Raw genomic sequence first — 144,179 nt, 5'->3', positions numbered from 1 at the left:
TTTCCTTTTATGGTTTCGGCAAGGGAAAGAAAAGCCATACAGTACACTTTCCTTCCTTCCTTAAAGAGGAATGGAGAGTGCTGTGTTCTCTGGCAGTGGGGCTCAGTGCCATGTTCCCAGTGTTGGAGTGACAGGAGGTGGCTGCCTCGGATGACAGTGGGCCCCATGCTCTGGGCAGACACTCAAACATCGGTGATGGAGTCACCTCTGCGGGTGACTGGCAGAGGTCAGTGTGTGTCAGAGAAAACATATGGGGAGGAAAGCTGAGGCCTTGGGTTGGAAACCAGCTCCACAACCCAGAAGGAGGGTGGCTGTGGCAAATCATCAGAGGTCTCAGCCCTCATGTTCTTTGTTATGAAACAGAATATCTGGTTTAGTGTTATTAACAGGACTGTCTGACATGATGGAAGTACTTTTAGATGATGCAGTGATGAATTAATATTTTATTGATGCCACAAATAGTAATGGACATTTTAAACATTTATTCTGCTGGTATCGACTGAGTGACTACTGGGTGCTAGGAAAAGTGCTAGGCACTGACGACACAGGGGTGAATGAGTTAGACATTGTAGAGGGGAAGAGACAGTAAAAGGGTAATTAACAAATGTATACAAATGTAGACATTATCTATAAATTATATAAATACATTCCTTTGTGATGTAACAATCACCCTAGTATGTAGCAGTTTACACCAACAAGCATTTCTTGTCTAAGACAGCTTTGGGGGTCAGGAACCTCCAACATCTCAGGTACAGCATTGTGGTGGCCGAGGTCGTCTCAGTGCTGATGGGGCAGGGTTCACCTCTGGCTCATCTGAATGGTGATTGGCAGGAGGCTTTGATTCTTCACATGGGGACCCTCCTTGGGATCCCTCACATGGTTTTTGCTGGAATGAATTATCTACGAGTGAGAGAAGGAAAGAGAACAAGCAAGATGGAAGCCGCAGCATCTTTATTACCTGGCTCCGAAGGGATGTATCATTACCTTGCACTGCGTAGGTTATACAGACCAGCCCTTGCAGTGTGAAAAGGAACCACAGGAGGAGGTGGGGATCACTGGGGTGCTCTTAGGAGCCGGCAATCACAATACGACAAAATGGGTACTCACAAATGCTGCAAAAGCAATCAAGTGCTGGAATAAAGAATGGCAGGAGGGTGGGGCCTAAATTAAATAGCCTAGGAAACTGACCCTAAGCTGGAATGGATCTAAGAGCAGAAATGCAGCCAGCCATAGGAGGATTCAGGGCAGAGCACTCAGACCTGGGCAGAGGCCCTTCCACAACTGCAATGCAAACGTTCCAAGGTACAAGAGGTTAGTGCTTTCTAGGAATTGTTAAGGGGACAGTGTAGGCAATGATTGGTGACAGAGTGTCTTGAGATGCCACTGGAAGGCTGGGAAGAGGCCAGATCAGAAGGGCATGCAGTCACAGTGACAGTCTGTACTCTTTTCAAAGGGCAGAAAAGCTGGAGAGGGTATAGGTATGACCTGCATTTTAAAAGATCCTTCTGCCCCACTTTGGAGATCAGATAGAAGGAGAGCAAAAACAGAAATGGGGAGACCAGTTTACAGGCTGTTTTAACAGTCCACAATCCAGGGGAGAAAGGATGATACCAGATACAGTTTGGTGAAAATGAAGATGAAGAATAGGTGACAAATTAGACCTGAATTTTGGAGGCGGGACTTTCAAGATGTACCAATGATTTTGCAATTATTCCCATGTGAGTGTGTATCTGTGAAGGGCCAGGTCAAGAATGACTTCCTAGTTTCTGTTGGTGCCATTTGCTCAGATCGAGAGCAGTGAGTTGAAATGGTTGGTGCCTTAGTTACTTTTCTCATTGATGAGACAAAATACTCAACACCCAAAGTTAAAGGAGGAAAGGTTTATTTAGCTCACAGTTTGTAGAGGTTTCAGTGCATAATTGAGTGGCTCCAAGGCAGGATAGAAACAGTTCATGGCATGCAAAAGGGAGCAAGCACAAGGGACCTTAACAGTGTCTTTCAGCCCCTTTTATTTTATCCAGACTACATGAAGAGGGTAGCACTCACACCCTTAATCCTAGTGCCCTCGAGCCTAGCATTGAACCATGAATCAATTCTAGTGTCACACACTCTAGATCCAGCCATCTCTAGAAAAGCTCCACCTATGACCTCATGGGGCTTTGGGGGGACATCTGAGCACAAGCCATAACATTCTGTCCCAATCCCCTAAACACTCATGCACATCCCTTTATGCAAAAAAACAAAACAAAACAAACCAAACCCATTTAGTCCCTCTCCAAGAGTTGTCAAAGTCCTAACAGTTTCAGCACTGCTGAGAAGTCCAAGTCCAAAGTCTCCTCTGAGATTGAAGGCAAATTCTTAGCTGCAAGGCCCTGTTCAAATGAAAAGAAAGTCAAACACTTCCAACACTCAATGGCATAAGATAGACATTTCCATTCCAAAAGTTACAAACAGGAGAATAGCAAGGAATGGGAACAAAGTGAGACTAAATCCAGCAGGGCAAACATTAAATCCCACAGTTCCACTTCCAGTATCACCAGCAACCTGTGGCAAGTTATGAACTCCAAAGGGCTTGGGTGGCTCCACCCCTACAGTACTTCTGGTACTCCCATGGCTTCTTTTTTTGCCTGGCTTTGCTTACTCCTTACAGCTTTCTTTGGGTGATCTATGTTCCTGGCTTCTCCAACCTTTTGGGGTCTCCATGCTCCTTTGGCTTCACACATCTTCACACACTGCCCTCTCAGAGCCACACTGCCTGGCTTACCAGGACTTCTTCAGAAATCTGGGTGGAAACCTTCCTAACCCTGTAACTCTTGCATTCCGTATGTTCCTAAAAGCAGCACCACGTGGATGATGCCAAAGTCTGCTGTCAGCTGGAGCAGTAGCCAGGCTTCCTTCTCTCTTGGCTGTAGGGGTCCAGTGCCTATGAACCAAATCTCAAGGAACAACTTCCATAGGCTGCCACCATTCTGGAACATGGTGCTCTCGGGCTCTCTTCTCAAAGCAAAGTCTTTCAGTTTTGCAATTCTGATGCTGTAAAGATGGAGTCCTGCTGCATCTTGTGATGCTCTCTGGTCATCTTTTCTATTCTCCTTTTCCTTGTCAGCAATCAAGATCTCCTCTGCTCTATCTTTTAAAAAAATTTATTAAGTTTATTAGTATATATGTATACAATATGATGACATTCATCATTGGAAATTTGCACCTTTACATGATATATCTTGGTTCTTATTTTTTTCCCCATTCCCCTGCCCTCCATCCCTCTCTATCTACAAGGACTTTGTTTCCATTTTTCCTTTTCTCATATTAATTCCATTCCCTTCTTTCCTTTCCCCTACCCCTCTCACTTCCCCTTCCCCTTTGCCCCTTTTCTTCCTATTATGCAATATCAATTATACCTTTTGATCCTTCTTCACACTTTCAGTTTCTCACACCAGAGAAACTATTCAGTATTTACACATGTGTGTTCTATTTATTTCACTTAAGAGTACGGCCTCAGTGTGCACCCACTTAACTATAAATATCTCTAGTTTATCATTCTTTATGTCTGATTAATACTCCATTTTATAAAAAAACCCACATCTTCTTTATCCAGGCTCCAGTTGTTGGACAATTGGGCTGTTTCCAAGTTTTAGCTATTACAAACTGTGCCGCTATGAACATGGGTGCACATATATCACCGTGGTATGATTCCTTTAATTCTTTTGGGAAGATACCTGGCAGGGGAATAGCTGGATCAAATAGGACCTCTAATCCTAGTTCTTTGAGGTATCTCCATAGTGATTTCCACGGTGGTTGCACCAGTCTGCACTCCCAGGAACAGTGGAGAAGGGTTCCTCTTTCCCCACAACCCTGACAGCATTTGTTATTAGTTGATTTCTTGATAGCAGCCATTCTTTCTGCTCTATCTTTGCAGTCCACAGCTTTACAGGAGCTACCTTTGTGGCCAAACTCACAACATTTTAAATCATTCTGCTGGGCTCTTTGCTCTTGATTCTCAACATAAATCTGGCTAAAAGCCTCTAACAGGAGCCACCTCCTGTTGGTACCACCTCAACATTAGACTGCCTTAAAATTCCTTCTGCAAGATTAATTAGTCAGAAGCCCTCAGTCTCAGGCAAGTTTCTGGACAGGAGCAAAATGCAGACAGACTTTCTGCCAAGGTATAACACACGGTGTCTGTAGTCCAACAGTCAAGGCGGTCCTTCTTCCCAACAGAAACCTCCTGAGCCTGGTCTTTACTGGCAGGATTTCTATCAGTCTTCTAGTCTTCTGAGCTCTGACCAGAATCTCCCACCAAGTATAGCCTAAGGTGTTCCAGCTCTACTTTCGCAGCTGTCATCTCTGAACTTTTCCAAACTCTTCCCACAAGCCAATCCCAAAGGCTCCTGAACTACATGGTCAGGTGCAGTCACAGCAATGACCCCACTTCTCTGGTACCAAATTTCTGTCTTAGTTACTTTTCTCATTGCTGGGACAAAATATTGACACCCAAAGTTAAAGGGGGAAAAGTTTATTTAGCTCACAGTTTGTAGAGGTTTCAGTCCATAATCAGCTGACTCCAAAGCAAGGTGGCTTAGTAGAGGGGCATAGCAGAGGAGAACAGTTCATGGTGCCCACAAAGTAGCAAAAGCAACGAGGGGCAACCACAGCTCTTTCTATCCCTTATAGATTATCCAGGCTACTTAGGGTGGGTAGCACTCACACCCTTAATCCTAGTGCCCTTGATCCCAGCATTGCACCATGAATTGGTCCTAGTGTCACGAACTCTGGATCCAGCCACCTCTGGAAAAAGCCCCACCTATGAGTGTGTGAGGCTTTGGAGGGACATCTAGACACAAGCCATAGCAGTTTGGTTTGGAGCAGTGGTTAGTGGACTAGGGGATAGAAAAATTCAGGAACACCTTTTTGCCCATGGTACCTTTGAAGTAGCTATGAAATGTAAGTAACGTGGTATATATGAATTTGGGAATTGTGAACATGGATATATTTTCAAAGCCATGCAATGAATGAGATCTAAAAAAGATGTACATAAAACAGCAAAGATCCCTGGCTGTCTTGAATTTATTCTTGGAATAAATAGATGACTTCAGTCATGAGCACCATCACTCCATTCCTTCTGGGAGTGCCAAGAACATGCATCAAAGAAGGAACAAAATAAAGAAGTAAAAAATGAAAGGAGAAGAAAGGCCAGTGTGATCTGTCAGGGGTGCTGAGACAGGCCCAAGTGAACAAAAACCACATGGAGGGTCACATCCAGGATGGAGCAGAGAAGTAGAAAGCATCAAAACTTGTTGGACACAGACATATTCTCTGGGTTTGTTTACAAGGAGACTGTTGGTGGTACTGACAAGAGAAGTTTTAGGAAATGATGGATGAAACCACAATGGATAAAAAAGTGAATGGAACACGAGAAAGAAGAGACAGGATGGGGAGGCCATTCTTCTGCCAGAATTTATGTTGCAAAGAGAAACAGAGAATGTGGGAACAAGAGGGTAGTGTGTGTGTGTGTGTGTGTGTGTGTGTGTGTGTGTGTGTATTTCAGGATGAATATATCTTGGGGGAAATGACATAGTGAGACCCCTGATGAATAGAAGAGAGCAAGAGCAAGAGCAAGAATGTGCACAGGAGAGGATAAAATCTACTTAATACAAAAGAGGCAAATTCAACACTGGAAAAATTAGTGCAAACTTTTCAATTCTCTTCTCTGCTTTACCCTGCCCCCAGTAGCAAAAATTAAAAAGTTGATTTTTTTGGCAGGTTGATTGAAGATATAGTGGTTCTTCCTTCTTTCAGTTTGTAATTGGTTTTTTTCCCCATCAGGCTGAGTTTCTCATTCTCAGTCTGATTCATGTCTAGATAGAGGTTTTTAAAATATCCCAGTCAGGCATGAAATAGTATCTTCCACATAACATAAAGGTCTCCTGATACTCATGTGGAAGGGGAAGGGATCATCTAAACAGGAAACAGACAGGACTTCCTTGGTTTACTGTGAGCCAATGCTCATGGCAAAAGGCAACTAGAAAACAGAGAGAACCTGTTTAAATGTACTGGAGACCCTCAAGGCCCTCATCCCTCCATCCTGTGCTGTGGAAATGCCAGTCAAGTCATCAGAAGAATTAGCTTGCATAGCCTGTTTGACAACCTGGTTTTATTCTTCTCCTCTCCTCCTCCCCACTCCCTGCCCCACACCGTTCCTTTATTCCTTCTTTCTCTCTTTCCTTCTTTCTTTGACACATGTTCCTGGCACTCGTGAGAAAGATGGAGTGACAGCGCTGATAGTTGAGGTCATCTATTTATCCCCAGAATAAGCAGGGAATAGGCAAGAGATTACACAAATTAACACGGATGGTGGATCCAAAAATACTTTGGCCTTAGCAAGGAAGAGAGCGGCTGTTCTGAGCCCTAACCTTCCCTTGGACAGCCCAGACTTTCCTTTTGTCATCGAAAAGGGTGCTGACTTCTACTGAGGGCCAGGGGGTGGGCTGGACATGTGTCATCTTAATCTTCCCGAAGTTCTGAGAGGTATTACTATGCTGGGGTTTGCGTTGAAAAGGGTTGTTGCTGAGAACTATCAAGAAAACCTGGGCTATATTGATTCATTTTTACACATCTTATCTCTTGCCATGAAAGATGTAAGATGGTGCTGAAGGGTGGTGGTAGGGGGCACTGAAAGGCATGCCGGTCCCTCATCACCCAAACCCAAACCTATCAGCTGTCGGTGAGTTGAGTCACGGGGCCCCTCTCTTCTGCTATGCACACGACTTCCCTAGTCCTACAAAACAGGTCTGTGTCAAGGAAAGCTGTTTCACCTCGGGCAAAAGAGTGATTTAAGTAAGGTTTGCTTTCCCTTGGCCCATGATTTCTTCCTGGAGTGCTGCCTTATGTCCTCCTCCATTGGAGGAGGCTCTCAGGCCTTTTTCTCTTATTAAATCCTATTGAGAGGAAGAATCAGGCAAACTTATTCTCAGAGAGATGCCAATTGCCTGTGGTCCTGTTATACAGCCTCATCAAGAGGCATTTTCTTTTTTAAGAAGGGGAAGAAAAGACTTAAACAAAAGGAATGAAAAACTCTCAAGGAAGAACTCTTGCAATCAGTGGGCAATTGGGCAATTGAGATACATTTTCACCTGGGAAAATTTCTTATGGCTCTGGAGAGCTTTGACTCTGTCCAGGGAGGGGGCAAGATGGCAGCAATGAGGAAGAAGCCAGCACAGGGTGACAGGACAGCTTGCTGAAGGCTTCTGCCTTTCACCCTCCTTGGCTTACATGCTGAGACTGCGGATTTATGGATACATCCTTAGATTTGGATGGAGGAGAGAAAGTTGGTTTACATACATGTCATTGATAACTTGAGCGAAAGGGAAAGAGTCCTCTAAACTAAGAGTGTTGGTCTTTTTTGGTTGAAGGTAAAGTAAAAAGACGTATACATTTCCTAGTTTCTGGTACTTCTAAAAATAGTATTTAGAATAGCACACCTTTATGAAAGGGGGTTTGGATAAAGGCCATCAGAGTTTATTTTTCAAATAAAAATAAACAAAAATAAATAAAATGAATTTTTAATTTTGGGCCAGAGATTTAGCTCAGTGGCACTGCACTTGCCTCACAAGCCCAAGGTCCAGAGTTTGATCCCTGGTACCAAGAAAAAAAAAAAGGAAAAATTTAATTTTTATTATATGTTTAAAAATATCAGTGATACATGCTCATTGATGCAAGTAATCAAAAACAGTGGCGTATAAGGAAAAAGTGTTTTCTCCACCCACTCTTTCCATTCTTACTGTCCTGGAAATACTAGTTTGGTACGTTTCATTTCGTAATGTCCCTTCTGTTCTTATGAACATACCTATAAAGTATGTATTTATATAAACATACTGAATGCATATTTTTTCAGGTTTTCTTTAGCACACATTTGCAGTGCAAAGTGACTACATTCTTCCTGTGGAATTGGTGCATGCATGGAACAGATCTCAATCATTTTTATTCCCTTCCTCTCCCTCCTCCCCTCCTTCCTTCTCTCGGTCCCCTCCCATTTGCAAAAGATCTATTTCCCTATTTTCTATTATCTATCTTTTATCTTGTCCATTATTTATCTTTTGGGTTTCTCTGATAAGATAAAGCATGTGATATTTAAGCTTGTGTGTCTGATTTATTTCACTTAACATTGTGGTCTCAAGGTGCATCCATTTTTCTAGGAATGACTCATGTTTATCCTTTTTATGGCAGAGTAGTACTTCATTGTGTATAAATACCAAAATTTCTTTATCCATTCATCTGTTGATAGACATGTAGGCTGCTTCCAAGATTTAGCTATTATGAGTTGTGCTGCTATGAACATGCATATGCATGTAGCATTGTAATATGATGTCTTAAAAAAAACCAAAATGCTTTCAGGGAGACACCTAGAAGGCGAATAGCTAGGTCAAATGGAATTTCTATTTTTAGTTTTTTGAGGAATCTCCATACTGATTTTCATAATGGTTGTACTAGTTTACATTCCCACCAACAAAGTAGAAGGGTTCCTTTTTCTTCTGCAGCTTTGCCAGGATTTTTTTTTTCTTGATGATAGATGGACTTTCTAGAGTAAGGTGGAATCTCAGTGTTGATAAACCTATGCACATATACATACCCACATATATACACATACATGAGGACATAGTGGGATTCATTTTCTAATTTTAATAAATAAAAATGGTATCAAATTAAATAAATTACCCATTAGTTGCTTCTTTACTCTGAGGTCCTGGATATCCTCCAGCCAATACACACAAACATTACTCATAGCTCATTTTTTTTTTTTTTTTTGTTGTGATAGTGGGGATTGAATTCAGGATTTTGCACTTGCAAGGCAGGCATGGTGCCACTGAGCTAAGTTCCCAGCCCAATAGCTCATTCTTTTTAAATACTATGTTCTATAGCATGTCAATGCCATAATTTATTTAACCTTTCCCGTATTCAGCGTACATCTTATTATTTGCTGAAATTGTAATCTTGTAAGTAAGAGTACCCTCAAGTTTATGAGAAAAAGAAAATCCAGTAGAAAATGGGCACGATTTATAAACAGATAATTCACAGAATAGGAATGGAAAACCTACCAACATAAATAAAAAGATTCTCAACTCTATAGGGTCATAGATTTGGAAATGGAAACAATTTGTTGTCTTACTTTTATTCATTAGACTGACAAGAAATGAAAAGGCTTGTCCACACCCATTGTGGTAAAGATAAAGCAAAGGAGAATGTGCATATCTAGTTGGAGAGGGTGTGTACTGTAACCCGGGAGGGAGTGTGTTCCACACTCAGTCTTGCTTATCCTCTTGACACTGCCACGCACAGTTTGGAATTCTAGCGGACGGACGTAACAAAGACACAAAGGATGGTGTTTCACATTCATATTGTTTTAATTCTTTGAATTGTTTCAATTCATTGAATTCATAGTCAATGAATATTTGTTCAAAGGTGTTCACTGTCCATTCTGTCTTCAGATCTAGCGATTTTATTTCATTCTGATGCTTATGAGAGAGAAGTCAGGAAACAGATTTGATCAGAAGTCTTATGTAAAGGTGCAAATTTCCAATGATGAATGTCATTATACTGTATACCTAAAATATCTAACTAAAATTTAGCATTTCTTTCAATTTTAAATATAACAATAAGCCAGAGTTGTTTTAGCAGTATTTGTGATTTTTATCATCAATGGAAACACACATATTTTTATACCATATTATTATTGTTGCAGCTACATTTTGATGCTAAACCTTATTAAAATGACAGTAGTTATTAGATTATTAGTTATTAGATTGGCCACCCCCCAAAAAAGTCTTAGAACATTGCCAGGTTCACAGTAAGTGGTCAGTGTGTATGGTCACTGTTAGTGGACAAGCGAGAAACAGGAAGTAACAGCAACAACAAGAACAACAACAACAACAAAATAAGGAAAAGCAAAACAGAGGACTAACTGACCATGAAAAAACATCAGTGAATGTTTGTGGAGTTTCTGAGCGTGATTCCATACAGATGTCCAACTCTCCTAAGAAACAGAAAGACCCAGGAAGGTGGGGAAGTCATGTATGCTGTGGCTATCAGGCAGCATGCTGCAGCCATGCAGTGAATGTTAAACAAAAAGAAAACTCCCCAAAGGATGGCTCTAATTATTTTCTCAAACTGTTTATATCTGCACCCAACCCTGATTCTGTCCATAAAAAGAAATACAAGCTCTCAATATTTTCCTTAAACTATTTTCCCTGTGGTCAAATTATAATTCCAATACCTTCCTTGAGGGTGTGGTTGAATCATTTACTCAATATGTCCTGCACCAATTATGGACTGGGAACTGACTAGGTCCTGAGAAATGCAAACAAGGTTGAAATGATGCACACATTGATCTCAGCTTTAGAGGGTTTGGCTGCCATTTGGGGTGTGGGGATGGCAGGGTAGGGTGATATGCAGGGGACAGGGATGGAATTGATCTGAATGTAGATCATAAAGTAGTGAAATAAAGGAATGAATCTGGTGAAGAAGAGGTAACATTTGGGTCTTGCAGGGTAAATAGATTTACTGTACTTCAGAAGTCATAGGAGCAGCATATGGAAGTGCACAGGGTGAGAAAGGATGTTGAGAAGAACAGGGTTTTGAGTGATTGGCAGAGAGCAGGGCGAGAAGGAAGCCTGGAGGTTCCTTTATGCCTGAGTCATGAAAGGCCATGCTGAAGATCACAGGCTCTTGCAGAGAAAGCCAATAGGTTCTAAATAGGGGAAAGGATTTGAGTTATGGGAAACAAATGCTGTAGGATTTCTTTTTTTGTTGTTTTCAAATTTTATTTTATTGGTACATTTTAGGTATACAATATAACGACATTCATCATTGGAAATTTGCACCTTTACATAATCTCTCTTGGTTCTTATTTTTCCCCCTTCCCCTGCCCTCCCTTCAACCCCTCCATCCCTCCCTATTTACAAAGACTTTGTTTCCATTTTCTCGTATTAATTCCATTCCCCTTTCCTTTCCCCTACCCCTCCCAATTCCCCTTCCCCTTTGCCCCTTTTCTTCCTATTTCACATTACCTATTATACCTTTTAGTCCTTGTTTACACTTTCAGTTTCTCACACCAAAGAAACTATTTGGTATTTACACCTGTGTGTCTTGTTTATTTCATTTAAGAGTATCGCCTCAATGAGCATCCATTTAGCCATAAATGTCTCTAATTTCTCATTTTTTATGGCTAAGTAGTACTCCATTTTATAAAAAAACCACATTTTCTTTATCCAGTTTCCAGTTGATGGGCAATTGGGCTGTTTCCAAGTTTTAGCTATTACAAACTGTGCTGCTATGAACATGGGTGCACATATATCACTGTGGTATGATTCTTTTAATTCTTTGGGGAAGATCCCCAGCAGTGGAATAGCGGGGTCAAATGGGATTTCCAGTCCTAGTTCTTTGAGGTATCTCCATACTGATTTCCAAGGTGGTTGCACCAGTCTACACTCCCACCAGAAGTGGAGCAGGGTTCCTCTTTCCCCACAGCCCCACCAGCATTGGTTATTGGTTGATTTCATGATAGCAGGCATTCTTTCTGGAGTGAAGTAGAGTCTCAGCGTTGCTTTCATTTGCATCTCTCAAATGACCAGTGATGTTGAACATTTTTTCCTGTATTTATTTGCTATTTCTACTTCTTTGTCTGAGAAATGTCTGTTCATTTCAGATGCCCATTTTTGGATTGGGTCTTTAAATTTGGGAGGTCTGATCTTTTTAAGTTCTTTATAGATCCGAGATAGTAGACCTTTGTCTGAGGGACAGCTGGCGAAAATTTTTTCCCGCACTGTGGGTTGTCTCTTCACACTGCTGGTGGTTTCTCTTGCTGTGCAGAAGCTTTTTAGTAAGAAGAGATCCCACTTGTTGATTGTTTGTGCTAGTTCATGGGCAACTGAGGTTTTGTTCATAAAATATTTTCCTACACCAATGACTTTAAGAGTTCTTCCTAAACTCTCTTCCAGCTGGTATAGTGTTTCTGTTTTAATATTTAGATCTTTAAACCTTTTAGATTTTAGTTTAGTGCATGGTGAGAGATATAGGTCTAGTTTTAGTCCTTGGCAAGTTGAAACCCAATTTTTCCAGCACCATTTATTAAAGAGGCTATCTTTCCTCCAGTGAGGGTGTTTGGCTCCTTTATCGAAGATGAGATGGCTGAGTGTATCTGGCGTTGTTTCTGCATCTTCTAATCTGTTCCACTGGTCCTCAGGTCTGTTTCTTTGCCAGTACCATGCTGTTTTTATCACAGTAGCTTTGTAGTATAGTTTCAGGGTTGGGGATTGTGATACCTCCTGCCATGTCTCTGTTACCTAGAATTGCTTTTGCTATTCTGGGTCTCTTCTTGTTCCAAATGAATTTTTGGATTGTTTTCTCAAGGTCCATGAAGTATGCTGCAGGGATTTCAATTGGAGTTGCATTGAATCTATATAGAAATTTTGGAAGTATGGCCATTTTCACTATATTGATCCTTCCTACACAGGAGCAAGGGATGTCTTTCCATTTTCTGCTATCATCTTCAGTCTCTCTTTTCAAAGTGCTATAGCTTTCAGAGAAGAGGTCTTTGATTTTTTTTGTTAGGTTGATTCCTAAGTATTTCAGTTTTTTGGATGCTATTGTGAAAGGAATTGTTTGCCCTATTTCTCTCTCAGTGAGTCTGTTCTTTGTGTAGAGGAAAGCTATTGATTTTTGTGTGTTGACCTTGTATCCAGCTTGCTTACTGAATTTGGCTATTAAGTCTAGAAGACTTTTGGTGGCGGTCTTGGGGTCTTCTATGTAGAGAATCATGTCATCTGCAAATAATGACAATTTGACTTCTTCATTGCTTATCTTTATTCCTTTTATTTCTTTCTCTTGTCTAATTGCCATGGCTAATGTTTCTAAAACTATATTGAACAGGAATGGTGATAGTGGATATCCTTGTCTTGTTCCTGATTTTAGTGTGAAGGATTTCAGTTTTTGACCATTTAGTATGATATTGGCTGTTGGTTTTTCATAGATGGCTCTTATCAGATTGAGGTAGAGACCATCTATTCCAATTTTTTGCAGGGTTTTTATCATAAATGCACTTTGGATTTTGTCAAATGCTTTTTTCTGCTGCTATGGAGATGATCATATGGTTTTTGTCCTTGACTCTATTGGTATAGTGTATTACATTGATTGATTTGTATATGTTGAACCATCCCTGCATCCCTGGGATGAATCCCACTTGGTCAGGGTGTATGATCTTCTTGATGATCTTCTGCATTCTATTTGCCAGTATCTTATTGAGGATTTTTGCATCTCTGTTCATTAGTGAGATTGGCCTATAGTTCTCTTTTTCGGTTGGATCTTTCTCTGCCTTGGGGATCAAGGTGATGCTTGCTTCCAGGAATGAATTTGGGAGTATTGCTTCCCTTTCAATTTCATTGCAGAGTTTAAACAGTAGTGGCTGCAGTTCCTCTCTAAATGTCTTGTAGAATTTAGCAGTGAAGCCATCAAGACCTGGACTTTTCTTAGTTGGTAAATTTTTAGTTATGTTTTCAATTTCATTGATTGGTATTGGGTCATTTAGAATTTTTAGGTCTTCTTTGTTCAACTTTGGTAATTCATAGGTATCTAGGTATCTGTCCATTTCTTCTGTGTTTTCCATCTTATTGGCATATAGGTTCTCGAATTAGGTATTGATGATCCTCTGCATTTCTGCTGTGCCCGTTTCATCCTTTTCATTCCTAATTGCATGGATTTGGGCCTTTTCTTTCCTTTTTCTGACAAGGTTGGCTAAGGGTTTGTCAATTTTGTTGATTCTTTCGAAGAACCAAGTCTTGGCTTTATTGTTTTTTTGTATCATTTTCTTAGTCTCCATTGCATTGATTTCTGCTCTGATCTTTATAATTTCCTCCCTTGTATGAGCTTTGGGTTTGTCCTGCTCTTCTTTTTCTAGAAGCTTGAGGTTCAGCATTAGGTTGTTTAATTGGGCTCATTCTGTTTTCCTAATGTGCGTATTCACTGCTATGAATTTCCCTCTTAAGACTGCTTTCATTGTGTCCTATAGATTCCAATGTGTTGTATCGTCATTGTCATTTAATTGAAGGAACTGTTTGATTTCTTCTTTAATTTTGTCTGTGACCCATTTGTCATTCAGAAGTGTGTTGTTCAAGTTCCATGTTTTTATGAAATTTTTGTGGTTTCTTTTGCTATTGATCTTCAATTTCATCACACTGTGTTCTGACAATGTACAGGGGATAACTTCAATTCCTTTGCACTTACCTAAATATGTTCTCTGTTTTAGAGAATGACCCATGTGCAGCTGAAAAGAATGTGTATTCTGATTTTGTGGGGTGGAACACTCTCTAAACATCTGTTAAGTTCATTTTTTCAAGAGTTTGATTGAGTTCTCATATTCTGTTGCTTGTTTTTTGTCTAGTTGATCGATCTATTTGTGACAGTGGGGTATTGAGGTCCCCCAGTACTGTATTAGTGCTTATGTGATTTTTCATGTCCAGTAATATTTGTTTTATATAGTTGTGCACACTAGTGTTTGGTGCATATGTATTTATGATTGTCATCTCTTCCTCTTGGATTGGTTCCTTTACAAGGATGTAGTGTCCTTCTTCATCTCTCTTAATCAGTGTTGGTTTGAAATCTACTTGATCTGCAAAGAGGAAAGCTACTCCTGCTTTTCTGGGGGTTCCTGTTGCATGGAGTATTGTTTTCCATTCTTTAACTTTCAGTCTATGAGTTTCATTTTGAATTAAGTGTGTTTCTTGTATGCAGCATATTGTTGGATCTTGCTTCTTGACCCATTCTGCCAGTCTATTTCTTTTGATTGGTGAGTTGAGACCATTAACATTGATTGTTATAACTGATATGTATTGACTTATCATTGTCATGACTTTTTCTTTTTGTTGGGTTCTCCCCCTTTCCATTTAATTTCTTGTCATGCCAGATGGGTTCATTCTGCTTTGCTTCCTGGAGTTGTGATCCTCAATGTCTGTTCCTAGCCTATTGTGTAAAATTCTTTGGAGTGCTGGTTTGGTATTCACAAAGTTCCTAAGGTGCTCTTTGTCATGAAAGTATCTTATTTCTCCATCAATTTTGAAAGATAGTTTTGCAGGGTCCATCAATCTGGGTTGGAGGCTGTTTTCTTTCAGGGCTTGGAATATGTCACTCCAAGCTCTTCTTGCCTTGATGGTTTGTGTTGAGAAGTCTGCTGTGATTCTGATGGGCTTTCCTTTGTATGTGATTTGTTTCTTTTCTCTGACTGCTTGTAGAACTTCGTTCTTCTGTTGGGTTTCTGGAATCTTAACAATTATATGCCTATGTGTAGATTTTTTTTGATCAAGGCTAGTTGGAGTCCTAGATGCTTCACTTATCTGAATGTCAAGTTCTTTTCTCCTGCTTGGGAAGTTTTATGCCATCACTTCTGTGAACATCTTTTTTATGTCATCTCCATTCTCTCATGTTTCTTCATAGACTCCAATCAGTCTTATGTTATTCTTCTTTGCATTGTCTAGCAGCTGGTGGATTGATTTCTTGTGGTCCCTTACAATTTTAAAGCAATTTTTCTTTTCCTGTTCACTAATTGCAATCTTATCTTCTATATCTGAAATTCTGTCTTCACATTCACTCATTCTGTTGCATAGACTTTCAATGGAGTTTTTAATCTTCTGGAAATCTGTTTGCATCTGTTTTATGGATTCCATTTGTTTCCTGTATTGGGATTCCATCATATTCCTCAGCTCCTCTACTTTTTTATCTGTGTGTTCTCTAGATTTATTAATCATGTCTTGCACTATGGGCACAATCTCTGCTGTTATCTGAGAAATTCTTTCTGATTTCAGTTTTTCCAGATCCTCTTTTATTGCTAGTTCAGGGAGTTCAGGTGGGTGAGTATCAGAGTGTTCCATCTTGTTTCCCTTTGGAGTTGCTGTAGGTGATCTGGAAGTCTGATTCTGAGGCTTGTTTATGTGTCTTCTCATTTTTTTGGGGGGGATGTTGCTGTTGCCTGTGTGGCTCACCCCCTGCTCACCCCCTCTATGCTGGGAGCAGTAGTATGTTGGCCTGGAAGCCTCCTACTGTTCACTGGGAGCTGCAGCACATTGACCCAGAAGCCTCCTCTGTGCTGGGAGCTGTAGCACGTCAACCCAGAAGCCTCCTCTGTTCTGGGATCAGTGGTAGGTTGGCCCGGAAGCCTCCTACTCTGCACTGGGAGCTAGGGCTCATTGACCTGAAAGCCTCCTCTGCACTGCTGTAGAATTTCTTGAGGCTGTGTAGAGAGCTGGTGGCAGGGAAACTCCTGAGGACTCTACTATGATTATACTGGAGGGACACTATGCTATTTGGTTAAGATCACAGCTGGAGCCAAGCTGCTTAGGGTCACCATTTATTAGCTATGTGATCTTGGGCTGGTGACTTATTTTCCTAATTTGTATGTTAGAGAGAACAAAAGATCTATCTCATGAGGTTGCTAGGAGAATTAAAAATGTTAGCATTTTTAAAACTTAGAATAATTCCTAGTACATAGTGTATGTATTGCAGATAATTGCTAAATAAAAATAAATTAGCTAATAAATTAGGCTTGGTGGTGCACACCTGTAATCCCAGCACTTGGGAGGCTGAGGCAGGAGGATGACCATGAATTTGAGGCCAGTCTGGGTTACATAGTGAGACTCTGTCTCAATAAAACAAATAAACAAACAAACAAGCAAAAAAACCCCCAAATTAATCTTAGTAGCAGATGCTGAAAGTCAGAATTACATAGTCAGCAGTAGTAATAGGAAAGAAAGGCTGGCTAGAATTGAGAAATATTTATTTTTGAGGCACAATTTAAGTGGTTTTGATGATCAGTTGTATGTGAGAAATGAGGAAACAGGAAAAGGTGACCATAAAACTGCACAGCATAGCTAGGCTCTGAAGGAACACAGTCCTGGGCTCCAGGAGTTGAGATTGAATATCACTCTAAAGCTCATTTTCCCTCTCTGTAAAATAAGGCTGCTATTGAATGCATAGTAAGATCATATAGCTGTTCTAATTCTTAAGCCAGAAAATGCACATAAATGTATATCAGTGTCCAACAGTTCATAAGTCCATAATAAATGTCACTTATGATGTCCCAAGATTTAATGAGGAGAGAATGTCTTACAGTGTCATTCACCAAGGCAGTGTGCCTGGTGCATGGCATTGGAGAGATGGAAGAAAAAGACTGCAAGCTCCTTTTTGAACTGGGTTTGAGAAAGTTGCTGGGTGCCAAGTGAAGTATCTAGTTGGGAAGTGGCCCGGGAACTCTAGTGAGAAGTTTTGCAGTTGTCATCGTGTAGGTCTGGAAATTGGACATGATCAGCCTCAGAGAGCTCTGCAGTAAAGGGAGAAAAGGAGACCAATATTATCCTCACAGGTCACCATGTTGGAGGAGGAACCAGCAAGGAAAACCAGGAAAATAAGTATGTTTCTAAAACATATGCAGGGTTAAGTGTGTCTTGTACTGCTGTGAAAACTGGAGGCCAAACCATGAGAATGACCTCACATTTGAAGTGTCATTTATAGCACTTTCACATTCAGGATCTATGTTAACACTACCAGCATCTTCTAAAGGGTTTTTTGCCTCTGTAAATTGAATTTTAGGCTTTCAAATGGGAGAGCTAAGACTTGAAACCTGGTATTTCTGCTCCAAATCCAGTGCTCTCTCACCTATGTTCAGCTTTTGGAAAACAAAAAACAAAAAACAAGTACAAAGCAGACCTGAATTACCTACCCCTTTTCTGCAGTTCTCGGGTCTGCAGGACCTGTGGAGAGTCTTTGAACCTCTGTGTACCTGTGTCTTCTCAGTTGCATCAGTGACTGAAGTCTCTTGGCATCACCTTACTGCCTGTGCCCAGGTGACTGGGACCATTAACCCTCAGGGGTCAGAGCTAAGAAACTGACTTCTTTTCAGAGCAGGTGGGCAGAGAAGGATGGCCCACGCAGGGTCCTACAGATATCTTGAAGGTGGTTGGAATTTTCTGTCCTCGCCTTGTCATAAGTGAAGGGCGAATGCTGCTTTCTGTAGCATTTCTGTCCTTTGCTCTGGGGGAGAGGGGATAGGTTTTGAACCTGGGCTAATTTAGGCTTAAATTCTGGTTCTACCACTTGCCAGGTGTATACCTTGGACTTCTCACCTAGCTACCAAAACATCCAATTTCCCTTTTTAGGAAATGGGTTTAATAATATCTTCCTAAAAGATTTGTACTGTTTTGCAAATGACTGATCTCAAGAAATAGTCACTGAGTCTTGATTTAGATTAAAAGCCATCCATGGTTCCTTACTGCTCTGGATGAAGGCTGCATTGTCTTACCCTGTGAGGCTCAGCTTCTACCTTTTAGCTGCCCCCTACATCACAGACATGTCAGCCTTCTTTCTGTCCCTGCTACTCACCATGCCCACTTTGCCACATACAGGGCCTTAACATATGTGGCTCCCTCTATCTAGAATGTTCCCTCTCCCCTCCTTGGCAGATCAAGTAAGTTCAAATGTTCCTACTCCATGACTTATAGATAACTTCACTCCTGTATGCTTCTCTCTCAGTGTGCAGCTAATTTTTCCTTTTGTTTCATATTATTTTTGGTACATGGTTGGGAAAACTAGAACTTTGTCACATAGTAGGTCCTCAATATTTATTGATTAACCGAATGAATGACATAATGTATGTAAAATACTTGACATCTGTAAGTGCCCAATCAACTTCAGGTGATTTCATAGACCCAATGAATGTGCCTGGGGTATTTTGTGACTGTGAAGCTCTGAGTCCCTCTAGAAGACAATATTATGTTCTGACATTAATATGGTGTATAGCTTTGCACTAACACTGAGTGTGAATTTTCACCTTTGCTTACTAACTGGTCTTACTAAATTATATCACCAGCTGACCTTAGGTTTTCTCATCTGCAGAATGAGACACTAATGCCTTCCTGTGTTGATATTGATATTCATTCAAATGTTATGTCATAACACTCCAGGCATTGCCAGGCGTTGCACACCAGGCATTGTTCTAGTCACTGGAAATATACCAGTGAGCAATATCCAGCAAAATAGTTGCCTGTATTTTGGTGGGAAAGAGAAAATCAACAAGGCAAAGAAGTAAAATGTTAGAAGGTGGTAAATGATAAGGAAGGAAAAATGTAGCAAAAGGGATGTTAGGAAGTAGGACAGTGATACAAATGAATACATGAAGAATCTGAGGAAGAATTTGAGGCAGGGGAAGAAACAGAACAAAGGCTCTGAAGCAGGAGTGCCTTGGCATAGTTGAGGAATAGAATAGACTAGTCCTGTTGTCTGGAGAGGAGGGAAGGAAGGAGGGTAGTGATTAGTGAGGCCTGAGAGGCGACAGAGGCCAGATCACTTGGGGTGTGATGGGTCACCCTGAGGACTTTTGCTCTGACTGAGTAGGGGAGGGCTTTGGATGCAGAAGTGACATTCATTTCAACAGGCTCCTTCTGGCTACCGTGTTTGGAGCAGAATGTAGAGAGCCAAGGGAGACAGGTACATGACACTATGGCCTGAGACAGGGTGCTAGCTAGGGAAGTGGTAAGGAGTAGTTGAGAGTCTCTCTGTATTTTTAAGGTAATGCTGTTTTGCCAACAACTTAGTTGTGAAGTATTAAAGGAAGAAAAGACTCAAAGGTGAATGAACAACAGGATGAAGGGAGTATCCCATTTCCTGAGATGGGGAAAGTTTTGGGAGAAGTGAGTTTGTTACATGGAGTAGAGGTCAGAACTTCATTTCTGGACATCTTAAATTTATAATAGCAAGTATAGATATCCAAGGGGTAGTTAGATATGTAAGTCTGGAGTTTAGGAGAGAAGTCTGGAATTGGGATGTAAGTTTGAGAATTGTTTGCAAAGAGATAGTATTTAGGGCCATGAAGGCAGATGAAAATAGTATGCAGTTTAATCTTGATACATGTAGATTTAAAAACAAAGATTAGATCCTTGGGCTGATGTTTAGAGTTTGGGATGGTAGGGATGCCAGCCAGGGAGAGAGGAGGAGACCAGGTGAGTGTGGTGTCCCAGAAGTCAATGAAGAATGTGTGGAGAGGGAAGGGAGTGACCCATTATGGTCCAGGGCTTTATTAAAGTCACTTAGGATGGGACCTGAGAATGGGCCATTGCATTTAGAAGTGCAGAGACTCGTGGTTTATATGCATTTATGTGTATGGAGAATGAAAGATTTTAAGTCACGAAGACCTTAGAGAAAGGCTGACTTTCATAGAAGAGACATTCTTTTGGGTCAACTGAGACTGAAATAATATATACAGTGGTGTACCTGTAGCCTTAGGCAATAGAATCTGAGGTAAGCTGGACCTTTTCCATAATGGGGTGAAAAGAATTTGGATTTGAGGTGAGCTGTGGTGGCCTAAAAGGAAAAGGATGAGGATAGAGAGAATACAAGAGGTTACTGAGATGATCTGAGACCAAGGTTGTAAGAAAGACACTAAAAATGCCTGCTGGCCAAGGCCAAAGACCTTCAAAGGACTGATAATGCTGAAATTAGGGAACAGTGTTAGTAGCTTTCTGCCATTATAACAAAAATGTTTGAGATGATAAACTTATGAGGAGAAAATATTTACTTTGGCGCACAGGTCACAGTTTGTGATGGGTTGGCCTGTTTGCTTTCAGGCCTGTGGGAGGACGTGGTAGGGCAAAACCTCTCACCTCATCACAAGCAAAGAGCAAAAGGAGTGCAGAAGTTCCTAGCTTCCACTGTCCCCTTCAAGGCCATACCACCAATGACCTACAGGCCTCTCGCTAGGATCCACCTTTTAAAAATCTCACCCCCTCTCAATACTGGGTCACCTTGGGACCCAGCCTTTAACACACAGGCATTTCGGGGCCATTCAACATCCAAACAATAGCACTAGTGAATTTCTAGGAAGAACTCCTCTGATTTCCAGCTAACTCTTGATAAAATCTGTCACACATAACAGCAGCTTTGAAGAGTGTGATTTGAGGAGAGGGCGAAGAAACTGAGGGAGGAGATTGAACTTCATGTTTGAGTTGATGAAAGGTAGACCAGATGGAGAATGTGTGAGATGGAAAGATAGCCCACAAACTGAATGAATGAAGCAGGGGCCCGAAGTCTGAAGTGTGAATGATCATACAAATTCTATAGGGAAGGTTGGGACATCCCCAAATATGGAGTGGGGGGCTTCAGGTGATCCTTACTTAGATGACAACAACCTGGAATCTACATTATAACTCAGGAATTCAACAGAGTCTTAGCAAATGTTCCTTTCACTCTTCCATCCCAGCCCCTTTCTAGCCTAAAGTAAGAAGTCTCTCAAAACATCTTACTCATTAATCACTTTGATAAACTACTCAAATGGGTGCTAGTTGCAGTGGGAAGTGCTGAACAGAAGGTAAGTGAAGGTGTTTGTTTCCCAGGTGCTTGAAGTTGAGATGAGGAAGCAAAGCTAAGGCAAGGCAGGATGAATTCCAAGACTGAGTGGCATGGTTGAAACTACTGGAGCTATGGAATTTCTAGGTTAGTTGATTCCTTGGATATGTTTTGGCCTTGCAGAGACATTGAACAATATTGAATTACTCTCTCAATGGGGGAGTGAATTAGTCAATGTAATGCTGTAACAGTCTCCAAGTTTCAGTGGCTTAATCTACCAAGGGTCCATTTTTTGTTCATGGCCCAATCTGGTATGGATTATCTGGGGTTGGAGAAGTGGTTGTTTGAGACTGTCATTCAGGGACCCAGGTTCTTTCTTTCTAGTGATTCCTCTATCCCTTCAGACCTTACAGTCCTCTGCTGGCTACAGTGCATCTGATTGGCCAAAAAGTGAAGAGTGGGAAAGGATGCCCTTGCCTCAGTGGTCCTTGTCTAGGAGGGATGTGCTACTTGCATGCAAATGCCAAGGGTGAAGAGTGGTTATGTGGCATTAACTTGAGGCATGGGAGGTGGTTTAGCTGGGCACCTATGAAGGGGAGCCAGGTCTAGGGAGTATTTAAACTTTAAATGGCCCCTACCATAAGCCAGGAGGAAAAATAGCATGATTATACAGAAAACTTGTAAAACAGAATATGAAACACGGGTGCAAGAAAAAAATTGGATATATTTTATTTCATGAGAAACAAAGTCAGAGCACAAACGAGATGGTAAAGGCATTACATCCCCTTTGTAGCTAGTGCCTGATGTGACAGGATCCTACTCAGGCTCTTTCACTAATATTTCAGCAATTATTCCTGGACACAGTTATGTGCATATTGAGGTGCTAAAAGCAGCATCTTGCAAAGGGATTCTGGCCTTGCAGAATTTGAATGACTTATCATTAAGAGAATTTTGGGGAAAGAGCAATTATGTAGGCTGAATTTGGAAGTTTTCCTGTTTCAGTGTCAATTTTGGGAAGGAAAATGGGACCTATGGATGCAAAAGTATGCTGTAAGAGTAAGAGCGTGTGGCTCATTCTGCTTTTTAGGGAATGGAACAGGTATGTATTTTAATTCAAAGAAGAAATCCAGTGTTAGTTACTGTGGATGTAAAAATGAATAATTTATTTTTGAATTCTGACAGGAGAATAACTGCTTTAAATAACATGCATGTAAGAGGCTTTCAAGTTTGCCAACACAGCGTGACCAGCCAAGCCTTGTCATTTTCAAGCAAAATATAATACAGTGGTCTCCCGTCATCCACAGGGGATATGTTCCATGACCCCCAGGGGATCCCAAGCTCTGCAGCTGGTATCAAATCCTGTATGTACTTTCAAAAGTTAGACACAATAAGAGATTAACAGTAATAGTTTAATTTCTTGTTCATGGCCCAATCTGGTGTGGATTAGCTGGGGTTGGAGAAGTGGGGTGCTCCTAAAATGAAGTAGGGGGATGATAGTAATAGACTGTGATAAAAGTTCTTGAATGTGTTCTCCAATCTTTAAGAAAAGCTTAAATCAAGACAAATGCTCATCTTTTTAGACCACAGTTGCCTGCAGGTAACTGAAACAGTGGATATGGGAGCCTCCTGCACAGACAGCTTTCTATGGTTTGTGGCTAAGCTAGAATATTTGAGAAACAGAATCAAGAACTATGATAAAATTCTATGGACAGTTTTTAAATCATATGTACTGTTTTCAAAAGAATAGTGACATCTTGGGGTCAGACCTTACAGTCACTTTGTGTAGTAGTCATATACCATTGCTTGAAAGTATATCACAATACAGCCTTGAAATATGAGATTTCTTTTAATTAACATCCTCATGAACCTTATCACCAGGTTCAATGTGATTTTTTTTCTTGATATACTCACTCTTTTGCCTGAGGCTGCCTACAGGAGGCCATGCTCCAACTTTCCCATAAAAATGACTTCCACATTCCACATCCCAATTACTCTGAAGGACCTGCCCAAGATGCCTATAAAACCCCATTACAGTCTACACCACCTTCTAACTAATATTCGACATGTGTTTTTGATCACTGAATCAGATTTTCAAAAGTCAGGATAGTTTTCCACGTGGAGTTTGAGTAAACATATAAACCTTTGTTATTTATATACACGGTTCAAAAAATAACACATGAGGCCAAAGTTGTAGAAAAAGCATAGGACTGGGAGTCAGACAAACTTGATTCTCAGTTCAGCCACTTATTTCCAGAGTGACATTGGGAAGGTTAACTAATCTTTCTTGAGTCTCAATTTCCTGATTTATTGTTACCTCCAGGATTATTGTAAAACTTAAGTGAGCTGATGCAGGCCAAAGGGTTACATAGAAGTCCTTACAGTAGGTTCTCAGAGATAAACTTTCTCTTGCTTTTGTTAGGTACCAGGGAAGAAAGGCATTTGTGTCAAGCTGTTCTTGGAAATAATTTTGGTTACAAGTGGCAAAATCTTAAATCTAATATTGATTTAAACACTATAAAAGATGTACTGGTTCATTTAACTGAAAATTCTAGAGGTAGGAGATCAGGTAAAAGTTTGATCCAGAAGTTAGAGGTTCAAATAGCATCAAGGTTGCAGGTCCATTTCCCTGGGATTCTCTTGGTTTTGCCCTCCTTCATGTTTTGATGTCACTACTGGTTGGCTTCTTCATGGCTTGTAGCTGCCAGCTGCTCCAGAGCTATAGTTCTTCTTTCACATTAGGGGAAAAATTGCTTCTTCCGTCACAGCTTAGCCCAATCAAGGCTAACTTCTGGAGCTTGGGAGTGGAGTTAAAATTTCTCAAATCAAAAAGTTGGGGAATTTCTTGCCTTATTAGGGATGCCATGGGGGATGGATTTTAAGGAGACAACCATTGGCAAGTCTACTTCTCTGATTTACTGTACCACATCCTCCTTTCTTCCCTTAGATACATCTTTGAAAATTGATGCCTACCTAGGCCACATGCACCTCAAAGGGAGATGTTCTAAGAATCACTTTGACTCCAAATTCAAGGTGTAGCCCATGTGCTCTCTTCTATGTCTGTTTCTGGATGGAGCTCTTCATAGTCTGGTAACATAATTAAATAACATTAGTCACTCCTGGGAAGAGCTTGAAAACTGTGCTTTATTATCCAGTCTCCTACTGCTCCCTGTCCTAATAAACTCCTGAGTTTTAACTGGGTGCATGCTGCCCAGCTAGATGTCACACATCTTTTCTTTCCTTGCACCTGTTCCTTGAGTACATGTGGCCCTAAGTCTGAATTCTCAACAAAGGAATGCGAGCAAAAGGCACATTAGACCCTTACATTATATGTCCTCTACTTCAGGTCTGTCTTTCCTTAGAGTGAGAATGCCCTGTGGTGGGAAGCCAGCCAAGCAAAGGATTACTGCCACCAGGGGCAGTGGTTCTTATCTTGGTCCTGGACCAGTAGTCCAAGCAAAGTGATTAGCAATGCATGTGTTTGGGTGCTGCCTAAAATTTAATGAATCAAACTATGGCACTGGGGCCTAGAAATCTCTGTTTTAACAAAATTGCTGGGAGATTCTAGTATTCACTTAAGTTGGAGAATGATGGGCAGGACAGTTACCCGACACTCCCTGATATTGGGCAATGTATTTGGAGGGGCAACAACATGAGCAGAAGGGAAGCAGTGCTACTGACATCTAGTGAGGAGGGCACAGGTGTATTGCAACCTCTCTGCAATGCATTAGACAGCCTCCTACAGCAAGGATTTATGTGGTCTCAGAAGTCGGTAGTGCTCAGTCTGAAAAATCCTCATCTAAGGAATCCTGGGAAAATGAAATAGAACAGTGGCTCCCTGGCTAACCTGCACAGACCCTCTGCTTTCTCCTCTGCCCTCTCTCCCGTGGCTGTCATCAGCCACAGATGGCTGCTGAGCACTTGATGTGGCTGTACTGAGATAGGCTAAGAATTAGTACAGAAAAGTAAAATATCTCCATAATGCTTTATGTTGAGTACATGTTGAAGCAATAGTGTTTTGGACATAGTAATATATTTAAATTAATTGCATCCTATTTCCAATATGGCTATTAGAGAATTGTGAATTACAAATATGGCTTTCATAGGATTTCTTTTGAGTGATGCTGCCTCTAGATAGTCATATGAAAGAGAAATAAACTTATCTTCTTTGAGCTACTGTGCTTTGAGATCTTTCTTGTTGCAACACTTAAGCCAGCACTCTTTCTCTGACAAACCAGCAAACAGTAAATGGAAGAAGAGAACCTCAAGAAAAACTTTAACTTGAAGTGGGACATGGAAAGAGAATACACAGTCCTCACTAGTTCGCTGTATACAACACATCCTGTTTCACCAGGACAGTGAAGTGGACTTGTCTTGGCAATGCAGTGACTTCCTTCATCAGCCAATCCAGCAAATCCTTTCTGGAAGGATCTCCCATGTCCATTGTCCTTCTTGGCTAATCTGAGATGAATATTGGTGCATCGACCCTTTCTGGGATGTGCATTTCTTTGGAGCCCATTATTTTTTTGGTGCAAATTTGAGTAATCACAGGCTGTTGTCAGCCAGGCTTGGTTTTCTTGGGCCGAACCAAGGCTCCTGTCTCTCCCTTTCATCAATTCCACAAGTTGGTAATCAAAGCCAGAGTTCTTGTCTAGCTACCGCTGAGTCTGGGAATTTCTGTCTCTCACCAACAGCTCTGCCATGAGAGCCAGGGATGAACACTTTGCCAAATTCAGCCATCCATGGACTGTTTTGCAGCCCAAAGAGCAACCTGTAGAAGGGTGATGCTTTGCAGAGACCCCAGACATTTTGGGGTGAAGGAGCACATTTCTGGAACTCGCCATGACTGTCCATTCTAAGCATCCGAAGAAGCAACTGCTTGGCAGTGGCAGGAGTGGGGACAGCAGGATCCACAGTGGGTAGGGTCACTGTAATGGCTGAGCATTGCATAGAAACAGTAGTTGCTTGCTGCTGAGAGACCTTGAGGTCCCTGGGCTCGAGAGTTGTCTCTACTCCGAACAAGGCTTCAATTTCCAAATATTGCTCCGGGCACCATGGAGCCCTGTTGTGTGGCTAGGGTGGTGAGTTTCATAATTGGAATCAGGGTGACCTATGTGTTAGGAATCGTGACAGAGAGGCCTTTCCTGCGTACTGTGCCACTCCAGGCTTTATCTCAGTCATGGACCCCTGACATCTGTACACACAGCACCTCTTTCCAATGGAAGCTTTTCAGGCAGTCTAGGTCCCCTGCTCTCTGAAATGGACAGAATACCCTCCCCCTTAGATTTGTAAGCAGATTTTTCTGGCAGGATAATGAGCCCCTCTCGCCATTAATCTTAATAGGCTTTGGGGCTAACAAAATCCATTTTCCCAAGGTCTGAATTATTCTTAAGTGGACTTTGGGAAACATTTTAACCTTTTTGTCACTCAGGCTGAAGAATTAAAATGCATTTCTGGAATTTTTTGCTGGGGTTACTAGGAAGCCAGAGTGAGGCGTGGCTGCTTTGTGTATTTTTCTTTAAAAAAACTTTGATGTCAAGGGACACAGGCCTTCTGAGTTCTGGTTTGTGTTTGTATTTCGATGTATCGTGCACATTCCCAGTGGATAGTTCTAGAAAAAAAAAGAAGCACATTGGTGATAGACTGAGAAAAGTGAGATGTTTTTATGAAGCAAACAGGCCAAAGACTGAAAAAAATAGGAAAAATTCTTGACACTGGACTCCACCCTTAAAGCCCAGGCTACTGGGTTTCCAGCTTTGTGTTAAGTTCTCTGACTAAATTCTTCTAATGCGAAACAGTGTGTGGCAACCAAACTCCCACTTTCTCCCAGGTATAGTGACATGGTAGGAGATGTCACTTTGAATATTCCTAAATGCAAAAGAAAGACGACAGATTCAGCTGCTGCATGGTTCAGAGGTGCAGAAAATGGATACGATACATGGTGTCGTTTAGATTTAAATCGAGGGTGCTTGAGTATTCCATGTGCCTTGCAATAAATACATTAGGTTTCAGTCTGAGTTTGAACCTAACCATAGCTGGATTCTTAACTGTGTAGTTTAGAAGAATGGTAACATGAGGCATTTCATAATTTCTGGTCCATTAGTTGTGATCAGGTCCTAATTAACATTCTAAAACCTGGCCTTAGCCAACCTATGTGGAAAAATTTGAAGCAGGAATATGTTTATGGGTGGCCTCTGCCTCTAGTATGGCATGTGTCATGCTGTAGTTTGTGTCATATTAGATCAGTCAGGGTTGGATGGATAGAGGTCATCTATATTTTCTTCCTTTGATATTAACTGGGTTGTATTTATTTTCGGGTTCAAAGACACTGTATATATGCAATGCCAGGGAAAACCCTGCTCTAGGGGGTCATGTTCTCATGTATTGATCAGACAAGGGTGAAAGCTAAACTCCACTTTTCCACTTCACTTTAGTATCTGAGTGAGACCTGAAACTCTGCTGCCCCATGCAGTGCAGCTCTGTGTGGAAAATCCACACCCCACACTCCCTGCTCTTCCAAATGGAACCTAAGCTGCTTCTCTCTTAAACTCCAGCTCAACAAGAGGCAATGTGTCCAAATGACTTGAAGGAGAAACTTCAAAAGGATTCTGCTCCTCCATCCAGCAGGGTCTGACAGACAGAGTCAGCCCAGGTGCTGTTTCACTGAGCCAAGGTGATTAAAATGGGGAAGCTGGTCTGAAAAGAGGTAAGAATTGCCTGAGGCTGACATCCTCTGCTGACTCCTGCCTGGTTGAGGAAAGTGACTTTTGATGCAAATAGAAAACAGTATCTTACTGTGAGCTACTTACCCAGGGGACGTCACAGCAGGCAGTGTAGGGTTTTGTACATTGATTCCTGAGTTTTGAACTTTCTCTGAAAGCTCTGGGGCAGGACCGAGGACTCACTCACAGGGAGCTTCTGGAGTTCTGCTAGGACTCTGGAAGGCTGCACAGAGCACATGCATAAGTGGTACAGTGCTCTTCCTTCTGGGACAGTCACCCACAGCCCTATGCACCGCTGCCTCCCTGACCCTGGCTCCACATTTGACTTCACCATAAACTGGGCCACTTCTTTCTGTCTTCACAGACACTGTGCCTGGTAAGGACTCCATTACCTGCCACCTGGAAAGCATTAATAGTCTAACTTCCATCCTTGTTCTCCCCAAATTATCTCCGTGCTGCCCATAGATACCTTTTCTAGATTGCACATCTGATCATCTACCTTCCTTCTTTAATACCCTTGAATGCTCCCATTGCCCTTGGGGTAAAGCCTCAAATTTCTGCGATGCCCTATGAGGTCTGTTTGACTTTATCCTTCCCCCCTCCCTCTTCAAGCCCCCTCTGGCTCTTTTGCCCCTTTGTTCAATGGAAGTCTCTCTCTTGAGACTGCAACTACCATGATGGGAGAGCGTGGAGTATCCTGCTCATTGATGTGTCCCTACTGTGTCAAGACACCTACACAGAGTAGGTGCTCACTATTTGCTGAGTGAATGAATGAATGAAAGAATAATTTCAGGGCCAAAGGTCAGGAAATGACTGACTAAATCAATTTCAGGTCTGGGTTCATCCATTGCAATTATTTAACACCTAGAAGAGAAGAACTTTAGCTCTTTGGGGAAGAAAGCGGATGCAAGGTGTCGGTATATTTCACTGGACATAGAATAATACATTCAGTAGGATTAAAGTAATTTGCAAAGTGGAAATTTCAGTGAAAGGTCTAATAGTACTCATTTTCCTTCTTATCTAAAATCCGATAGGGGTGGGCTGATGGTTGCCAGGATGCAGCTCATCTCTGGATGTGGTTTTAAATCTGCAAATACCTTCAGACCCTAAAAGATTGGCTGTCTGTGAGTTATGCTCTCATGTGTACATTTGGATGTTTGTTTGTGTGCCTTTTGCATTTGTCACTGAACAGATTGAGATGTCTCTGGTTCTATACCCATGTCATTTTGGATAGAAGAGATATGAAGAGCCATGTTTATCTGGGAGTCGGGGCCAGTATCTTTAGTGTTTGACTTGTTAATTACTAGCTCTGATAGGGACAAGAAGCAGGAGGTATAAGCAGAGGTCTGCAGGCAGACACTTTTGTGCTCAAGTAAAACTTTCAACACAGAACTCAACTTCCACAGCACAGAGTCTATATGGGTGATATATGGGAAGGAGGAAGATTTTCTAACCATTTTTTCCAGCATCAGCTAGAGTCAGGTGCACATTCACTTTTATCAAAGCAGGTGACTTGATCCAGCTGCATTTAGACAATTGCATCTGGAGTGACATCTGGAGTGAACTTCCACCTGCCTCTAACTACCGCAATATTAGTCAAGGGGTGTATGATTGTTGTTATCTTCCAAATAAAGATAGTCACAGCATTGGGCTATGTTTTGGAAACACATCTTGGGAATAGATATGGTTCCTCTTTATTTGGTCCTTAATGGATATGTAATTTAAATCACCCGTGGTCTCTAACTTCTCACCTTAGCTACAGCAGATGAATGGGTAGAAGAGATTACTACTATGTTTCAGGCAGATGAAAGAAAAGTACTCTACTTTCTCTACCCTCTGATGAATTAGTGTGCAGATGAAGGTCAGCATGTATCAGAGACTGCTAGTTGCCTATCCAAATATCTTGTCCCTTCCTACTTAATAAAAAGGACCAAGAAGTGGAGGGAGAGGGCAGAGACAGAAAGGGAAAGGGACACAGAAAGAAGCATGATATGCTATGTACATGTACCAGATCCTCATAATGAATGTAGTTATCATGTTCTGCAAACATGTACTGATCAAAATAAAAATTGAAAAACCTTGATGTTTAGATAGGCATATTGACTCCCAGAAAAAGGGGTTATATTTCCATGCCTTTTTTGTAGCCATATATGATCAAATGATTAGTTTCTAGTCAACTAAGCAAGTGTTGCTTGAGACTCCTAAGAAGTCTCCAGGTGGTCAGAGTGTTCTTTTATTTTTCCTTCCTTTTTCCATTTTGTTGTCTGGTACTCACACGTCATGGCTGGAGCTCTAGCAGAAATTTTAGATCACGAGGACAGAGAGGGGAATTAGAAGTCTGAGTCCTTGACATAGGTCAGCTCTGGATGACATATTTCCAATCTTATTTTACATGAGTGAGGATTAATCTTGTTTAAGTCTTTGTAACTGTATGAGATGTGGCCGAGTTGAATGCTAACGGTTATAGTGTGAACAAGGAGGGAGTGGGTGGATTGAGTGCTGGTTCCTGGCAGTCAGTCTCACTGTAGTAATGACATTTCCTTGGCGTATCCTCCCTCCCCACCCCCAGGCAACATACCAGTTCTGTGTAGCAGGCATTTACTCCTTTGACTGGAGTCAAAGCAGCTAATCTCCAGATTTGATTGAATTCTGTGTAGGGATGCATGGCAGGCAGGGAGGGTTGTCTGGGCTTTCTGTTGAAGCATAGCAGTGCCGTGTTGTTGCCATCAAAATAATGCACTAGGAGGGGAAATATACTTTAGGCTTTTCACAATATGATCCAGATGTGGCAGGTGCTTTTGTTAAAGATTCTCTCATTTTGTCATTCAGTTAGAACTAGTAGTGCGTGAGACCTGGTTGGAACTAGCTTGTGAGAACTGATGAGAGTTGGTGGGGTGTATGTCTTCCCATCTCTGCCCAGTGATGTCATGTCAGTAGCTAGATGAGAGTATTTATACCATGGAAATTGGCAAATGCTAAAAATAAGCTGTTTTCATTGCTATTGTGTTTCTAGAGGTGCTACTTACTGGCAGACCATGGGCTAACATTGGATTATTCCTCTTTCCCATTGAACTACCCCACTGAGAAAGGGCATAATAATGACATAGCTCAGAGCTTTATAAGCTACACAAGGTTCTCCCTGACATTATAGCATTTGAGCGTCACAACAAGCTGTGAAGAAGGTAGGCCAAGTGCTGTTATCCTCCTGTACAAGGGAGGGATTGAGGCTCAGAGATACACCCAGTGAATGAGGAGTGAAAACCAAAAGGGGACCAAAAGCCATTGCTGTTGTTTCTTATTCCTCTTTCAAGCAGAATCAACTGACTTTTCTTGAGAATACAGGATGGGGAAGCTTAAGAAAAATCCAGTTCCAAAGGAAAAGATGAATCAAAGAAGCTTCTTCAATATTATTTTTTGTAAAACAGGTTTACTTGAAAGATAATATGCAAACAATCAATGTAAGCACTCAGAAAGCAGCGCAGTACATTTCTTTGAGTACTAGTACTAAATGCAACTATTTATTAAGCCATGGTGGGAACCAGTGTGCTATAGCAGACAGACTATGAGGTTGGGATTAAATGCCTGGTGCATTTGACCTGATGTTCTCATCTTATTGCAGTGTGATGTGCACTTATCATCTGTGCACATCAGTTTTTCACCTGTAGAATGGGCCAATGACCTCACTGGGTTGTTGTGAGAAGTAAATAAGATAATTGCGTAAACAATGAGCACAGTGCCTGGCACATAGTCAGTGCTCATGAAAGTTATATACCCTTTTGCATTTAGATTTTGAGATACCACTCATCATAAAGTATATCCCGAGCTGCAATTCAAACCTACATTTTTCTCAGAATAAGCCAAATGTCTCCGACCTAAACCCATATAGATTATAAATGTTCTGAAGGGTGTCCTTGTGTTCCAAGCCAGGGTCAGCATTACAGGTTTGGGGGAGACAGAGTTTGGAGGACAGTTTCCTGAGGAGAGACCAGCAGTTTTTAATTTTGCTGTCTGTTTGTAATACATTCCATGCTAGCTTTTGAGACCAAAACCAAATCTAGCAGTGGCAGGGAATCATAGAGTTTTCATGTAATTCAATAATTTATCACAAAGAATATTCATTTATAAACAATGACTTGTTTTGGAATGATAGCAGCTGTCAGTTTGGAGGCCTTGTTTCTCCCTGCTGGGACGGGAGTCTGGCTACCCCTTTTGTTAAATCATGCAGGGTTTCTGGCTTTGGAATCTGAGACTGAATGCACTTTACAATGTGTTTATGTTTTGGTATGTGCATTATTTCATTTGTACTTTGTGGTCATGAAATCCACATTGCCAGATGCCAAAAGTGCCTCTATATGTGGACAGAAAATAATCAAGCTCAACACTATGATTGCACCTGAAAATCTTTGGACTGGGGGTATGAACATACCCTGTATCATGACAGACACACAGACGTCCTGGTACTCTTCTGTGTCATCACTTTGCTTTGCTTCACCAAAAAAGAATTCTGGATCTTTTGCTTTTTGGAAAACCTGTTGCCAGAATGATTTGTATATCTGAAAGTTGTGATTATTGCTCTCCAGTGACTTGAGCAATTGAGGGTTTTGAGTTCCAGAGATGAGATTGCCTGCCGGGAATAGAATATCCAGGGTCTTCTGAGACAACTGACACCTTGCCTTCCATTTCATTAAGAGCCAAAAGTCCCTGACTTCTCTTAGAGCTCCCCGGGCTTTCCTGGGAGCTTGGAAAGCTGTAGAGTAAATAAAAATGGAGAATCTGCCCAAATCCTGAAGGCCTTCCACTTTCAGCACCCATTTTCATTGCCAGTGGTGGCATTTATTCAGAAGTCAGTATTTAAAATTCAATCAAGTTCCTCCCTGATGGCATTTTCTAACTGTAGCCAACTAGAAGGCCTATGACATGATCTAGTGAGGATTGATTGGAGGTTGAGTTGTGTTCTGACCCTCTTCCCCTCACTGTGTTGAAGTCCTTAGGACCTGAGAATGTGACCTTATTTGGAAATAGGATCTTTGACTATGTAATTGAGCTAAGATGAAGTAATTAGGAGAAACTGTAATCCAAGATGATTGCTGTCCTCATAAGAGGAAAATTTTGATACAGACACAGAGGGAAAAGGCCATGTGATGATAGAGGCAGGGATCAGATGATACAGCTGCGAGAAATACCATGGTCTGAGAGTCATCATGTTAAGCTAGAAAGATGGAAGGGAAACTTTTCTTCTGCAGGTTTCTGAGGGAGCTTTTGGCCTGGTGGACACCTTGATTTCAGACTTAATTTCCAGAAATGTGAGTGAATACATTTCTGACACCAAAATTTGTATTAGTTTTCTAGGGTTACTGTAACAAAGTGCCATAAATTAGGTGGCTAAGTTTTCCCTGGATGGCATCTTAAAGATCAGAAAGTACAATGGAAGAATTCTGCAAGCCATGGTCTTCCAACTTTCTAATGCATCTTCTGTCTCCCCCCTTCCTTTAGCATCTCACAATTCCCAGTGCTTTACCTACCTTATGGCACTCTGAGTATGACTTCACCACTCCTAACTTCCTCTACTCACAAAGCCTGCCTTGCTCTGTTTCTGATGTCATCACCTATTGGTTCTCTGCCAATGAGTAGCAACACTTTTATAGGATGCATAAATCCCTGTTGACTGACTGCTTTATGCTATTCCTACCAAAAGTTATGCTGCCTTTCCTCAAATATCTTCTCAGGAGTTTTCTTAAGAAGCACAAACAGAGTCTCTCAAACACCATGATGGGCTAGTGTGAGATACTTTATAGGACAGAAATGGTCCTGGGTTTTTATTTTCATTTGTAAAATGAGAAGAAGAGTCAGTGATAATAAGCCACTTACCTCTCTGTCTTAGTAGCTATGCTTCAATCAGCACCATTTTTGTTAAAACAGATTTTGTCTTAGAAGAAGGGATTTCCTTAGCACTCTTGAGATTGTATGTGATTCTAGGAAGCAGCCCTACTTAACGGATTATTTTCTGTTAACAGAATACTTATATCTTTCCTTCAAGGAGCTTCACAGAAGTTGAAAATTTGGGATGAGATTAAGCCAGCTCCTCTCATCTGTTTCCTTCCTTCAAGCTGGAGAGCACTGAGACACCTTCATTTGCTTTGCCTGTGGGCAGCGAACAGTCCGTGCGAACCGCATGGCACACAGCAAGGCATGTGGTAAGTTTCCACTCCTGTTTCTCCTTAAATATAAGCTTCCAGCTGTTTTTTTCCTCCTGAAGTTTTGAGTTAATTTAAAATTGTTAGATTAAAGTAAGCAATCAAGTGCACTTTAGAATGGGGATAGGGAATGTGGATAGAAGAGAGAGAGAGAGAGAGAGGGAGAGATCTGTTAATCTGGGAGAATGTGGCATATTTGAAACCTGATCAATTGCTGCTGCTGTTAGCAGACCTCACAGTTTGTAACAGTGATGCACCAATGATGGGTAAAGGCACACACCTCTTACACAGGCAAAGCACAGTCATCCTCTAAGGCAAACTAGTGACACAGCACCTGGAACTTGAGCCTGGGGCTGGCTGAACCCTGTGCCTGCACGGAACCTAGCGTGGGAACACTGCTGGGTTGACATTACCAGCAGAACTACTCTAAGTTGCTGCCCTGTCTCTTGCTGTAGGACTTCCAGGAAGCTGACAAACTCGGATGAATTCAGAAGAAAGGACTGAGGAACTTCTGAACCCCTCAGATAGGTTACATTGTAGGGAGGAGCAGATGAACTGGGGTCTTTTCAGCACAATAACTGTCATTAATGGATGCTGCCTATGCATCTGGGATTATGCTAAGCAAATGACATGCATTAATTATCTCATTTAATCATTACAATAACTCTATGAGATGAATTTTATTATTAGCTTCTCTTTTACAGATGAAGGAATTGAGTCTCAGGGCTTAGCTCATTGCTTAACAAATAACATACCCTTAATAAATTCATGTTGACTACATGATGATAGGTAAAAAATATGCTTAAATTCACATAGTAATTGATTGAGGCCACATTTATATCCACTCTGTGTGGTATTTTCAATTATGCAAACTAATGTACTCTGAACAGAATTTCAGATTGAAATAGCAGAGCTGGAGCTAGATGTGTCCAAGTGAAAGTCAAGAATCTAAGAATAGTAGCATTGAAGTACTGGTTTTGGCAGAATGGAGGAAGGAGAGCTAGAGTTGACTGAGGTCACAGATTAGGACCATCCAGGTTGGAATGTGAGCAGGCAGGAAGGCTCCTGAGGGCAGTTTTCGAGGATAGCTTTGAACCTGTAAAGGAACCCTTGGGCACAGATGAGGTAAGGGTAGTGGGAGATTCTGGAATCTTGTAGGCCATGAACATAAGGAATGAGTTAGCTAAGTTAAGAGCAAATCTGGATCAGCCAATGTCAAGGGATTGGTGATAGCAATCTCAATTCCTTTCTTCTTTTTCTTGGAGGAAACTGCTATGCCTACATGTTAATAGATGATTCTTCAACCCCAGGTCCCAGTTTAGAATCAACAAGGGCAGTCAGGGCCACGGAAGTCTGATTCCAAAGAGGTTATATCACACTGGTCAGTCTGAAGATGACCATTCCAGCGTTCAGAAACAGTTTGTGCCTTCATAAGCAAACATGGTCCTCTAAAAAGCAGCTGCTGCTTAAGTTAATGGAGAAAAATATTGTGAGCAGGGAAATGTGAGCCATGTGCTTGTGCTCTGCCTAGTGGCCTTCCCTACCTGAGGAATGGCCAGCCCTTTGAAATTCTAGGAGAAAGGAGTTTGCATGCAGGGCCTGAGTGCTCAGGGGCATGGGAATGTGAGTTGGCCACTTATCTAGGAAGGGAGTATAAGTTCAGACAAACTTTAAGGCCTGGTTGTTACTTCATTGTGAAACCACTGCCTGGTGAGAGGGAAATGAACCCCCAAATCCATGATAACTTTCAGGTGTGGTCTCCATAGGTCAAAAAGGCTCTTCAGAGCCTCTAGAATCCAGCATGGCAATTGTTACATCAATGTGTCATCTAAACATATGATGGAAACATACCCAGTCTCTCTACTGAGCATTGCTGATTGCCAATCCAGCCTCCACTCTCTTCTTTCTTCACGATGATATCCTAGTTTTGTGCCTATGATTTTACTGAGACTAAATCCAAGCAAACTGTGAATAGTTTCTACTGTTGGTGACTGCTTTAGGAATGGGCATATGGCTGAATTCTGGTCTGGGAGAGTGTTTTATCTAGATGTCCCCTGAGAACCTCATGTGTTTGTTAGTGGGCTTTTGGAAGGCAATTGGATTATGGGGCTTTATAGTTGACTTGCTGTTACGAAGTGGAATCTGGCCAGAAGAAGCAGGTCACTGAGAGAGTGACCTGGAGTGCTTTGTCTTCTTCCTCACTCTCTGCTTCCTCCCCATCCACCATGCCATGAGCAGCTCTCCTCAGCCATACTCCTCGGCCATGCTGTTCTGCCTTGGACCCAGCAGACTATGGACTGAAATGTGAGCCAAAATAAACCTCTTTTTCCTGAAGTTGTGGGTGTTGGGTATTTTGTTCCAGCAATGAGAAAAGTGGACAGAGGGGTGCGGGAGATTTCAGGAAAATACTTCTTTGTCTTTAAGAGAGCAGAGCAGAAGTCACTGTCTCCTTTCCAATGGGTGTGAATAAGGAGAGGGATCTGCTTCCTCTTACTGCTGGCTGCCCTTTTGGCCAGAGGGGGGTCAGATTCAGGATAAAGCTCACAAATGGATGAGGGCAGAGGCTCACAGAGAAATGGAGCCCTGGATGTACCAGAAGCAGAGCCTGTCAACTTCTGGACTTCCAGCTACTCAGCCTATAAAGTCCTTGTTGTTTTAACTAGTTTGTGTTAGATTTTTCCTCCTAGCAGCTGAAATATTCTGGGCTGATAAAGCCATAAAAATGCAAAAATAAGAAGGGGGGGGAAGTAGTCAGGGTGAAGGGTGGTTAGGAGAGGGAAGACTTGGGAAAGTGACACATAAGCAAACTTCATCTGCAGTAGCTAGAGTAGTTAGTTGGGTCATTAGGAGCTTGTAGTCCACCTGACCCTGAATTTTCTCTCATTAGTGGCTGTAGGTAAAAAGACAGCAGGTATCTACATTTCTTTTGACTAATGGATTGTGGCAGGGATCTGTCCAGCTGAAAGTATAGCCTCTATGTCAAAGTCATGTGGTAAAGAACAGAGGACCTGAGTGCTTGCCGAAGAGAAACAGATGGAATGGCCCTGCCTGTTGGTCTGGAGACCCATGAGATCCCCTTCCTCATTGGGATTCATAATGTACCCTCATGGGTAATGCAGATTTACACAGCTATCCAGAGACTGGGAATCTTAAAAATGCCAGTGCAGAGCTGATTCTTATCTCTTTGGCAGTGAGTGTTTTTGATTATAAGGAGGAGCCTGCGGAGCTGTGAGCTTCACATTGCCCATATTGATTGTCACATTTGGCCTTAGGTCTTGACCATAGTATATATTTGGGGGATACCAGTTGGAGGCTGGCATGGCAATAGGGGTTTAGGGAACTCCAAGCTATGGCTATGAAATATAAGGCTGAGTAGTCTCCATACACAGACTGCACATGAAGCCAGTAGTACTCTATTTCAGACCATCTGCACAGTGCTGGATGTTTCTCCAGATCTTATTTCAGATACTTGTGCCAGTGCTTTGCAGAATCATTAAGTCATCTTCTACACTAAAAACCTAACCAACCAAACTGTGTTGTAGCATACACCTATGATCCCAGCTCTCTGCACTCTTCAAGGCTGAGGCTGGAGGACCGTGAATTCAAACGCAGCCTGCTGAACTTAGTAAATTAGTGTGACCCTGAATCAAAATAAAAAAATACAAAAACCGGCCTTGGATTTAGCTCAGTGCAAAGGCTGTTGGTTCCATCCCAGTACTGCAAGAAAACGAAACAAAAAATGACCCCCCCAACTAACCAGCCATTCACAGGACCACACATATGTGAGTGTACGTGCACACATACACTGCAGAGAGGTAGGGAAAGGAAGCGAGGGAGAGAGAAGAGAATGGCCGCTTCTTAAGCTCCCTTCCTAAATATCCTGCGGAAAAGAAAAGCTACTTTGGTCAGTAAAACTCTTTTTATCACTAAAACTCTTAACTACCTCTTCCTGTGAGTTTGCTTTCCATAGCAAACAGAATGTTAGTTTTTTTAGTAAATGGGGAAAAAACATAAAGTGGAATCTCTATATGTTAAAAAGTGACAAGGAGCCCTACGATCCCAACCATGACATGTGCTGAGCCCTTGAGCGTAGAGGTTCCCGACAGATGTCTGCTACAGCATGGCTGATGGGTGATGTCCCCATGCAGGACACATTCCCAGGAGTGCACCCACTGGGTCCATGTGTGCTTCTTGGAGCCCTCAAAGTAACACAAGCCCTTCCTCTCTCCTTCACAGCACATCAGGGAATCCAGCAGTTTAAATTGACTTTATTATGGGACTAACCTTAAGGTTGTTTCTAAGGTGCTGGGGATTCAACTGGAGTTTTATTTAAAAGGCAATCATGTACAAACTCCAGTCCCTTATTATTAGCAACAAATCACATATCACATATCTCATAACACTAAGATATGTCCCAGCCCTCACCATGGTAAGATCTGTTTCTCCAGCACGTGCAGGTCTCCTGTCTTTCTAGGTTGCAGTTGTTCCATTATTTAACCCCAGTGCCTGTTTGTGAAGTTAGCAGACACTGCTGTCCTTCACTTTGAGAAGTCCTTTCCTTAAGAATTCTAACCTGTAAGCCCAATTACTCCACATCATTCCACACATGTGCTCCTCAGGACTTGTTACAAAGCTATGAAAAAATGGGACAATTCGAGTCTATAGGAAAAGGAAATTTATCACAGAAAACCGGATTGGTAGATTCAATTGATTCCTTCATGGTGAATATTGGCAGAGGTAGTAGAAGGCTGAATAACTAAGATTTCGATGGCATTGTTTGAAAAGCTAGTTCTGGGTTTGCTACAGTACAGATGTAGCTGTCTACATCTCTTGAGGGACAGCCTGGGAAAAGCACTCACTATGGCAACTCTTGTCTGGGCTGCAGTGGTAGCTTTAGATGGCCCAGGTGTTTTGTGAGCTCCAGTTGGAGGGTGGCTGTATGTGGATTGGCCCTTACCAGTGTCCATCAAAGCTGAAATGACAGTGCATGCGTCTTTACTTGTTCATGCTGCAAGTGGACTTGCCCTTGGGGTTGCCCCAGTGGGAGATAAACCTGTTTGGAGAGGAGAATACTGGGAGAGCTTCCAGAACTTGAGTTCTTGCTCCTGTTTGTGAGAGTCCTTGCCTCTCATTTTTCTGCTCCTGGTTTACAGGTGGACAAAAGCCAAGACAATGGAAGTCACTGGAGGAATTCATTTCAGCGCCGATCTCAAAGTCAGCCAGTTTGTTGGTCTACAGAGAAGTGAAGCTGACCCCCAGTCTGAATTTCATCACAAGACACATTTAATCACAGCTAGTGATGCACACACATAGCCACAATCACACAATTCACACTCCTGTGCCATAACAATTATAGTTCAACCAAGTCAGCCCTGTGAATGAGTGGAGACATTTTTCCAAGCCCATTGGAGACTGAAGAACCAGAGATTGGGAATCTGGAGCTTCGTCCTCCCGGACTCACCAGCCCAAATGGACCCCTTCCAACATTGAGGGTGTAGCATGTCATCTCTGGGCTAAACAGAACCACTTGGTGCTCAGGAAAGAAGGATTCAACATGGCTTACTAGGGCGGAGCCTTTGGGACACGTCAGCCCTGGCAAGATGAGATCTGATGAGTTAAATGTAAATGAATCAGAAACAGATGGGTGGTATTTTTGTTAAAATACACAGGGGATGTGGCAAAGTTTTGGCAAAAAGCCTTGGGCTCTGCCAGACCATACAGAACTGCTCACTGAACCCAGAATACACCCAGGGTTGATGTCCCATCATTAATGGATAACATACAGTCAGTCCATGGCCACACACAAGCCATGGAACAGAAACAATTCTGGTAAATATGGGTACACATCGGTAAGATTTTCAGTTTGTGCCAAGAATGAAATATTATGTTGCGGAATGGCCTGGCATGGCATTGTGCATCCCACAGGTAGTGTTGACTTGATATTGGATGTGAAAAGGTGGGAGGTATCTTCTACAACTGATGCCTTTTCTGGGGTTTAAGTACCTTTTACTGACTATTAAGAAGCAGTGCTTCTGAATCCTAATTTGTTCTTCTTTTCTTTTTTGCTGCATCTCTTTATTAATTGAAAACTGACAGCAAAAAATACCCCAACCACAAATATCTACAAGAAAATGAAGACATTCAGACATACTGAAGTACTTTGAGTTTTATTAGCTCTAATAAGGTTAATCAAGGCTCTGGAAAGAATTTTGTTTGATGGTGAACTCAAGAAAACAATGAGCTGGGACCTGTGTTGATTGGCTGGCAGGGGCAGCCTGTGGACTGGGGCTCTGATGAGCTGCTGGTCAGTCTGAGTGAGCCTGTGCCTTGCCCACGTGCCACACTGATGCAGTCCTGCTGGAACTCGGGCACCATCTGCTGCTTGGCCTTGGGCTGCTGTCAGTCTACCATCATCTGAGTCCTCCAGGAACCTCCACCAAATTTCTCAAGGCTGGGGAATTCCTTGAGAATGGGAGTTTGTTTTCTGAGGCGCTTATTCTGCCTGTGAGGAAGGGATGTTTCCCCACCTCATTTTCAAGGGAAGCATTACACAATCCCAGCTGGGGTGGGTGGTGGGTGGGAGGCAAAGAGAGAGTGCCACCGAAGAGGAGCAGTGAAGGAGAAAGCAGAGTTGACAAAGAGGTAGCTCCTTCCAGGTGTTAGTGTCATCTTAGTCGGATGGAGAAGAGTCTAATTCCTTTCTACTCCTCCTTCCATGTGAGCCCTTTTGGAGGGGGTGGAGACCCATCTTTCATCTCCTCCAAATGGGCTCTTAGGGAATAAGGAAGGGTACCCCTGCCAATATGTTCTGGGGCCTGCAGGGCTCCCTCCAGGTGCAGGGTTGCTCGGACTGGGCTTCACCTTTGCTTGGGCTGCAGCTGCTGTGGTTTCCCCACAGAGGGCTGGGAGGAGGGGAACTTTGTCTTCAGTGCCTCTCATTCCCTTTCCTTTCCCCTCAAGTCTCTCCCTGATTTTTTTCTTGGCGATACCTTAGGGATTTCCTCAGCTTCTCCAGGGAAAGAGATGAAAAACTCTTCAGGAATGAGGACCATTCCTAATCTGGTTTTGCAGTCTTAGTTCCAGCACATGCTGGACTCACCACAAACATTGGGAAACTTCTCAGATTGCAGATCTCCTAGCCCCTGAAGCTGGGTGCATGGGCTGTGATGGAGGCATGAAAGGCTATGGCCTGATGTTCTTTTCCAGCCTGCCAGCCTTCATCTTCCTTCTCTCCTCCTGCAGGTATATGTTCACATGCTTATACTTCTGTGAGTTGACAGGCCCTGCACAAAAGCATTCTTTAACACTCACCCTCCAAAGTGTGAAAACTTGAAACATCACAGTTTAGCTGTGCCATGTCCTATATCCTCCATCTGGAGGGAAAGATGTTCTATACTTTCCTGCTAAAGTATAGACCTAAGTATGCTAAAGTATGACCTAAGTGCTAAATGGATCATTTAGCTAAGTGTCCCAGGCCACTTATTTCCATTGGAGATAGTGTCCTAAGTCAAGGAGAGACTGCAGTGCTTGGACCTGCAGGTACCACACTGAGGTCCTTGGAGTCAGTGACCAAGGCTCTCATTCAGTAGGGAAGGAGTCTGGGGGAGCAGAATGACATGTGATCAGACAGATCTGGGTTTGTTCCTGGGCTTTCTTCTCATTGACTTGTTTTGGAAAAGTAGGCACTTTGCATAACCTCCCAGAGTCCCCTGGATACCAATACTCATCCTTCATGTTTTTGCAAGGAGTAAATGAAATGATGTATGTAAGTCCAACACAATGCCAGGCATACCATAAGCCCGAGGTCTTCCCTTCCCTTTCAGTTTTTCCTTTGCTACTATAGCAAACTAGTATGAAAGCCTCCGATTGCACTCTGAAGATGCTGCCTGCTCTCTGTAAGACTTGCCCCATTGGATGAGAAGCTTGGAATTCTCCACTTTTCAGATAGGCCCAACTTACCTGAGTAATCTCTTGCCAACCAGATGCTCTTTGGCTGCCAAGGCCAGGCGTTCTCCTCACAGATGCTCGCATTTCTGTAATGAGTCCTTGTCTGCATGCCGTAGGTCTTGCTGGCTCTCCTGAGGAAGAGAGAGAGGGATTTGAGGTCGCACCTCTGGACTGGGGAAGGCTGGCCTCGGGCCCTCACAGCTGGGGGTCCAACCCCTTTGGGGAAGGGAGCACCCTGAACTTCCTTCTCCAAGAGACAGAGCCCTAGAATTGCTGCCTCCGGAGCAGAAGAGGGTGGATGGAGAAGTCCACAAAACTGGACCCAGAGCCCGTCCCCTGGAGTGTGGATCCCTGCTGACCGGCTTGCTGCTGCGCTAATAAATATCAAATCCTTCAACAGAAAAATAAATTATCCCCAACTGCTAGGCAAAACAGTCTTGATAAATTGTCGTTTTACCCAACAGTGTTTAAAGTAAAATCAGTAAAGTGTGAGTAATGACGGCTGAGTCAAAAGTCCTGTATTAAACACAATGGTCTGAGAGGAGACCGGGCAGCCTTCAGAGAAAAGTGAATGCGAGTTTAACTAAAACAACTCTTGTTCAGAGAGAGAGAAAAAAAGGACTTGGGATTTATTATCCTATTAGTTTTTTTCTGTAGGAGCAGCTCTCAGGGTGTCCCGGGCAGAAAGTCAAAATCTCCATTTACCAGAGATGTTTAGAAAATATGCTCTTAAAAGTGGAAACTACCAAGTATTTGACTGGACAACATAAATATGGTTGAATTCTTTCACTATGGCGAGGAATCCTGAAAGAGCTACAGTTATTAAAGGGGCTGTCTGGGAAGGATTTCTGGGTGAGGGAAATCTAGAGGATAGGAAAAAACAAATGCAGAGTAGTTGGTTACTTACGTGACTTTGTGTTTCTGTATTTATATATTATACTGCATAATGCACAAGAAAACCTGACTGATTCCAACTGAACTAGAAAAGAATCTGAATGATGAGAAATTGAGAGTCATATATAAAGTGCTGGCTGTAAAGTTCTAGAATCGTAATCAAAACCATAGAGAAACAACATTATTGAGAACTTACTAGGTTTGAGGCCTTCTGTGGAATAGTTTACCTGAATTAAACATTAAATAACTTTCCTAGGGTCACGTAGGTGGCAAGTGATGTAGTCAGGATTCAAACCCAGGTCTGACCATTTATTTCCATAACTGCACTTTTAACTATGGTACATATGGCATGGCCTCTATGATCTATCTAGACATTTATTTTATTCTAACCCAAACATAGGAACTCAAAATCACTAAATAGCTGTGCCAAATGGGCATCCAATGAATTCATGTTTTATGATGATAGAAATTTCATTAGTAATACTAAAAATTACCATATTAACTGTGGATCAGCAAATGTGCAAGTAACTAAAGGGTTAGGTGCTTGAAAATGGCTTATTTTCAATGACGTAATACTCTTGCACTCACATTTGTGATATAGATATCATTAGCTTTAATTAGGTATGGCCTTGAGCCGCCTGTGTACATATGTACATACATAAAAAAAAGCACACATGCCTCCTCAGATTCAAGGCCAGTCCCTCGACCTTTGCTCTTCAGTTCACTCCTTTCAACTTTCTCAAAGAAGCTCTCTTCAACAGATCATCTCTTGTCTCATTCTCATATTTGCCTTTTCTCTCCATACACAGTAACCAACGATTAATGTTTTTGGTCCAACATCCCTTGGACAAAATACTCCTCCCTCCTCATGTGCTCAAAGGTGGGACTTTTGAAAGGTGATTGGATTTTGGGAGCATACAGCTGACTTGCTGGTCAAGAGATGGGGGGAGATGGGGTCTGGTCAAAGAGATGGGTCAGGGGCGTGGTCTGGAAGGATTGATCGCCTCCCTGGCTCCTCCCTTGACCCTCTCTCTGTTTCCTGTCTGCCATGCAGTGAGCAGCTCTCCTCCGCCAGCCCCCTCTGCTATACCATCGTGCCTTGGAGTCAGCCAGCTATGGACTGAGATCTCTACAAACTGTGAGCCAAAATAAACCTCTTTTGAGTTATAGGGATTGGGTATTGTGTCCCAGAGATAAGAAAAGTGATTAAGACATGTAAGTGGCAAGTTTGAGGAGAGGAGAGAGAGAGAGAGAGAGAGAGAGAGAGAGAGAGAGAGAGAGAGGAGAATTTCTTTTAAACATCACCAGTTTTAAAACCTTGTAGAAAAGCTGATCTTAATTGTAAATGTACATGGGATCTAAATATATAGATCCTAATAATGAAGCCAATCTAGAAGTCAGGGCTGAGAGACAGAGAGATTCCTGAAAACATTTTTGAACAATTCTCCCAATGCCATAAATTCATATATCTTTCCATTTTTGATGACCATAGGTGATAATTTAATTAGCTATCATGCTAGATTCCCACAATTGAATACTAACAGCATCTTTATAGCTTTCATCTCCATGAGATCAAATGAGAAACCCACCATGGCTTTTCTGTCTATTGACAGACCCTCTTGTGAGTATTCCTGTATATATTCTGAGTGATCTTTTTTCTAGATAATACGTTCTATCAGTTACTTAGAGATGCCCCACTAATAATTTTCCCTTACTTTTGAGCATTCATATGATCGGTTATTTATGTAGCATAATAGACCACCTCAATGGTTGGTGGCTCGAAACATGAACAATTGTTTTTTGGTACTGGGGATCGAACTTGGGACCTTGTGGTTGGGAGGCAGGCAGTGGAACCACTGAGCTAAACTCCCAGCCCTTGGAACATGGATCAATAATTTTGGCTGCCCCAACTGAATGGCTGCAATGATTGTGGCTCACTCAGTATTTACCACCAGTTCCCTGGTTAGTTGGGGCTGACTGATCAAAGGTGTGTCAGGTGGGAAGGCCAGTCTGTGCTCAACATGGTGTCCTACCACCCACCAGGCCAGGATGCAGGGGCCCCAAACAGCACCCATTATGAGGGCTCCAGGAAGAAGTTCTTAAGGCACCTTAATCTCTTGCATGCTTTCCCTGCTTGCACACTGTGGTTTCCAATGGCTTCTTTTGACCAAACCAACTTTCAAAGTAAGACCAGATTCAAGGAGTGAAAAAATAGGCTCCAGAAATGGATGAGAGGAACTACAAAATGTTGTGGTCATTTTTACATTCTGCCACATTCTATCAACATTGATCTTGTTTGTAAATTTAAGTCTTATTATCCCAGTAGTGGTGGTGTTGGTGAGCTTCATTTAACACTTAATGTACTCAGTTTATTGTTTTCTACTTAACTCTTTAATCCTTCTCCAATTTACTTAGGTATATATTGCAAGACATCTCTAGAATGCATTTCCCTATAAAGTATATATACAGTATATGTGACTTTTAAATCATTTATTAAAATCATTTTATGATTATTTTAGAGCACTTACTTTATCATATTGAGTTTTTTTATTAGCTAGTTCGACCCATTTCTGGACTCTTGTTTTATAGAAATTCTAAAATTTTGCTTAAGTAGCCCCAATTTGAATTGTTTCTTCATGATAGATTTTAATGACCAGTAGAAGTAATTAAATTTATTTTTTAGTTACTCTTACATGTTTATTTTTTCTTTTAAACTATCAGCATTTTCTTAAATTGTTCAACTATATTGATATCACAATTACAAAATAATAAGGGCAGGAAAGTTAAATTTGACATATTTAAAGATATTGTTAAGGATATGGGGTCAAAAATGATCAAGATATGTTACATGCTTGTACCAATTCATACACCAATTCATACAAACATACACTAATAAAAAAATTGTTTAGCTGGATGGTTAATTGCTGTATTTAAAATTTAAAAACTACTGATAGTAATAACTAGACCTTAAAAAAAACTTTCCAAATTTCATTAGGCTTATTCCTGTTTTTTTCTTCTCTTCCAATTATAAATGGACTGTGATCTATATTTTTCTAAAATGATAATGCAGATTTTTTTTTTTACTGGTACAAAGAAGTAATAATGACATTATCTTGAACTTTACTATTTTACTTCCTAAATTCTTCTGTAACTTTTAATGATTTACACATGACTCTTTGGGATTAAAAAATATAATCATGTCATCTTTAATTATTAATTTGTCTTTCCTTTTTAAACACATATTACTTTTATTTTTCATAATATTTTATATTAGTAAAAACCACCAATACTATGTAAAATACAAATGATAGTGGTGAATTTTGTTCTTGAGTTTAATGAGTACACTATTGAGAATAAAATTATTCAATTATATAGCATCTGTCAAACAAATTAATTTTATTTTAAAGATTTCTGTTGCGATTTTTATTAGATTTAAAGTACTTAATCAGTTGTATTTCTGAAATAAGTAGCTCTAAAGTAATTTCAAAATAATTAGGTTGTAACTTTAAAAATTTTTTGATTTATATTTCAGTTAAAATATTCATTAAAATTTAGACATCTTATTTATGAAAATGAAAATATCTAAATGCAATTTGGCTTTTTGTCAAGTCTTCTCTTTTAAAAAATTTTGTTGTCTGTATTTTTTGGTTGTTATTAAGTTCCTATCAATCTTTTTTAAAAAAGTCATGTTCTTATTAATTTAAATAGATATCACAACATAATCTTTTTGTACTCTAAGAATGTGCTAATAGTATTTGCTCATAAACTGTTCAATATCTTCGTGGTTTATGTTCACCTATAAATTCACACATGGATATAATCAAATAGCGTGTACCTCAATGAGTGAACTAACTTGTTTCATGTTCTTTGTCCTCTGTTTTCTATTTTTTATTTTGTAAAGTGGGAACATCCATTTTTTTCTTTCTATTTTGAATTTTGATAGGCTGTAATGTTTTCTTTTTCATATTAGAATAATTTAGAAGGTAAATGTCCCATACTTACCATTACTTATGATTAATTTAAAACAGGCCATAAATATTCCTAATCATAGTAGTTATTAACTTATTACTATAAATCAGCCACAATTACTTTTGGCAAGAGTTTAGTAGCCTAATATTTTTAGTTTAGATCTATACATTTAAACACAATTACTTCGGTCTCTTCTCTGTGGAGGATAAGACATTTTTGTACTTTGTGACTCCCCCTTTCTTCTGTTCATCATTTGTATAATCTATGGGCTTTTGCCTTCATTATTTTTGATTTATTTTGCTCTACTTTTGTTTAAACAATTACCCCAATTAGTTAGATAATTCAGCAAATATCAGGCTCCCTTTTTCCCTTAATTATTCTTTCTGGTCCTATCAGGATCAACTCATATCATTTCCTACTAACATTTGCTTATTTTTAAAAAGGAAAAAGAGAAAAGAGAATTGGCTTTCCTGGACCCATTCATCATTTCCTGTATCACATTTCTCATCCAAGGAACCACACCCTGGGATTTGGTGAGCTGGTTAATACCCTGGGTGACTGTGCAGGAAAGATGTCGGTAAGATTCTAAAAGACTGAGCACTTGAAATCTCTTTTTGCCCACAATTAACAGCTTGAGCTTTTTTTTCTTTAGGGGTTCCTGAAACTCTAACTCTGTTGTCTTGGGATGGCAATAAAGAAACCTATAAAAATTTTAATTGTAACCCACTGAGAAAGGTGAAATCTTTATTCGTAAAGTTTAAGAATTTCTATAGTTACTCTTCCAGAGTTCACTTAGGTTTATTTATTTAGCTTCAGACAGTGGTAGGTCTTTTAATTTAATTCATTTCACATTCTTTTAATCAGTTCTTTGAAAATCATAGATTTTAAAAAACTTATACTTTGATTATTAATTTTGCCCTTTATGTTCTTTCATAGTTTACATGTTGGATTTCTACTTTTCATCTTCTATGTCCTTTAAGTTTTCTGTTATTCTTTTGGTCTTAATATAAATTATATTGATTGAGCCCTCAAGAGTGTAAAATATTTTCAAACTCTTTATGTGCCACTCCTGGCTTCCACCTGCCAGAAATATAACAGATGCAACATACTGCCTTCGAAATTAGACTCTCACTCTTCCCATAGCTTTGTCTATCATAAGGATTCTTTCAACTTGCTGATACCTATCAAGGAATGTGGAGAGAAAGGAGTTTGCATGTGTGCAGAGTGTGACATGTTTAGGAGGGTTGACCGTTCTCTTTAAGTCCAATGTTTGGGCAGCACATGGTCCACTCAAGTTGACCACTGTAGATACCTAATCTTACTTGGTTCTTTTTGTAGTGAGACAGAGGATGATAAACTAATGATTCTCCCATGTTCACTCTGCTAGTCCCCAGGAGAGCTGAGATTCACCCTCGACACTCCCTGGAGCTAATGCTGGAGTTGTTTCCCTTGTAGTCTACTTGCCTTTCAATGAGAAAAGTTTCTGGTCCACAGTGAGGATTTAAGAAGATGATGAGGATGTGTGCTTAGCAACATTTTGAGGAGTTAATTAGTAGAATGTATGGAGTGGATTTGAGCTTCGTCTAGATTAGAAGGTGACTGATTGGGAGACCAGCATTCATTCTAGAGTCTCATTTGTCATCTCTAGATCATTAACCATGAGTGCATTTCACTGCTGAGAATTTGAGGCATCATCCTGGAGCAAACATGTATTATACTAAGCCTTTTCTCAATTTGCTAACAAAATGGATTTTAGATCATTTCTCTTTATAGTAACTATGTCCTTTATCTTCCTGGCAAGTTTGTTTGATTTAATTTAATTATTAATTACTTTCATTTTCCCCTTACAAACACTTAAGATTAAATACATTACTATTCATCTTTTACAGGTTGGAAAATTAATTGACACTTGAATATCTTTCGCACTTACTACTGACAGGCGGCAGAACACAGTGGTTAAGATCTGGGCTCTGGGGCCAGAGTTGGACCCCGACTCCACCACCTCTTAGCTTTGTGATTTTAGGCAATTATTTAACCTTGCTATGATTTAGTTTCTTCAGTGAATTGTTATGGGTCGTTGTATAAGAAGCCCTTAGAACAGTGCCTGGCACAGATCAAGGTACGTAGGTGTTAGTGGTTTTTATCATCACTGAAGGGCAGGTACTGTTTTAGGCTCCAGAGATGGAGTAGTGACTAAAATGGACAAGGATTTTTGTCCTTTATGTTTGTGAAACTCACATGCTATTGGGAAACATGAATACACATCTTTATTGCTTTTCTAGTAATATTTTTAGCCTAAAATGTGTTTCCACAATAGAAGCAACACACACACTAGAAGCAACATAAATGATGTACAAACACAACAAACATCTAACCACAGTAGCAATCAAGAACCATAAAACAATTGAACATTTTTACTTATCAGTTTGGAAAAGAGGAAAAGGCAGCTTTGGTGAATTTAGGAAGACAGAGAATATGTAGTACACCGTGGAGGGTCACAACTTTTCTAGAGGTCATCCTTAGTTGCTTTATTTCCCCTCATACTCCACCCTAATCCACTGGCAATTCTTGTCATCTTTGCTTTGAAATACATATTCAGAAACTTCCCCATTATCTTCCTCCCCCAAAATAATTGACCCTCATCCTGGTCAGGACAATTTCCATACACACTTTCCTAGTATCCACTCTCCACCTAGCAACAGAATGACATTCTGTGCCTAAGTGTATGGCTCTGGCTGGACTGAGTCTGTTTTGGGGCTCTGTAGTGAGGCCAGATTCCTCTGTGTCTATCCTAGTGTGATATTCACCAGGGCTTCAACATAACAGTCTGGCTCTCTCTCTTTCCAAGCACACAGTGGGACTGTACTTTCCTGTCCAGAAGACATTAGGTGTGGTCATGTGTCTCATCTTGATTGACAGAAGGTGAGCAGAAGTGTGGGCATCATGTCCAAGTGGATAAATTAAGAACCAGTTTGTATTTTCCATACTTGGCCTTTAGCTCTTTGACCAGTAATGTTCCAGCTAAAGAATGCTTCATTTGAAGTGAGCATGATGGTGATAAGGAACTAAATCCTAAGCCAACTGTTAACATCAATCAAATCTGTCTAGCTGTTTTAAGCTACTGAGATTTTTGAGTTACCTCCTACAATAGCATCACCTACACTATCCTGACTGACAAACCAAGATGATAGATAGGATTTTTCTGCGGTGCTAACTGTGTCACTCTGTTTTCTCTTGCTAATAACACAAGACCACAGTGGTCAAAAAGCATGGGGCCCTATCTAAGGATGGCCTTCTTGCTTGCAGAGTGTTGAGATGGTGCAGGGCATCACATGGCAAGGTAAAGGTAGGGGTGTGTGTGTGTGTGTGTGTGTGTGTGGTTTCTCCTCTAATGAAGTCACCAGGATTCAGTCATTGTGGCTTCACTTAAATGACCTTATGCAATCCTAACCAGTTTTCAAAGGTTCCCCCCTCTAGATACCATAGCCAGATTAAGTTTTTAGTCTCCTAATATCTCATAATGGGAATTAAATTGTAATCTGAAGCCCCGTGGGACACTGAAATGATATGCAAAACATAGACCCCACTCTTGCTTGCTAATGGCTACTTAAAGTATTGAGCTATGAAAGACTACATTTGAGTTCAAAGGGAAAGAATGCTGCAATTAAGTAATATTGTCTTTGCTTGCATAGTTTGGACAACCGATTTTCCTATCTTGATTTATTCTATGCTAATGAGCACATTTCATAAGAGGTATCTTTTCCTCTTTGACTCCTTGCTGCCTACCATGTGTCCCAGCATACCTAGGGTCAGAACTCCAAGATACAACAAAATGTATAAATAATCTCTGAAAGGTCATAGGTTAAGTTATGGGACTGAGACCGATGTCCTGACTTCCAATCAATTGAGTTTTTGTTTATTAAGAGGGAAATATGTGTGAGTCTCTATTTCAAAAACACATTTTATCCTGAGAAAATGTGAAAGTGGTGATTTAACTCTGCCTTTAGCTTTTCCTCTTATAACATTCTTTTCTAGTTTATTTTCATTATATTCTGAAATATATTCTTGGATAATTACAAAGTCATTTTTAATTCTTCATTTAATTTTAATAAAATTATAAATATGGATAAAATATTTGTTATTTTATCAAATTTATGCATTACCTTCTTTTGTTTGACCTTTACCCTTTTAGAGGAGCATACTATTTCTTAACTAATATTTCCTAGGAATGTCCAATTCCAGGTTGCATGTGGAGTCATTCAGTTGTCATTACTTGTTACTTGGTACTCTGTTCTTTCTCAGTTTCTTTGGCTAGCGTGTTCCTTCTCCTATTCCTTAAACCACCCTTAATCCAATTGGCAAGCATAGCATGGTAATATGATATCTTTTAGCTTCAATAGCTGTCCCATCTACTCCATATCTATCCTCATGGCCAGCCAGCCACCCACAGGGCCAGTGTAGACCCTTATCAAGTCTTACGTGGACCACTAAGGACTGATCCTAACTGGATTCCTGGCTTTATAACCTGTCCCTTAGGTTGTTCACTGAGTCTTTAAGCTGTACAAAGGCAGAACGTCGCTCTTAATCATTACAGAAACTCTATTGTATTTAGACCCCACAAAACCTGAACTTCTCTTGATTATACCTCAGACAGAAATTGCTTAGAACAGATTCTCTGACTGTAAATATCTGAAAAAAATAGAAGAAAGTCAGTGTGTGTGTGTGTAAGATTTTCCTCATTCAAGTTATTCCAATGAGAGAGAAATTGCTTTGAGTTTTTTAGGAGGGTGCTTTAACCAAAAATTTATTTCTTTCAGGGCATTCTTGGGACCACTTTGTGACCTTTTAATCCTATGTCTAAAGAAGGACAACCACGGGCTTCCTACCTGGCTGTGGAGACTCCTGGATATAACAGCCAAGGCACTTCCCCTCTTCCAGTGGTTCTCATCCCACCCCTAACCTATTCCTCGCACAGGAGGCTTCCTGTCCCTTACCAGCTCAGTCTGTCTGTCTCTTCAATCCGGGTCCTGAAATTCACGTGATCATGTGGAAAAGAGAAATGCCTCGGGATGGAGAGGTGGACAAATGGCGGTCCTCTGTAGTGGATTCCTCTTTTCAGAAGGTTTGAAATCCTCCCTTTCTATAAGTTTGTCCCAACAAATGAAAGAGGAAGGTATTAGCTCAGTTTATATTATTACTTACTATTACAGACTTAGTATCATTTTTTTTTTCTATTTAGCATCCCTGTCTCTGTTAACGCTTCCTGGTAGAGTGAAGCTTTAATAATCCAGACTGTTTTTACTTCCAAAAAAAGCAAATTCAGCTCAAAGTCACACACAAAAGGTTTCCTCAAAACTTAGGACAACTTATTTCAAGAGAAATCAATCTTTGGTGAAAACAAATTTTCCCTAAGCAATAATTTGAACATAAATGGCTGAGATATTTAGTTAATCTGAGGGAAGTTTTAGAATGCATTTGTCTGTATTATTCTGCTTAAAATTGAGATCTAGTCTGTTGTGTCTTCACAGTCAACACAAAGGGCTTGTTGACATAAAGTCTAGGCAATTAGGGCTAAAAAAGAATTTTCCAGAGCATCTCTGCCACTGTCGAGGAAGAAGACACCCTGGTTGGTCTTTGGGGGCCATTTCTACTGAGTATGAAGGATGGAGAGATGGTGCTGACTAGTTGGATAGATGAATAAGTTGGAGTGACTGTTCTTCCTCCAATTTTGTGTTCACCAAAACAATCTTCTGGTTATAATCTTGTTTTTCCTGCAGATTCTCCTACGGAAAACATTCTGACACAGAACAAAAAAACCTGGCAATCAAAATTGTTGGCAGTTTTATTTTTACGGCTAATTAATAAATTGAAATCTCCCAAGCTCGAGCACCATGGAGCATGCCGACCAAGTGGAATTTCTAGGATTACACAGAGATGCTGCTTGGCCTAGGGTGACCTCAGTAGAGGCTGTCTCCAAGGTGCCAGGCCCTGCACAGCCACTGGGCTCTCTAGATGAGCTCCGTATCTCCTTTGATATAAATGTTATAAATGTGTTCGAGTTCTGTCAGTTTGGATTTGGTCCATAGGCATATGGAACATATTCATCTTCTTTGCTCATTATCTATTTAATCAATTATTCATGATACACACTGATTACCACCATTTTCAGGGCATTTTACTAGACACAGGGAATACATTGACAAATAGAGTGCAATCCCTACCCACCAGAAGGTCTCAGTCCAATTGCAGAAACCCAATTTGAAAGAAATAATCATAGAGTATGATAAATATCTTAACACCGTTATAGAAAAGTCGTGCTGTGGGATTGCTTGTGTACATAGCAAAATCAGAGAAGTCTCCACAGCATTTAAGCAAAGCCTTGAAGGTGGCCAGGAATTTGGTGGGCAGATGGGAGAATCAGAAATTCTCCAGGCAAAGCAAAGAACACTCTCAAAGAAATGGTTCAGTCAGGATAGAACGGAGGGTGTTCCTCAGTGTGGGCTGGGAAATAGAGACCAAGAAGGTAGACGAAGCTGGAAAGGTAGGTAAATGTCAGATGATGGGCTTTGCATGTTATACTAAGTACTTTCTGTTTTTATGTTGTACATTGGAAGAGGATTCCATGAAAGATTTTCCAGGGAATGTCGTGTATCACATTACACTGGTCTGATTATGGAATTGGATGGGATGGGTGTGGGTCTGACATCAGGAAGACCAATGGGAAGACCCTTTCCATGGTCTGATTGAGAGCTAAGGATTGGAACTGTTGCAATTAATGTAGGAACGGAAAGTTGAAATAAAGTTCAAACAAAATTAAAGCAGGAGAGGTGTTGTAGAGATAGGAAGGGGAAGAATGTTGTACGATTCTCACATTTCTGATTTGGGAGGATGAGAGTGCTGTTAATCTCAATAAGGAATAAAGGGAAGACCAAGAGCTTTTCTATGGGTGGCAAATACAGATTTATTTTGTGGTGACTTTGATCTATCCAGGTCAAATTTGAAGCTCAAGAGAGATATTTCATTTGGAAATAAATGTTTAATGATTACAGAATGAGTAGCAAGTGAAGCGATGGGAATGGGTATTGCTTGAGAAAGTCATGTGAAGTGAGAAGGGAACAGGGCCAAAGGTGGGCCTCAGGAGAACTTTCACATTCAGGAATGGTCTGCAGAGTGAGGGAAGCTGGGAATAAGGAGCCACTTGATGATTTATTTTGGCATATTTCCATACTAAGTTGACTGGCTGACAATTTCCAGGACTGTTCTTCCTTGTCTTTTTCTCTCTCCTTCCCCCTCCTTCATCTTCTTCTACCACTTTCTCTTTTTCTCTCCCTCTTTTAGCCCCCCCCCCCGAAACTTACCTTAACTTCTGCTTTTGAGAATAAACACCCCAAATTTGTCTTTTCAAATTGCTGGCAATGGTGCAGAGTATTAATGTGCTTCACTGTTGTGAACAGAGCCCTAAACAGCCATGGTCTCTCTTTGGCACAGAGTACAAGGGAGGCAGAACTGCCCGGATAGACCTATCATGCTGATTTTCTGCAGGCAACATGCTTGGTTTGGTTGAGTTTTATTTTCTCCAGCTATAATAAACTGGGTAACCTACCAGCCCACCTCACAATTCTCAAGTTCTTTCCTCCAGAATCGGAGGGTCCCATATTAGAGAGAAATGGAAGTGGGCTGGAGGTTTGTATATCACAAGATTAACATGCTACATCTTCCTGTAGCAACAGTGTTATTCCACAGGAGAAATGAAGCCCCTTTGTATGGAGGAAAACACAAAACTTATGCCAATTTTAAGATAAAATGAAACTTCAGATTTCCTACTTGCTACAGGGGCCTTTGTCACTCTTTGTCAGGTCAGAGGTATTTTGTTGGAAAGTTTTGTGAGGCTCTGGCCTGGAATGTGTGTGAAGTGATGTAGGTGAAAGGAGCTAGTACTTACCAGGTGCTCAATAAACTCTTCCTCTTCTGTCCCTGCTTCCTCTTTTCACTCTGTGTTTTTTTGTTCTCTCCCCTTTCTCAGTTGCTAGCTCTTATTTTCTGTCTTGGTGAAATGCTGTCATCAGTGAGGACAGTTTGTCACTGGCCTTTCCCAAGCACCAATGTGTTTGGGAATTGTACAACTGTCATAGGCTCTTAGAATGCAAGAGCCTGCGGCAACCGCAGAAGTCCGCCCCTTTCATATGCTACATGAGGAAGTCAGTCAAGGTCACATAGCTGGCCAGAGGCTGAGCCAGACAAGACCCCTGGGTTCCTGGCTCCTGGTTCAGAGCTCTCAGCAAAGTCAAATGGGCTCTAAACCAACGTACTAGCTCTCATTTCATGAACAGGTTGTGGGATTTGCAGCTCATTTGTTGTTGATGCTGCCATAAGAACAAGATCATGGTGATGATAGGAGGTGTCCACTCCAGATTAGTAATAGAACAGCCCTTCTGGAAATGCTGGAGCTGGAGGAGCTTGCCAAACTGTAGCAATCAGTGCCCATGAGGGCCAGGAACCCAGATCCAGCCAAAACCAGGGCCAGCTGCTCGAGAGGAAGGAACAATCTGTTCCTTCCCTGCCCATATGGGGAGCTGGGCATGTCCTGAGGCAGGCCACTGTTACCACAGCTGCTTTCCTGAGAGGAAGGACAGCGTGAATGCCTTCACATTCCTGCGTCCTTGTTCTCCTTGGCAATAGGCTGAGATATTTTTCTCAATGATTATATGGTAGATTAATAACTAAAAGCTATTTTTAAAAATTTTATGGGCAAATGCAGATCTCTTCTTTCACATAAACAATTGCTACATGGATCTAGGTAACTGTATCCTATCTTTCTTCAACAAATATTTCTGAGGCCTTCTCCAAGACCAGATTTGCAGGAGGAGCTTGGAAGACATGAAAGATACAATCCCTGTCTTCAAGGATCTGACCATCGACTCGGGGAGTATTTAGTTTTCTATTGCTGCTGTAGCAACTTACCACATATTTGGTGGCTTAAACAACACAATTGGTTATTTTACAGTTCTGGAGGTCAGAAGTCCAAAATAGATCTTGCCAAATCCAAGTGCTGAAGGCCTTGTTCCTTCTGGAGCCTCTAGGGGAGAATCTGTTTCTTGCCTTTTCTGGCTTCTAAAGTCCACCCACATTTCTTGGCTTTTGGTTCCCTTTTCCATCTTCAAAGGATGGAACAATAGCCAGTAAAGTCTCTCACTGCCATTTCCCTAGTTTGCACTCTTCTGACTCCCTCTTCCACTGTTAAGGACCTGTATGATTACATAAGCAGCTCATGTGGGTAATCCAGGATAAGCCTTTCATCTTTAAGTCTGATTAGCAACCATGATCACCTCTTGCCGTGTAACCCAGCAGACTCACAAGTTTTGAGGATTGGGAACTAACATCTCTGGGAGGTGATTATTCTATTCTCCATGGAGATTTAGACATATTCCCAGACGAGCACTGGACACGAGGGGTGACGCTGTGATGAGAGCCCGTAAGGGCAGCATCTGACTCAGTGTGTGGGGGGTATGGAGTGATGGTAGAGCAGTTGTCAGGGATGTTGTCTTGGAAAAGGTGATATTTCAGCCCACACTTTTAAACTGTGCGAGAGCCTGGCCAAAAAACAAACAAACAAAAAAGGGCACACAATGCAGATGTGGCTGGAATTTGAGGTCTGGGAAAGAGCAGTGGATGATAAGCAAGGCTGGAAAAGTCATAGCAGGAAACAGCACCCTCAAAAATGACAACTGGGCCTTTTGTTTTGAAACAGTGTTTGGGCAGGAATAAGGAAAGGCATCAAGGGATAATAAATTCCCCCAGGACTAAGAACCAGGTGGTACTATCCCTAGGCCTGAGGGCAGTGGGAAAGAGGAGTCACTGGAAGATGGTGAGACCTTTGGCTATGGGAAGAAACCACCTTTTAGGAGCCATGGTATTTAATAAATAGCAAAGCAAAATGAAACAAAACAAAATGCTGCACCCATGGCCAAACTACAGCTCAGAGAGAAGAGAGCATCAGAGGAACCTAAAGAAAGACATAAAGAAAGATGAGTCTTGCCATCTTTGTCTTCTGCTCTTGCCTTCCATTGGCAAACCCAATCAGAAGCCAGGAGGCAACTGAACCCGATGGACACAGTCTGTGTGATTTAGACCTCTGGCTCAGAAGAGAGTGGATCTGTATGGAAAACTACAGGAACCAGACAGGTGGACCTTGTTTGTCATGAATAAAGAATCTAATTTTTTTTTTAAGAATCTAAATTTTATATTGAAGGCCATAGAGAGTCTCAGAAGTATTTTAAGCAGGTCAGTCAATGGCTCTCACCACTCCAATTTGCATGTTACCTTTCTCCCATAGGGTAAAAATTTTATTTAGCCTTTATCTCCTAGAAAATAACAAGGTGATCTTATGTGCTCTTTGTCAGCCAAGATATTAAAAGTTAATAATGCCTCATATGCTCCCTTTTAAAAATTATGCAGATTTATTGGGAGCCTTCAGTGCCTGGGTCAGTTAGCTCATGCCATAATCACGCTGTGCTTCCAAACAGGATTTAAACGATATATATCCATTTAGCTAAGTTTGTAGTTTTATGATTTAAGATGGAATCTTTTTCTTATCCCAGTTTAGGTTGTCCATGTATCTGGGGGTTATCAAGTTTGTCAGCTTTCTGGAAATTGACTTATGGTACAATGGTGTCTGAGGTAGCTCTTCTTATGTGTCTTCTAGTCCTCCATCAGGCTGGCCTGGGTGCTTCTTGGCAACAGATGGAACAGTAGGATGAGAAATGGGATGAGTAGGCTTTTCTCAAGTCTCTGCATATGTCACAACTATCAACATCCTACTGATCAAAGTGAGTCATATCTCTTGATGAGAGGAACTGCAAACTTATGTGGCAAAGAACATGGATAGAGGAGAGATAAAAAACTAGCACCATTAATACAGTCAGTAATTGCTGGATGCCTTGCTGTAGGCAACACAGATTTATTTATCTATTAAATTATTTGCTTATTGTGAGAATCTCTTACTGCAATGTAAGCCCTGCAAGAGTACAGCTATATCTCTGGTTACTCTAAAATATGTTTTCAGTAAATTTTTTTTCACTGAAGCTATAATGGTGGTGGGTTGCAGTGGAAATTATTTGGAGAACCGTCTTTATGGATCTACTCTGATCCAGTCAGTGGCAATTTCCCTGAAAATGAATGAGTAGTCATGTGGTTTCCATGTGCCTTTCTCAGCCTGCCATACCCCTGTTTCACTTTCTCTCTTTCAGAGTTGATGGACTTGATGCACAGCTGAAGATGTGAAGTATAAGGAGAAGCAAAGGGCTCCCTGTGACAAGTGGTCTCATCTCATCCTCTGCACCAGGGCTGGGGGTTGAACAGGACAGCACTACGTTGCAGGTTTGCTGCCTCCTGTGGTTGTGTGCCCCCTCTTCATATTAAAGCTTTTGCTCCTGGTATCTCAGATTAGACTGTATTTGGAGATAAAGTCTTTAAAGAGGTAAGTAAATTTAATTGAGTTCAAATGGTGGGCCCTCATACAACATGGCTGCTGTCCTTGTAAGAAAAAATTAGGACATAGACACCCACAGGGAGAAGAGGAGAAGATGATCATTTACAAGTCAACATGCCTCATAAGAAACCAGGCCTGTTGACACCTTGATTTTGGACTTACAGCCCCTGGAAATGAGAGAAAATAAGTTTCTGTTTAAGTAATGCAACTGTGGTACTTCATTATGGCAGCCCTAGAAAACAAATGCACAACTTTTGTTCATAAACAAAATTGAGGAGGAGACTTATTAGAAGAAAACTACCAATCCCACCCCCAGAGCAGGTCTGAGGGTGATTCCACATTGCTTGCCTTGGAGACACATGGAGGCTCCAAGACATGGATGGACAGGAAAGCTCAGGGGACCCCTTCAGAGTGGCCAGCGATAACAAGGGACGGCTGGTACTGTAGTCTTTTCATGTGGCCTTCCCGGGGCTTTGCAAAATGTTCCGACTTGTTCCTTGTAGGCTGATGCTAAATTCCATTCATTAGCAAGTTTCCCACTAGCCTCCTTTTATGGGTTCCTCAGGAGTTACTCTCTTGCTTTAACTTGCAGTCATCTGAAATGTGGTGTCTTCAGCAAATTTGCCCACTTCATTATATGTGATCGTTCTTCTAGGCCATTTAGCTCTTCTTCCAGCTCTTAATAAATAAATACTGATCCTAAGACCCAAACCCAAGAGGCCATAGATTTAATTGCTTTCCATGCTGAGAAAGAATCATTTATTAGCACTGTGCAAAGCACTCTGTTTAAAAACTCCAAACCACATGAAATGCTACAAGTTCTGAGCTAGAGCCTAGCAGGAAAAACAGCCAAGTTTCATCTGAACTTTGTTAGGCCTCATGACCTTTTACAAAACCTCAAAGCAAACATAATTCAGCCCCTGGATAGGCTCAATCTCAGAGTTTAGTGTTGGCATTTGTTTGGTTTTGTAGCAGCTGCTTATATCACAAATCCCCACTTCTGGTTAAAAAAAAATCCATGAGATGGCTTCAACCCAGTGTGATGTTCTGTTTTATTTTTGTTTTGTAACATGTCTATTAATTGTGAAACTCAAGACTCCTTTGGAAAGCTAGCTCTACAGAACAAGCTGTGGGTTTAAAATTGCCAGGCAAATTGGGACCAAGAGGTTGAAGTGGAATTCAGTGAGAAACCAATCGTAGTAACTCTGGCTGGAGTGATGAGAGAAGGAGGAGATGAGGGTGAGAGCAGGGAGGTCAAAGAAAAATAGTTTTTTTGTTTGTTTTAAAAAAGAAAACCTGGGGCTGAGGCATTGCCTGGACACAGTGGGTTGGTGGTAAGAATTTGACTGACCTCTTCAAGACGTAATCTATAGATTCCTTGTGCCTTTGACTTAATTCAGAGATCCCTGTGAAGGACTTCACAGCCATTTCTATAAGGCCACACATCCATCAGGGCTTTCTGGAATGCTGCCTGTCAGAGCTGGAATGGCTTGACAGTGAACACTCTAATGAGTAGGAGGCCAGCCAGGAGCTCATCATGTTACAACTGGCAGAAGAAAGAGCAGGGATCGTTTGTGCTTTGAATCAGACAGGTCCCCAGAGTTGGGACAGGTGCCTAGGGTAGAAACAGACTGAAGACTGGGGAACAGAAATTTATTCAGACTAAACATTCTCCTTGGACATTATGGTGCTGGTGTAGGCAAACAGAGATGACCGGAATAAATACAGGGTGGAGCCTTTGTAACAGATGGCCACATGAGTAGGCAGCTCCAATTAGCTTGGTAGCAGGTGGCTGGCTGCCCTAGCTAAGCATGATGTTGAGTTTGGATATTGATCATCATTTTGTGTTAAAAGTCAGTTTGAGGTAGGAAAGGATGCTCATGGGATGGTGCTGGAATAGCAAGAACAAGAGTGGAGTCACTTAGATTCCAGGGTGAGAGTTTAGTCAAACAGCTGGCAGATGCCCATCTGTCAAACTCAGTCTCAAAATCCTACAAACTAATTCTGGCTCACCCATGAATTAGACCAAGTCCACTTGAAGCACTTCTCTGTTCCTTTTCACCCTCCCCCGCCCCCTCCACTACAGCCGTGGACTGGAAAGAGTCTGGGGAAGACAGCAGAGGAAATGAGGTTATGGAAGGGTGGATCCATATCACACAGAGCCTTGATGGTCTTTGAGAGGCAGAGGAGGCTCCGTGATTTTGATGTCTTGGGACCAAGGAAGTCCAAGCAGAAACCACAAGATAAAATTGGATTTTTCCAACATTTCAGGAGATAGGCGTCTCAAATCCAAATTATTTACATTGGCAAACTTTTTGTAGATATCTGTCTCATTCTAAACAGCAACTCCTTTTCTTTAGTAATAATTTTACATCAATCCTAAAGAAAGGAACAAAATAATAAATATTTTGATCTTACTGTTTTGACCCACTGTTTTGGACTTCCATATTGATTCCTAGATATTTTTTTCTGCATTAATGAATACAAATATTTAAATTAAGAGTTAAATCTGAACTGATAAGTTTTTACTGAAAAAGCTTTCTCAAGGATTAATTTTTGTTAATCCAATTCTTTGATAACATTTATGTAAAAAGTTAAATGGAGTTTATTTTTATGTCAGTAAAAGTTATTTTTAATTATTATCAGGATCAATTGTTTTCTGATGTGATTTATTTATTCTGACTCAACTTTTACTTGTATATTTTATGCATTTTTTGGCAAAAATTATTTTTACCAAGTTTATTTGTCAGGTCAAATTTAATAAATATATAAAGACTTGATTTTTTTCATCCACTTTCAGGCAATAAGTATTTTAAATCAGGTTAATTTTAGAAGCTATAGATTTTGTTTTAAAAAAATTATTTCTTGAATCTGTTTCCAACTTTTAATTTTTTGGTTTTCACCCACAACAAATTTTACACAGTTCTAAGCAGTGTTAATTTTATCCTGTGTTGATTGTTGCTTCCAGTAATGTTCAATAAGAATTAAGTAAGAGGATGGTAGTTAATAAGTTCTTATTGGAGCAGTTGGCTAAAAACATAATCATAAGAATCAAATGCAGGATGGAATCAATGCATAAGGTCAAAATGTCTTGCACCTGACTCTCCCTGCTTCTCATCAGTCTACCCTGATGCCTAAGTCCAATAACCCATTTTGTACATTCAGTGAAGCCTGCGGGAAAGATCCTTTTCTTTTCTTTGACACATGCCAATTTCACCAATAGGTAGTGGAGGAAGTGGGAGTGGGAGCCAGGAAGGAAAGCATCTGAGAAACAAATGACTGCTTCATTATGACAAAATCCCAGAACAAAACACAAATTTACGTATCCTCTGGACAATAAATGGCCCAGTGTGACTATTCCCAGGTTACAAAGTTACTGGATTTGCATTTCTTTAATTCATCACAAAACTTATGAGAAGCATATGAAATTAATAGAGAAGGAAAGAGATTATTACGAGCATTTTAGAAGTCTAAAATTTGCAGAGTTGGAGTAATATGCAAAGACTGACAAGTGTGAAGAACAGATGCTATAAATTGTATTGGAAAGAACAGGAATGTAGGGTCAAAAGACTTGGTTTCCACTCCCAGAGTGTTTTCTTTCTCATTTGGGGGATGTAGGACTTTTTACTTGGTATTCTTGTGTATTAGTTTCCTCATCTACAAAACTCTAAATGCCTCACAGAGTGCTGGTGAAGTTTAAGAAGCATACAAATGCCCTGGCTAATGTGGAGGGTAAATCATATGGCAGTTATTATTCAATAGTGTTCATGAGCTTGGAAAATGAACCTCTTTTCCTTTTAATAAAGAAGCATCCTCTCCCCTCTTCTCTTCTCTTTCCTCTTTCTTACCATACTTGTTCCTCCTCTTATTCTTTCCTTCCCTCATTGGAAGTCACACCCAACAGGGCTAACCACACTAGAGAGATCAACCTTATAACTTACCATGAGGGCTTTGGGTCACATGGAATCAGGTGACCTAGCAAATGAGTTCATCCATGTGGACAATCAGTCAGTCAATCAATCATGCCCTTATGTAATGAACCCTCAATAAAGTTCCAGACAGAGAAATTAAGGTGAGCTTCTTGGGTCAGAAAAACTCTCTATGGTTGCATATTGATGTTGGGACAGTAATGCCACATGGAAACAAAGGAGAGCTTCATGTCTGAGACTTTCTTAGACTCTTCGCTCTGTGTCTCTTCCTTGGCTGTTTCCCTATAATACCTGTAGCAATATAAAAGGCTTCACTGAGTTTGTGAATCTTACAGTGAATTATTGAAATTCATGGTGGTTTAGGGGTGATCTCTTCCCCCTAATTTTGTCATTGGACCCAACTACTTGACTTTCGGGTCAGAAGTCTTAGGCAGCATCAGCAATCTGCAGGATTGTGTCTTTACAAACCTTGCAGTTTGACTAACTCCATTTACCATCTCTGCTATTTCTCCCCTAAATTCTGAAAACCCTTGTGTTATCTTTAGTGATGTCTAGAATAGCAGAAAGAAATGAAACAATTTTCAGGGATTTGTTTTGACCTGTAGGTGAAATGCATTTGAAATGGTATAGTGTAAGTTCCTTCAGAGAGACATAAAGAAAGGTTTACTTATATTATTTATATGGCTAATCCACTCAACAAATGTTTGTGTGGCTCTTACCACTGGCCAGGCATTGTTCTAAATGCAGTATGTGAATTCATTTGGTGTTGATAATTTTTGTTGAGGCAGATTGCATTACTACGACGACGACGACGACGACGACGACTACTACTACTACTACTGCTGCTGCTGCTGCTGCTACTATCATCATCCTCATATAAGTAAGCATCTTGATTTTTTTCTAAAAGTTTAAGTATTATTAAACTTTCCCATTGTAAAAAAATGAGCGTTTAGCTTTCTTTCACATCCAAAAACGGCCCCTTGAAGGCACACACACATGCACATTTACATGGAATTTACAATCCCCAATTTGCCCAATATATTTGACTTTGAGTTAGATCAGTGTCTACATTATTATATCCATACAAAAGCTATTCACAACAGAGCACTGTTGTACCTGAGAGGAACAATTTAAAAGAAGGAAAGGTTTATTTTAGCTTTAACATTCATCTTTAACTACCTGACATTTTATTTTCTCAGCATTTATAATTTCTTCATTTCTTCATTTGTTTTTATTTTGTTTTTTTAGTCTTTGCATTCTGATCACTTATTCACTCCTACAATTTCCTTCCATGGCACAAATCTTTTCTTGGTATGTATAAATACATGAAGTATTTTGTGATCTTCATCCTCTTGAAGGAATGTTTCTGGGAGATCTTTGATATGCTCTAAAGTGAACTGGTTGGCTTCTAAGTCTACTGTATGATTTTCATATATCTCTCTTCATCCTCTGTCATATACTTATGAGTTACTTCACAACAATGTTTTTTTTTAATGAATGAACAAGTATTTCATATTTATTAATGCATCAATTCAATGCCTGTATTTCTAGTAAAATGACAATTGTCAGAAAGAAAAGTTTTAGGATCCCCACATTGAGTTTGCAGTCTATTTCTTCAGGGTCATCTATAAAGATTATTAACAATGATTTCCATTCCTTTTTTTGTATTAAATTCTTTTATTGGTATATTTTAGGTATACAACACAATTACATTTCTCATTGGGAATTTTACCTTTATATAATGCATCTTGGTTCTTATTTTTCCCCATTCCTAGCCCTCCCTTCACGCCCTCCACCCTTCCCTATTTACAAAGACTTTATTTCCACTTTTTCCATTTCTCATCATTTTTTCCTTTCCCTTCTTTCCTTTCCCCTGTGCCTCCCACTACCTCTACAGCTTTGGACCTTTTATTCCTATTTTACATTATCGATTATTCATCCTAATAATTGGTACATTTTAGGTATACAATATAATGACATTCATCATTGGAAATTTGCACCTTTACATAGTCTCTCTTGGTTCTTGTTTTTCACCCTTGCCCAGCCCTCCCTTCAACCCCTCCAGCCCTTCCTATTTACAAAAATTTTGTTCTTATTTTTCCATTTTTTCATATTAATCCCATTCCCTTCTATCCTTTCCCTTAGCCCTCCCACTTCCTTCCCCTTTGCCCCTTTTCTTCCTATTTCACATTACCTATTATACATTTAGTCCTTATTTACACTTTCAGTTTCTCACACCAGAGAAACTATTCAGTATTTACACATCTGTGTCCTATTTATTTCACTTAAGAGTATGGCCTCAATGTGCATCCACTTAGCTATAAATGTCTCTAATTTCTCATTTTTTATGGCTGAGTAGTACTCCATTTTATAAAAAAACCACATTTTCTTTATCCAGTCTCCAGTCGATGGGCATTTGGGCTGTTTCCAAGTTTTAGCTATTACAAACTGTGCTGCTATGAACATGGGTGCACATATATCACTGTGCTATGATTCTTTTAATTCTTTGGGGAAGATCCCCAGCAGTGGAATAGCGGGGTCAAATGGGATTTCCAGTCCTAGTTCTTTGAGGTATCTCCATACTGATTTCCACAGTGCTTGCCCCAGTCTACACTCCCACCAGAAGTGGAGCAGGGTTCCTCTTTCCCCACAACCCTGCCAGCATTTGTTATTGGTTGATTTCATGATAGCAGCCAGTCTTTCTGGAGTGAAGTGGAATCTCAGCATTGTTTTCATTTGCATCTCTCGAATGACCAGTGATATTGAACATTTTTTCATGTATTTATTTGCTATTTCTACTTCTTTGCCTGAGAAATGTCTGTTCATTTCAGATGCGCATTTTTGGATTGGGTCTTTAAATTTGGGAAGTCTGATCTTTTTAAGTTCTTTATGGATTCGAGATAGTAGACCTTTGTCTGAGGAAGAGCAGGTGAAGATTTTTTCCCACATTGTGGGTTGTCTCTTCACACTGCTGGTGGTTTCCCTTGTTGTGCAGAAGCCTTTTAATAAGAAGAGATCCCATTTGTTGATTGTTTGTGCTAGTTCATGGGCAACTGAGGTTTTGTTCATAAAATCTTTTCCTACACTGATGTCTTCAAGGGTTCTACCTAACCTCTGTTCCAAACTTCACAACAATGTTATACTTTAGGTCTTAAATGTTATCCAAGGCTCATGTGACAAAGGCTTGGTCCCCAGCTAATGGCACTGTTGGGAGAAGGTGGAACCTTTAGGAAGTGGAGCCTAATGGACAGAATTTAGGTCAATGAGAGTGTATTCTTGAAAGGGATGATGAGACCCTGGCCTCTTCTCTGAATTTGCTTCCCAGCTGCCATGAAGTGGGTGATTTCCTTCACCATGAGCGTCTACCATAATATACTGCATCACTACAGGGCCAAATGCAATAGGGCCAAGAAACCTCTGCAACCATAAGCCAAAATAAACCTTTCCTCCTTTTAAGTTATTTCTTTCAGGTATTTTGTCCCAGTGACAGAAAGCTGACTAACACAGATAACGAGACAAGTTCTGAGAAAAGCATCATTAGGTGATTTCATCATCATTGTGGGAACTTACAGGAAGGAAGTGTGAGTGTACTTACAATATAAGACAGCAATGACAGATGTCTATAGGTGATATAATCTCAGGTGACCACTACCATATATGCAGATTGTCCTTGACCAAAATATCATTGTGGGATATATGACGATTATTCCCATTTGTGTGTGGATCTCATCCTGGGTCTCACATCTTCTTTATTTACTTTCTCAATTTAGGGAAGCATTTTGCCAGTTGGGGTCTAGTCAAGAAACAGGAAACACACCAATTATTTCAACAGAGATGATTTCATATGGTAAAGCAGGCAAACACCGAGGAATCACATAAGTAGTAACTCAGGAAATAGGCACAACCACTTTGACAGGGAGAACAAAATAACTGAGAAGGCTGGAGGGGGATCCTGTAAAGTTGGAATCCAGACTACTGGGCAAAGGAGTATTGCTCAGCTGGGATTTCTGTCTTGGCAGCTTAGAAGGATACTGCTGGGGCTCAGGCCTCCACTGATCAGGTGCCAGCCTATGCTGTTACTGCCAACTGGAACTAACTGGTCTACCAGGGAGAAGAATCATTGTTGGTATGAAACTGACAGAAACAGGAAATAAACAGCCAGGAACACTTTCCTTCTTCCTCCTCCAGTCTCCCTTGGTCCCCGGTGCCTCCATGGGAAGAGTTAACTATGGAACCTGCTGAGAATGCAGAAATATGACCTGCAGAGTGTTTCCCCAGCATGACAAAGCCATACAAAGAAGACCAGGAGTTAATGTCTTTAAAGCCTGAAAGACATTAAGAAAGTGCCCTCACTACTGGATTATGTTTCCTGATAGCTTCTTGATAAAGAGGGCATGGTGGGGAGGCTTTATTTTGCTTTTGTTTTGTTGTTTTTCATGTTTGAAAATTTTACCTCCACAGGTGATTTGAGCATTTCTCCCTCGAAATGCTCCTGGAAATTCTCCCCTCTTCTATGTTCTACTGTTATCCTGAGAAGGTCAGTGCCATTTTCTTTTTATTTCTTTGATACTAATTTATTCTACTCTCAAGTTTGTATAATCCTTTTGAAATCCTGTAATATTTCAAGATAGCTTTAATGGTTTTTTTTTTTTTTTTGGTACCAGGGCTCAAACTCGGGTCCTTGCGCTTGCAAGGCAAGCGACGGAACCACTGAGCTAAATCCCTGGCCCTTTAATGGTTTTTGTTAGTTTTTGGTACCGGGGATTGAACTTGGGACCTTGCGCTTCCGTGGCAGGCGCCGGAACCACTGAGCTAATTCCCCCGCCCTGGATTTAATGGTTTATATCTAAATGTTACCCCACCCCAAAACCTCGCATGATCATAAGTGCTGCTTTTGGGAGGTGACTGAATTATTGAGGTTTATAGATGACTTATTAAGAGGTAAGTTCTTATCAGAAGAGGTAGGTTACAGTGGGCATGACCTGGAAGCACTTATCTTTTTCCCTGGCTGCTTCTTTGCTCTGTTTCCTGGAGAGCAGACCCTTCCACCATACGTTTGGCCTTGGAGCCAGTCAACTGTGGACTGAAATGTGAGCCAAAATAAACCTCTCCTCCCTCAAGTGTGTGTCAGATATTTTGTCCCAGTAACAAGAAGAGTGACTAAGACAATGACATACCTCACTGCGGGCCGGCTTCATTGTTTTGAATTGTCACCTGGGAGATCTAGATATTTGTGTCCTTCAGTTCTGAGAATTTTTCTTTAATTACTTTTTCAATGACTGATTCTTTTGTTTTCTCTTTTTTGATGTTGGACCATTGGACCACTCAGTTCTGTTTTCTGATTTTCTGATCCTTCAATCTTATTTCTTTTGCTCTAATTTCTGCAAGATTTCCCCACCCACCTTTCATTTTCAGAACTTCAGCTGGGTGTGCCATTTCTACTGTCATATGCTAAACTTCCAAGAGCATGTTATTCTCTTTAATGTTCCTTTTTTATAGCATCTTGTTCTTTTTCCATGGAGCTAATATTTTCTCTGCTTTCCAAAATTCTATTAATAGTGGTTGTTATTACAATTTTCTCTGTTCTTAGTGTTTTCTCAAATTTGCCTTTAGCTATTTAACCTAATTAGATCACTATTCTAATTTAAAAAATATGTTGTCTATAATTTTGTCCCCTTTAAAAATAACTATTGTTAGCAGTAGCTTCTTTCTTTCTAGATCCATCTTGAATTTCTTTCAAAATCCCAAGCTTAGTGTGAACTTAGCACTCATATTTTTGTTGGCAAACGTGCAGGAGTCTGCTTGCAATAGGCACTCATGTAGCTCTCTTATGTGCAAATGACTCAGGGCTTACATTGTGTACTTAACCACCCACCCCATAACCTCTAAGGTACTGACATCAATTACAGTTTTATTAATCTTTGTAATATCCTCTATCTTGAACACAAATAATTTTTTTTCCTTGGCTGAGAGCCAGTGTTAGAGATATGACCAAAATGTGCCTTGTCATAAATAGGGGTGTCTAAACTATGTGTGTCATATTCCCAGTAAGGGGCTAACCTCACACTCTGATCATCTCTGCCACATCAGTTGATACTTTGTTAAACCCAAGAGGAAATATTAGGAGGATGTTGTGTGTTGTCTAGCACCAGATTATTGCATTAATAATGTTCCAAGTATGCCGTTTATTACAATAGTAATTAACAACAACAACAAAACCTTTATATGCCGCTGAGTTCTCTGAAATATACTAAATAATTATGGAATAATCACAGCTTTTCCTTCCAGAAAGGGCCTTTAGAGATCACTGGATTCAATCTTCTCCTTTCACATTTGGAGTAACAGCATGGGAGTCAATGATGTACTCCAGACCTTACAGCTGAGGCCTGCACATGGCCCAGCCATTCCTTGCCTCTGGCCCAGCCCTAGCTCTACCTCACTGCCCTCCCTAAAGGAGCCCTGGTTAATGCTGGTGCATGGAGACTGACCCCATGTATGCTGCTGCTCTGCAAGGCAGGGTGGGCTTCCCAAGAGTGGCTGCTTGCTTGTGCACCTGCAGTCAGGGCCTAATAGGAAGCCTGTGTTATGGAGAATGTGGCACAAGCAGACTATCCTCCCTCTTCATCAGAAAGGTTCCCTGAGCTGAGCTCTGCTGCACCAACTTGAACCCCACCCACTCACATTTGCAGTGGTGGTTGATGCACCCCCAGACTTCATTCCTAGATATTCCAGCTCTTCAAAGCAAATCATGTCTAGGCCAACATGTTTCTCAATATTGGGTAATTATTTTAAAGAATGGCTAATGAAAACCTTTCCCGAGCGACCTCAATGGCTTCTTACTGCCTCTCTTAAATTGTGCATTAGGCTGCAGAGCAATTATAAGGGAAGGTATGGTACCTGCAGCTTTGTGGGAGACTGTACAAAGGCTGGACCCATGCAAGCCAATGCACCTTTTCTTCACTTAACAGCCAGAGCTGAAGTTTGTAGCAACAGAAAAGCTCCTGCAGGACTGATGTCCCTAACCCTGGGTCTTGTACTTAGGAACTTTCTTGGACAGAAGAAGTAAGACAGACAAACATGATTCCTGGATGTGCTCTGGTAACTTACTTCTGAAAGACTCAGTGGGCAGCAGGGCTTGGCCTGTAATTGGCAGTGCCAGGCTCCTGCTTGTGTCCTCCATGTTGCTGTGGCTTTTCATTTTTGTGGAATGACTATATCTCAATTCCTAATTTCATGGTTTCCTTTGCTATGAATAATTAGAAAGGAGAAGAATCTAAAATAAATACAGTAAGACTGCTTGTTTTGACCAAATTGGCAATTAATTAATTCCACATGCTAAAAGTTGCAATCAACATCTGCAGCAAGAGCAGCATCTTCTGGATGATCAGAGGAAATGAAAAGGAAAAGATGGATCACGGTCTGAGATCATGATGCATAGGTTTCTTTGCTGGGTGTCCAAGGACTGTGTTGGTTTCCAGGTTGTACATAAGCAACTGTCAGAGAGCACGAGGTACTCAGTACTTGTCCATGGAAGAGTTGGGAAAAGCTTTACTCATTTCTGTCTTCAAATGGGAGATAGAGTGGAAATGTCAACACCTGCCATATTTTAGGAGTGGGACAAAGGCCACTCCCATTCTGTTCATGCGTATGCCTTTCCAGAGAACTGCATTTGCAGCAGCAATTCCTTTGGGCCTGCCTTTCCTATAGCATGAATGGATGAGGGCACAAGGGTCATATTGAAATAGAGTTGAGAATGGAGACCAGCAAGGCAAGTATGCTGAAGAGTAGCTACATCAATGTGGCTATTGTGTCTAACATGGGGCCACCCCTTGCAACTACCTTCATTAGTTTCATTAGTATCTGGTGCATCTCCTTGTAAAATGTCTGTTTTAATTCACAATCTCAATAGCTTAGTATGGAATAGACCCCCCCCCCCATTTCCCCCCTTTCTCTCCCTATTTCAGTCCAGCCCAGCCCACTCCATCTCCTTCTCTCTTCATGAGGCAGGGGATGCTCATTCTCCAGGCCTCTACATTTGGGCCAGGGACAGTGATTCTCCAGCCTTACTGTCTGCCCTGTTCAAGCTGTGTGGTAGCTATGTGCTCTCTCTCTCTCCATGTGTAGCAGCTGCTGCATGATGTGTACAATTCTTGGGGCCAGGACTTGTCTTTTCTTTCATTTGTTTTACTTTCTGTAGTCTTTCTTAAATGAACAAAATCTTGGCACATAGCCTATCTTTAAAAAAAGGGTCTGTTCTGGTTTCCATTTCTGAGAGAATTTTGGCAGTGGAAGTCACTAGTGCTGGATATTTTACTGCATTTATCCATCAAGGACCGTGGATGTGGAAACAGTCCTATCTAGATAAACCCTCACAGCCATCACTGTTCACAAGGTATCATTTTGAAAGAAAGGTTTTTCTAACCCCAAGTGGAGTAGAAAGAAAACTATGAGAAATCAACGAGGAGAAAAATTCAATGACCAAGAGGAACCATACACTTTTCTGGTTCATAAAAGTACTCATTTGTAGTCAGACATGATAAATTTGATTATATAAGTCAGGAATCCATTGTTTTCAAATCCAGATATTAAACTCAGACTATTTTAACTAAAATATGGAAATTTGATTTCAAGATTTTTGGTTCTCTCAAAAAATCCAGGGAATAGTTAAAGAATCTAGCTGTAGAAATAGCAGAGATGCAGATGGGCCTCCAGTAATACCGGAACAGCCTCCCTTGGTTTTCTGTAGATAATACCAAAGATGACATGATTTCCCGCTTTACCACTGGGAAGAGACTTACTGAATTCTCTCAGTGTCAAGTCCCAGTATGCTGGGTGGGACTTCCTGATCCAGGTTGGCATGCGTGCTCACCCCTGGAATGATCGATTGTACCTAGAAAAACGAGAAAGATGGGACACTAGACTGGGCTGGTGTGGATCTAGTGCCAGCCTCTAGCCATCAGCTATGGACAGCGAGTGTGTGTGGGGTCTCCCTGTACTCACATGGAAGTTCCCATGTTAACTATGTGGCTGGTGGAGGGACTGAGCAGAAAATACCACAGGTGTCATCTACACAGTTCAGCACTATTTAGAGAAATGCCCTTTGTGTGCTTGTTTTCCTTACAACTTTGCTGATTGTAGGAAAATAATGTTCCCTCAACTCAGTGTGGAATGGAACCCACATTTGCCTTTGTGCCTGGGGGCTATTTTTGGCTCTACAAGTTTAGGCTCACACTCTCCCCAGAGTGAACTCCGATGGCATTACATACTGACCTTTGTAAGAATCACATACAAATGGATGTTAGCCAACATCATGGTTTGGAGAGTATTGTGTTTCTTCTAATTAAAGGCTCTTAGGCAGCAGCTGGGTTGAGGAAATGCTTGAATCAAAGATCAGCATCTTATAGCATGCTGATTTTCAGTGAACTGTGAGCGGGAATTCATTGCCACACACCTCTTCCTGCCACTTGTGAGATATCCTCTCTGCTGTTTCCATCTTAAGAGTTGCCAGTGTGGTATTTTCAACACACTCCATTCATTCCCTCAAGACTATAAAAACAAAGACTGCCACATTGATAATAAGGCTTTGAAAGCTTCTCATTCCCAATTTATATGTTACCAAGGTGACTTGTTAATAATTCCTGACTTGACTTCTTATTGTGGAAATCACTGCAAACAATGCAAAATTCCAATTAAATCCAAAGGAATACTGGTAAAAGTTTTTCCACTCTGAAGGGAGAATTTGTAAGAACCCAATCATGTAGAGAATTCTAAAATATGTAGTAGGATTAGAAAGAAATACAGTTGGGGATTTCCAGCCACCCCCAGCTTGCATACACAGGAATACAATCACACATTTGAGGAGGAAATGGACAATCAGAGGCATGTGAATCAACAAATGGCTTGTGAAAATATTATGTAACATAAGAAATGATAAAAAAATGTTCTTTAAAGACATGGAGAAAACATGTTAGGAAAAAAAACCCAGCTGCAAGATTCCAAAGTAAATCTTTAAAAGCACCTGTTTTGTGTTCTCAATAATACTTCCAAAATTGTGTCCTCTATCAAACAAAAGAGGAAAAAGAGGATAAGACAACAGACTAAGATGAACAGACTAAGATGAAAAGGGAGCTATTCAGGGTGTAGAAGAGACTAAAAAATTCAATGAGATTTGAAAAAGGTAATAAAGAAATTTATGTGCTTCATACATTTTAAAATTGATATAATTTATATAGTCACAAAGGATTTACTTTCTAGTATATTATAAACATTAATATTTAAAAAAATATATCATCACAACTTAAAATGTGTCCAAGGTTATCTAAACACCTTATTTTTGAATGATTCTTACCTACTTACATACATGAACAAGCTCATCTTTAATAGTTATCCTTAACTTTTAAAATAGTTCCTCAGATGTTCAGCACATATTCTTATTCTCTGTAGGAGTCATATTGATATATTTAAATATGGATTTAAAAATCAATTTCAGTACTTAAATTTAAGCTTTAATAATGTTCTGTGAGAAGGTTTAAAGTCCACTTTCTTAGCAAATTTCAAGTATACAATATATTATTAACTGTGGACACCAAGTTGTACATTGTATCTCCAGAACTTACTCATCTTGTAGCTGAAATTTATAAACATTGACCAGTGTTTCCTTTTTTCCCCTCACATCTCCCAAGCTCCAAAATTATGGGAGGTGATGGATATGTAAATTATCTTTATAGTAGAAATCATTTCACAATATATACACACACAGAAACAATATTTTAATCCAAAATATGTGTAATTGTCAATCATACTTCAATAAATCTAGAAAAATTTTTGTGACCATAGGCTGTAAATGCTCTATAAATTTTAGTTTGAACTGTAATTACAATTGCTGATATCCAAGTAATTAAAATGATGTAAATTATCTCATTCTGATAAGCAGTTATTAACCATAAGAAGTTCCAATTTATTGGGAATACATTTCTTTATTATTTGTTAGTTTTTTGAGACAGGGTCTCACTATGCAGTTCAGCCCAGCCTGGACTCACTATGTAGCCCAGGCTGGCCTTGATCTCATGGCAATCCTCCTGCTTTAACCTCCCTAGTGTTGGGTCAGGGATACAATTCTTAATGAGATGTTTAGGGATATTTATCTCTTGTTTAGTCAGTTTGTATGGTCATGTGTGAACTTTACTGTTAAAACGAGACATTCTATTCTCCATAACTACTTTATTTTTATAAATGAAAATGCAGAGAAAATTTTTCATGTAAATGAAATAAAACTTTATTATATTAATGCCATATATTCTTTGAATTCTTTATGACTCGTATACCAAGGTCACATAGCTACCAAACATCAAAAATGATGTTAATTACTCAACAATTGATAAATCTACAAAGTCTTCTTGTAATTTTTCTAAAAGCAAAGAATTAGAAACCACATGATAGCTGATAATCTGTGCTACCCAGTCACTTGACACTTTCATTTCATTAACATCCACATCGTTTCAAACTGGTCCTTTCTCTGGCACTCTGGATGTTTTTCTACCCTGCCTTGTTCATTTTTGCTGTATAAGAGACAACCTCAAGCTCAGAGGTACAAAACACCCACTTTGTCATGTGGGCAGACTCTGTGGTCAGGAATTGGTCAGGGAATCAAGAGTGTGGCTGAGCCCTTCTCCTTACATGTGGTGCCTCAGCTGAGAGAAATCAAAGGCATGGTTGACTCCACTAGTAGAGACCAGAATTACCTAGAAGCTCCTTGTCTGAGACCAAACATAATACCACAGGCGAGGTAATTTATAAAGAGCAGAATCATTTGTCATAGTTCTGGAGACTGGGAAATCCAAATTTAAGAGTGCCTGGTGAGGGTGCTCTTCCTGTGCTCTCACAAGGGAAGCAGAGGACAGAAGGGCAAAAAAATGGTGGTGAAGGATGTGTTCTTATGTCATTGAGGAATATAATAGATGAAACCCACTTCCTGTTGCCCTTTTGTAAGGGCCTTAATGTCATCCATCAGGACTTTGCCTTCATGACTTAACTTCTTTCTTTCTTTCTTTCTTTCTTTCTTTCTTTCTTTCTTTCTTTCTTTCTTTCTTTCTTCATTTAAAGACAGGGTCTTGCCATGTGGTCCAGGCTGGCCTTGAACTCACTATGGAGGCCAAGCTGGCCTTAAACTCATGGCAGTCCTCCTGCCTCAGCCTCGAAAGTGCTGGGATTACAGGCATGTACCACCATGCCTGGCATAACCACTTCTTAAAGGTGCCTAAAACTATCATTTTGGTGATTATGTCTCACCCTATGAATTTTGGGAAGGACATCATCATTCAAACCAGCAGTCCTCTTCTTATATGTCCAGTGACTGGGCTGGAATGACTTAAAGGCTGGGCTCAGCTGAAACTGTCCACCCAAGGGTCCACATATGACCTGTCCATGTGGCTTGGACTACAGTGTCAATGCCTCAGTGGAGTCTGACTTCTTACAGCAACCAAGGCTCCGGAGCAAGTGTTCCAGTGAGCAAAACAGAAGTTGCATTGCCTTTTGTTGCTGTTTATTTTATTTTATTTATTTATTTATTTTGAGACAAGTTCTCACTATATACTTCAAATTGGCCTTGGACTCACTGTGTAGCCCAGGCTGGTCTTGAACTCAGAGCAATCCTCCTGCCTGAGCCTCCGGAGTGCTGGGATTACAGGCATGTGCCACCACACTCAGTTTGCATTGCTTCTTATGACCTTTGGAAGTCACATAGCTTCCCTTCTGCTAGACTCGGTTGGACCTAAGGGGACACCACCTGTCTATGGAAGGATTGCCACAGGACTTGCAGCCACTTTTTAGAAATCACTGCGGTGCCTATAATTCCAGCACTCTGGGAGCCTGAGACAGGAGGATTTCAAATTCACTCCCTGCCTGAGTGACTTAATAAGTTAGCCATGACTGTCTCAAAACAAAAAATAAAGAAAGAGCTGAGGTTGGATTTCAGTGTGAAGGTCCTGGGTTCAATTCTCAGTACTTAAAAAATATCATGACACCTCATTAATAGTTGAATTCAGTGAATAAATAAGAGATCTATAAAGTGACAGAAGGGCAATTGGAAGAGGGGAAGTAGAAAAGATGAACTTCATGATATCTTGACAATATGTTCTTTCCTAGGTATATCAGTTTTAGGAAGCCTTACGTGTAGAAGCTGGGATTCTGGAAACTAATTCCTTTAAAACAGTCTATACACATATCCACATTGGAGAGGCTTTCTATGCCACCAGGGGTATGTGTACCTTAGTTGGAAGATCAGTGCTGCAGGATTCTGTCTCAGCAATGCTGATTTAGGTAGTTTCTGGCAAAACTAAAATTATACAAACATCTCATTTTCAGTTGAACAATGGCAACAAGAGCAACAAACTCTATAAATGACAATGGACATAAAAATTGTGCTAAGTCAAGGAAGAAGGAAACCTAATATAGAATTTCTTTTTTGTAATACTCGACCTGAGATACAGGGCAGCAGTGAGTACAGGACTTTGAGTGAAATTGTCGAGAGTCAAGAATTCTGTACTCAGCAAATTTTTCTTTGTGAAAGAAATTTCAAGATAAGAAAGAGTCCCAAAACCAGATCATTTATATTCATTCGTACAATGAACAAACAACTGAAAATGCTAATGGAAGATGCACTTCAGGTGATCAAGAGAGTCTTAGATAATAGAGTCATGCAGGGATTGGAGGTGATGACTTTGGTGGTGTCTGCATAGCTTTTGATATTATTGATCCCCATTTAAAAATAGATCATGCGGATTGCAACCCAAAGTTTATGGATACAAAAATGAGCTGGCATGGTAATGACAAATCACCTGGGTTCATGCCATAAGATTGCATGTTACTCATCTGTGACAGAGAAAGTAGAGGGAACCTATGTGTAGGAGAATGCATAGCCCAAATCATAAAAGAAAATTTTTGATAGGTTAAAAATTATACATTAAGAATATATTAAAGTCTATGAAACAAGAGCAACAATAAACAGAGTTAAAATTGATGTCACAAACTACAAGACATTTGAATGTAATTTAAGAAAAAGTTGATACCAGATAAGAAAGAAATGTATGCAGCTCGAACAAAAACCTCATACATGTGCACAAATGCACACCAGTATATGAGATATGCTTTGTGGTAGCAAAACCATAGAACAATCTAAATGTCAAACACTATAATAGATAAGTAAAACTTATTATAGTCATACAATCAAATATTACACAGCACTTAAAAATATAAGACTATGTGTATAGCATGTATAAAATTTAAAAGGATAGCCTTCAGCAAAACAGTTGTAATAAAAACATTCAGTATTATACTTTTAATGTATACACAAACACATATACTAACAGTGTCATAAAATTAGAAAACATGGAAAAGAAGCAAAAGAAATTTTTGAAACTGTGATGAAAATTAGATGAAGGTATAACAAAAGTTCATCTATACCTATTATGCTATCTCTCCTTTGAAATAAGATCTGGATCAATAGTGACAAAAATATAACATTTTATAAATCTAGGTATATGTTGGTTAAACAATTATTTGATGTTATCATTCTTTGTAATTTTCTATATTTATAAACATTTCATAGTAAATCTGTCTTTATTGAAATCTATTTAAACATTCCCAATAGGAACAAATGTTTTCAGCAACTAAGTTGCACCCAGATAACTAATTTTCATTAACATTACTGAAGAGGGGGACCACAGCCTTCAGATTTGAGACAAGAAAGAGCATGATTTGGTCAGTTTTCTTCCTGATCACCATAGTTGAGAAGCATCGAACAGATCAGGAACCACTCTTCTAGGGAAGAATTTCCTATAGAGTGAATTCTTTCAGTAGAACCAGTGATTGCAAAAGTTTTAGGTCTGATTTTATTAAGAGGTCACTTGATTGTCTAGAAAAATAGGTCTTGTTAATAAATGGTCAATTCCTTCAGCAACAAATATTTACTGGAAATCTACATTGATTTTGGAGACACACAAAGAAACAGGGCATGTGAGATAGATGTGTAAGGAAGTAACTTTTTAATACCATGAAATTTTTATTGTTCTAACAGCTTGTATTCAAATTTCTCTCTGGAACTGAACTGTGTTATATAAATAATTTGATGTTCCTTTAAGTGGGAAATAACCTAACCCAAATAAAAGCTCTTCTTCATGAGAAAGTGTGAATTCTCCTTTGAAAGGGAGATTGTTGAGATGAGAGAATAGAGGGCCAGGCAGGGACAGAGGAGGACAAGGACATCAAAAAGATAGCAGAAGGTTAGACCCTGCATAGAATGAAGGCCCCAGAATTAGCCCTTGAATATCCAAAATGGATTTTAAGAACGTGCAGATATATTACAAAATTGTCCTTTGTTTCTCAGAATTGTGCAGTACAACCCCTCAGTATGATTTCCATATTCTTCTACAGTTTACTACAAGGATAAATGGTCTAAGGAAAGGGAATGTTTTTGTAAAAGTTGGAGATTCAGGCTGAGTTGCTATTTGGGTCAGAGTTGTCAGGAACAAAGACAGCATGAATGGCAGCTAGACCCCAGAGGCCAAGTTGACTGTGAACATGAAAGTTACCCCAGGGAATGAAAGAAATGTTGGGGGAGGGGATTAGATTCCCATTGTCTTAGAAATTGCAGGTAGGAGCCAGGGTTACCTAGGTTTCAAGAAGGCAGTAGCTTTTAAATTTCGTGTAATAATGGAAGTATATGACATATATTTGCTGGGAGGAGAAATATCTCCTCTTAGGAAATGTGTCCCTGTGGGAGCTATGAAGGCTTCAAATGGGATGTGATAGTTGATCTGGGTATTAAAGCATGCATATTTGTGTGCTGGACTGATGAAACGAGGAAAAACAGAAAGAATGGGATAGGTAAAGTCACATGATAATAATATACTAATTATGGACACAGACTTGGGAGAGATTGTTTAGTTTAAATTTCAGGTCTATCATTTGCTACTTATTTCACTGTGTTAAATTACTTACCTTTTCAATACCTCGATTACTCATTTTTATGAAATGGGGCTAATAATAGGATCTATCTTCAGAGAGTTGCTTATGATGATTAAATGAGTTTGCAGTACACAGTAAGCTCTCAATGTGTTAAGTATTTTTCTTACATTCAGGCAAAGATGAGTAGCTCAATATGACCAGTATCCCTAATGGCAGATTGTGAAGGCCTGATTTATCAGAGCAGTTAGAGACTTTCTTCTGTTATGTAGTTTTCAAAGAAAGATCAGAGTGAACTGTATAGGGCCATGGAACTATGATTGGAAGTAAGAGTGAAGCCAAGGAGAATAGTTGGGAGGTTTCTACACTGATCACTACAGCATAAAAGTTCCTCACCTAAGCCCGTGCTGAAGGAAATGAAGGAAGCCGTGTGCACACAGGAGTTAGCAATTTCCCATGGAAACTTGTCTTAGCCTCAGAATCCACAGTGGCTCTAGGCCAGAGTTCTCCAGTAGAAATATAAGTCATAATTGCAAGTCACATATGTAATTTTCAATTTTCTAGTAGCCACATTGAAAAAAGTAAAGAGAAGTACATAAAATTACTTTTAACAAATTTTATGTAAGCCAATATATCAAAATATTATTTCAGTCTGTAGTCAATTCAAAATGCATTAATGGTATATTTATGTTGTTCTTTTTTATAGTAAGCTTTAAAAATTTGGTAAGCATATTATATTTATATTACTTGTTGCTATAGTTTGGGTCTTGAATGTCCCTGAAAGGCCCTGTGTTGAAAGCTTCATCCCCAGCCTGACCCTACTGAGAGGTGCTGAAACCTTTAGGAGCTGGGGCCTAGTAGAAGGAAGTTAGGTTATTTGGGGGATCCCCTTGAAGGGAATATTGAGACCCAGCCCCTTCCTCTTCTGTTCTTTTGGCTTTCTGGCCACTATGAAGTGAACAAGTCTTCTCTATTATTCCCTTCCACCATGATGTATTATGACATTATAATCCCAAAGCAGCCAGGTCAAATGATTGTGGATTGAAACCTCTGAAACTGAGAACCCTGATAAATTCTTCCCCGTATTAAGCTGACTATTTCAAGTATTTTGTCACAGTAATAGAAAACTGTCTAACATACCTATAGATTCAGGAGAGTGCTCAACAGCATACACAACTAATAGCTATCAAACTAAGCAAGAAGACTTAATCTTTATGCCTTTTTTATACTCTTTCAGTTTAGAAACCCTCTAGAAGGTTTTTTTTCTGGCCTGAGACATAGGAGCTATTGCATTATTTGAGGGGTCCCTTAAACTGGTATGGCCAGCAATAGGCAGATTGAGCTAAAATTCCTCTGTGGTTTCTTTCACTCTTCATTATTTCCAAGTGGTGTGATGTTTTAAAGACTCTTTTACCAGTAGCTTGAATTTCAGAAAATTTGTCTTATTCCATGCAAAGTTGCAGGGCTTGCCCTCATTGTATCCCAACCCTGCAGTCACAGGCTCTAGGGATGCCTCATAAAGACTGAATTAGGGCTCTCGGGTGTGCGTGTGGCTCGTGCCCAGCATGCGTTGGGCGCCTGGGAGCCCCAGTCGTTGGGCTCCAGCCCCTGGCTCCTGGCCATTTGCGAGGCAAGATGTTAAGGCACACCCTGGAAAGCCGGGACGCTCAAACCAGACAACTGCGAGATGCTGTCACAAATGTGGAGAAGCATTTTGGGGAGCTGTGCCAAATCTTTGCTGCTTATGTGCGGAAAACTGCCAGACTGCGAGACAAAGCAAACCTCCTGGTGAATGAAATTAACATGTATGCCTCTACAGAGACCCCAAATTTAAAGCATGGCCTGAAAAATTTCGCTGATAAGTTTGCCAAACTTCAGGATTATCGACAAGCAGAGGTTGAAAGACTTGAAGCCAAAGTGGTTGAACCCTTGAAAGCTTATGGAGCAATTGTAAAACTGAAACGGGATGATCTCAAAGCAGCGTTAACAGCAAGGAATAGAGAAGCTAAGCAGTTAACTCAGTTAGAAAGAACCGGGCAATGAAACCTATCTGATCGACATGTAATTTCACAGGCAGAAGCCCAATTACACATAGCTCCAACAGATGTTACCTGAACAACTTGTCATCTGGAGGAAACTATTGACAATTTCGAAAAGCAGAGAATAAAGGATATCAAGAATATATTTTCAGAATTTATCACAATTGAAATGTTATTTGATGGCAAAGCTTTAGAGGTCTATACTGCTGCCTACCAAAATATACAAAAGATTGATGAAGATGAAGATTTAGAGGTTTTCCGAAATTCTCTGTATCCACTAGATTATCCATCTTGTTTAGATATTGTAAAAGCAAATTCAAAGTCACCTCTTCAGAGATCACTGTCAGCTAAGGGTGTATCTGGAACAGGACAAGTATCTACCGGTCGATTAAGAAAGGATCAACATGCAGAAGATGATGAAGATGAAGAGGTAGACTTTACAAAAGAAGAAAATTAATTTAAGTTAATTTCCACATGTCCATTTTCATCTTAAATGACTTGAAAACTTTATACTCACTTGATAAGGAAAACTTCAAATCAAAATCCTACCATAAATGCAATAATAAAGGAAATTTATGCTGACCCCCCCCAAAAAAGAAGACTGAATTAGCTTTTATGCAGACTAAAGAGTGACATGAAATTGTTAGACTAGCAATGATTTATATTGAATCATTTATTCAAAAATAAGAATTGAGAGCCTACTATGAGTCAGGCCCTGTGCTAAGATTTGAGGATACACTGGGGCTTTGGGACCTGATGCTTGTTCTCGAGGAGCTTCTAACTAGCTGGTAAAGGTAGAATCATCCGTGCCCAGGACACCTGGCTTTGGGGGCATGTACTGCATGACTCCTGGAAGTTTCTTTCATTTGGTTATTTAAATGCTTGTCCTTGTCAGGGTCACCTATTTGAGTTGCAGGCACATACCCTCCCAGTTGACATGGGCCACACTCTCTGAAAATCCCTCACAGTGGCTCCTGAAAAGATATCTCCATGTCCTCATGTCTAGAACTTGTGAATGTCATCTATTTTTTTTTTTTTTGAAAAAGGGTTTTTGTGGTTGTAAAAGTAAAGCTCTCAAGATGAGATCGTCATGGAAGAGGCAAAGACAGACACAGAAGAGGAGCTGTGTGAAGATGGAGGCAGAGACAGTAGTGATGTGTCTACAAGCCGAGGAGTACTGGCAACCACCACAAGTTAGGGCAGAGGCATGGAACGATTTTTCCCTTTGATCCTCCAGAAGGATTCACCTATGCTAACACCTTGAGTTTGAACTTCTGGTCTCCAGAACTGTAAGAGCATAAATTTCTGTTGTTTTAAGCCACTCTGCTTGTGGTAACTTGTTACAGTAGCCATAAGAAACTAAGACACCCCCCTTTTCCTTTAGATTTTTAGCTTTGGGGAAGTGGGGTGTTTTCATCAGTGCTGTCAAATATGCTTTTTTTTGGTACCGGGGATTGAACTTGGGACCTTGCGCTTGTGAGGCAGGTGGTGGAACCACTGAGCTAAATCCCCGGCTCTCTGTCAAATGTTTTAAACTGTCACTGGATTCCCGGTGCTAATCAAAATACCTAGATAAGCTGCCCAACAAATCTAAGTGCCTCATGTCATCAGCCACTCAGCAAATGTTTATTGAGGGCCTACTGTGTGTCGGGTGCTCTTTCAGGTGCCAAGGACACAGGGGGGAAAAGGAGACCAGTGTCACTGTCCTTAAGCAATTGTATCAGAGCTGACAGACAGACCACAAACCGGAATACCAAAATCCGACTCCCTCCTCCCAGCCCTTCCCTTTCTGGGCACTCCATGCACTGCTCCTACATCATTTTCCTTATAAATGAAGCTAAGGATGATCCTCTCTTTCTTTCAATTTTTGTGGGCTCTCAATTTTCTCACAGTTTGCTAAATTTTTGATGTCAAAAAAAGGGATTCTCACACTCAAATATTTTGGGAACCCCAACCCAATGAGACCAAGAGACTATGCTAATGCCTGCCCTGGAGAGGAGGAAGAGGGTGCCCTAATTTTTTCCTCCAGAGCTCTCACCCAGTGTTGCTCCATGAGAAACCTTTGCTTGTCTGGATGGACTCCTTGCAACACAGGACCACACCTCCCTGTCATCCACTTGCCTTTGACTCTTGCTTTCCTGGCCTGCTCCTTCCTCTCTTCCCTGCCTCCATTGCCAGATGCTGTCTGCTCTGAAACACTCTCTGATTTGCTCTGAGCTCCCAGAATTACACTCAACACCCCCTCAAAGTCATTAGGTCATTGTGCCTCAGTGTATGCATTTACATGCGCTTCTGGACAGTGAACTCTTTAAGGACACGAGCTAGTCTCATTTTCTTTGAGTCTCAGAGGCCTTCAGATAGTCACTCATAGCATTGACAGAATCACTGAATGACCAAAAGAAACGATCCTCAGCTGTGAAGTTATAAGATAGCGCTGGGTTGAAATGATATTGAAAAGTGTGATGTGACTAAGTTAGGTCATTTTGTCAAATGCAAGTTCAGGAAGCATTAAACTTAAACCAGAAAATAAAAAGGCTGAGCCAGTTTTCACATAGATCCTAAGACTTCTGAGTTGCTGGACTGGTGACAAGAACAAGAAGGGAGCCCCTCCTGCCCGGTCAGCTTCCTTCTCCCATCATCTTCCCTCCCAACCTTCCACCAGATCTAACAGGTGCTGCTTTCCCGAACAGGAAAGGTCCCTGCTGGATCTGAGCCCCACACTGCTCTCTCCTTCTCCCTGGGAAGGGGTGAGATGCTCTCGTCTCATCTGTCATTCGCTCCTGTCAACAAGCCTGCTGCTGGAAGCCTTGTGTGGCTCCGGTGGCTGTTGGGAAGTCCCTACAGTGTGGAAGCTGCTTGGAGTGAGTATAGGAGCTCACAGCCAGCAGGTGCTTAGCAGCCACAGAGCAGAGGAAACGACTGAGACGCCTTCCCCTAAGAGGTGATTTTACCAGAAGGAGGATGAATAGGCCGGAAACCATCCCGCCAGAAGGCCTCCTCCTGTCAGCTCCAAGCTGAACAAAATAAATGCGCCTTATCTGCAAGGGAGATTGGCTTCTGAGGGTCGATGCATCATGCAGAAGCAGGCTACTCCCTCCTTGCAGCGTCATTTGCTCCCTTCTTGCAGTGCCCCGGTCCCCTGGCTGCCTTCCCGCTGGCTGCCGAATGAGTTCAAAAGAGCAGAGGAGAAGGCAATGCCCCCTCTCTTCTCCTACCCGTCCAGCCTGGGGTGGGCCTGGCTTCAGGTGGGGGCAGCTGCTACATCCTCTGTGGTGAGTTTGCCAAGCCTGTTGGGTGGGCAGAAATGGCTGACCTCCAGATGCCTCGTTTGCCTCCATGCCCTCCACCTAGATGGCGCAGAAGAAGCCAGAATTCCAGCCTGCTTAGTCTTCGGATCCCCTTTCATCTCTGGTGGGAGGATCAGGAGAGCTGAAGGATCAACTGCTCTGGGGATGCAGAGGCATTGATCATGGGCTCCATCCAGCAGTGCTCGGGCTCCTCCCATGAGACAACAGGTTGGCCAGGAGGTGAGGGCAGAAGGGCTAATATTGAGCCAAGTGCTGGAGTTGGGAAAAGAAAAGAATGTAGGATACTTTGGGCTTCCTTCTTATGATGCTAAGCATCCCTTCAGTCCTAAAGGGATGGCCATGGCTGCCCACTATTTAGGGCAGAGAAAAGGAGGAATAGACAGCAATAAGAAAAGGATGAAAACAGAGACCAGAAGAGAGCAAAGGAACATAGAAAGGGTGGGGTGGGCTGAGGATTTAGCTCAGTGGTTTCAATGCCTGCTGCGCAAGGGCAAGGACCTGAGTCCGATCCTCGGTACCAAAAAAACCCCCCCAAAAGCCAAAAAACAAAAAACAGAGAAAAAGGTGGGGAGAGAAGATGTCACTTAATGGAGGTCCCTTAAGCAGGAAGCAGGGAGAAGGTGCTGTAAAAACAGGGTCTCTGCCCTGCTGACACCACTTTCCATTCTTTCTTCAAGTTCTATGAACACGTGCTGGGTTTGGAAATGCTTGGGAAATGCTTGTTGGCAGGGAAGGCTACTCCCACTCTAAGTCCAGCTTGAATCTGCCTTGTGAGGGTGGATGCCTGGGTTCTTGAACACAAAGCCTTCTGCAAAACTCTGAAGGATGTAACCCAACCCAGGATCCTGATCAACTATTGAGAGAGAAGTGATGGAGTAACAGCAGGCTTGAGTAGCTCTAGACTCAACTCTACCCTTTGCAGGCTGGGTGACATTCCATAAGTCACTTAGCTTCTTTGCATCTCAATGTCCTCAGTTAAAGATCACATGCCAGATGATTCCTAAGATCCTTCCTACCTTTAAAACTTCATAATATCTCGGCCGGGGATTTAGCTCAGTGGTTTCGTCACCTGCTGCGCAAGCGCAAGGACCTGAGTTCGATCCCCGGTAACAAAAAAACCAAAAAAACAAACAACTGCATAATATCTGATCATATATATAATTTGCTTAAAAGGTCTCCAATACTTCGTCCATTGCACTCACTTAGCTCAGATTGACAGGACCCTGCCTTCTCCTGAGGCATCTTCCCCTTCTCCTTCCCTTGTACTCATGGCTGAGCCATCCTGCAGTAACCTGCTGCTTCTTGGATTCTGGTCTCTGAACATGACGTTCCCTTTGCCTACAATTCTCATCTCCTGTCCTGGGAAGACTGCTCTGGCCAGATCTTCGCTTTTAGCTGATGGAGGCCTCCCTGTTCCTGAAGTCTCCCAGTCTACCATGTAGCACCTTCAGAAGAGACTGTGCTTGCTGCTCCTGTCGATCTGCTGTTGATTAGACCGTGACCTCTTCGAAGGCATGGGCTGTCTCTTGTAGTCCATGCCTTGTTTTGTGTCTTAGCACAACAAATACAGATCTTTCCGAGTTTTTCCTTTTTAGAAATATGTGATAGAAATGTTTTCCATAGCAAGAGAAAAAAGGGAATGGGAGCAACAGAAAGTGGCCATAAAATGAATGTATCTGGACCTTTCTGCACTGTGTATCTTCTTGGACTAAGGATGTAAGGATGTAACTCAGCTGTTTTTGAGGGCTTGGAATGCACAGGGTTGACCTCAGCAGTGCTGCCCCCTCAGGATGATGTTCATAGAGGCTAAAACATGGAACAGAGCAAGAGATGTTATCTAGGTGCATTTATGAATCACTGTTCTCGTTATTCAGTCACAGTGTTACTCATCTCTCACCCATCCTCGTTCCTAACTACAGAGGCAACAAAGCACAGAGTCAGACCCTTATCCAAATCACAGCCTTCCTGTATTAACCAAGAAAGAGTGAGAAATGAGCTTTGGAGGAATCTGAGGGTGACTCCAAAAAATTGCAAGAGGGTCAAAAGGACATGACATTGTCATTACTTCCCAGGCAAATGGGAGGTAGAGACTTTGGGAACACATGCACATTAAAGAAAAAATGAAAAATGAGGAAGCAGAGGGAAGGGAAACAAATATGACCAAAGCCCACTTGCCTCTCCCCAAGGACAGCTACCCCTGTGTGTAGGTTTTATTAACTTGCTTTTTCCATGCACATTTCCCCCCTTGGCGTTATTTTAACATTCGTTGTCTTCATAGCACACACACAATTTTTTTTGCTTTGATTTTTAAACCTTAGATTATAAAAGGAGAATCTAATTTTATATGTACTTTTAGGGTTTTTTTTTTTACTACTTCAATGTCTCTACTTTCTAATTGTAATAAATTACATTTATCTTAAAAACAGAAATCAGTAAAGACTGAGGAAATGTAAGGGAACATTGAAGTTGTAAGAAAATAAAACTCAATAAATCTAATGAGTGTGTGAACATCCTCGTGTGAGAATGAGACATCAGCAAGGAGAGTTTTCTGGAGAAACAGGGGTTTCCTTTTGTAGAGTCAAACTGAGCACTTCTAGAGTTCACTGGGTATGCAATGGCCTTGTAAAGGGAAATGAAAGGAAGAAAAAGATTTGTGTTTCCTGGCTTATCTCTGCCCCAAAGAAGGGAGGAACCAGCCACTGTCCTTCATGCTTAGTACATTCAGGCCAAATAGATCCCCACACTCCAAATGCCTGTCAGTTTCCAACCTCTGCTGTGGTCAGAGACCCAGGGCTTGTGCAAGTTGCATCCTGTTCTTTGGGGACTCCTGGAAGAAGGGTCCCCTCAGATCTTCTCACGGAGACACGTGGCTATCATTTCTCTTCTGTGAAGTACTGGTCTGCTTCTTCAGCTGGCATGGGGTGAACTCACAGACATTTCTCTTCACCCAAGGAGCCGAGGTGTAAGAGCGAAGGGATTTTGCTGGTTCAAAGTGTTTCCCTCACAGCTACCTGAATGTGGCAACAGAAAGCTTCATTCAGGTCACTGTATTGGAAAGGATGGACAGGTGCACATGAGTCATCCACTGAACAGAAGCTGTGCCTGACCTGCACGGAAAATGCAGGAATATGCGTAAGAGAAGATTTTAGGGCATAGTTTGGAAGGAAGGAGAAACTTCTGCTTATACATCACTTCATGTCAAATGCCTTTTAATTGTTGGTTCCACTTATTGAGTAACTAAGCTGGGAATAGTTTTGTTTTGTTTTTTTGAAATGTAAACTTTTTTTCCATATCCCTAGTTAGGTCTATCTGATCAATCTAAAAAAGAGTGAGGGGAATGAGTTATTATAAATAGTTAATTCTCGGACTCAATAAAACAAAGGAAACAAGCGACTGGGTGCTCTCACAAGACATGGAGCAGGAGAAAATGCTGTTGTGTATTAGAGGATTTTAAATATATAAAAATGACTCCATTAAGAGGTGATAAAATTGGAATAAGGTATATTTTTTGGTAACGGAATTGAACTTAGGACCTTGCACTTGCCAGGCATGCACTGTGCTGCTGAGCTACATCCTCGGCCCTGGAATAAGATTTTTAAGTAGCTTTCTTTTCAATATAGTATCTAAAATCTGCAGTAGTATAAAGTAGAGATGGATAGTTGCATAAGAAAACAAGACATTAAATTGCAGATTCTTGTATGACTTGTAAGAATTTCAGGTACTCCCATGCTGGGACCTTCTTCATCGATTTCTATTACTTTTCTCTCATACCTCCTATGTCATAGTCAGCTACCAATCCCTGTTGAGTCTATTTATATGTGTGCAGGGCCTTTCATCTCCATTTCTTTGAACTCTTGCCTTGAGAAAGAACTTTGTCGTCTCTGATTTGGAGTTTTGTATTTGCTTTCTAGCCTCTCTGGTCAGGTTCTTGCTCTTTCAAGCCTGTTCTCTTAATCATTTCAACCAAAGAGTTGGCAATCAAAGAAAGAATTTACCTCTGATGTCAATTATGTCATTTTCCTGCTTAATTTTCTGTAGGCTTAAATATCTACGGTCTAACTCTCATAGCTGTGCTCTGTCTTTGGAAAAATGCCATTTTTTTATGATTTGGTAACTTTTTCTTTTTTTTTGAATATCTTTTATTGGAACATTTTAGGTGTACAATATAATAACATTCATCATTGGAGATATGCACCTTTACACACTCTCTTGGTTCTTGTTTTAACCCCACATTTTCTTGATCCAGTCTCCAGTTAATGGGCATTTGGGCTGTTTCCAAGCTTTAGCTATTACAAACTGTGCTGCTATGAATATGGGTGCACATATATCACTGTGGTGTGATTCTTTTAATTCTTTAAAATGCCATTTGTTAATGACTTGTCTTTTGCCCATCTCTCTTTACTGGAACATTTTGGGGCCAGGGCTGTGTTTTTTCCATGGTTGTGTCCTTGGTACCCAACAAAGCAGTGAATGTTCAGAGTTGTAGAATAGAACAGATTTGGGAGTGGGTGCAGGGGAAGAGAACAGGGGTAGGAGAGGAAGTAGGGGCTCCTTTCGTTTCCCAGAGGTTAGCCAATCTCTTTATGAATTGTTTCTTGTAGTTTACCTTTGCTTGTACTTGACCCTACTGTGAACTTAGTAAGGTCTAAGCAGCCTGTAAGAAGATAATATAAACATTGAGAGGACAATCAGAAGGACCATGAACTCTGAACATGAAGATTCACACCATGAATGAGCTCATGAGTGCATTTGTGTGCACCCCTCAGCAGGATGTATAAGGACTGCACATGGCGGATTTCCGTTAGGGTCAGCCTTCGACTTCCTTTAAATAAACTGTTATATCCAGAAGCCTATATAAATATTTTTCCATGGGCTCAAATAATACTAAACTTGATATGAAGCCGTTTTCTGTAGAACAAGTCCTATGTTTCTGATAACTTCCATTAAACATGTAATAGAAGGAAGGAAAACAAGGAAGTTTAAGAGCTGATGGATGAATTATTTTGGACAGAATGTTATTGCTTAGCAACACACCTTCATGGGTGAACAATTTTGATTTTGGAGGACTAGCTCATTGGTCTGAAAGGAGGACAGAGATAATTAAACTTCTTCATTGTAAGAAATGGACATAGTCTTTATGGATTGAGGGCTGTTGGGCTAGATGGAAAAGGAAATGAAAGGAAGGCAAAGACACAAGAAAGATATCTTTCTGGAGACAATTGCTACCTTCTTGCAAGTGGGACCAGTCCAAGAGGGAACGATCCAAGGATGCTGAGATCACAGTATTTTGCCATTATATAATCTCCGTTGACTGCCTGGAAACCACTATGTGTGAAGCAAGCCCCTTCTTCATACATAGCCTTCAGCAAGAAGCCAGTGCTTGGCAGAGTACCTGGACCATAGTAGTACTGAGAAGGGCAACATGAAATGGAAAAGAACTAGAACACAAGAAAGGTGAAAAGCAGATGAAGTTTAAAGGTTCAACAAATAAGTAGAATCTTGGAGATAAAGGCAACTAACAGAAATACAAATATTGTCTCATATCCCAAATGTCCCTGGAGAGAAGTACAGGCTTTCTCTCACTATGCTCAGTATAGTGTTTGAACCAATTTTAACTAAAATCTAAAATGACAAGGTAAGTACGTTATTTGTAATACCCCCGAATTTAGGAACAATCCAGATGGTTTCACCAAGAAACACAAACTGTGTTTGTGCTTCCTAATCAAACTGTGGCACATCCATGCAGTGGAATATTACTTAGCAATAAAAAGAAATGAACCATTTATACATTCAGCAACATGGATGGTCACCAAGTGTATTAGCCTAAGTGGAAAAAATTAATCTCAAAGAGTTACATACTATGTAATTCTATTTATATAACCTTTCAATGTTACAAAATTGTATGATCCTCAGCAGATCAATGATTGCCAGGGGTGTTGGGAACTAGGGTTGGTATAGATGTGACTTATGAAATAGTAACAATAGCAAATTTTCTTTGATGATGGAATAGTTCTGTATGCTGACTGTAGTGATGGTTACATGAATCTGTGAATATGACAAAATTCATAGAAATAGTGCAAGTAAAAACTGGTGGAATGTGAATGAGGTATGCACCTGAGATAATAGTATTGTATCATTGTCAATTGCCCATTGTTTTTTAAATTTATATATATATATATATATTTATTGGTACATTTTAGATATAAAATACATTTACATTTATCATTGGGTGTTTGTGCCAGAACATGATGTATCTTAGTTCTTATTTTTTCTCCCATTACCTGTGCACCCTTCACCCCCTCGACCCTTCTCTATTTACACAGAGTTTGACTCCATTTTTTTTTCTCATAGTTTTTCCCTTCCCTTCTTCCCTTTCCCCTTCCTTCCCCTCCCACCACCCCCAAACATTTGGACTTTTTCTTATTTCAAATGATCAATTATTCATTTTAATCATTTTCATCCTTATTTACACTTTCAATTTCTCACACTAGAGAAACTTCAGTATTTACACGAGTGTCCTATTTATTTCACTTGAGAGTATGGCCTCAGTATACATCCATTTAGATATAAATGTCTCTAGTTTCTCATTCTTTATGGCTGAGTAGTACTCCATTTTATAAAAAACCCAAATCTTCTTTATCCAGTTTCCAGTTGATGGGCCCTTGGGCTGTTTCCAAGCTTTAGCTGTTACAAACTGTGCTGCTATAAACATAGGTGCACATATATCGCTGTGGTATGATTCTTTTAATTCTTTGGGGAAGATTCCCAGTAGGGGAATAGCTGGGTCAAATGGGACCTGTAGTCCTAGTTCTTTAAGGTATCTCCATACTGATTTCCACAGTGGTTGCACCAATCTACATTTGCACCAACAATGGAGAAGGGTTGCTTTCTCTCCACACCCTCGCCAGCATTTGTTATTGGTTGACATCTTGATAGCAGCCACTCTTTGTGGGGTGAGGTGGAATCTCGGTGTTGTTTTCATCTGGATCTCTCAAATGACCAGTGATGTTGAACATTTTTTCATATATTTATTTGCTGTTTTTATTTCTTTGTCTGAGAAATGTCTGTTTATTTCAGTTGCCCATTTTTGAATTGGGTCTTTGAATTTGGGGGGTCTGATATTTTTCAATTCTTTATATATTAGACCTTTGTCTAATAGTAGACCTTTGAGTTACAGCTGCTAAATAGTTCTTCCCACATTGCAGGTTGTCTCTTAGCTCTGTTGGTGGTTTCTCTTGCAGTGCAGAAGCTTTTTAATATGATGAGATCCCAGTTGTTGATTCTTTATGCTAGCTCCTGTGCTACTGAAGATTTGTTCATAAAGTCTTTTCCTATGCCAATGTCATCAAGAGTTCTGCCTAACTTATCTTCCAGCAAGTTTAGTGTTTCTGACTTAATATTTAGATCTTTAATCCACTTTGATCTTAGTTTAGTGTGCAGTGATAGGTATGGGTCTGGTTTTAATCTCTGACAGGTTGAAATCCAGTTTTTCCAACACCATTTATTAAATAGGCTATCTTTTCTCCAATGAGGGTGATTGGCTCCTTTGTCAAAGTTGAGGTGGCTGAGTGTGTCTGGAGTTGTTTCTTCATCTTCTAATCTATTTTACTGATCTTCGGGTCTGTTTCTTTGCCAGTACCATGCTGTTTTTATCACAGTAGTTTTGTAGCACAGTTTCAAGTTGGGGATTGTGATACCCCCAGCCATGTCTCTGTTGCCTAGAATTGCTTTTGCTATTCTAGGTTTCTTCTGCTTCCAAATGAATTTTTGGATTCTTTTCTCTAGTTCTGTGAAGTATATTGTTGGAATTTCAATTGGCATTGCATTGAATCTATATAGTAGTTTTGGATGTATGGCCATTTTCACTATATTGGTTCTTCCTACCCAGGAACAAGGGATATCTTCCTATTTTCTTATATCCTCTTCAATCTCCTTCTTCAGAGTGCTGTAGTTTTCAGTGTAGAGGTCTTTTGCTTCCTTTGTTAGGTTGATTCCTAGATATTTCATTTTTTTAGATGCTATTATAAAAGGAGTTATTTCCCGAATTTCTCTCTCAATGGGTCTGCTATTTGTGTATAAGAAGGCTATTGTTTTTTGAGTGTTGACCTTGTGTTCAGCTACTCTACTGAATCTGTCAATTAGGTCTAGAAGACTTTTGACTGAGTTTTTTGGGTCTTCTATGTAAAGTATCATATCATCAGCAAATAATGACAGTTTCACTTCTTCCTTTCCTATCTTTATTCCTTTTATTTCTTTATCTTGTCTAATTGCTATGTCTAATGTTTCCAGAACAATATTGAACAGGAGTGATGATAGTGGGCATCCTTGTCTTGTTCCTCATTTTAGCGTGGAAGTTTTCAGTTTTTGACCATTTAGTATGATGTTGGCTGTTGGTTTTTCATAGATAGTCTTAATCAGGTTGAGATAAAGACTTTCTCTTCCAATTCTGTAGCATTTTTATCATGAATGGGTGTTGTATTTTGTCAAATGCTTTTTCTGCATCTATTGAGATGATCATATGGTTTTTGTCCTTGACTCTGTTAATACAGTGTATTACATTTATTGATTTACAGATGTTGAACCATCCTTGCATCCCTAGGATAAATCCAACTTGGTCAGGGTGTATGATCTTCTTGATGACACTCTATATTCTGCTTGCCAGTATCTTGTTGAGGATTTTTGCATCTATGTTCATCAAGGAGATTGGTCTGTAGTTCTCTTTTTGGGTTGGGTCTTTCCCTAATTTTGGAATCAAAGTAACAGTTGCTTCCAGGAATGAATTTGGAAGCCTTACTTCCCTTTCAATTTCCTTGATGAGTTTAAAGAGTAATGGTGATAGTTCTTCTTTAAATGTCTTGTAGAACTCTGCAGTGAAGCCATCAGGACCTGAGCTTTTCTTTGTTGTTAAGTTTTTTATTACATTTTCAATTTCACTCATTATTATTGGGATGTTTAGAATTCCTACATCTTCTTCATTTAATTTTGGCCATTTGTATGTATCTGGGAATCTGTCCATTTCTTCTGTGTTTTCCATTTTATTAGAGTACAGGTTTTCAAAGTAGGTATTGATGATTCTCTGGATTTCTGCTGGATCTGTTGTGGCTTCCCATTTTTCATTCTTAATTGCATGGATTTGAGCCTTTTCTTTCCTTTTTTGGATAAGGTTGGCTAAAGGTTTATCAATTTAATTTTTTTTTCAAAAAACCAACTCTTTGATTCATTGATTTTTTGTATTGTTCTCTTAGTCTCCATTGCATTGATTTCTGCTTGGATCTTTATAATTTCCTTTCTTGTACGAGCTTTGGGTTTGTTATGCTCTTCTTTTTCTAGGACCTTGAGGTTCTGCATTAGGTTATTTAACTGAGTTCTCCCTGTTGGCCTAATATGGGCATTCACTGCTATGAATTTCCTGCATAGAGCTGCTTTCATTGTGTCCCACATGTTCCTGTATGTTGTACTGGCATTATTATTTACTTGTAGAAACTGTCTAATTTCTTCTTTAATTTCCTCTGTCACCCATTGGTTGTTCAGGAGGGTGGTATTCAATTTCCATGTGTTTGTGGGAGTTTTGAGGTTTCTTACGTTATTGATCTCCAATTGTATTGCACTATGGTCTGATAATATACAGGGGACAACTTTGATTCTTTTACATTTACTTAGATATGTCCTATGAGCTAGCATGTGATCTATTTTGGAGAATGACCCGTGTGCAGCTGAAACGAATGTGTATTCTTATTTTGTGGGGTGGAACACTCTGTAAACATCTATTAAGTCCATTTGTTCAATAGCTTGGTTCGGTTCTAGGATTTCATTGTTAATTTTTTTTCTAATTGATCTGTCTATTTGTGATAGAGGGGTGTTGAGGTCCCACACTACAATTGTATTAGTGCTTATTTTGTTTTTTATGTCCATTAATATTTGTTTTGTATAGTTGGGGGCATTCGTATTTGCTGCATATATATTTAGGATTGTCATCTCTTCCTCTTGGATTGTTCCTTTCACAAGGATGTAGTGACCATCTTTGTCTCTCTTAATTAGTTTTGGTTTGAAATCTACTTTGTCTGCAACTAAGATTGCTACGCCTGCTTTTTTTCAGGGTTCCTGTCATGTGGAGAGCTGTTTTCCATCCTTTTACTTTCAATCTATGGATTTCCTTTTGAGTTAGGTGTGTTTCTTGTATACAGCATATTTCTGGGTTTTGCTTCTTAATCCATTCTGTCAGTCTATTTCTTTTGATTGGTAAATTGAGGCCATTATCATTGATAGTTATAATTGACAGATCTTGACTCATCCTTGTCATGATGTTTTACTCTTCTTGGCTCTTTTATTTCTTATTTTCCCCCCTTTCACTTTAGTGTCTTACCTTGCGTGGTGCCTTCTCTCTGCTGGGCCTCATGGAGTTGTGTCCTTCATTGTCTTTTTCTAGGATATTGCTTAAAATTGTTTGGAGTGCTGGTTTGGTGTTCACGAAATTTCTCAGGTGTTCTTTGTCATGGAAGCATCTAATTTCCCCATTGATTTTGAAAGATAATTTTGCCAGATACAACAGTCTAGGTTGGAAGTTATTTTCTTTTAGGGCTTCAAATACTTCACTCCAGGCTCTCCTTGATTTGAGGGTTTGTGTTGAGAAGTCTGCTGTGATTCTGATGGACTTTCCTTTGTATGTGATTTGTTTCTTTTCTCTAATTGCCTGTAGAATTTTGTTCTTCTGTTGGGTTTCTGGGATCTTGATGTTTATATGTCTAGGTGTAGATTTTTTTGGTCATGGCTGGTTGGAGTTCTATATGCCTTACTTATCTGTGTGTCCAATTCTCTACCTCAGGAATGTCTGGGAAGTTTTCTACTAGTACTTCTGTGAACAGTTTTTTTTATGTCAGTTGTACTTTCTCCTGTTTTTTCATGGACTCCTATCAGTCTTATGTTATTCTTCTTTGCATCATCTAGCAGCTGTTGGATTGATTTCTCATGGTCCCTTACTATCTTTAAGAAATCTATGTTTTTGTGGTCCTTAACTGCTATCCTGCCTTCTATATCTGATATTCTGTCTTGAGATTCTCTTAGTCTGCTCTGCATGCTTTCAATGGAGTTTTTAATCTCCTGGATATCTATTTGAATCTGTTTCATGGATTCCATTTCTTTCTTATATTTGGCAATAATGTTTTCCATTTCTTTCTTATGCTGGGTATTCATGGCTTCCAGCATGTTTCTGATCTCATCTATTTTCTTATCTGTTTCTGCTCTAGAGCTTCTAATCATGTCTTTTACTCTGCTCACCATGTCTGTATTTATCTGGGAGATTATTTCTGTTTTGAAATTTTCTAGAGCCTCATGCATCTGCTTTGTTGCTTCCTATGTTCTCAGTTCAGGGTGTCCAAGTGGTTGCTTATCAGACTTTTCTACCTCATTTCCCCCAGAATTTCATTTTTGTGGTGTGGAAGCCTGCGTTTGTGCCTTGCTTAAGTGTCTTCTCATTTTTGGTTTTGGTACTGTCCTTGGTTTAATTCCTGGGTTGATATTTTAAAATTGCTTAATGTAGGTATCTTTGTTGCTTGTGTTTAAAACCCTTGTGGAATGATTGCTTTTCAGAGGTGTCTTCCAGGTATAGCTTGTGTTTGGGTTTTGAGACTCTAATGACTCTGAAGCTATTTTATTTTTCTTACACCAGGAAGGAAAACTAATTAGATCAATCACAACATGTTAGCCTAAATGATATAGTCAGCAATACCATAGCATCAAGCATAGCTTAGAAAATGACAATTCTAGTAGTTATTAATCTATCACATTTAACTATGTGAGTTAAATTAAAACTGAGGAACAACCCAACATAAGTTTATAATGAATAAACTCTTCAATATAACATCTTTCCCCTTCGGGGTGGGGAGTTAAAAGGAGTTGGGGAGGGAGGGACAGGTAGAAAGATCAGGTAACATTAGTGGTGAGGCCAGAAGACACAGAAAGATCACACAAACTCTAAGAAGTTGTTAAAGGCAAGAGAAAAAGGCAGAATGAAGGAACAAAGATGTGAATAGAATCATCTAACAGCAACAGGGAGGCTAGATACCGAATTTACTTTCCTTTAAACCTAATGATACTCAAGTGAAGGAAAAAGAGAAAAAAACAATAAGGGAGAAATCCGAATTCAGTGCAGAAAGGAACAAATGGGGAGATGAGGAGCAATGTGGGACAGTGAGAGAATGAGAGAGAGAGAAAGAGAAAATAAAAGAAAGAAAAGAAAGAAAAGCAAAACTTTGAAGGGTAGAAAAAAAGTAAAAATTAAGAATTAAAATTAAGAGAAAAAAATTTTTTTCTTTTTTGAAAATAGCAATAAAAATTATGGGCCTCCTTCAGGGTATGTCTGCTGTCACAGTGGGCAATGTAGGAATCCATGTGCATATACGAGTCAATGAGTCTCAGCAAGGCAGCAGCAGACCAAGTGCAGTAGTCTGATGTGCCTTTACTGTAGAGATTCTCTTTACTTTTCCGCTGAGCTTCAGTTTTCATGGAGGAGCCCGAGAGGTCCTCTTTCTTACTAACTTCTGCTCTATCTTGTGACGCTCAGGACAAGGGTCTTTACGATCTCCTGTGCCTCTGTAGTGTGGGACCAGGTGGCAGAAAAGCCAGAAGGTAGGCGGCGCACGGTGGGGTGGGGGACGGGGGTGGGGACGGGACTGGGCTTTGGAGGCCCCCGCGGGGCTAAGTGGTCCTCACCGTGCCGTGGGCGTGGCCCGGGATGGCCACGGAGGTTCAAGGTGCTTGTCTCTCCTCAATTTTCCGTTTTTGAAAATAAGATATTAACACTGGAGTTAATAAAATGTTAATACTGGAATGACATATACCCAGAAACCACTCTTTTTGCAACTTCATATGAGTCTTAAAGTATTCCCAAATCAAAAGATGGGTGCAGTCAATTCTCACTATTTGTGGTAGGTGTGTTCTGTAAGGTCCCTGTAAACACCAAACCATTTCTCCGAGGGGAAATACGGGGTTACGGGAAATGAAAGATTAGCATCTGTCACAACATTTTTGTCAACCGATTAATGCTTAACATTGCTTTACATGTGTTTCTGTTTTAAAACATCTTATTTAGTGCGGTTATTGATTCACTGACACTGAACTCATAGTCAACAGCACTGCACCTTCTGTCTGAACAAAGCTTATCTAACAGGTGTGCGCTTTCTTTTTAAAGTGCAACCTTCTTGCATTAGGAATGCAAGTCAGCAACACAGTACTATGCATGGGGCCATTTTGAGCAGTGAAGTCACACGAAAAAGCAGACATACCAAAAAAATGTGGCACTAAGTAAATCACAAAACGACACTTGTTTGGAGAATGGCAATAGGAGAGTGAAAAACAGGGTTGTGTGGCCTTGTTTTCCTCAGTTGGGGCTGTGTTCATCAGGCATCCAGCCCCACTGTTCTGCGCCTGCCCACGAATGGCTGAGAGGGACTGGTGAGGGCTGATTTCACAAGACTTTAGTGAGTGTGTGAGCTCACAAACATAGAGTCTGTGGATAATGAGGATTGGCTGTGTTTGTCTACATACGTCTCTTTCTACATATATGCATACATATGTGTAGATATATAGGTCAGCTTTCTGTATCTGCAGGTTTCCTGTAGATTCAACCAAACTTGGATTGAAAATACTGGAAAACAATTTTACCTCTGCACTGAACCTGTGCAGACTTGTTTTCCCTTGTCATTAGTCCCTAAATGATACAGTAGGACCGCTATTTACACAGCATTCACATCAAATTAGGTATCATAAATAATGTAGGAATGACTTAAAATATATGGGTCATTTACAAATACCATGCCATTTTTTGAAAGGGACTTGAGCATCTGCAGATTTTGATATCTTGGTGTGGGGGATGTTCTAGAACCAGTCCCCTGTGAATCCTGAGGGAAGATCTATGTAAACATATTTTGTTTTTGGTACCGGGGATCAAACTCAGGACCTTGCTCTTGCAAGGCAGGTGCCTGAACCACTGAGCTAAATCCCTGGCCTCTGTGTAAACATATTTTTTATATGCTATGGTGACTGGGGAAGAGACTGGAGTCAAAATGTATGCAAAGCTATATTTTGTGTGTAACAAATTTGTAAATGTCACCTCAATAAGAAAAACTCTGACAGATTGAGTTGAGAGTTGCCCACATTTTCTTTGCAGTTTACAGTTTGTAGCTTTTCAGAATTCTGGAAATGTTTTGTGTTTAAACTAACTTCTGTTCCTAGTGGGAGTTTTTGTCAGCATTATTCAGAAGGCCATGTTGATTTCCCATCCATCAGTCTCCCCTTTGCATACCTCTTCCTGTCCCCAGCCCATAGATAACATCTAATGTTAGGTGACCAATGGCCTTAAACTTGAGCTTCCCTCCCAATGGCTCTCCTCTGCTCTTTCCAAAGTGGAGGATGAAGCCCTGTCTATTGTTGTGCAAATGACTGTAAAGGTCAATGAGAGTCCACTTTGAGGGACCAATTTTCTATTTGATTTAGATAAAGGAAATCAGAGTCAGTACGATCTGATTCTGGACGAAGGATTCATGCATGTGTACCTATGTATTGTTCACCCAGTACAAGTGTATAGAGGTAACACGCTGTGAATGTTTGGGTTTCCTCAAAATTCATATGTTGAAATCCTAGCCTCCACAGGGATGGTATAATAGGATGGGGTCTTTTGCGAGGTGATGAGATTATGAGGGCAGAGCCCTCTGAAAAGGATTAGTGTCCTTACAAAATGTGCCCAGGGGAGCTTGTTCACCCCTTCCACATTGGAGCACACAACAAGAACCAAGAAGTGAGTCAGACAGCAAATGTGCCAGGACCTTGATCTCCGTCTTTCAGTCTCCAGAACTGTGACAACCTTCTCTTGTTTATAAGCTGCCCAGTGTGTGGTATTTTGGTCGAGAAGCCTGAATGGACTAACAAGTAAGATGAGCAGCACAGTCAAAATTTCTAGCTAGTTGCCTATTTCAAAAGTCCACCATGATAACATTAGATTGGAGTGCTCTCTTAATAAAGACTAAGAATATATATAATTTTGTGAAAAGTAACAGCTGTTCTCCCCCTCATTGGAACTGTGTGCCTTTGGCTGTTAGGAATAGTGGGCTTTTAAAGATCCCAAGATGAATTCCACTGCTCACTGTTATTAGGAATTACCAGAGCTCCTTCCTGCCCACACTGGGAATGGTGCTTTAGTGGAAGAAAGCCTGAAGCTCATTTGACCATCTCGAATGGCCCTTCTCATACTTGGTGTCTACAACCATTATGAGAAAATTGCTTCCCTTCACTTTGGCTTCTCTCTAATCCATTGTATGCATGTGCTAGTTCTGGAACTCTGATAGAGTCTCTGGTTAGTGTATTTCTGAGAAGTTAGATAAGGCCAAGCTTTAGTTAAGCTCCACATAGTCAAGTGACATACGGCTGTTTTTGGCCGAAAGCCCTTTAATTTTCCAAGTGCTCAAATGGAATCATTTAAAATGTAAAATGTATGAACATCTTTCCTCTAAACGAAATGGTACGGTTTTTCTTGGCTTAATTTCCTCTAGACATAAAAATTAAGACTCTTTCACCAGTACCAGCAATCAGTAAGGCTGTACATGTTGCCAGACTTACAGATTAGATAAGCATTTTGGTTTCCAGTAGTGTTTTCATGGAATTATCTCTATTCAGGTCAAATTCTATTTTGAGAACTCCAGCTGATTCAACAGCCTACAATTTGTACTTTTGGTCTCAAAGTAAATACTTGATTTAACTCAAGCCGAGAGAACTGTACTTGTATTTGAGCCCTGACCCATGTAATTTTAATATCCATTAGCCCTTACTATGGGACATAATTGGATGGATCAGATGCTTCAGAGGTTCATGCAAACAGTGGGGAAAGCATTCCGGCCATTTTCCATCCAAACCAAACAGTGAGAGTCTATTGGTCTAAGCAGGAGTTGCCAATTAGGCCATGTTCCTCCCTTTACCACTTCCTTCTACTTTGTGTTGTGGGGCCCATAGTGCTGAGAGATGAAGCAAGAGGACTTTAGAAAGGGCATGCAGCTGCTTTGGTGGGTCTAGATCCAGATATAAACTTAAGAGTCAAAATGTAGCCAACAGCACAGAAATCTGGTACTCAAGGCACAGGGATTTGCAACATGACATGAACGTGGGTCCCACCAGAATCTTCCCTTTCTCCCAAGACAGGGTATAGAGCGTGAGATAGAGAGAGTTCATGCAGTAACTGAGTCATTACCCAGCTTCAGGGGGTCAGACAAAGCTGTTAGGAATCTAGGAAGTTGAATTAAAAGCAGGTAGAAGAGTGAAACACTCCAAGTCCAGAAGTGAAACCAAATTGAAATCGGAGGAAACCAGGCAGCCATTGGAGGCAGCAATAGAGCCTGAAGCACAAGGCACCTTGGCATAATTGTTGCCCTTTTTGCCTGGTGAAACCCCAAAACATGTCTGATCTCACCTCAGGGTGCTGTAAATATGATATGTAGGGCTGGATGTGGTGCTACTGAGCGGGACGTGGTGGTGCACACCTGTAATCCTGGTTGTCTGGGAAGCTGAAGTGGAAGAATGGAGAGTTCAAGCCCATTCTGGCAAGGAGCTTCAACTAGAGTGAGACTATGTCTCAAACCTTTAAAAAAAGGGCTAGGGATGTAGTTCGGTGCAACGGCCCTGGATTGAATACTGGGTCTTACAAAAAGCAAACAACAACAACAAACAACCCCAGGCCTGAACCAAAACAAAAAAATAATGTAATTCTAGAGTCAGTGTTTGAAAATCTCGGTAAACGATGAGCTCGGTACTACTTTAGGCATGTAACATACATACACCTTGCTTATGAAATCTTCTCAACACCCCCTTAAAGCAGGGGTGTTTCCATTTTACAGATAAGAAAATTGAAGCTCAGAGAACTCTAGCAAATTATACTGGTTCAGGTAGCTTGCGAATGACAGGATTTGAATTTGAAATCATGTCAGTCTGACTTCTAAGCCCATGTTCCTAACCACTAAGCTATTCTAGGTCTCACTGTGAGATCAAGTGGATGTAATTCAAATAATTACCACCACTACCTGTATTTCCCATTAGCTAGGCTCATTCATATTCCAAAAAGCAGAGACTCCCAGGGTACTCTAGCTCATGGAGAGTTTGTGCAGTAAGAACACATAAGGAAGTTGGGACAGGAAAGTATTGTTTATGAGGCCCACAGCTAGTCCTCCTAGATAACCAAATACCATACCTTTCCGGGCCTAACAACAGCTCCAACAGTGGTCCCTTCCAAAGGTAGTTACCCCCACTTGGTGCTACCATTATGGGGCCTCAGCTACTCAGCCTCACGGCTTCAGTCTTTCTGGCCCCTGAGAGCACATTTTATCTTCTTTCCTTTCTATTCCAGAATATCTACTTACTCCCAGCTTCTTTGGCCCTGTGATGACGGCTGACTAATGAATGTTGTTTATTGACTTTTCCCTATTGCCTTTTGGTCCCTGTACTATCTGTGTTTCTGTGTGTGCCAGGCATTCCCATGGGAGCGAAGAGTGAAGAGACATTTATGTGAGAGGCATTCCCTGAGGGACAGGATCTAATTTGGTCCATATGTGTCCAACAGAGGGTGCTCCCACTGGACAGGGTGTTAGGCCACCTCAGAGACTGTGGTCAGTCTATAGACCTTTCTCCGAGTCAGGAACCAGCTGCGAATTTCTCCTGGGGACCTGTGCATAGAGTGTCTCAGTAAGGGACTCTGGGCATAGTGGGCACCTTGCTAAACTTTGGCTTTTGAGTGAATTATTTTATTCATTTTTTAATTGAGGTATCATATGTGTACATCTTTATGGGGTATATTATAATTCAATGCATGTATACTGTATTGTGATCAAATCAGGGTAATATTCATTTCTATCTCCTAAAAAGCTAATCATTTTTACATGCTAGAAATTTTGGACCCATCTGGTTATTTTGCAATCTGTCATAGATTGCTGTAACCAATAATTACCCTACTGTGCTATAGAAAGCCAGAACTATTTCCTCCCCTCTGATTGTGTTTTGGTGCCCCTTAGCTAGCTGACCCCACTCCCTGCTGTTGGCCTTTCCAGTCTCTCATGGCCACTATTTCATTCCATTCTTCCATGAGACCAATTGGACGAGTTATCATTACCTATTATCCCATGTGTAATTGAATTATTCTTGCTCAACCTGCTACAGGATCGGCTGAGAACATCTGAAGATGCCTTTCTCACATCCTAGTCAAACCCTAAGCCCCCAATAGACCAGAATCTAATGTTTTTATGACATCCATGGCATGACTGTACACCTTTGACTTTAGCTTTCTACATTTCATATCTAAATATATGGCTTTTCATGCCTATATGTCTCTAGTTTCTCTTTCTTTCCTACTGAGGAAAAGAAAATCTGAAAACCCCTCTTTGATGTGGCAGGGCTGAGTTCTGTCTGTTCCTAATGCATTTATAACAATGTTGGTAAAATCTTCTTTTATGGTACACGTGTGCTTTACACTTTAGGCATTCAGTTTTGTGGGACGTAGCTTTATGACATGAGTAATTTGGAAATTGACTACTATCTGCAGGGGTGGGAGGGAGCTCATTTTCCTGATTACTTCAGTCTTTTGATTCCAGTGCTTTATACATCTTGTCATATGGAACTAATAGCACTGCACATTTCAAAAAGACATCTCCTAATGCAATCTGAGATTCTGAGTCTTTGAGCCTCCTAATATGCATTATGAAACTATTAAATCAAGATGTATGTTTTATTCATCTCTTGCTTCCCTATAGTTTTTAACACAGTGATCTCAATGTAATTGATATGTAACTTACAGAGGTTCAAATTATACCCATGCAACCTTTGATTCGTGACAGTACTGATATTGGCTGGGACATTGCTGGTCACCAATCACTAGAGTTGATTTGATTACTACTTGTTCTGCTACTAACAATGGTAATTTATGTTCATCTAATGCTTGCCATGTGCCAGGCCTATGAGGAAACAGGCACAGAGGATTATTTTGCTCAACGTTCCGGCAGTAGGCTTTGGATCCTATGTTTGAACTCAGGCAGTGGGGCTCCTAAAGCTACAGTCTTTCTTTTGTTTTTTTGGTACCGGAGATCGAACTTGGGACCTTGCACTTGTGAGGCAGGCGGTGGCACCACTGAGCTCAATCCCGGGCCCGCTACATTCTTTCTTAATGCTACCTTGTTCATGAAAAAGATCGTCACAGAAGGCACCTAGCCACAGTTTCTCAGCAGATGCCTATGATCCAGTGCAAGAGAATAAGTAGGAACAACTAATGACCAATGGGGCTGTCCTGGACAATCTTAGAGAGATTTAGATAAAATTGTAAAGTTTTCCTTCCCCGGCTGGGAGAAGCCAGGGGTCTGCAATAGGTGCTGACTTAGATTACCATTGTGAAAATTTAGGATGTATCCTTGAGGGGATAATAAGAATCTGAAGAAAGAGAAGCTACAAATACCTGCTGTTATGCAGTTTTCACTCTATCTTTGCAACAGAGTTGAAGAGTAAAAGGAAAAGAATACAAATCAGTACAGTTTATACAAAGCCATTAATCTTGTTACTGTGTGCTTCCACTGATTCTGAGGGAATTTTTCACTTAGAGAGGAGCCAAGACAGCATCCTTTAGAATGTTTCCTGCTTACTTACATATAAATACAGATACATTGTCCTGCATTTTTCATGACTATGAGCCATTTCAGCACCCACTCAATGAGCATTTCCTGGGTGCCAGGAACTTTGCACCAGTGAAACAATATGACCCCCCACTCTTTAGAAATTGGAAATTTATTACAATGCAAATTTTTAAAAGAATCTGTAGATGGTAGAATTATGGGTGACATACATTTTTCTGAGTATATTTTTCTGCACTTACTAACATTTCAATAATGATTATGTAATACTTTTATAATCAAAATTGATAAATAAAATAAACTAGGATGAACAAAATTAGATTTATGACACAGGCCAAAAAGATAAATAATACAAATTTTGAGAGCTTCTTATTGAACAGACCATGCTAGGCATTGTACACGAATTCTTAAATATAATGCTGATGAAGATTTTTTAAATTTCGCTATGTTGTACATCTAGATGTCCCTTGGAAGCCTCCGCGCACCTCTGGAAGGCGACTGTACTGTGGAGGCTTTATAGCTGCCTGCTGTTAGGAGGCGGGGCCTGGTCAGAAGAGGCGGTGACTGTGGGTGTGACCTGGAAGGTTTCAGGGCTCCTCCTTCGACTCTGCTTTCCAGCTATGGTGTCTTGAGTAGCTTTTCCTCTGCTGGCCCCTTCTACTACGCTGTCCTGCCTGCGGACTGAAACCTCGCACCAATGGCGAGTCAAAATAAGTCTCCTTTACATTTCAGGTGCCAGGTATTGTGTCTCAGAGATGAGAAAGTAATTTAAGCAGTACTATTTGATCCTCATTTTACAGATAGTGACACAGACTAAATGAGATTAAACCCCAGATTACACAGCTGCAAATGGTAAAGTGAAACATCACAACTATACTAATTAAGTAAAAGCAAACTGAGGGTCAAGGTTTTAAAAATATTATTATTTTAACTGTACCTTTTTATGCAGTGCCATGCATGTATATTTGTGGAATGATCAAGTCAGAGTAGTAACATTTCTATCATTTTAAACATTTATTTTTTTACTAACACATAATTGTACATAAACAGGGTAATATGAGACAGATTTCTTAATCCTGAGAATTTTATTTATCATATCACCCTGTAACTATATGCAACCAAGTGGTTTTATGCACCTGCACTTATTTGGTGGTGGATAGTGTTAGTTTTGGAAGGGTTTCTGCTTCCTTTTGATAGAGAACAACTCAAAGCCAAGAATCATGTCTTCCGTGGTATTTTTAAAAATTCCACAGTGGCAGAGGGTTACCTGTGTGAACAAGCCCCAGAAAACCCTACGGACTGCCTGGTGCACTGACAGTGCAGTCACAAAGACTCTCCTGCTTTGCTGAGGGAGACTGCAGATTCTGCTATCATCCTTAGCCGGGCTTAGTTTCTTACCATCACTGTGGGACCTCAAATAAATATTATTGTTTTTCATAATAATATTTATGAACCATCTACAGGTCTCCAGCACCGAAGGAAAGATCTCAAAGGGGAAAGTGCATTGCATGAAAGTGTTTAGGAAGCTGTGAAGGGTCACACAGCTACTCCCAGGGCTGCCCTGAACCCGTAAAGAGTCTTCAGCCTCCCTGCAGCAAACAGCTGTCAGTGCCCCTGAGACTTGGTCTCATTTTCATTGACTGGGTGACCCATGTGTCAAACTGCACATTTGTTTCTTGTTCAGAATTTTGTCTTAGAAGAAATTCCACTTAGGATCCAAAGAATTACTGACCTACTTGAAGTTATTTAAAAATGAAAATCAGGATTTAATGGCTAATGGTAAACACCAGACTGCCCATTGTTCTAGTTTTTAAGTAATTATTCACTTCACACAAGTCTTTTTTGTAAATGTTTCAGATAATGCAAAGAGGACTAAAATGCGATCTCTGACTTCCAGACAGTTATTGCTAATGAAACCAATATAGAGAATAGACACAAAGCAAGAAGGGCTAAGTAGTGCACGAAAGGTAGGAGACCATGACACACGGAATGGGACCTACCACACAGGGGTCATCGGCAAAGTTGTCTGAGCCAGGGAGGGCCTGGCTAAAAAGGAGACATCTGTGCAGAGGCCTCAGGAGTTAAAGGAAGGGCTTTTCCCATATCTAGAGACCAGTATTCCATGAGGGCCCTGAAAGAGCGACACTGTACACTAAGAGTGTGCAGGAACCCAAGGAGGCTAGGGCAAGGGTGGAGTGTGCACGGAGGGGTTCAGCAGGGATGAAGCAGAGAGGTGGTCTAATGGCATAGGCTGATCTGAGGTCTTGGGTTTTCCTTGAAGGCCAATGAGAGCTTTAGGAGAACTCTGAGCAGGAAAGTGACTGGAGAGACTGAATCCAGGTCTCATCCTGGAGCTACCATTGCTCTCCCTCATTCCACTTTACCAAGGCGCATCTCTAAGATGCCTTCCCTTAGAGTCCACTTCTGTCTCTTTCTGGGCAGTCCCCCTTGGAGTCCAGGCAATACCTTTCTCACTGCCTACTATGGCTGTCCACCTTGAAACTCACAAATCATGCTATGAGTATTCTTCCCAGCTTTTTCTCACCTTCTCTTCTCAAATCTGTTCAGATTTGCTGTCACCTCTCCCTACAACTCTCCTGAGTTTCAGCAGAAATTCTGTTTTTCCTAAGGACTTGTTACTTGGAATTCTAGAAGTTAACTGGATTCTATCCTTCCTTGGAGGAATCTTCAGATTCTTCCTCTGGGATGATGCTTTTCTGACTGTGAGAAATTTCTCTGGATCCCAGGAGCATTTTCAGCATCCAGTTACAGTTAAGCTAGCTCTCTGTTTTGTGGTGGTTGTTGTTGTTGTTTTCAGAGAAGCTTGATCTGAGTGTTAATTCATCTTTTCCCCTTTGTATCTCTTTTGGTCTTCAGGATCTCATTTCTGTGTCATATCCATTTAATCTATGTCCTTAGACCTCCCACATTTCACCTATGACAGTGTCTCTCTCTCCAGTGAAATCAGTTGGGCTTCACTTGCTTAGTTTCATTCTCAGACCCCAGTGGTGCCCACTGAGGTTAGGACCTAAAGCAGCCTCCACGCTGCCTTCTGGAATGTATCCAGTTTCTGATACACAGCTTTGGGATTCCACGTAATTATTATCATGGGTCAGCAAATCTTTGAAAACCTGAACTTTTCATTTAAGATCAAGTTACTTATTGTCATCTCAGTAGAATAATGAAATTAGTGGAACTGTGACCCCTGAGGTTCAGCACAAATCTATGCAGGTATTTTTTTAGTGGGTATGTGAAGTAATCTTTAAGAACAAGGAAGCAATATTTTATTGTCCTGAACTGCCAAAACTCATTTTTATGGCATCAAATCCATGAAGAATTGGCTATGGTCCATGCAATATCATGAGTGTTAGAATTTGCACGTGACCCCTCTAGTTACTTGAACTGTGTGAGAAAAGGCTCTGTTGCAGCCCACTCTCCATTGGCTACTCAGAGAATAATATTATTCCACGTAGGAATTACTTTCTTAAAAGAGACACTAATTAAGGTTATTTTCAAATGGTACTGTCCCAGGACACCCCCACAAGCCTGCCACTCCACTTCAAAAAGTATCCTCCAGAACATTATTTTTTTCCTTAGAAACATCTGGAACCAAAAGTCTGATCAAACTATTATTTCAGCATGAGGGAAAATAAAGATATTGGACTATTTGATAATTCAAGAGACTTTTTACCCACAAACTTCCTTCGAGAATATTAATGGTGAGGGATTCCAACAAATTGAAAAGTCCCAAAGGAAAGCAAAGAACATGAAAGAAATAATGAGCTAATAAACAAGTAAAGATGTGGATGTTACAAGAATAAGATTAAAAAATAATCGAAGGGGCTGGGAGTATAGATCAGTATATCATTTGCCTAGTATGTGGGAGGTCCTGGATTTTATTTCTAACAACACACACACACACACACACACACACACACACACACACACACACACCCCAGAAGTACAAAAGCCACAAATCCTGTGTCTAAATACATTGCTGTGACAAACATAAGGTGACATCTGTTAAAAGCATACAAATAGCAGCTGATAAAGCCATACTATTTTAGAAGGTATTAATACAACTCTTAGCAGCTTTTGCCAAAATTAAGTATGAAATTTGGGTAGCCCAATGTACAATTCTGATAATATACATTTCTATGACATCACTATTTCTAATAAAGAAAATAAGTAGCTTTTCCCCCCAAATACATATGGAAAATTCACACAAAAATGTATGCATGACATATTAGCTCATAAAAGAAGTTCCAGTTAATTCTAAAATCAGAAATTATGCCAGGTAAATTTATTGTAATAAAAATTAAAATGTACACAAAATGAATAGTAAAACTATACACTAAAAACTGGTAAAACCACACACTTTTAAATTTAAAATCAATTTCATATATATTTTGAGTTATAGATAAATAAAATTATAAATGTTAAACTTATAAATAATAGAAAAAAACACAAGATAGTAAAGCCTGTGGAATTCAGATGATTTTGTAGTCAGAGAAAAATTTATAACCCTAAAGTCAAATATGATAAAATAATAATGCCTGAAAATAGCCACAAAGTAGAGTTGAAAAAACAGAACACCATTTTGAAAGATAGAATCACCAATGAATTACAGGTAATACTAAAAAATTGTTTATGAAAATTTCTTTGCAAATGCAATTAAGAATAAAAAGATGACTGCAACACAATTAGGAAGAGTAAGGGTTCATAAAAACCAAGGAAAGTGATTAAATGTTAGACTGTAAAATTTTATATAATATAGTTTTAGAGATTGTATGAAATGAATAATTTAAAGAAAAATGTGGCTTATAAAAAATGATATCAAAACAAATCAGAAAAAGGAATATATAAGAATAATAGAAAAATTAAAGTTAGTCAAGTGGCTAGGACTCAAAATGGTAAGAAATTGCTGGGGGGATACAGTGCCTGCCTAGCATGCAGGAGCCCCTGGGTTTGATCCCCAGCACCACAAAATAAAGAAGAAAACAGACAAAGTTACATAAAAATGGTAGGAAAACCAAACAGATTTATGGATGACTTCTGTCAACCTTCAAGAAACATAATTTTCATGATCTATAAATTATTCCAGCAAATAAAAAATTATAAATCTGTAAAACTCACTTAACCAGACTTAAAAAGTTTGATAAGGGAAACAATAAAAGACAAAGATACAGAAATTCTTACCTATAAATATAGGGGAAAAAAACCCCACAAAAGTAAATATCAGGAACTAGAACTCAACTTTGTATTAAAACACTAAGTAGAGTTATGGCAAGAATGCAAAAATGACTGAATACAAGAAAATTTTACCAATGTAGTTTAGTACATTAATAAAGTGCTTAAAGAAGACCTATGCTCATCCCCCAAAGATGTCAAAATTGATAAAATTCAATCTAGAAATATAATAGTTCTAATAAAACATCTGGAAATGGGATTGCTTCTTAATATTTTATTTTCATAGTATGTTTAATGGTTCATTAGTAGTACATAATGATTATATTCCTTATAGGGAGTTGGTATAAGAGTTTTAAAATGATTTTGAAGAGCATTTAACACAAATCTAGAGCAAATGTCATACCAAAGGTAAAGCATTTGTAAAGTATCTGTAAAAAGATAAGGATGTCTACTATTTTTGGGATGCTAGACTTTGTAGTGGAGACTTTAGCCCATGGATGAAGAAGAAACAGAAATAAGTATTGGGAAGGCAAAGTTAATATTTATAGCAAAAGTGATTTTTATATTAAAAATCTAAGGGAAATAACTGGAAACTCAAAACTAATAAGGTAGTTAAGCAAAGTGGCTATATATGGGAAACTTATGAAACATAATTAGGAAAAGAAATTTGGTAAACTGAATATTAAAATAAATGCACTTTATTTTCTATTTCTGGATGAGGTTATCAGTTCTGTGACCCTTGAGACTTATCCAGCTCAAAGCATGAAAGAATTAAAACTTTGCAGGTAAACACTGAAGATATTCTTTCTCTGATGTGTGAGACTTTCCGAGGACCACTTGGAAAGGCTGATATATGTTTCCTGAAGTTTGAGGGCCCAGGGAGCAGGTGTTTGACACCCACCTGTGCAATCTAAGGCTCCAACAAAACTACACATATTTCTAATTGTCGTACATGCATTCATTTTGGAAATCTGTAAAGAAACATCTTACACAAAGGTTATTTTGGCATGCGAGTGATGGGACAGGAATTGAAGCAAGGAGAATATGAACTTTATTTGAATGTGAACTTTATTTGTTGGAAAGAGATAATATAGTGTCTTATCAATGGCTACATACTGAAAACGTACATTTTAAAATTATCAGTGTCCGAAGAGAGCAGAATTGGCAGGTCCAGGAATTTATTAATGCGCACTACTGCTGGTAGTGAAGTGTTTCCCAAAGTTTGAGGCCATGCTTCACTTCTATACAAAGGCTTTATTTTGCATGACATATGTTTTATTATAAAATTAATTAAAAATCTTAAATATTTATATCATCATGGTATACTTACAGTCAAAATTCAAATAATAAAGAATAATGTAATTTATTTTTGTTTTGTTTTGTTTTGTTTTTTTGAGACAGGGTCTCGCTATGCAGTTCAGGCTGGCCTTGAACTTACCATGTTACCCCAGGCTGGTTTCATAGTCACAGCAATCCTCTTGCCTCAGCCTTCCGAATACTGGGATTACAGGTGTGCACCACCATGTCCGACCTAGAATAATATAATTAAGTTAATGTTCCCTTTCTCCTCCTTTTCTTTTGATCATATGTCTCTCCTCACAAGTATTCATCATTATCTATTTAACCTATGTTATGGTTTGGATCTTAAATGTTCTAAAAACCTCAGTGGTCCCCAATGCAGCAGTGGGCAGAGGTGATTGAATCATAAGGACTCTGACCTCATGTGTGAATGAATCAACCTGATTACAGATGCATAATTTAATGGCCTCCTGAAAGGTGGTAAAACCTTCAGAAGGTGGGGCCTGGTTGGAGGAAGTAGGTCATTGTGGATGTGCCCTTGATGGGTAGTTTTTACTCCCTGTCCTTTCTTCTCTCTCTCACTCTCTGTCCCTCTCATTCTGGGTCCCTCATTTTCTCTGTCTCTACCTGTCTGTCTCTGCTCTTCCTGGCTGCTGTGAGGTGAGTAGCTTTCCTTTGCCGCACACTTCTGTCGTGATCACCATAGGCCCAAAAGCCACCAGGCCAACTGACCATGGAGTCTGAAATTGTGAACTAAAAAATAAATGTTTCCTCCTTTGAATTGACTTTCTTATGCCTTTTGTCACAGTGATGGGAAGCTCATGAACACAATCTGTATCTTGAGCTAATTTTTGTGCATTTGCATGCATATTTATATGCCTATAACACATTTATATAAATTAGATCAAGGTACACATATTATTCTGCAGCTTGTTCTTCCCTTAATAATAGTCATGGAGATTGTTCTATGTTAACACAGATGGATCTCTCAGATTCTTTTAAAATCTGCACATTTTTTTTTTACTATGGATTCCATACAATTCCATTTTAAAGCTAAAATTTAGAATAGAAGTAGAATTTATTAAACTTAACATACTGCCTGCTATTCCAAGAATGAATGTGGTTGTATAATCAGAATAGTATAGGGCTGGGGATTTAGCTCAGTGGTTCCGCTGCCTGCCTTGCAAGCTCAAGGTCCTGAGTTTGATCACCAGTACCAAAAAAAAAAAAAAAGAATATTATGCAATGTTACTCACTCATTGGAAATTTAACTATTCAGTATAAAGCTTAAACTTTTTCAAGACATCATATATAAAAATATTTGAGAACTTTTTCTACGTGAATTATTCCAAATAATCAAATTGATCAGTAGAGTCAGATAATTTTAGTCTACTACAAAATATTTTGTATTTTGTATATACAGCAAACTTTGGGGAAATGAGAATCTGTGTAAAATTTGGCAACATTTATCAAGTGTGTTTAGTAAATACAAGGAAATTGAAATGCACATCAAAAATGCTAAATATCTATATTGAAATATAATTTAGAAAACATACAAATAAAAATTTTGAAGAAAAGACTGGCTTTCAATATAAAAATATTATTATACCATTACTGAATATATTTTATTCAGTTTTGACATGGTGATGTCTAGGATTCTGATAATCATTCATGAATAGGAATAAGATGAGAATCATCTTAATTTGGCCACAATCAGAGCAGAAAATGTTTTGCTGACTATTTCTGCAGAAATTAAAAAATAAGACCAAATGATATCACACATTCTTTGAAAAATAGAAGCTTTAAAAAATCACTAAAATTATAGTACATGCAGTAACCAAAACTATTTTAGAAAAAGCAAGAAAGGCTGTTACTAAACTTTAAAAAATTTTTATGTATATACTTAGGTGTACCACAGTATGTTTTGATATACTTTTCATAGTGAAATAACTACTAGAAGTATGCAAATTATCAAGTCCATTCCCTGTATACTTACCTTTAATGGATGTGCGGTGTGTATGTGTGCGTGTTAAGAGAACATAAAGCCCTTCTTAGTAAATTTTCAATACACAATACAGTATTATAACTGTAGCCTTCCTGCTGTACATCAGATCTCTACATTTATTCATCCTACGCAGCTACAAGTTTATACTCTTTTACATAAATTGCCCCCATTTCTTCCTCTGGCTCATTCCTGGTAACTAGCATTCTGCTCTGTTTCTATGAATTAATTTTTTTTCATATCCCATATGTAAGTGAAATCATGTAACATTCTAAAGTAGCAGGAGACAATAATCAACATACAAAAGACACATTGCACATTATCAATAACAACTCACTTGAAAAAGAAATCAAGTAAACAATTCCATTATAACAGCTTAAAAAAGAATAAAATCCTTAGGAACAGATTTAGCCAAGAAGATAAAGTTCTACACAGTGAAAACTATAATTCATTGATGAAGAAAACTGAAGATACAAACATGTGAAAAGATATGGCATGTTTGTAGATTAGAAGAATTAATATTTTTAGTGTCTATACTCTTCAGCAGATACATAGATTCAATGCAATCTCTATCAAAATCTCAGTGGTATTAAGAAACAGGAGAAATAATTCCAAAACTTATATAGAACCACAAATATCCCAATAGCCGAAACAATCTTGAGAAAGCAAAGCAAATTTGGAGGCATTACACTTCCTGATTTTAAGCTGTACTACAAAATCATAGAAATCAAAACAATATGACACTGGCAAGAAAAAAAAAAGAAATAGAGACATATAGTCCAATGAAATAGAATTTAAAAATCAGGGGGAAAACCTCAAATATTTACAGTTATTTTTTTTCAGCAAGGCCACCAAGAAATACAAAGGGGAAAGGATAATTTCTTCAACAAATAGTGTTGGGAAAACTGGATATCCACGTGGGAAAAAATGAAATTGGGTCTTTTTCTTATACATACAGAAAAATCAACTTGATGTGGATTAAAGACTTACATATAAGACCTGAAACCATAAAATTTCTAGAAGAAACAAGAGGAAAGCTCCTTGATTTTGCCCTTGCAATGGTATTTAATATACAATATCAAAATCTTAGGCAACAAAAACAAAGGTAAACTAAAAAGCTTCTGATTATACTAAAAGATTTCAGAACATACAAGGAAACAACCAAAAAACAAAAATAACCCCCAAAGCAGTTGATGAATTAGGAGAAAGTGTTTGAAAACAATATATCTGATGAATGGTTAATATCTAAAATACATAAAGGATGCAACTAAACAGTAAATAAATAAAATGAATGGAAAGAAAAAATGAAATAATTTGATTAAAATGGACAAAGGGGCTTGTATAAACATTTTCCTAAAAAAGGCATTAAAAACACTCAACAGGTGTATAAAAATGTGCTCAATATCATTAAGTATCATTGAAATGCACAACAAAACCATGCAGAACAAAACCCACAGATTGTTGGTCAGAATGTAAGTGTTCATCAGTAGATGGATGGATAACGAAAACATGAAACATATACACAATGGATTATTAGTCATCCTTTTAAAAGAAATAGATAACTGTCATTTGTGCCATCAGATTACACTGGAGGACATTATGCTAAGTGGCTGTCCTATAATTTCTTTAACTATTCCTCCATTAAATATCTAACATTTAGGTTTTCCCTCAATTTTTACTGGACTGAACATTTTTACATCACATATATCAGAGTATAAACTAAAATACATAGATAGGAGTGTGGTGGGATGGTTTCTCAAAAGAAAATTATGGTAGTGTTAATGCAAGAAGGTCAGATAGATGGATAGACGGTGAGCAAAAACACCAGGAAAAATTCAAGATTTAAGACTTGACCTTTTAAATAAATTATGTGTTTGCTTTGGTCATTTCGTTGAATTGTATGAAAATGCTGATAGTATGCTTTGGGTGTTAGATCTAGTTTGAGAATGACCATGCTTATCACCTATGAATGGGTCAACCTGGGTCTTGGAAAAGTAAATTGAACTGAATACAAATTCACATATGCACATTTATTTATTTATTTATTTATTTATTTATTTATTTATTGGTACTGGGGATTGAACTCGGGACCTTGTGCTTCTGAGGCAGGCGGTAGCACCACTGAGCTAAATCCCAGGCCCAGTATGTACCTTTATTGAAGTGAGCAATAAGACAAATTTATGTGGTATATTGAACACATTGTATATGAAAGGGATAATTGGAAGGTGTTCAGCTATTGTTGATGACCAAAGAATACTGTTCAGGATAAATCGGGCTCCACCGTGTTGTATCTGCAATAATTCTGTGTGAAACTACACGACTTCATTATTTCAATGGATGTTAATTCTACCCTTGAATCTAAGATGCTGATTCAGTCCTATGGACTCAATGCTTTGATGTAGGGGTTCCATACCAGGTTTTGGAGTTCTCTTTGCCAAGCCTGTTACCTTCAGTGAGTCTTTCCTCTGCATCCTGATGGCTTGGCTAAAGTGGCAACCTTCTGTTGTGGCCTACAAGGCTGGGCCTTCTACCTCTGAATGGGGCGATGAGCCCACCATTCCTCAGCTCATGGAGAATGTCTTGCAGCTGTCTGAGGAACACAGATCATTAGTGATTTTGGCAGGATTTTGCTGGAAGCACAGTGCTAAAGATGAAAGGTCAGTTTTATTTAACTGATGAAAACAATGAGTAGCAGATTAAGCTAGTTTTCTGGTAAACAGTGCCATTACTTTCCAGTAAGTAGTGTCAAGATGCCTTGATGATTAACATACACGGAGATAAAGAAGAACATCTCTCAGGGATGGAAAATTAGGTATCTCCATCTTGCTATGATCTGTTCCCTAAAACATTTACTAACAGGTCATTTGGTAGTCCTCATGGAAAAAGTGAAGTATGTTCTGCTAAAGACACGATCTACAGAGATGGGCCAGTTTGAAGGCTATTCTTTTCATCTGTCTGAAGTGTTAAGACACCAAAACAAAGCAGTGTGTTCCTTGCGACTCCTGCATTGCCCACCCGTCTGCTGAGCTCACACATGAGCTGGAACGTAGGAAGAGAAGAGCCAGTCTAATAAAAATCGAATGTAGCATACCAACCCATCAGCATCCTTCACTGCAAGATGAACAACGTGGTTTTGGCCCACTTTCTTGCATTTTTGAAGCACATATTGACAGTCCAGGCTGAGGGGCAGAGCCGCTGAACTTTAGAGCAGTGGCTACATAGTCCTTGCTGTCTGGAGAGAGAGAGATTCCCCATAGTGGCCAAAGGTCTCTATGGCAGTAAGATGCTAAGGGTATCTGCTTAAGGAAGAATATTCTTCCGAGGGGTTCAAGCACCAGTTACTCATTTTTTCTTTAGTTTAGTAAGTAATTATACTTAGTTGTGATACCACTAACATTAATGAAAATATCAGTCATGATTTATTGATTGCTCGTTATATCCTAAGCATTGAGCTCAGTACTTTCCAGGGATAATTACACTAAATTTTCACACTAACTCTGTGATGTAGAAAAAAGGAAGTCATGTGGCTGAAATTGAGATTTGAACCCAGGTGGTATATAACTCACGGGCCACACTGTAATCATTATATCTAATATCGTTTAATTATCTCCTAGAGGCCTGAAGCAACAACCTCCAAACTATTGTAATATTTGTGGTGGCTGATTTTTTTTAACCCATCCTGACTTCCCCTAAAGGGCTCTGTATGGTATAAATAAATTAAAGGAAAAACTTGAACCAATTAAATGTGTGTTTTTCCGTTTATTTTTAGCATTTTGCAACACCCCTGGAGATATTTGGAGACACCCTGCTGAGTGCTAAAGCAGATAGGAGTGCACTGGTCCGTGACCTTAACAGAATGAATTTCCTGAGCACTTAGATGGCTAGGTTTTCCACTTTAAATATTTTGAAAGATCTTGAGGCCCCAAAACAGAAAGAGTGAAGGAGAGCAAGCCAGCCAGTGAGCTGGCCAAGGTGAGGGGAATCCAGCTGCTTACCCATGTCTGGTTTGCTGCCTCAGATGTGAAGAGAAAAAATATTTTGAAACTATTTCTTAAAAATGGAGCTTTTTGGACGCTGATTCAGAACTATTTTTGATCTTTTGGCCTTGTTTTTGTTGAAACGATATATTGTTTTATAAGCAGTGCTGTGCTCCAACATCACATTCCTGCTGACATAACTATTATTATTTCATAGTTTCAGCATCTTCTCTGGTCACTCTATGCATAATTTAAAAAATATCTAGATAAGTGTGTGCAAACATGCATGCACATATGTGTGTGATGGAGCTGGGGTGGAGAGGGAAATTTCTCAGAGAAGCACTAGGTGGGGCATTGAATCGGTTCAGATTTTTCTGAATATGGACAGCAAAGCAGATGTACTATAAAGGAATAGTTTTTACAGCGCAACCAGTTTGTGCAGCAGAAACAAATTGGTCCTGGTAGAAAGGAATGAAGAGACTTGGGTGTGGCTTGCCAGAGTAATGTCTGGCTTGAGAAGAGCATAAGGCAATGCAATCTCCTTGCGTGAGACTTCTTTTCCTCTTGGAATATTCCAGTAGAACTCTCCTAACTTGTTCCTTCTTTCCATTTTCCAAGTGGAATAAGAATAGAAGATAGAACATTATTGCCCCACTGCTGTTTGAGATCCTAACTGGTTTTGTTGAAATCACTGGCTAATTTGTATATTAAGCAGGAGACAGAAATCTAGTGTTTTACCAATACTTCTGATATCATTAATTGCATATTTCTGTTGTGGTATGATTTATAAGCACTTTTGTATGCTTTTTTCTTCTCAAATTCAGGAAAACCAAGGCAAGCAGTATGGTCCCCATTTTACATAGGAGAAAAACAAAGCTCAGGCAAGTGAAAAGGTACTGTGAATGGCATACAACTGCTAAGTATTGGACAAGACTCAGGTCTTCTCATATTGAACTTTATTTCAGGATACCAGGATCCTTCTAATCATTTAAATAAGACATTCTAATTCTGTGTTCAGAGTATAAAGTTATTGTAGAAAACCTAGAAAATATAGAAAAATCATCATTAATCACACCTACCAGAGATACTATTAATTTTATTTATATTTTAATTTTTACTATGTACATTTATACACATGTAAGTTAGTCCATTTGCATTATTTAAATTTCAACAAGTGTATAGAGTACAATTCAATTTCCTACCATTATCTCTAGCCTTAAAATCTCCCTCTCCCCAAGTCAAAATAACAGTTTCTCAAATAATTCTCTGGAGATATTTTATCCAGAGACATTTTACTCACTCAAGTAAAAATCTATATGCACATACACATATCTGCTTTATATATACCTTTTAAAATGTACATAATATGCATATAATCTCATCTTTCCATCTATTCATGCCTAAATGGTAAAATGCTTTGGTCACTATTGTGTCCTTGTTTTCCAGAAAGATAAAATGTCTGTTTTTTTCACCTAATAATTTATCTTGGAACATTTTCATATAAATATCTACTTTCTTAAGTCTTTTTTTATGAGTGCATGGATAGTATACATTAATATGTTCCCTGTTGATGGACATTCAGGTTTTCAAACTTCATTATCATTCACCTCTGTAAATACTCACTCTGTGAGAAATATAAAAGCCATTGTGGGTTCATGACTTTGTCCTTTACAATTATTTCTGAGAGCTGAAATTACAATATCAGAAAATATATAGATGTCTAACTTTCTAACATGTTGGCAAATTATCCTTTACAGAAGTTGAACTAATGACACATTCATCAGCAATGTCTCAGTGGGTGTGCTTTCTCGCATCTATACCAATAGAATGTTTTATCAAACTTTCTGATATTTGACAGTCTGATACATAAAATACTGGTTTTTAATATATTTTCAAAATTTAAGTATCTATGAATAGAGTTAAACATTTCTTTATGCTTCTTGAGAACAAGTTAATTAGGTATTTTTATAAACTGTACTTTTGCCATTTTTTAAGATTGACAGATTGATTTTTTTCTTATTGATTTATAGGAGTTCTTTATATGTTATCAGCACCATGCTCTAACCAACTGAGCTGACCAGCCACCTTATATGAGTTCTTTATATGTTAAAGAATTAATCCCCTATTTGTAACAAAAGTTACCAGTACTTTTTCCATTTTTCAGTTAAAAAGAACTTTGACTATAGTAGTTTTGCTTTAGGTTTTTAAAAAGTCTACTAACATTTTCTTTAAGAGCTAGAAAAGTCTTCCCCACACAAAATCGGTAAGAGAATTTCCCGTTATAGAACTTTTACAGTTCTAATGTTTATATTTAAACATTTATCTTCTGAAATGTGCTTTGAACATGAATCATTTCTGAGTAGCTTGTTCTTTATTTTTTAGATGTGTACCTTAGTTACCTTACCATTTATTCAATACTAATTTTTTCTTATACTTTTGAAATATCATCTCAATAAAAATAAAGTCTCCTTTATATTTATTTCTTTACTTTTTATTGCATACAATAACCTGTGTATTCAAGAGCCAGTATCATATTGTTTTAATTTTTGAGCCTATAATCCTATATTATAAAATTTATTATAATGCTTTTTTCTCCCAAGTACATCCTAATTTATTTTTAATTTTCAGAGCTTTTCTATTCTTGCTTATTTCTCTTTATGAACTTTAAAATCAGCCTATCTGGTTCTAGAAAAACTGTGTTGCTATTTTTAGTGGCATTATGTTGTATTTATAGGTTAATTTAGCAGAAAATGGCATTTTTATAAGCTTGAATCTTCCTATCCAAGAACATGGTATTACTTGCCATGTGTCAAAGACTTCTTCATGACCCATAGGAGTAAAGTTCTTATTTAAAGAGAGAACCTGAACACTTTTCTAGTACTTTTCACTTGTAAATAGAATCTTTCCTTCCTTAGCTCTGTTTGTGTGTATTAAATCTATTGGAGATGTATTAATTTTCACTAAGCCTCTAGGAAAATGTGATAACTTTACTTCTTTGTTCCTAATTTTTATACCTTTAATTTTTCTTTTGTCGACATTAATTTGAGTAACACCAAAAGCCAATATTAAATTAAAATGTTAGTGGTCAGAACAGAAAAAATGGTCTTTTATTCCCCCAGCTTCTGAAGGCAGCTCTAATTCCTCTAATGCTTTATTGAGCAATATTCTGGCTTTTGTGTTGAGAGATTTTTATTATGTTAAGAATATTTTCATCTCTCTTATTTAACAGTTTGAATTTTACTAAATGCCTTTTCAGGATCTATGAAGATAAATGTTTATTTTCTTTATATCTATTAATATAGTAAATTGTAGTAATATTTTGCCATTGTTAACCATCTTTACATTGCTGAAATACATTATTAGTGTATTTTTTAATGAGTTGTTGGACTCTGTTCATGAACATTTTGGTATTTGCATTAACAATCATAAGATCATTTTATAGATTTTTTTGTGCAAACTGTTGAATTTTATCAGTGCTATGCTCACTGCATAAAGAGATGAGATCTTTCTTTTATTTGTATTTTGGAATAGCCGAGGAATTATTATTATTATCATTATTGTTATAGAACATGTAGAGGCTCTTGGTACAACTATCTAGGCCTGGTGGTTTTCAAGGAAAGTAGCTCTTTATTAGCTTCCTCCATTTTTCTATACTAATTCCTTATTTAATTTATTTAGTAAATTACTTAGTTTATTTCTCCCTTTGTAGCCAATTAGCTTGGTTAATTTTATTCCCAGAAAATTATCCATTTCAAGATTTCCTTACATATTAATGTAGTTGAGAATATCATTGGATATGATATTTTCTGATTTTTCTGTACTTGTAGTTATATATAATATTTATGATCATATCTTGGTTCTGTACTTATGACTTATTTTTCTGAATCAGGTTATTAAATAGTTTATAAATTTTATTGGTATTCTGAAAAATTCAGCCTTTAATGGCAGAATTGTGTATTACTTTTAAAATTTATGCTTTTAAATTAGTTAGCTTATATATGACTGGTATTTTTCCCAATTTTATTAACTTCTTAAATTGAATACATAATTTATTTTAGAAAATTCTTTTAATATAAGCAGTATGTACTACACATTTTCCCATAAACACTGTTTTAGCTATTCTGATACATATTTTCATTGTCGTTATTTTCTAGGAAGTCTTCAGAATTTGGATTTTTTCCTCCTCCTTGGATGTCTTCAGAGCTTATCATTTACATCTTAGAGAGTTTAGTTTCTTCCTTTAAAAATGGTGTTTTTCACATTCTTTTAGTCTGTAGGTTTGCTTTGTCTTTCTTTCTTCTTACGGCTTATCTGTTGAACAACCTGGAGTGTGTGACTTACAGAGTTTCCCACAGCCTAGTTTTGACAATTGTACATTTCTGGTGCAATGCATCTTTGGCTTCTAACCCTTAGGTTCTCTCCAGATTGGCAGTTGGATCAGACCTGTGCTCTGTCCCTTTGGCAAGACCATGAGTAATGGTTGTTCTTCCAGCAGGAGGCGCATGATCTGCTTCTCCCTTTTTGTGTTGTTGGTAACAGTATTGGCTTAGATACATTCATTTATAATGGGGTTCAAAATGGTGACCATATAATTTCATCATTTCTTTTTCATTTATTACTTATACTTTTAAAGTAAAAATATGCTTTTTGCCAATTTTATGGGAAAGACGATAAATTTTTAGGTCTTTCTCTTTATTCACTAATTTTAATTGGTTTATTACTGTCTTCTGAGAATGACCAATTAGTCGATTTAAATATATGTACTATAATGTAAAAGTATGTTATTTTATCTGTAAAATATATAACATAAATTATATGTAATCATATTTATGGATTTGAACATATTTTGTGGGTTTCGGTTAACTGCAATTACATATTATCTTTGTGAAGCTCAAGTTGTTCCATGTTTGGCCAATGGGTGTCTTTTCATGGGGGCCTCCGAGTCCTCCTGATATAGCCCCAGTAGTCTTTGGTGACTTCCTTGCTTTCTGGTGTGATAAGATGTTTCAGGTTCATCTTGAACATTTTCTGCCCTAAATCTGGACCAGTCATTCTCTCAAAAACTCCCAGTTTTCTTTAGTAGAAACTGTATTTCAAGATCACCAAGTGAGAGCTAGAACTGCTCATTACTGAAAAGAAGGAGTCTCTTCAGTGGACAGAACTTACGGGCATTTCATGAATTCATAGAATAATTTGCATTCAAAGTTGGTATTAATTTTTTCCATAAAACTTTTCAGTATTATATCGACTCATCTCCTTTCTATCATATGAAAAATTCTCATTCTCAAGGACATATGGGATAATAAATTAGCATATTTCATAATTGCTCATTTACTTTGGCTAACATTACACATATAAAAGTCTCAGAATAACCACAATACTGTGCCAGTGTAATTATTAAAATAGTTCAAAATATTTTTGCATGTGCTTTCCCAATTATCTCATATTTTAAAGAGTTACACTGCATATGTTATCTGGTAGAGCTGTTAAATGTAGGATTGTCCCTCTTTACACTCTTATTTATTCATGTTATAAGCAACTAGATTTAACCTTTACCATCAGTCTTTGTGATACTTCCTTACTCATTTTGATTTCTCAAGCTAATTTTTAAAATTAAATGTATAAAGAAGTGTTCATGGAACAATGTTTTGTGAATTTTTGCATCTGATGCCTTCACTGGTCTTGATCTACCATTGAACTGGGGAAAAGTTCTTCCGGATTCAGCCACTATTCTTAGTTTGGCCTGCAGGGCTTTGCCCTTACTTGGTGACACTCTGGAGTTCAGGAATACCTTGCCTTCTAGTTTTTAATCTATGTGATGCACATGCAAATGTGCTTTTGCTATCTAGTTGCTCTGTTTTAAATGTGGGAAATTTGGGAAGATTAAAAAAAATGCTACTACCACCAAAAAACTATGGTGACACTGTTGTCATCTTCCCAGAAGGCCTTCCAGATTTCTTGCTTGCTTCCTTTTTTGATACAAGAGTCAGGAGCAAATTTCTGTTGTAAGTGGAAATACTTTTTGTTTTGTCTTTTAAAAATACTTTTTGTCTGTTTTTAATTTCAGGAAGAATAGACCTTCTGTTTTCATGTTTTATCACTAAATTCTTAGATTTATTATTAGCTTTCTAGTTTAGTGTTTTTTTGTATGTGTTTGGGGATTGGTTTAGGAATGACCTACTTATCTTATTATAGAAATGCACTCTTTACTATTGTAAAGCTCCCTCCTTTTTCTTTAAATAAGCAAGTCTATGTTTTGCTTGCATTTCCCACTTTTAAAACCTTTTAAATTTAATTTATTTGCAATTCTAGGGATAGAACTCAGGGTTTGCACTGAGCTACAACTCCAGCCATTTTTCATTTTTAAAATTTTGAGACAGTATCTTGATAAGTCACTAAGTTGCCCAGTTTAAGCTGGCCCCAAATTTATAATTCTCCACCCTCAGCCTCCCACAGTGCTGGTATTACAAGCATGTGTCACTATTTAAAAAAAATTTAAACAGTACTTGTCTTCAAAATGGATGAAAACTGAAATTTTTAATTCATAACTGTGGGAAGCAGAATAATGACCTCCAAAGATTCCTGGTACCCTAACTCACAGAGCCTGTGAGTGTTACATTACAAAGAAAAGGAATAAAGGTTGAAGATTTTGTTAATGTTGCTAGCTGGTTGGCCCCCAAATAGCAAGAGTATCCTAGATTACCAGGGTGGCCCACGACAATCACAAAGGCCCTTACCTAATGAAAATGGAAGTAGAAAAGTCAGAATTAAAGAAAACAGCAAGAGAAAGGCTGTGGCTGGCTATGTAGAGGAAAGAGACCAGGAGTTAAGGAAGTGGGGCTTTCTTTGAAAGCTGGAAAACTTTCTCTCCCAGGGCCTCCAGAAAGGAATGCAGTTCTGTTATCATCTGGATTTCAGCCTAATCAGGCCCATTTCAGACTTCTGGCTACCAGAACTGTAAGATAATATATTTTTGTTGTTTTTAGCCACCAACTTTTTAAAAAAATTAATTTTATTGGTACATTTTAGGTATACAATATAATGACATTCATCATTGGAAATTTGCACCTTTACATAATCTCTCTTGGTTCTTATTTTTTCCCCATTTCCCTGCCCTCTCTTCAACTCCTCCATCCCTCCCTATTTACAAAGACTTTGTTTCCATTTTTCCATTTTCTCATATTAATTCCATTCCCTTCTTTCCTTTCCCCTATCCCTCCCACTTCCCCTTCCCCTTTGCCCCTTTTCTTCCTATTTCACATTACCTATTATACCTTTTAGTCTTTATTTATACTTTCAGTTTCTCACACTAGAGAAACTATTCAGTATTTACACCCATGTGTCCTATTTATTTCACTTAAGAGTATCACCTCAATATGCATCCATTTAGCTATAAATGTCTCTAATTTCTCATTTTTTATGGCTGAGTAGTACTCCATTTTATTAAAAAACCACATTTTCTTTATCCAGTTTCCAGTTGATGGGCAATTGGGCTGCTTCAAGTTTTGACTCAAGTTTTACAAATTGTGCTGCTATGAACATGAGTGCACCTATATCACTGTGGTCTGATTCTTTCAATTCTTTGGGGAAGATCCCCAGCAGTGGAATAGTGGGGTCAAATGGGACTTCCAGTCCTAGTTCTTTGAGGTATCTCCATACTGATTTCCACAGTGGTTGCACCTGTCTGCACTCCCACCAGCAGTGGAGCAGGGTTCCTCTTTCCCCACAGCCCCGCCAGCATTTGTTATTGGATGATTTGATGATAGCAGCCATTCTTTCTGGAGTGAGGTGGAATCTCAGCATTGTTTTCATCTATATCTCTCAAATGACCAGTGATGTTGAACATTTTTTCCTGTATTTATTTGCTATTTCTACTTCTTTATCTGAGAAATGTCTGTTCATTTCAGATGCCCATTTTTGGATTGGATCTTTAATTTGGGAGGTCTGATTTTTTTAAGTTCTTTATAGATTCTAGATAGTAGACCTTTGTCTGAGGAGCAGCAGGTGAAAATTTTTCCCACATTGTGGGTTGTCTCTTCACACTGTTGGTGGTTTCTCTTGGTGTGCAGAAGCTTTTTAATAAGAAGGGATCCCACTTGTTGACTGTTTGTGCTAGTTCACGGGCAACTGAGGTTTTATTCATAAAATCTTTTCCTACACCAATGTCTTCAAGAGTTCTACCTAACCTCTGTTTCAACTGGTTCAGAGTTTCTATTTTAATATTTAGATCTTTAATCCATTTTGATTTTAGTTTAGTGCACAGGATAGATAAAGGTCTAGTTTTAATCTTTGGAAAGTTGAAACCCAATTTTTCCAGCACCATTTATTAAAGAGGCTATCTTTCCTCTAGTGAGGGTGTTTGGCTCCTTTGTCGAAGATGAGGTGTTTAAGCCACCACCTTTGTGGTAATTTGTTACAGCAACAGTAGGAAATGGATACAACATTATTCATATTTTTGCCATTTCTGCACCTCTTTCTATAAATCCACATTTCCCTTTGGTGTCATTGTGGTTCTACCAGAAAGGTTTTCTATAAGATTTCTTGTAGCAAAAGTTTCATGTCTGAAAATACATTCGTATCGCTCTGAATTTTAAAAGATATTTTCATTTGGTGTAGAATTTTAGTTAAATGTCAGTTTGCTTTTAAGTATTTTGTAGGTGTCACTTCCTGGTCTTTTTGTGTGCATAATTTCTAATTAGACTTATGATGCCATTCATTTTTTGTTTGTTCATTCATACTGTGTCTCCCCCTACAAGTCTTGTTTTGCTTAAAAATTTCTCGTATCATTGGTTTTTAAGTGGTCTAATTCCTTCTTTGCCCTGGCATAATTTCTAATAAGTTGATTTGTGTAGTTTTATTTAATCTTTTTGTTTCTGTAGGCTTATCATTTTCATAAAATTTGGAACTGTTTCAGCCATTTTCCCAAGGTTTTTTATCCCTCCCTCCTCTTTGAAGGTTCTCATAACACCAACATTAAACTATTTAATATTGCCCCAGATGTCATGGATGCTCTCACAATTTTTTCATCTGTTCCTATTTATTTGAATAGATTCTATTGCTGTGTGTTTAAGTTTATGAATTTTTTTCTTCTTTGTGTCTAATATATAAATATGTATGATGTGTTTTCATTTGGGTACTTTGTTTCTTCTCTACATATTTCTTTGGGTATTTAATAAATAAATCTTCTGTTAATGTATCAATGAAGTTATAATTTCCCTGTACATCTTTAAGAATATTTGCCATGTTTATAATGTCTTTTTATAAAAGTGCTATGTGCTTTTCTATCCTTTATGTCATGTCTGGGTCTATTTATATTGATTGGACTTTCTCTTAATCACAGTTCCTCTTTTCTTGATTCTTTGTGTTTGTTAATTTTTATTAGATGCAGAATATTGTGAGTTGTACATTGTGGAGCAGTGTGCTTTGTAATATTCTTTTGAAGAGCTAGACTTCATTCTTGTTCAGTTATTCTACATCAGTTTGATTTCATTTGTGGTGTGCTTTTAATTTCTTTTAAGTCAGGTCCAAGTGTCCTTCATGCTAGTTATACCTTAGTTCTACAAAGGTGAAAGACTTTTGAGGACTGTATCAAACTTTCTCATGTTTTGCAATGTCTCTGCATATTAGCTTTCCTTTGTGTTTTCCAGAACTTGCTTGAGGCTACTGTGTTTTAGTATTTCTTTCCCTGGCATGTACATATGGCTACTTGGCCAACATTTAAGGGGACACATTGCATATTTTCTGGAGCTCTCACCACATGCATGTCATTTTCCAGTACTCTTCCCTGCAGCTCTTAGACACTCAGCTTCCTGAAGCTACTACACTCTGTGTTTCTTTTGTTCAGCAAGAGTGGTAGGCTCTGGGTCAGTGCCCTCTGGGCTTCATGCTAGAAACTGCCCCAAGGCAGTAAGCCATTGAAATTGTGGAGCTTACCAGATTTGTTTCCTTTTTCTCAGAAATCAGTGCTCTGATGATTGTTGGCCAATGGCTGAAAACAGTATTTTCATCTATTTTGATTCCATTCCTGTTAGGAGGGCTACTCTCATAGCAATCAGTCTTTCAAGGGGAGAGCAGGTGTGCCCTACTCACTTTCTTCAGAGACACATTTTTATAGCCTAATAAACAAGAGCAAAACCTGCTTCAACACATTTGGAAAAGACAAAGGTATGATTTCTGGCTTAATTGGGTATTAGTTTTGCTTCTTCTAAAAGCTCGTGATGAGCCAAGTATTTGGGTACAAGAAGTTTGCTTATATAGTAATTCCATGAAATGACATGAGGTAGTGGGAAGAAGACAGATCATGAGGAAAAGCAACCAGGAGAGAAAAAAATGAAGTTGCATTCTGCTCTGTGTGAAGGAATTGTAGAAAACTACATATCAAAAGGATTGTAAGCTGATTTTCTATGGACACATCAACTCCTCTGTACTCTTGGGCTAAATTTTTCCTGTACCAATCAAACTCTGGTGGCAATGGGAAAGGTATGGGGGTTAGAATGTGTAGATAAACCTCTTGAGGTGGGTCTGGAGGTGCAAGAGGAATTAAATTATTCACCAGAGGTACAGCTTAAGCCAAAGGTGAGCCAAGGAGCTGTGGACAAACACTAAGAAAGTCTGCTACAGTGTAACCTGGTGTCAGAATGTAACCTGGCCTCAGGACAAGACTATGAAAGGGTCTTACTTACTAGGCTATAATCAAGGCTTGGTTTTAACAGGGTTTCCTATTGAAATTCATGGCGATAAAGAGATCCTGTCTTAGTTACTTTTCTGGTTGCTGAGACAGAATACCCAACACCTAAAGTTAAAGAAGGAAAGATTTATTGTAGCTCAGTTTGTAGAGATTTCAGTTCATAGCTGGCTGGCTCTAAAGGGAGGGTGTTGTGGCAGAGGGGCATCACAGAAGAGAAACAGTTCATTGTGGGAAGAAGGCAGCAAAGCAGCAAAGTAGCAAAGAAGCAGCTCCAAGCAACAGCCTATTCTCTTGGCAAAGTCCTACTTTACTCTAGAACTTCAGTGTATCAGCATGGTAGGGGAATATACATCACTGATAAAACCGTTGCCCTTTTCTCTATGACCTACCTTAACTTCTGAAGAAACCTATGCTTATTACCATGGCACTTTCATAAATCTACACACAGCCAGAACAGATCTGTAATGATATCAGCCATGTCAGCCTGTATTAAGGTAGAGTCCCAGGGTATGAATTGAATTGCATCAGAATGTTACACACAGTGACTCAAGTTCTACACACCTAAACTGAAGTTACATTTGAAGAGTGGAACCAAGGCTGGTCACAGAATGGACTGTGAAGCCATCCAAGACTGATCTAGTACTGAAAACTTGAAAGTGTTAAAAACAAAGTGCAAGATGGAATGATAGTTTTGGGAGAGTAGGTTCAGGTCAATAGTTTTAGAGGGCAGTGGCCTTTTTGATGGATGGTGGCCATCTATGGTGATGGGTGAAATCAGATAAGAAATGATGATTTTGATTGGCTAGTGTAATTGAAATTGAGCTGGTTTGGATAGGCATTTCTCATATTGCTTAAAATTGTAGCCTCAGTACTACATCCAGATGCTAAGCACTTTGGGGATAATGTAGTGTTGTGTAATTTCTGTAACCAACATACCACCCAGAACAATGTTTTGCTCACTGCATGTTTCCTAACTGGCTGAAAACTGTCTTACCATATCAACCATTTCATTCAGTCTGGCATAAATAACGCTAAGTGCTCGTTCATGTAAACTACATTTGACAAATCGGTGTTAAATGTTTTATGATTTATTATACCTGGCAATATTTACTAAACCCATTTACCTCTTTTAAAAGTAAATCAAGAACATATTTGCAGGAGGTGTGTGAATTTTAAATCACTTTCACCTGCATTAAATGGTCTCATTTAATTTAATGAGAATAGTCTCATTTCCATTAGGAAGTTCTCTTGTGTTTTACTACTCCAATACCCAAAAGAGGGAGTCAAGTTTATATTCCAGCAAAAGGCCAGAGTTCCATCAACCCTGGGCTCATGTTATATTGAAAATTCCACCCTGCATTGATTACTGGCCTCAATAAACACATTATTGAGTCTTTTATGGTACCAGTGCTTACAAATTATTAAAAACTATAATGGAAAAATATTTAATATTGCCATGTGATCACTCCCTGCTCCCCCCTTCATTTTAGAGAGTTGGTTAAAATGGCAATGTTCACTTCTTAATATTCCAACACATTTGAGTTATTGTAGAACTAAGAGATATGCATAACTTTAAAGAGAAGCCAAGCAACCCTGGTTTGATGCATTCCAGATGACTTGGTGTCAGGCAAAGTGATCTCTCAATCTCGAGACCTTGGATGCTCACTGTGGATGGTGAGGACAGCGCACTTACTTCACATGGAACACCCCTGCCAAGGCCTGACATTTACTGAATATTGAAAAATATGTGAAACTTGAAACAGAGGAATGATGCTTATGGAGTAGAGATTTGTGTGTGTTCATGTGTATATACACACGTGTAGGACAGAGGGGGTCTTGATATGATAGATGAACTTTTGCTATAACCCTTGAAATGGTTTTGCTTAAGTCTTGAGAATTCAACTGAGAGTTCTGAATATTCAAATTATTTTGAAATTAATAATTATTTTTAGCGTACATACTATGATGAAGTAATAATATGATGAGGTAAAATGACCTTATTCTATGGACATTTAAACCTTGTAGACTGGAGAAGGAACTCCCCATAAAGGAGTTATCGATCCAGCAGTAAGGGTCAGAGAGGTCTGATATCTACCTGTGGTAGCTTCATGGTGTCAGCATGGTTAGGTAGAACCACATTTCCCAGTTTCTTTTTCTGTATCTTTCCAGTAAGGGTGGGCTGTGGAGAGGGCTATAGATTAGAAGGGTGGAAGTGAGTACCATTCTGTGGTCTCCCTCAGTGGTGTAAGACAGTAGCTAGCCTGTGACTGTTCCACTCTCCTCTTGATCTTCCCTCAGCTTCTCCACCTCCTGGGGCAGGTACTTGTATTTAGCTCCTTTATAAAGGGGCCTGGATGTTCATCCCATTAATGTCAGAGGCAACAAGAATGTACACAAATTTCAGTTTGTCCTCCCGGGGGCTCTAGCTCATGTTTGTGGATTCTTCCCATTTTTTATCTCCACCTTCCCTTCATAATTGCCTGCAAGGTGGACTTCAAAGTCCAAGTCAAAATGCTGTAAGGAGTGTGTGTGTGTGTGTCTGTGTGTGTGTGAGAGAGAGAGAGAGAGAGAGTGGTTACAATTCATTCAGAGAAACAAAACCATAAGATGTCCACATACATTTGGTCTTCCATATCAACTTCCATATCTGCATACTCAAGCAAACTCAGATGGAAATAATTGGACAAAAAAAGAAGTTGTGTGTGTACTGAACATATGAACATTAACAGATTTCTTCTTGCTAGTTCCTAAAAATACAGTATAGTAACTATTTATATAAGATTTACATTGAATTAGCTATTATAAGTAATCTAGAGATGACTTACAGTATATGGGAGAATGTACATAGGTTATATGCAACACTACGCCATATTATATAAGGGATCTGAGCCTTCATAGACTTGGGTGTGCTCACTGGCTCCTGTGACTATCAAGCGATGACCAGACATGTATACAGATCCACACACGTATCTATACATATGGACACATATGTGCACATGCACATGTATCCTGTAACTCTGAGGACTGACATGCCATCTCTATATGGCTCAGTGGTACTGAGGGATGAGCTGAAGGATCAGACTTGCCGTTACTGTTTTTGTTGTTGCAATACACTCTTCATTTCATTGTGGGTGATCTGTATTAGTGAAAATGCCCTTGCAGTCGTTTTCCAGTACCTTCCTTAAGAGACTACTTTAGAAGGGCTGCAGTTATGAAATCTGGGAAGCTTTCCAAGTCTCTTTTATTATCCTCTCCTCACTCTTCTTCTCCACTGGTGTCTCTCTACTGAAAAGTCTACTTTATATCTATAGGAAAGAGATTAGGCTTGAGAGAGTATCTGTGGAAACAACATCTTTATTCTACAGCATATATTCTGTGACTGTAGAGAAGGAAATCCAGTCAGAACTTTTCCAGTGGTCAATCCTGAGAACTTGGTTTGAAATTTGAAAATTGTATTTTGTTTAGTCTTGCACATGTAAAGTTGGCTCAGTTCTCTCATGGTGTCTTTTCCATTGTGATCCGATATTTAGGATGCAGGATGCAGTTGGATGTGGAATGCTAGATCTGATGAACCGGACCATCGATTTCTTTGTTACTTTATCACTGAGATGAGGAGACATTTGGAATTCTGTTGATAGATCGACTCATATATGAAAAAACACAGCAACCCAGCTTTCTTGTCCAAATCAACATTGGCTCGGTGATGCTGACAGTAGCAAAACTTGCTTGTGATTGTGAGAGCAGTTACCTTTAGCCACAGGCTGCAGATCTGCTTTTTCTCCTTAGCTGACATGATGATCGGCCATTACCACTGTAGCAGGCATCCTGAGGTTGCCAAATGTTTTCAGCCAGATGTGAAGGCATGCTGAGCTTGGGTTGATTTGGAGCTTCTTGAAAGCCAATCCAATTTCTAAGAATTTAAATCATAACAGTTCACTTTTACAAAGTGCTGATTCAGGCTCGGTGCCAAGCATTTTACAGGCATTTTCTCATTAGAGCAAGTCTCTGAGGAAGGTATTATTATCTGCATGTTAGAACGGAGAGCATCGAGGACTCAGGGGGTTAAAGAGCCTGTCTGAAAGTCGCATGACTAAGAAGAGCCAGGATTTGAACCCAGAGTATTGAACATCAGGCCCCCATGTGCTGTTATAGGTACTGCCTTGGAACTAGAGGTAGGTGCAGAGAGGAAGAGCGAACACCCGGCCTGGCTGACTTACAGGAGGAGAACAGAACCTGGCTCCCTCATCCAGGCTCACCTTCAAACCTGAAGACTTTCTCATGGTCAGAGAATAGACCATGAAAGAGATAAATGTGTATTTATTACCCCTTCCAGACAAAGCAAAAAAAAAAAAAAAAATCGCCCAGCAAGTGAGTGGCTGCCACCGGGGGACCACCTGGGTCTCTAGTTGGAGTCTGGCCTCTGGTAGGACAGAACATTACAGCGGTGGTGGCATTTCTCTGAAGTTGTACTAAACAAGCAGGGAAGCTATGCATACAGATTTTCTCGGGGTGCTAAATTTAGTGGCAGATGTGAGGCAGGATGGAACAGATGCTACTCTTTTCAGTGAGGCAAGCAAGCAAAAACATTCAGTCTACAGGACTCTTGAGAAGTATATTAAATGCCCAGGAACCTACTCAGAGAGTGAAGATTCTGCTCCACGTTAAGCTGTCAGGGCACCTTCTGCTGAGCAGTAGGTGCAGAGGAAAGCCAGGCCAGCAGGATGCTTGCCTGCCCATGGCAGCCTTGCCATGCTGCTTTTCATTAACAGTTTCATTGCCTTCTTATGGATAATGAAATAAAATCAGTATGAGAACTCTCATTCAACTTATAATTTATGGCTTTTGGTATCACCTCCATCCTTTAGATCTGTGAGGATTAGTGAGACAGATCTCAAAGTCAGGATTGCAATTGGTAGTGTTGCCATTTTAAGTGCTAATGTACCAAGCATAGTATCTCACTTTCATCCTCGTCCTATCTTTCTTTTCTCTTAAAAAATCTGTTTCCTCCCCTAACATATAGTAAGCATCTGTGTTTGATGTTGGGGTAGCTAAATTCCACATGTTCCTTCACTCAGTGAGGTCAGAGTCTGCAGAGCAGACCCACCGCTGTGAATGACCTGCAATCATCTGATGGCTCAGTGCACTGGAGCTCGTGGGGGAAACCAGCATCTCTGTCCAGGGGAAAGGATTTCAGGGAAGTCTTTGTAGAAGGAGATGACTGGGCTGAATTTTGAAGGGTTCAAAGGAAAACAGGCTATGAGAATTTGGATGACTTTGAGCGGCATATAAACTAAGGGCATGTGTGGGGCATTGCTAGAACCACATGGAAAAGCAGTCAGGAAGCCAAGAGGAATCTTGAGTGTCATGTTAAATAATTTTCATGATGTGGGAAGGGAAACCACTAAATGACTGATGATTGGAAGCAAGGAGGAGATACAATCAGATTAGTATTTTAAGATGCTCTCTTGGCAACACTGTTGAGGATGGGTTGGAGAATCCAGACTGGGAGATCAGTTAGAAGCCTTTGTTGTATTAATTGATTGCTGGGGATGGAGCCCAGGGCCTGTGCATGCCAGGCAAGTGCTCTACCATTGCATAGCCTTGCAAGCCCCAACCTTTCCACTGTTTTTGAGCATATATGGTGGAAAAAGAAGCCAATAAGCAGACTAAAAATTGTGTCCAAAGGGAGCAGAAACTCCCTCTGAGAGGTCCAGGAGTGTGAATATCCAAACAAGAAATTCTGAGTCATGGTGGTGGCAAGAGGTTTCACGAAGAAATGACCAATAGTGTTAAATGTTGTGTGCAGGCATGTCTGAAAAACTGGACAAATAACTCTTGGATGTGATATCTCATAGAGGGCTAGTTTCCCTGATGAGGTTAGTTTCAGTGAAGGGGTGAATATAGAAGTCTGACCGGATGGGTTGAAGAGGGTGTGGAAAACAAAGATGTTGGGAAATTAGTACGGACTGTTATTTTCAAAGGCTTAGCTGTGATGACTAGGATGACAGGTTTTTAAATTTTTTTTAAATAAGCAAACAACAAAAAATGGAAATTGCTGTGAACATGGAACCGAGTCAGCTCCCTGTTTTCTTGCTAGTTTTGGCTCTTTAAATCTTGAGGACATATTGCAGCTTCAGATGAATGGGCCAGTTGGACTCAGTTACCATGACAATAACTATTTTTTTTGTCAAGGGCAACTGTCCTAATCGTTTTTCTACATTTATGCTGGAATCCCATCTCCTCCCCCTCCACTGAACCTTTCCCTAATTCACTTGGTTAATGCGTGTGCCTTGAATTATCCTCTAACACTACTGTTGACCGCATCTCACTTCTCTGGCTCAAGTTTCGAGTCTCTTCACTCTGGGTCCTAAACTGTGGACAGAATTTCGAAGGTCATCCAGGGTGCAGTTCCACCCGTGCCTACAAACAAGGCCAAGATTCAAACCTCTCCCAGGTTAGTGGCCTCCAAAATAAGTATCAGATGGCAGCAGATAGGGGTAGGTCAAAAGTAAGGGCTCTGTAGTTGGACTCTCTTAGTTCAAATCCTGGCTCTGCCACCTGCTAGCTGTATGACCATGAACACATTTCTTTACCCCAGTTTCCTCATCTGCTCTATGTAAATAATAACAGAACTTACCAAATTACATTGTTTTAAGGATTATATGTGTTAACACAGTAAGGTGCTTAGAACATGTTTGGCACATAGTAAGTTCTCATGGTTGTCCTTGTAAATAGGACAAGTTCCATAATCAGCTCTAGCGAGTTTCTACCTTTTTGCTGCCCTCTGGTGGCCAGTGAACATATTGGAGGACTTAAAGCATAAAAGTTGACCCCTTGTGTGCTGGACAAAATGTAGATCAGATGATGATGGTAACAATGACCACAATAAGTGGTTGCTTACTTTATTTAATCCTCCCAGTAACTCTACTGAAGCAGGTATGATCATTATTCCTTTTGTACAAAGAAGAAAATTAGCACTAAGAAAAAATTATCCAAGATAAACTACATGTATTTTGAATTAAATATATGTACTCAAGAAACCCTTGTTTGTAACCAGGAATTTAATGTGAAAGAAATAAAAATTTAGTTGTTTAGTTTAATTCAGTTCAGGAAATATTGTAATCTGATTTTGCTCCAGTTCAGTAGTTTCATAAAACATATAGCTTTGGCTTCAAATTGAACTACTTGAGTAGTTTTTTTTTTTTTTTCCTACCACTGGGAAAGGTGGTTAAGTTCATGGCTTAGTGAACATTAACATTTGGGTTTATTTCTATTTGAATATTGATTTGGAGTTAGGTTTGGTTCAAGTCCTGTTTCCAGGAGTCTGGTGAATTTTATACTGATGGACGTCTTCAGGAAACAGCCAATGGCTAACAAGAATGCATTGGGCCTCTTTCATCAAAAACATTTCCACAGCCCTCTGGTCTGGACTCATATGATATCTGGTTCTCTTTAAGTTGGCTGTCCTGAGACAGAATAATAATGCTAAACATAGTAGTGAGTGGTGATTTTGTAACACTGACAAATGATTTCACTTTGCTGGGTAGACTTCTAAACACACAAATTCATGAATGTAGTCACACATTGATTCTAAAGGATTGTACCTCATAGATGGAGGGAGTCTGCAGGATTCATGCTTTCCATCTCATCTCTATTGTAACTGTGCTAAAACAGCATGGAATTGTTTTGAATGTAGATGCTGTCTTCCTGGGAAGGTATCATTTTTTGATTTAAATTTTGTTTGAATTGTGATGTTCAACTTTATTATATTCAGAATCCAAAATGTTTTTTAGAGAGCTGTGTCTTGTTTTATAATGCTATTTAATGGGCAACTGGGAATCAGTTTATAGAAAGATGTTTATAACCAAATTAACTGGAATATATTCATTCTATTGAATAAGGGACACCTAAGTTAAGATTTCATTTGTATTGGGATAGTGATTGATACATAAGAGCATGGAGAAAAATTAGGAAGCTGAGACCTGAGGGCATAAGCTGAAGGCGGGTCTTTATGAAATCATAATTGTAGTTAACAGGTTTTTTTGGCACAAACCATATGCCAAGTACCCACCACAGATGTACTATAATTATTTCATTTAATAGTTGAGAAAAACAAAGCTTAGGAGAGTAAAGTAACTTGTCCAAAGTATGCCAGGGAACAAGAAATAGGATTTTGAGCTCAATCACTTAACCATTTTACCAAATTTTCAAGTAGTCAGGAATTGGATGCAAAAAAAATTAAGATCAAGCCAAAGAAGAAATTCAGACACCCAGCAGACCAACAAAAATCAGAGCATGTGCAGAAACCAGGAGTCAAGAGAAGTCAAGGGTCAGAACCTTTTCATGTAGATGAAAACCAGAGAGAGGGAGAAACTAGTCTGATGATAAAAGGAGAAAAAAATAAATAAATATAGCTGGACAAGGCAAGGGGCCAGGAGAACTACGTGTGACTGTGACTGAAAGGCATTTTCCATCCTAGCCAGGTGCTGTCTTCTCAGAAAGGAACCAACCTGACACAGTATTGGGCTCATTTGGGCTGATCATAGAACAAGGTGTAGATTCATTCACCTCGAGTACACATGTAAGGCCAGAAACAACAACAAATTTATACTAAGCATAGGGCCAAAAACCATTTTTCAACTGTGTCACACATCATTTAGTTCAATGCCCTACTCTTGTACGGCATCTCTGGTCAGATTATTCGATCTCTGCTTGCACATTTCCAGGGCACTGAGCTCCCAGGCTTCTAGCTAGCTTCTTTTTTTTGTTACAGCATTCTGACTTCTGCAATGCTCTTTCTCTGTAGGCCAGAGCTCATCTTTATGAGTGCTACCCATTGTTTCAACTCTGTCTCTGTGCCCACACAAGGTTATATCTACTATTGTGCATCTGATTTATTTCACTTAACATTGTGGTCTCTAGGTGCTACTCTTTTTTTGTTCTACATGAGAATGGTGAAATTGTTTGAAAAGAAGAAAAAGGATTCAAAAAATATCCAAGCTACAAAGTCTTCCAAGAGATAATGGGGGTGAGTTACCTCAAGAGATCACTAGGATATAACTCTGGGTAAGAGAAGATATCATGTCCAACAGTAGTCCAGTGTCTCAACTTTCAACCCCATCTCATGAAAGGTCACCTTCCCAGGTACTATGACCACTGCACATCTCAGCAGTGTCTTGGTAACCCTGCAGAACTGTGAAGAGTTTATGGAGATATAATTATTTCATTAGCTCTGTATAACAAGCTAGCATTTCTCAAACACAAAGATAGTAAAGAGTTAGAAGGGAAATAAAGGTGAAGAAAAAAGTAAAGAAGCAATTTATTCTTAAAGTTTTATACTTTTAGTCTTTCATATTTAGGTTCATAGATCCTTTCAAGTTATTTTTATGTACAGAAATAAAACATTGAGGTTAATTTTTACATACGGATAACAGGTGTTCTAGCACCATTTGCTGAAAACACTATCTTTTCCTCTGCTCTTGAATTGAGTTTATGTTCTATAAAATGTTAATGTTAAATAATTTTTCAAAACTCAGTGGACCATATATGTGTGGTTCTATTTCTAGATTCTCTGTTTTATTCCAGTGATCTATATGTCTTTCCTTATGCCAATACTGTCTTGATTACTGTAGCTTTTGAGGAAGTCTTAAAATTAAGCAATAAATGTCTTCCAACACAGTTTTTTTTCTTTTTACTTTTCTAGGTCCTTTGTACTCCTACATAACTTTCAAATTTCAATATCCAATTCTTCATTTATAGCAAGTATACATAGACCTGAATTTTTATATATACCTTGTGTTTTCTAATCCTGCTAAATTCAAATACAAGTTCTAGGGGCTCCTAGAGATTTCTTAGTATTTTCTCTGTAGATGATCATTTCATCTACATATAAAGATCTTACTTCTACCTTGCCAATCCTATGCTAATTGTTTCTTTTTATTGCCAGACTATTTTGGCTTAGGCCTATGTTTCAAAGTTTAATGGACAGATGCAGAATAGGCATATCTGCCCTTGTTCCCCACCTTACGGAGAAAGCATTGTATCTTCTCCATTCATATAAGGCATTTTTGCTGGAAGTATGGAGCATATCTTATCTGTTGAGAAGGTTCTGTCCTACTTCTAGTCTCCTGATAGCTTTTATCATGAACAGCTGTAGAATTTAGTCCAATACTTTTTCTGCAACTAATGACAGGATCATATGGCTTTTTCCTTTCCTCTGTTAAAATGATGACTTTTGAGGGAGAATCTTCCAGTGCTGAACCAACACTGCCATCCCTATAATAAAACCACTATCTACATACTGCCAGATCTGACTTCTAATAGTTTGTTTTGTTAAACAAATTTTTATCTATGTTCATGCTTTTTTCTTCTATTATCTTTATCCAATTTTAGTATTAGCACAATGTTGATTTCCTAAAATGAAGGGAGAAGTATTCCTTCTTTTTTCTGCTTTAAATTTTTGATATAATTCATCAGTTAAAATGTATATGAGCCTGTTGTTGTCATATAGGTAGATTCTCAAGCTAGGAATATACTTTCGTTAATAGATGCTATTCAAATTTTATATTTCCTCCAGAGTCAGCTTCATTAATTTGTCTTCCAAGGTACTTCTTAGAAGTTGTCAAATTTGTTTCAAAAAAGATTTTGTAATATCCTTTCTATATCCTTTTAAATTCTGTAAAATCTGTGGTAATGTCCTCTAAATTTTGATATTGTAATTAAAACAATGTATAATTGATATTGTGTAATAGGAAGAAAAGGTCTAAAGGAGCAGGGGAAGTGGGAGGGGTAGGGGAAAGGATAGAAGGGAAAAGAAAAAATATGATAAAAGGAAAAAAAATGGAAACCAAGTCTTTGCAAATAGGGAATGGTGGAGGGGATGAAGGGAGGGCAGGGGAAGGGGAAAAATAAGAACCAAGATACATCATGTGAAGGTACAAGATCCCAATGATGCATGTAACTGTACTGTATACCTAAAATGCACCAATAACTTTAATGGAAAAAATGAGCACATGATCAATGGACATCACCCAAATTTTTCCAGTGTTTCCTCCAAGCAGCGTACCTCCTCCTCTGTGCTCTCCCTAAGGATAGGGAGAGAGGACTGCCATAATTCTCACTTCCATTTGGACAGATTATGGTGATGTCACATCAGCTGTTGAACAAGGAGGGCAACAGTGATCTTAAATTCAGATATAAAGTAGATAGCAAAGTGGATTTTACTGTAAAATGAAAACCAGAAGAATCAACCTTTATTGAACACCTACACTCACTGTAGTTGTTTATCTCACTTTGTTGTTTCTGTCAAATGAAAATATGTCTTCATTCATTTTATTCAGCAGATCCAGACTTCTGGCTGTACCCCTAAGTCACAATGACCATGAAATGTGAGAGTTTTGAATAATTCAGGACACTGAGGCAACCAGGACAGCACCACTTAGGACACTCATGAAAGAGGAATTCCAGAACTACTTTAGAAAATGTCAAGAAGGATGAGATAAATGTGTTTGAAATGGAGTGTTTTGAAAGGGATTACTGGCAATGTGTCTTTCATTGTAATACGTTTAAAATTTTTAAACATTCATTGTATTTTGTGACTGTACCTTATACAAATATTAAAAATAAAGATAAAGGTGATTGTTCTGGTTTGAGTGTTTGTCTTTTTTTTTTTTTCCAGAATTCATGTTGAAACTTGATCCCCAGTGCAACAGTAGTAAGAGGTGGAGACTCTGGGAGGTGACTAGGCGCTGAGAGTGGAGCTGTCATAGTGGGTTAGCTCATACAAAGGCTGATGGGAACTAGGTAGGCTCTTTTGCCCTTTCCTTCCCTTCTGCCATGTGAGGACATAGCGACTGTTCACTCTGGAAGATGTAACACCCAAGGTACCATTTTGGAAACAAAAACCAGGGCCTCAACAGACACTAAGCTTGATGGTCTCTTGATGCTGAACTTCCCAGCCTTCAGAAGCATGAGAAATAAATTTCTGTTCTTTACAAATTATACAGTCTGAGGTATTTTGTTATAGCAGTGCAAACAGACTAAGGAGCTGACTACCATTTACTAACTTTTATCATACAAGAGTTTCCTGTAGCAGTTGTCTTTTCCATGCATCCATTTAATCAACAAACATTTATTTTTAACTTACAGTCAGTGTGTGGTCAAGCTGGGTTTTGAAAGTAGTCAAATTAAACAACATATATAGATTGAAGGCTTACTGATAAAGCAGGCTTTCTGCTAAGTAAATAAACAAAATCCAATTTCACTGCTCCTAGAAAATAAATAAGAATTAACTGTGCCTAGCAAATAAATAAGCATTTACAACATAGAATGTTGACTACAACACACGAGACACCTTGAATATGGCAAGAGGCTCATGCTCCCTTGGCCTGAGCTCCAAAGAATTTTTCCTTTTAACTTTGGGGTCTCCTCCACTCACTCTGCAAGGTATAGACCCCAAAGAGGACAGATGGGGATTAAGGATGGTGGTATGGTACCCAGGGATGTAAGCAGGTGAGGGTTTGCAAATGACTGGCTGTGTGCATGAATATGTGTGCTCATGCGCGGATGTGCACATACATGGGCTTCCAGGTGGCTCGATCCTTCCAGTGAACTGCTTGCAAGGCTCTGAGTGACCCCTTCAGTAGGGCCTTGTAGAATTGGCTGAGTCTGGGAGAGTGGGGTGATGGGGTGGGCTTGAATGGGTTAGGGGTAAGGAGAATCGGAGTGCTGTGGCCCATGAAGACAGGAATGTAAATTTTTTTTCATTAAAACAACCTTGAAATTGTTGGCAAACCTATAAAAAGGCTTTGTTAGAGTCATCCTGGGACAGCTTTTCTTTGAGTTCAGTTTATTAATGTAGGTTTTTACATGGATTTTTTTTATTAACAAACATATGGTACTTTAGGAGATTTAACACCAAAGGAAAAGCTTCATAAAGAAACATTCTGAACACCAGTATGATACAAACTTGTACTGCTGCATTTTACAGAAAAGTAAGTTATTGGGATATTTGCAAACAATTTCTGTAGTACTTTTTATTTGGTGACAAGATATTTTAATTTCATTCAGAAACATATATTAAGCCCTTCAAGAGGGAAAAGAAGAATCTGAGCATAAAGTGTCTGTGTGGTTGAAGAAGACGAGAATCTGATGATGGAATATATATATTCCATATCCCAAATGCCTTTTGACCCTTTGAAGGGTTTTCTTAAAGCAACTGAGAAAGTTGTATTCTGTTACTGCTCACATTTAGGGCATGGGTCTATAAGATGAAATCGGTCCAAAATTATTCTCTACAAAGAAATGCAGAAATTAGAAAAGGAGCCTTGGGATTGATCTTATTTCCTATTTTTCCCCGTTGCTGGGTCCTGGTTCAGAGGCAAGTGTCTTTTCAAAGGAATTGTACCTTCCTGAACAATTCCTCTCACCCTCTGTTCACTTTCAGTGATTGTCATCACTGCCGATGTCACAGATGACATCCTTGACTCTTACTCTGGAGGGAACTGTCCAGGAACATACACATGTCAGGGCTGAGCTACACATGCCAACTCCAAAGATGATATGAATCCGATTTAAGCTGCTAACTGGAGAGCCAGAGCTGAGACCCATGGAACCTCAGCTTTACAAGGGTCCCCTATGTGATAATTTGTGCCAGGAAAGCTCCTGCACAAATTCTTAATTGGAGAGAACTTGTCATCCAAGGGACATTTGGCAATAGGTGGAAACATGTTTTGGTTGTCAGAGTAGAGGGAAGGGGTACTATTGGTATCTCATGGGGATAAGTAAAGAATCCTGCTATATATCCTATAGTGTACAATATTACTCCTACACCAATTAACTATCCCTATCCAGCCCCATTTGATAGTCACCTGGCTATTGAGATATCCTCTCCTACATTAATTGAGGAAGATGACTGCTGGGCATGCATTGGTGTATGCACAGTTGAAGTGAGGGTATTGCTTTCATTTTTCTGGTCTATCAAGAAAGTTGCAGACCCTTACTTTGATCATGTCTGAGAGTCCTCAGAAGCACTTCCTCAACTCTATTCATTTGGCCACCAAGGTAGGCAGCACCGACTTTTCAAGTAATTGGGCAGAAACCTTAGGAGGGTGAACATGTGGCTCTGTACTTTTTGAAGGCTTTCAAATGAGACAAAAGACACAAAGAAAGTGGGATGGACTGGCGCATAAGGAGAGGAAAATGGTCTCTAGGTCCATGAGGTGGAAGAACCTACCTTCCAGAATGATTGCAGTCCTTCTGTGTCTGGGAACAAAGTGAGGATATTGTTGTGAAAGGCATCATCGTCAACCCTGGTCAGTGGAGGAGGACAGGGACCTGGACCTAATAAGGAACTTTTGCAAGTCAGCTCTTGAGCGCCCTCAAACGCGCCCCCTGGTGGCCACAGTACACATTATTATGTTCTTCCCAAGTCTTTTCCAATTGTTCCCAGCTAAGGGCATGCCCAGTTGATTGAGGTGGTTGGCGCTCTTGTCCTCAAGAAATGACAGTGCACCATGAGCTGTGGGAGAAGAGAAATGATGCTCAGTTTACACCAAGCCCAGATTTCCAGTGATATCATCCTGCATTTAAATTCACATATTTATTCAGCTCCTGCTATCAGCAAGACACTGTCCTGGATTCTGTGGGAGAGATAGAAAGAGAAATGTATCATGGCGTGCCTTCAAAGACTCATTTGCATGGAATCTTGAAAGATGGTGAGACTTTGACAGATAAAGAGATTAGTATTGAATGGAAGTAACAGAGCACACGCCTGTTTGAAGAAGCACAATTAATTCGATGTAACTGAAACAGACAAAACTTTCAGGGGAATGGTAAAGCCTAGAAAGGCACTGGAAGCTGAGCACAAAGGACATGAGCCTCAGGAGGAGGTGCATGTATTTTATCCTGTGTGAAGTAGCCCACTGTTGGAAGGTGTTGGAGAGGAGAATAATATGACCAGTTCTTTACTTTGGAAAGAGAGGTTTACTAGTAACATGCATGATGGGATGGAAAGATGGGAGGCTGGACAACCAGGCAGGGAAATTTGGGACCAATTACTGAATTTTTTCTTCTTTCTTTAGACCCCCTGAGGATGGAGCTTAAAGGCCCAAGCCAGTAGTCAAGAGCCTGGCACTATAGTGCAGCAGAAAAAAGCAGGGGCGCAGAGCCCCACACCCTTGTCCAAATCCTGACCTTGCCACTGTTAACTGTTTCTTGGGCAAGTTATTTAACCTCTTTGTGCCTCAGTTTCCACATCTATAAAATGTAGGCTAGTAAATAGAATTTTCTTTCCAAAGTTTTTGTTGGGAGTTTTAAAGTACGTTGCTTAAAAATCACTTAGGATAGAATTAGAGCAGATTATTAAACTTACAGAAATTTTGTAGGTTGGTGAACATCATGGCGGTCAATGAAAATAAGCAATGGTGAGAATATACAACAGAAGTTGACGAATGTTAGCAATCAATAACAAAAAGCATGAGAGAAAATGAAGAGGATAGCAAAAGGTGATAAACTGAGAGAGACTCGCATTTACCATCTCACACAAAAAGTTCTTTGAACATTTGACAAAAAGGGTCTTAAAATTAGGTATTACAATACACTCTGCATTATTTATCTCATTAAACTTCTGTGGGACTTGATATATATGAAAACTGGAAAAGTGAAGTGAAGTGGGTTAACTCAAGCAGCATGTGCTGGAGGAAACATTCCTGTTACATTAAGACCAGGACCACACATTATTATAGAAAATGCCACGGTTTAGTTGGAAGCAGGTTCAATGACACAATAGCTGGTTTAGAAACCAGACTTCTTGAATTTGAATCTTTCTTGTATTATTTATTATCTTGGATAATTCACTTATCTGTGCCTGAGCTTTTGGATCTATAAAATAGGGTAATAGTGAGAAAAATATATAATACAGAGAGACAGTCTTGGAATGAGATAGCTATTTTTTGAGCAAAACCTACAGAGTGATTGGGAATATAGGAGGATAATGATAACAGACTGTGAAAATCATGAATGCCCTTGCCAGGCACATAGCAGCCTGCACATGTTCCTGGTATGGAAGGAGTCTGGCTGCAGTTTGGTCTCTTTGCCTAAAAACCCACAAACAGATAGCAACTGTTGTGAGCAGCCTCAGCGCATGATAAAAGACTCCACTGTTTGGTTACATCTGGAAGTGGAAGAGCGATAATGTGACGTTGTGTGTTGCAGGAGTGCCTCTGGACTCCCATTCTCTCCTGCCAAGGTCCTTTACATTGGCTGAATGATGTCTGGCCTCAGTATATCATTCCTTCCTTCCAACCTAGAAAAGCTAGCGCTTTAAGTCAATACCAGCCATTTAAACCCTGGGGTGAATGAAGAATTGAGGAATGGTCTTTGCCCAGAGCTGGGTATTAGTGTAAGTATGTGATCTCTCTACCTGCTTGGACTGTTTTGCAGATGTTATCTCCATGTGAGTTTTATGATGGATAAGTATCATTTGGTGATCATCCCATTAAACTCCTTTACCCCTGCATTTACCTTTTAAATCTCTCATTTCCTTGAGTTCTGTGACATCACTTTATTTGGTTCTTCTCATTCTTTCTGGCCTTTTCTCCTTCATTTTCTTATTAATACTTCTTCCTTTTAAATTTTTGTATTCCTCTTGACACATTTCTCAGTTCATTCTATAAATTTATTCTGGGTGCTCTCAACTATCTATTGATGCTTTCAGCCTCTAAATTTCCAGCCCAACTATCCTATGAAATCCACTCTTACTGTAGATGGGTTGAAAATACTCTGAGGTCAAATGTCTAAAACCAAACTCATTTTTTCCTCCTTATCCACATCTTTTTCTTCCATTTGTGCTCCAAAACTTCAAAATTGTACTCAACATCTCTACTGATCACTCAGTAACCTAAGTTAGGGACCTTCATATCCTGGGGGGCTTATTTCTTTTCATCCCCCACATTCCAGTATCCACCAAGGTGCACCTGCTCTCCTGACTATATCTCAACTAATTCTCCTCCTTCAGTGACCACTCTTGCTATTTTAGTTATGTCATTATCATGTTCTATTTGAACAACTGCAATATGAGGTGTGATCAAAAACTACAGTGAACATTTACATTTTAAAAAATTATTAGAATAAAAGAAAATTACCACTAACCCCCTTCAAAATTCTCCTCCTTGCTTCAAACACATTCATTTTAGCATATTGCCAATTTCTGAAGAAATTCTGGAAGTCTTCTTTCTTGAGCAGCTTCAGTTGCTGTGTTATGGCTGCTTCAATGTCCTGAATTGATTGAAAACTACATTTTATGGTCATTTTGACTTTGGGGTAAGCCAGAAGTCACAGGGTGCCAGAGCTGATGAATAAGGTGGATGGGCACACACCCTAATGGTTTTACTAGCTTAACTTTCTGTTGGATAGCATTTGGCAGCAGCATTCATCATATTTTTGATCACAGCCAGTAGAGACACTGATGAAAGAGGACTTCCAGAACTGCTTCAGAAAGTGGCAAGATGATAGGATAAGTGTGTTTGAAAGTAAAGGAGAGTATTCTGAGAGGATTAATGC

At 39.6% G+C, this 144,179-nt stretch overlaps 2 long non-coding RNA genes and 1 pseudogene across 3 annotated transcripts; all 3 read left to right on the top strand.

Annotated features, from left to right (window-relative positions):
• The first annotated feature begins 34,121 nt into the window (after positions 1-34,121).
• LOC147824067 (uncharacterized) lies at positions 34,122-44,365 on the top strand. Its single transcript, XR_015442844.1, has 3 exons — positions 34,122-34,285; positions 39,439-44,006; positions 44,181-44,365. It is a non-coding gene; the product is annotated as an uncharacterized LOC147824067 (long non-coding RNA).
• A 4,603-nt stretch (positions 44,366-48,968) lies between these two features.
• Positions 48,969-138,247, top strand: LOC110350329 (uncharacterized). Of its 2 annotated transcripts, none has more exons than XR_002396814.2 (7): positions 48,969-50,017; positions 51,913-52,217; positions 57,798-57,921; positions 58,342-58,471; positions 63,301-63,392; positions 66,974-67,049; positions 137,960-138,247. It is a non-coding gene; the product is annotated as an uncharacterized LOC110350329 (long non-coding RNA). The 2 variants fall into 2 exon arrangements; XR_002396812.2 differs by having other exon boundaries at positions 58,342-58,571.
• On the top strand, positions 80,026-80,968 carry LOC147824066 (CBY1-interacting BAR domain-containing protein 1 pseudogene; annotated as a pseudogene).
• Positions 138,248-144,179: the final 5,932 nt, after the last annotated feature.

The sequence above is a fragment of the Heterocephalus glaber genome, unplaced genomic scaffold, assembly GCF_053883595.1.
Source record: "Heterocephalus glaber isolate CG9 unplaced genomic scaffold, H.glaber_assembly_v1.0 deba00001555, whole genome shotgun sequence".
Taxonomy (NCBI): Eukaryota; Metazoa; Chordata; class Mammalia; order Rodentia; family Bathyergidae; genus Heterocephalus; species Heterocephalus glaber.
The sequence above is the reverse complement of the archived record's forward strand: the minus strand, read 5'-3'. Positions and strand labels throughout refer to the sequence as shown.